Here is a 138,903-nt window from a genome sequence, read left to right on the forward strand (position 1 = left end):
CCGGAAACTTCAAGGCTCCCTCCGCACAACTTTTCCGTCACGTTTGCTCTGCAGGAGAGAGCTCGCGAGACTAGGCCTTTCTTGACTCGGGAAGTGAGGCCCTGCTTGCAGGCCTCTTGTACTTGCGTCTACAGAGCCCCACACTTGCTGTGCGAGGGAGGCCTGAAAACCCCATCTCTAGGGCTGCCTTTCCTCCCTCCAAGGAAGAGATCCTGCACGGCTGACTTCAGGAGGAAATTCACATTGCGCTTGGAAGTGCTCCCAGGGAAGTCAGTTTTCAGGAGTCAGGGCCGATGAGTGCAGCTGTACGGCTAGGGCTCCCACACTACCCGGGAACTACAAGGCTCCCGTCACACAGGTCTTTCGTCACGTTTGCTCTGCAGGAGAGAGTTCGTCATACTAGGCCTTTCTTCACTCGCGAAGTGAGGCCCTGCTTTCAGGCCTCTTGAAACTTGCGACTACAGAGTCCCACACTTATTGTGCGAGGGAGGCCTGAAAACCCACACTCTGGGGCTGCCTTTCCTCCCTCCAAGGAAGAGAGCCTGCATGGCCTACTTCAGGAGGAAATTCACATTGCGCTTGGAAGTGCTCCCCGGGAAGTCAGTTTTCAGGAGTCATGGCCCCTGAGTGCAGCTGTACGCCTAGGGCTCCCATACCACCCGGGAACTACAAGGCTCCCGCCACACAGCTCTTTCGTCACGTTTGCTCTGCAGGAGAGGGTTCGTCATACTAGGCCTTTCTTCACTCGCGAAGTGAGGCCCTGCTTTCAGGCCTCTTGAAACTTGCGACTACAGAGTCCCACACTTGTTGTGCGAGGGAGGCCTGAAAACCCACTCTCTGGGGCTGCCTTTCCTCCCTCCAAGGAAGAGAGCCTGCACGGCTGACATCAGGAGGAAATTCACTCTGCGCTTGGAAGTGCTCCCCGGGAAGTCAGTTTTCAGGAGTCACGGCCGCTGAGTGCAGCTGTACGCCTAGGGCTCCCACACTACCCGGGAACTACAAGGCTCCCGCCACACAGCTCTTTCGTCACGTTTGCTCTGCAGGAGAGAGTTCGTCATACTAGGCCTTTCTTCACTCGCAAAGTGAGGCCCTGCTTTCAGGCCTCTTGAAACTTGCGACTACAGAGTCCCACACTTGTTGTGCGAGGGAGGCCTGAAAACCCACTCTCTGGGGCTGCCTTTCCTCCCTCCAAGGAAGACAGCCTTCCCGGTCGCCTTCGGGTTGAAAGTCACATTGGGCTGGGGAGTGCTAGTTGGGAAGACAGTTTTCAGTGGCCTGGCCGCTGGCTGCAAGTTTACGGTTAGGGCTCTCACAATGAGCGGGAACATGAAGGCTCCCTCAAAACAGCTCTTTCATCACGTTTGCTCTGCGGGAGAGAGCTCGCGATACTAGGCCCTTTCTTGACTCGCGAAGTGAGGCTGTGCTTGCAGGCCTCTTGAACTTGCCTCTCCAGAGCAGCAAACTTGCTGTGGGCGGGAGGCCTGAAAACCCAATCTGTAGGGCTGCCTTTCTTCCCTCCAAGGAAGAGAGTCTGCACGGACGCCTTCTGGCTGAAAGTCACATCCTACTGGGAAGTGCTAGTTGGGAAGACAGATTTCAGGGGCAATGGCCGCTGGGTTCACGTGTATGCCTAGGGCTCCCACACTGCCCGGGAACATCAAGGCTCCCTCCACACAGCTCTTCCGTCACGTTTGCTTTTCAGCAGAGAGCTCGCGAAACTAGGCCTTTCTTGACTCAGGAAGTGAGGCCCTGCTTGCAGGCCTCTTGTCCTTGCGTCTGCAGAGCACCATACTTGCTGTGTGCAGGAGGCCTGAAAACCCACTCTCTAGGGCTGCCTTTCCTCTTCCAAGGAAGAGAGCCTCCACGGACGCCTTCTGGCTGAAAGTCACATCGTGCTGGGAAGTGCTAGTTGGGAAGGCAGATTTCAGGGGCAATTGCCGCTGGGTGCACCTGTATGCCTAGGGCTCCCACACTGCCCGGGAGCTTCAAGGCTCCCTCCAGAGAGCCCAGCCCTCACGTTTGCTCTGCAGGAGAGAGCTCGCGAGACTAGGCCTTTCTTGACTCGGGAAGTGAGGCCCTGCTTGCAGGCCTCTTGTACTTGCGTCTACAGAGCCCCACACTTGCTGTGCGAGGGAGGCCTGAAAACCCAATCTCTAGGGCTGCCTTTCCTCCCTCCAAGGAAGAGAGCCTGCACGGCTGACTTCAGGAGGAAATTCACAGTGCGCTTGGAAGTGCTCCCCGGGAAATCAGTTTTCAGGAGTCATGGCCGCTGAGTGCAGCTGTACGCCTAGGGCTCCCACACTACCCGGGAACTACAAGGCTCCCGCCACACAGCGCTTTTTCACGTTTGCTCTGCAGGAGAGAGTTCGTCATACTAGGCCTTTCTTCACTCGCGAAGTGAGGCCCTGCTTTCAGGCCTCTTGAAACTTGCGACTACAGAGTCCCACACTTGTTGTGCGAGGGAGGCCTGAAAACCCACTCTCTGGGGCTGCCTTTCCTCCCTCCAAGGAAGACAGCCTTCCCGGCCGCCTTCGGCTTGAAAGTCACATTGGGCTGAGGAGTGCTAGTTGGGAAGACAGTTTTCAGTGGCCTGGCCGCTGGCTGCAAGTTTATGGCTAGGGCTCTCACAATGAGCGGGAACATGAAGGCTCCCTCAAAACAGCTCTTTCGTCACGTTTGCTCTGCGGGAGAGAGCTCGCGATACTAGGCCCTTTCTTGACTCGCTAAGTGAGGCCGTGCTTGCAGGCCTCTTGAACTTGCCTCTCCAGAGCAGCATACTTGCTGTGGGCGGGAGGCCTGAAAACCCAATCTCTAGGGCTGCCTTTCCTCCCTCCAAGGAAGAGAGTCTGCACGGACGCCTTCTGGCTGAAAGTCACATCCTACTGGGAAGTGCTAGTTGGGAAGACAGATTTCAGGGGTAATGGCCGCTGGGTTCACGTGTATGCCTAGGGCTCCCAACTGCCCAGGAACATCAAGGCTCCCTCCACACAGCCCTTCCGTCACGTTTGCTTTTCAGCAGAGAGCTCGCGAAACTAGGCCTTTCTTGACTCGGGAAGTGAGGCCCTGCTTGCAGGCCTCTTGTCCTTGCGTCTGCAGAGCACCATACTTGCTGTGTGCAGGAGGCCTGAAAACCCACTCTCTAGGGCTGCCTTTCCTCTTCCAAGGAAGAGAGCCTCCACGGACGCCTTCTGGCTGAAAGTCACATCGTGCTGGGAAGTGCTAGTTGGGAAGGCAGATTTCAGGGGCAATTGCCGCTGGGTGCACCTGTATGCCTAGGGCTCCCACACTGCCCGGGAACTTCAAGGCTCCCTCCAGAGAGCCCAGCCCTCACGTTTGCTCTGCAGGAGAGAGCTCGCGAGACTAGGCCTTTCTTGACTCGGGAAGTGAGGCCCTGCTTGCAGGCCTCTTGTACTTGCGTCTACAGAGCCCCACACTTGCTGTGCGAGGGAGGCCTGAAAACCCACTCTCTGGGGCTGCCTTTCCTCCCTCCAAGGAAGAGAGCCTGCACGGCTGACTTCAGGAGGAAAATCACACTGCGCTTGGAAGTGCTCCCCGGGAAGTCAGCTTTCAGGAGTCATGGCCCCTGAGTGCAGCTGTACGCCTAGGGCTCCCACACCACCCGGGTACTACACGGCTCCCGCCACACAGCTCTTTTGTCACGTTTGCTCTGCAGGAGAGAGTTCGTCATACTAGGCCTTTCTTCACTCGCGAAGTGAGGCCCTGCTTTCAGGCCTCTTGAAACTTGCGACTACAGAGTCCCACACTTGTTGTGCGAGGGAGGCTGAAAACCCACTCTAGGGGCTGCCTTTCCTCCCTCCAAGGAAGGCAGCCTTCCCGGCCGCCTTCGGGTTGAAAGTCACATTGGGCTGAGGAGTGCTAGTTGGGAAGACAGTTTTCAGTGGTCTGGCCGCTGGCTGCAAGTTTACGGCTAGGGCTCTCACAATGCCCGAGAACATCAAGACTCCCTCTAAACAGCTCTTCTGTCACGTTAGATCTGCAGGAGAGAGCTCGCGAGACTAGGCCTTTCTTGACTCGGGAAGTGAGGCCATGCTTGCAGGCCTCTTGTACTTGCGTCTACAGAGCCCCACACTTGCTGTGCGAGGGAGGCCTGAAAACCCACTCTCTGGGGCTGCCTTTCCTCCCTCCAAGGAAGAGAGCCTGCACGGCTGACTTCAGGAGGAAATTCACACTGCGCTTGGAAGTGGTCCCCAGGAAGTCAGTTTTCAGGAGTCATGGCCTCTGAGTACAGCTGTACGCCTAGGGCTCCCACACTACCCGGGAACTACAAGGCTCCCGCCACACAGCTCTTTCGTCACGTTTGCTCTGCAGGAGAGAGTTCGTCATACTAGGCCTTTCTTCACTCGCGAAGTGAGGCCCTGCTTTCAGGCCTCTTGAAACTTGCGACTACAGAGTCCCACACTTGTTGTGCGAGGGAGGCCTGAAAACCCACTCTCTGGGGCTGCCTTTCCTCCCTCCAAGGAAGAGAGCCTGCACGGCTGACTTCAGGAAGAAATTCACACTGCGCTTGGAAGTGCTCCCTGGGAAGTCAGTTTTCAGGAGTCACGGCCGCTGAGTGCAGCTGTACGCCTAGGGGTCCCACACTACCCGGGAACTACAAGACTCCCGCCACAGAGCTCTTTCGTCACGTTTGCTCTGCAGGAGAGAGCTCGCAAAACTAGGAGTTTCTTCACTCGCGAAGTGAGGCCCTGCTTGCACGCCTCTCGTACTTGCGTCTACAGAGCCCCACACTTGCTGTGCGAGGGAGGCGTGAAAACCCAATCTCTAGGGCTGCCTTTCCTCTTCCAAGGAAGAGAGCCTCCACGGACGCCTTCTAGCTGAAAGTCACATCGTGCTGGGAAGTGCTAGTTGGGAAGACAGATTTCAGGGGCAATGGCCGCTGGGTTCACGTGTATGCCTAGGGCTCCCACACTGCCCAGGAACATCAAGGCTCCCTCCAAACAGCCCTTCCGTCACGTTTGCTTTTCAGCAGAGAGCTCGCGAAACTAGGCCTTTCTTGACTCGGGAAGTGAGGCCCTGCTTGCAGGCCTCTTGTCCTTGCGTCTGCAGAGCACCATACTTGCTGTGTGCAGGAGGCCTGAAAACCCACTCTCTAGGGCTGCCTTTCCTCTTCCAAGGAAGAGAGCCTCCACGGACGCCTTCTGGCTGAAAGTCACATCGTGCTGGGAAGTGCTAGTTGGGAAGGCAGATTTCAGGGGCAATTGCCGCTGGGTGCACCTGTATGCCTAGGGCTCCCACACTGCCCGGAAACTTCAAGGCTCCCTCCCGTAGCCCTTCTGTCACGTTTGCTCTGTAGGAGAGAGGTCGTGAAACTGAGCCTTTCCTGACTCGGGAAGTGAGGCCCTGCTTGCAGGCCTCTTGTACTTGCGACTACAGAGCCCCACACTTGCTGTGCGAGGGAGGCCTGAAAACCCACTCTCTGGGGCTGCCTTTCCTCCCTCCAAGGAAGACAGCCTTCCCGGCCGCCTTCGGTCTGAAAGTCACATTGGGCTGAGGAGTGCTAGTTGGGAAGATAGTCTTCAGGGGCCATGGCCGCTGACTGCATGTGTACGCCTAGGGCTCCCACATTACCCGGAAACTTCAAGGCTCCCTCCGCACAACTCTTCCGTCACGTTTGCTCTGCAGGAGAGAGCTCGCAAAACTAGGCCTTTCTTCACTCTGGAAGTGAGGCCCTGCTTGCAGGCCTCTTGTACATGCGTCTACAGAGCCCCACACTTGCTGTGCGAGGGAGGCCTGAAAACCCAATCTCTAGGGCTGCATTTCCTCCCTCCAAGGAAGAGAGCCTGCACGGCTGACTTCAGGAGGAAATTCACAGTGCGCTTGGAAGTGCTCCCCGGGAAATCAGTTTTCAGGAGTCATGGCCGCTGAGTGCAGCTGTACGCCTAGGGCTCCCACACTACCCGGGAACTACAAGGCTCCCGCCACACAGCTCTTTCGTCACGTTTGCTCTGCAGGAGAGTTCGTCATACTAGGCCTTTCTTCACTCGCGAAGTGAGGCCCTGCTTTCAGGCCTCTTGAAACTTGCCACTACAGAGTCCCACACTTGTTGTGCGAGGAAGGCCTGAAAACCCACTCTCTGGTGCTGCCTTTCCTCCCTCCAAGGAAGACAGCCTGCACGGCCGCCTTCCAGCTGAAGTCACATTGGGCTGGGAAGTGCTTCCTGGGAAGTTAGTTTTCAGGGGCCATGGACCCTGACTGCAGGTGTATGCCTAGGGCTCCCAACTGTCCAGGAACATCAAGGCACCCTCCAGAGAGCCCAGCCCTCACGTTTGCTCTGCAGGAGAGAGCTCGCGAGACTAGGCCTTTCTTGACTCGCGAAGTGAGGCCGTGCTTGCAGGCCTCTTGAACTTGCCTCTCCAGAGCAGCATACTTGCTGTGGGCGGGAGGCCTGAAAACCCAATCTCTAGGGCTGCCTTTCCTCCCTCCAAGGAAGAGAGTCTGCACGGACGCCTTCTGGCTGAAAGTCACATCCTACTGGGAAGTGCTAGTTGGGAAGACAGATTTCAGGGGCAATGGCCGCTGGGTTCACGTGTATGCCTAGGGCTCCCACACTGCCCAGGAACATCAAGGCTCCCTCCACACAGCCCTTCCGTCAGGTTTGCTTTTCAGCAGAGAGCTCGCGAAACTAGGCCTTTCTTGACTCGGGAAGTGAGGCCCTGCTTGCAGGCCTCTTGTCCTTGCGTCTGCAGAGCACCATACTTGCTGTGTGCAGGAGGCCTGAAAACCCACTCTCTAGGGCTGCCTTTCCTCTTCCAAGGAAGAGAGCCTCCACGGACGCCTTCTGGGTGAAAGTCACATCGTGCTGGGAAGTGCTAGTTGGGAAAGCAGATTTCAGGGGCAATTGCCGCTGGGTGCACCTGTATGCCTAGGGCTCCCACAATGCCCGGGAACTTCAAGGCTCCCTCCAGAGAGCCCAGCCCTCACGTTTGCTCTGCAGGAGAGAGCTCGCGAGACTAGGCCTTTCTTGACTCGGGAAGTGAGGCCCTGCTTGCAGGCCTCTTGTACTTGCGTCTACAGAGCCCCACACTTGCTGTGCGAGGGAGGCCTGAAAACCCACTCTCTGGGGCTGCCTTTCCTCCCTCCAAGGAAGACAGCCTTCCCGGCCGCCTTCGGGCTGAAAGTCACATTGGGCTGGAAGTGCTAGCTGGGAAGTCAGTTTTCAGGAGCCATGGCCGCTGGCTGCATGGTTACGGCTAGGCCTCCCACACTACCCGAGAACATCAAGACTCCCTCAAAACAGCTCTTCCGTCACGTTAGATCTGCAGGAGAGAGCTTGCGAGACTAGGCCTTTCTTGACTCGGGAAGTGAGGCCCTAGTTGCAGGCCTCTTGTACTTGCGTCAACGGAGCCCCACACTTGCTGTGCTAGGGAGGGCTGAAAACCCACTCTCTGGGGCTGCCTTTCCTCCTTGCAAGGTAGAGTGCCTGCCCGGCCGCCTTCCGGCTGAAGTCACATCGGGCTGGGAAGTGCTAGCTGGGAAGTCAGTCTTCAGGGGCCATGGCCGCTGACTGCATGTGTACGCCTAGGGCTCCCACATTACCCGGAAACTTCAAGGCTCCCTCCGCACAACTCTTCCGTCACGTTTGCTCTGCAGGAGAGAGCTCGCAAAACTAGGCCTTTCTTGACTCGGGAAGTGAGGCCCTGCTTGCAGGCCTCTTGTACTTGCGTCTACAGAGCCCCACACTTGCTGTGCGAGGGAGGCCTGAAAACCCAATCTCTAGGGCTGCCTTTCCTCCCTCCAAGGAAGAGAGCCTGCACGGCTGACTTCAGGAGGAAATTCACACTGCGCTTGGAAGTGCTCCCCGGGAAATCAGTTTTCAGGAGTCATGGCCGCTGAGTGCAGATGTACGCCTAGGGCTCCCACACTACCCGGGAACTACAAGGCTCCCGCCACACAGCTCTTTCGTCACGTTTGCTCTGCAGGAGAGTTCGTCATACTAGGCCTTTCTTCACTCGCGAAGTGAGGCCCTGCTTTCAGGCCTCTTGAAACTTGCGACTACAGAGTCCCACACTTGTTGTGCGAGGGAGGCCTGAAAACCCACTCTCTGGGGCTGCCTTTCCTCCCTCCAAGGAAGAGAGCCTGCACGGCTGACTTCAGGAGGAAATTCACACCGCGCTTGGAAGTGCTCCCCGGGAAGTCAGTTTTCAGGAGTCATGGCCCCTGAGTGCAGCTGTACGCCTAGGGCTCCCACACCACCCGGGAACTACAAGGCTCCCGCCACACAGCTCTTTCGTCACGTTTCCTCTGCAGGAGAGAGTTCGTCATACTAGGCCTTTCTTCACTCGGGAATTGAGGCCCTGCTTGCAGGCCTCTTGTACTTGCGTCTACAGAGCCCCACACTTGCTGTGCGAGGGAGGCCTGAAAACCCACTCTCTGGTGCTGCCTTTCCTCCCTCCAAGGAAGACAGCCTGCACGGCCGCCTTCCAGCTGAAGTCACATTGGGCTGGGAAGTGCTTCCTGGGAGGTTAGTTTTCAGGGGCCATGGCCCCTGACTGCAGGTGTATGCCTAGGGCTCCCACACTGTCCGGGAACATCAAGGCACCCTCCAGAGAGCCCAGCCCTCACGTTTGCTCAGCAGGAGAGAGCTCGCGAGACTAGGCCTTTCTTGACTCACGAAGTGAGGCCGTGCTTGCAGGCCTCTTGAACTTGCCTCTCCAGAGCAGCATACTTGCTGTGGGCGGGAGGCCTGAAAACCCAATCTCTAGGGCTGCCTTTCCTCTCTCCAAGGAAGAGAGTCTGCACGGACGCCTTCTGGGTGAAAGTCACATCCTACTGGGAAGTGCTAGTTGGGAAGACAGATTTCAGGGGCAATGGCCGCTGGGTTCACGTGTATGCCTAGGGCTCCCACACTGCCCAGGAACATCAAGGCTCCCTCCACACAGCCCTTCCGTCACGTTTGCTTTTCAGCAGAGAGCTCGCGAAACTAGGCCTTTCTTGACTCGGGAAGTGAGGTCCTGCTTGCAGGCCTCTTGTCCTTGCGTCTGCAGAGCACCATACTTGCTATGTGCAGGAGGCCTGAAAACCCACTCTCTAGGGCTGCCTTTCCTCTTCCAAGGAAGAGAGCCTCCACGGACGCCTTCTGGCTGAAAGTCACATCGTGCTGGGAAGTGCTAGTTGGGAAGGCAGATTACAGGGGCAATTGCCGCTGGGTGCACCTGTATGCCTAGGGCTCCCACACTGCCCAGGAACTTCAAGGCTTCCTCCAGAGAGCGCAGCCCTCACGTTTGCTCTGCAGGAGAGAGCTCGCGAGACTAGGCCTTTCTTGACTCGGGAAGTGAGGCCCTGCTTGCAGGCCTCTTGTACTTGCGTCTACAGAGACCCACACTTGCTGTGCGAGGGAGGCCTGAAAACCCACTCTCTGGGGCTGCCTTTCCTCCCTCCAAGGAAGACAGCCTGCACGGCTGACTTCAGGAGGAAATTCACACTGCGCTTGGAAGTGCTCCCCGGGAAGTCAGTTTTCAGGAGTCATGGCCGCTGAGTGCAGCTGTACGCCTAGGGCTCCCACACTACCCGGGAACTACAAGGCTCCCGCCACACAGCTCTTTTTCACGTTTGCTCTGCAGGAGAGAGTTCGTCATACTAGGCCTTTCTTCACTCGCGAAGTGAGGCCCTGCTTTCAGGCCTCTTGAAACTTGCGACTACAGAGTCCCACACTTGTTGTGCGAGGGAGGCCTGAAAACCCACTCTCTGGGGCGGCCTTTCCTCCCTCCAAGGAAGACAGCCTTCCCGGCCGCCTTCGGGTTGAAAGTCACATTGGGCTGGGGAGTGCTAGTTGGGAAGACAGTTTTCAGTGGCCTGGCCGCTGGCTGCAAGTTTACGGCTAGGGCTCTCACAATGAGCGGGAACATGAAGGCTCCCTCAAAACAGCTCTTTCGACACGTTTGCTCTGCGGGAGAGAGCTCGCGATACTAGGCCCTTTCTTGACTCGCGAAGTGAGGCCGTGCTTGCAGGCCTCTTGAACTTGCCTCTCCAGAGCAGCATACTTGCTGTGGGCGGGAGGCCTGAAAACCCAATCTCTAGGGCTGCCTTTCCTCCCTCCAAGGAAGAGAGTCTGCACGGACGCCTTCTGGCTGAAAGTCACATCCTACTGGGAAGTGCTAGTTGGGAAGACAGATTTCAGGGGCAATGGCCGCTGGGTTCACGTGTATGCCTTGGGCTCCCACACTGCCCAGGAACATCAAGGCTCCCTCCACACAGCCCTTCCGTCACGTTTGCTTTTCAGCAGAGAGCTCGCGAAACTAGGCCTTTCTTGACTCGGGAAGTGAGGTCCTGCTTGCAGGCCTCTTGTCCTTGCGTCTGCAGAGCACCATACTTGCTGTGTGCAGGAGGCCTGAAAACCCACTCTCTAGGGCTGCCTTTCCTCTTCCAAGGAAGAGAGCCTCCACGGACGCCTTCTGGCTGAAAGTCACATCGTGCTGGGAAGTGCTAGTTGGGAAGGCAGATTTCAGGGGCAATTGCCACTGGGTGCACCTGTATGCCTAGGGCTCCCACACTGCCCGGGAACTTCAAGGCTCCCTCCAGAGAGCCCAGCCCTCACGTTTGCTCTGCAGGAGAGAGCTCGCGAGACTAGGCCTTTCTTGACTCGGGAAGTGAGGCCCTGCTTGCAGGCCTCTTGTACTTGCGTCTACAGAGCCCCACACTTGCTGTGCGAGGGAGGCCTGAAAACCCACTCTCTGGGGCTGCCTTTCCTCCCTCCAAGGAAGAGAGCCTGCACGGCTGACTTCAGGAGGAAATTCACACTGCGCTTGGAAGTGCTCCCCGGGAAGTCAGTTTTCAGGAGTCATGGCCCCTGAGTGCAGCTGTACGCCTAGGGGTCCCACACTACCCGGGAACTACAAGACTCCCGCCACACAGCTCTTTCGTCACGATTGCTCTTGAGGAGAGAGCTCGCAAAACTAGGAGTTTCTTCACTCGCGAAGTGAGGCCCTGCTTGCACGCCTCTCGTACTTGCGTCTACAGAGCCCCACACTTGCTGTGCGAGGGAGGCCTGAAAACCCAATCTCTAGGGCTGCCTTTCCTCTTCCAAGGAAGAGAGCCTCCACGGACGCCTTCTGGCTGAAAGTCACATCCTACTGGGAAGTGCTAGTTGGGAAGACAGATTTCATGGGCAATGGCCGCTGGGTTCACGTGTATGCCTAGGGCTCCCACACTGCCCAGGAACATCAAGGCTCCCTCCACACAGCCCTTCAGTCACGTTTGCTTTTCAGCAGAGAGCTCGCGAAACTACGCCTTTCTTGACTCGGGAAGTGAGGCCCTGCTTGCAGGCCTCTTGTCCTTGCGTCTGCAGAGCACCATACTTGCTGTGTGCAGGAGGCCTGAAAACCCACTCTCTAGGGCTGCCTTTCCTCTTCCAAGGAAGAGAGCCTCCACGGACGCCTTCTGGCTGAAAGTCACATCGTGCTGGGAAGTGCTAGTTGGGAAGGCAGATTTCAGGGGCAATTGCCGCTGGGTGCACCTGTATGCCTAGGGCTCCCACACTGCCCGGGAACTTCAAGGCTCCCTCCACTAGCCCTTCTGTCACGTTTTCTCTGTAGGAGAGAGGTCGTGAAACTAAGCCTTTCCTGACTCGGGAAGTGAGGCCCTGCTTGCAGGCCTCTTGTACTTGCGTCTCCAGAGCCCCACACTTGCTGTGCGAGGGAGGCCTGAAAACCCACTCTCTGGGGCTGCCTTTCCTCCCTCCAAGGAAGACAGCCTTCCCGGCCGCCTTCGGGCTGAAAGTCACATTGGGCTGAGGAGTGCTAGTTGGGAAGACTGTCTTCAGGGGCCATGGCCGCTGACTGCATGTGTACGCCTAGGGCTCCCACATTACCGGGAAACTTCAAGGCTCCCTCCGCACAACTCTTCCGTCACATTTGCTCTGCAGGAGAGAGCTCGCAAAACTAGGCCTTTCTTCACTCTGGAAGTGAGGCCCTGCTTGCAGGCCTCTTGTACTTGCGTCTACAGAGCCCCACACTTGCTGTGCGAGGGAGGCCTGAAAACCCAATCTCTAGGGCTGCCTTTCCTCCCTCCAAGGAAGAGAGCCTGCACGGCTGACTTCAGGAGGAAATTCACAGTGCGCTTGGAAGTGCTCCCCGCGAAATCAGTTTTCAGGAGTCATGGCCGCTGAGTGCAGCTGTACGCCTAGGGCTCCCAAACTACCCGGGAACTACAAGGCTCCCGCCACACAGCTCTTTCGTCACGTTTGCTCTGCAGGAGAGTTCGTCATACTAGGCCTTTCTTCACTCGTGAAGTGAGGCCCTGCTTTCAGGCCTCTTGAAACTTGCCACTACAGAGTCCCACACTTGTTGTGCGAGGCAGGCCTGAAAACCCACTCTCTGGTGCTGCCTTTCCTCCCTCCAAGGAAGACAGCCTGCACGGCCGCCTTCCAGCTGAAGTCACATTGGGCTGGGAAGTGCTTCCTGGGAAGTTAGTTTTCAGGGGCCATGGACCCTGACTGCAGGTGTATGCCTAGGGCTCCCACACTGTCCGGGAACATCAAGGCACCCTCCAGAGAGCCCAGGCCTCACGTTTGCTCTGCAGGAGAGAGCTCGCGAGACTAGGCCTTTCTTGACTCGCGAAGTGAGGCCGTGCTTGCAGGCCTCTTGAACTTGCCTCTCCAGAGCAGCATACTTGCTGTGGGCGGGAGGCCTGAAAACCCAATCTCTAGGGCTGCCTTTCCTCCCTCCAAGGAAGAGAGTCTGCACGGACGCCTTCTGGCTGAAAGTCACATCCTACTGGGAAGTGCTAGTTGGGAAGACAGATTTCAGGGGCAATGGCCGCTGGGTTCACGTGTATGCCTAGGGCTCCCACACTGCCCAGGAACATCAAGGCTCCCTCCACACAGCCCTTCCGTCACGTTTGCTTTTCAGCAGAGAGCTCGCGAAACTAGGCCTTTCTTGACTCGGGAAGTGAGGCCCTGCTTGCAGGCCTCTTGTCCTTGCGTCTGCAGAGCACCATACTTGCTGTGTGCAGGAGGCCTGAAAACCCACTCTCTAGGGCTGCCTTTCCTCTTCCAAGGAAGAGAGCCTCCACGGACGCCTTCTGGCTGAAAGTCACATCGTGCTGGGAAGTGCTAGTTGGGAAGGCAGATTTCAGGCGCAATTGCCACTGGGTGCACCTGTATGCCTAGGGCTCCCACACTGCCGGGGAACTTCAAGGCTCCCTCCACACAGCCCTTCTGTCACGTTTGCTCTGTAGGAGAGAGGTCGTGAAAGTAAGCCTTTCCTGACTCGGGAAGTGAGGTCCTGCTTGCAGGCCTCTGGTACTTGCGTCTACAGAGCCCCACACTTGCTGTGCGAGGGAGGCCTGAAAACCCATTCTCTGGGGCTGCCTTTCCTCCCTCCAAGGAAAACAGCCTTCCCAACGGCCTTCGGGCTGAAAGTCACATTGGGCTGGGAAGTGCTAGCTGGGAAGTCAGTTTTCAGGAGCCATGGCCGCTGGCTGCATGGTTACGGCTAGGCCTCCCACACTGCCGAGAACATCAAGACTCCCTCAAAACAGCTCTTCCGTCACGATAGATCTGCAGGAGAGAGCTTGCGAGACTAGGCCTTTCTTGAGTCGGGAAGTGAGGCCCTAGTTGCAGGCCTCTTGTACTTGCGTCTACAGAGCCCCACACCTGCTGTGCGAGGGAGGCCTGAAAACCCACTCTCTGGGGCTGCCTTTCCTCCTTGCAAGGTAGAGTGCCTGGCCGGCCGCCTTCCGGCTGAAGTCACATCGGGCTGGGAAGCGCTAGCTGGGAAGTCAGTTTTCAGAGGCCATGGCCGCTGACTGCATGTGTACGCCTAGGGCTCCCACATTACCCGGAAACTTCAAGGCTCCCTCCGCACAACTCTTCCGTCACGTTTGCTCTGCAGGAGAGAGCTCGCGAGACTAGGCCTTTCTTGACTCGGGAAGTGAGGCCCTGCTTGCAGGCCTCTTGTACTTGCGTCTACAGAGCCCCACACTTGTTGTGCGAGGGAGGCCTGAAAACCCCATCTCTAGGGCTGCCTTTCCTCCCTCCAAGGAAGAGATCCTGCACGGCTGACTTCAAGAGGAAATTCACATTGCGGTTGGAAGTGCTCCCAGGGAAGTCAGTTTTCAGGAGTCAGGGCCGATGAGTGCAGCTGTACGCCTAGGGCTCCCACACTACCCGGGAACTACAAGGCTCCCGACACAGCTGTTTCGTCACGTTTGCTCTGCAGGAGAGAGTTCGTCATACTAGGCCTTTCTTCACTCGCGAAGTGAGGCCCTGCTTTCAGGCCTCTTGAAACTTGCGACTACAGAGTCCCACACTTATTGTGCGAGGGAGGCCTGAAAACCCACTCTCTGGGGCTGCCTTTCCTCCCTCCAAGGAAGAGAGCCTGCACGGCTGACTTCAGGAGGAAATTCACATTGCGCTTGGAAGTGCTCCCCGGGAAGTCAGTTTTCAGGAGTCATGGCCCCTGAGTGCAGCTGTACGCCTAGGGCTCCCATACCACCCGGGAACTACAAGGCTCCCGCCACACAGCTCTTTCGTCACGTTTGCTCTGCAGGAGAGGGTTCGTCATACTAGGCCTTTCTTCACTCGCAAAGTGAGGCCCTGCTTTCAGGCCTCTTGAAACTTGCGACTACAGAGTCCCACACTTGTTGTGCGAGGGAGGCCTGAAAACCCACTCTCTGGGGCTGCCTTTCCTCCCTCCAAGGAAGACAGCCTTCGCGGTCGACTTCGGGTGAAAGTCACATTGGGCTGGGGAGTGCTAGTTGGGAAGACAGTTTTCAGTGGCCTGGCCGCTGGCTGCAAGTTTACGGTTAGGGCTCTCACAATGAGCGGGAACATGAAGGCTCCCTCAAAACAGCTCTTTCATCACGTTTGCTCTGCGGGAGAGAGCTCGCGATACTAGGCCCTTTCTTGACTCGCGAAGTGAGGCCGTGCTTGCAGGCCTCTTGAACTTGCCTCTCCAGAGCAGCAAACTTGCTGTGGGCGGGAGGCCTGAAAACCCAATCTCTAGGGCTGCCTTTCTTCCCTCCAAGGAAGAGAGTCTGCACGGACGCCTTCTGGCTGAAAGTCACATCCTACTGGGAAGTGCTAGTTGGGAAGACAGATTTCAGGGGCAATGGCCGCTGGGTTCACGTGTATGCCTAGGGCTCCCACACTGCCCGGGAACATCAAGGCTCCCTCCACACAGCTCTTCCGTCACGTTTGCTTTTCAGCAGAGAGCTCGCGAAACTAGGCCTTTCTTGACTCGGGAAGTGAGGCCCTGCTTGCAGGCCTCTTGTCCTTGCGTCTGCAGAGCACCATACTTGCTGTGTGCAGGAGGCCTGAAAACCCACTCTCTAGGGCTGCCTTTCCTCTTCCAAGGAAGAGAGCCTCCACGGACGCCTTCTGGCTGAAAGTCACATCGTGCTGGGAAGTGCTAGTTGGGAAGGCAGATTTCAGGGGCAATTGCCGCTGGGTGCACCTGTATGCCTAGGGCTCCCACACTGCCCGGGAGCTTCAAGGCTCCCTCCAGAGAGCCCAGCCCTCACGTTTGCTCTGCAGGAGAGAGCTCGCGAGACTAGGCCTTTCTTGACTCGGGAAGTGAGGCCCTGCTTGCAGGCCTCTTGTACTTGCGTCTACAGAGCCCCACACTTGCTGTGCGAGGGAGGCCTGAAAACCCAATCTCTAGGGCTGCCTTTCCTCCCTCCAAGGAAGAGAGCCTGCACGGCTGACTTCAGGAGGAAATTCACAGTGCGCTTGGAAGTGCTCCCCGGGAAATCAGTTGTCAGGAGTCATGGCCGCTGAGTGCAGCTGTACGCCTAGGGCTCCCACACTACCCGGGAACTACAAGGCTCCCGCCACACAGCGCTTTTTCACGTTTGCTCTGCAGGAGAGAGTTCGTCATACTAGGCCTTTCTTCACTCGCGAAGTGAGGCCCTGCTTTCAGGCCTCTTGAAACTTGCGACTACAGAGACCCACACTTGTTGTGCGAGGGAGGCCTGAAAACCCACTCTCTGGGGCTGCCTTTCCTCCCTCCAAGGAAGACAGCCTTCCCGGCCGCCTTCGGCTTGAAAGTCACATTGGGCTGAGGAGTGCTAGTTGGGAAGACAGTTTTCAGTGGCCTGGCCGCTGGCTGCAAGTTTATGGCTAGGGCTCTCACAATGAGCGGGAACATGAAGGCTCCCTCAAAACAGCTCTTTCGTCACGTTTGCTCTGCGGGAGAGAGCTCGCGATACTAGGCCCTTTCTTGACTCGCTAAGTGAGGCCGTGCTTGCAGGCCTCTTGAACTTGCCTCTCCAGAGCAGCATACTTGCTGTGGGCGGGAGGCCTGAAAACCCAATCTCTAGGGCTGCCTTTCCTCCCTCCAAGGAAGAGAGTCTGCACGGACGCCTTCTGGCTGAAAGTCACATCCTACTGGGAAGTGCTAGTTGGGAAGACAGATTTCAGGGGCAATGGCCGCTGGGTTCACGTGTATGCCTAGGGCTCCCACACTGCCCAGGAACATCAAGGCTCCCTCCACACAGCCCTTCCGTCACGTTTGCTTTTCAGCAGAGAGCTCGCGAAACTAGGCCTTTCTTGACTCGGGAAGTGAGGCCCTGCTTGCAGGCCTCTTGTCCTTGCGTCTGCAGAGCACCATACTTGCTGTGTGCAGGAGGCCTGAAAACCCACTCTCTAGGGCTGCCTTTCCTCTTCCAAGGAAGAGAGCCTCCACGGACGCCTTCTGGCTGAAAGTCACATCGTGCTGGGAAGTGCTAGTTGGGAAGGCAGATTTCAGGGGCAATTGCCGCTGGGTGCACCTGTATGCCTAGGGCTCCCACACTGCCCGGGAACTTCAAGGCTCCCTCCAGAGAGCCCAGCCCTCACGTTTGCTCTGCAGGAGAGAGCTCGCGAGACTAGGCCTTTCTTGACTCGGGAAGTGAGGCCATGCTTGCAGGCCTCTTGTACTTGCGTCTACAGAGCCCCACACTTGCTGTGCGAGGGAGGCTGAAAACCCACTCTATGGGGCTGCCTTTCCTCCCTCCAAGGAAGACAGCCTTCCCGGCCGCCTTCGGGTTGAAAGTCACATTGGGCTGAGGAGTGGTAGTTGGGAAGACAGTTTTCAGTGGTCTGGCCGCTGGCTGCAAGTTTACGGCTAGGGCTCTCACACTGCCCGAGAACATCAAGACTCCCTCAAAACAGCTCTTCTGTCACGTTAGATCTGCAGGAGAGAGCTCGCGAGACTAGGCCTTTCTTGACTCGGGAAGTGAGGCCATGCTTGCAGGCCTCTTGTACTTGCGTCTACAGAGCCCCACACTTGCTGTGCGAGGGAGGCCTGAAAACCCACTCTCTGGGGCTGCCTTTCCTCCCTCCAAGGAAGAGAGCCTGCACGGCTGACTTCAGGAGGAAATTCACACTGCGCTTGGAAGTGGTCCCCAGGAAGTCAGTTTTCAGGAGTCATGGCCTCTGAGTGCAGCTGTACGCCTAGGGCTCCCACACTACCCGGGAACTACAAGGCTCCCGCCACACAGCTCTTTCGTCACGTTTGCTCTGCAGGAGAGAGTTCGTCATACTAGGCCTTTCTTCACTCGCGAAGTGAGGCCCTGCTTTCAGGCCTCTTGAAACTTGCGACTACAGAGTCCCACACTTGTTGTGCGAGGGAGGCCTGAAAACCCACTCTCTGGGGCTGCCTTTCCTCCCTCCAAGGAAGAGAGCCTGCACGGCTGACTTCAGGAAGAAATTCACACTGCGCTTGGAAGTGCTCCCCGGGAAGTCAGTTTTCAGGAGTCATGGCCCCTGAGTGCAGCTGTACGCCTAGGGGTCCCACACTACCCGGGAACTACAAGACTCCCGCCACACAGGTCTTTCGTCACGTTTGCTCTGCAGGAGAGAGCTCGCAAAACTAGGAGTTTCTTCACTCGCGAAGTGAGGCCCTGCTTGCACGCCTCTCGTACTTGCGTCTACAGAGCCCCACACTTGCTGTGCGAGGGAGGCCTGAAAACCCAATCTCTAGGGCTGCCTTTCCTCTTCCAAGGAAGAGAGCCTCCACGGACGCCTTCTAGCTGAAAGTCACATCGTGCTGGGAAGTGCTAGTTGGGAAGACAGATTTCAGGGGCAATGGCCGCTGGGTTCACGTGTATGCCTAGGGCTCCCACACTGCCCAGTAACATCAAGGCTCCCTCCAAACAGCCCTTCCGTCACGTTTGCTTTTCAGCAGAGAGCTCGCGAAACTAGGCCTTTCTTGACTCGGGAAGTGAGGCCCTGCTTGCAGGCCTCTTGTCCTTGCGTCTGCAGAGCACCATACTTGCTGTGTGCAGGAGGCCTGAAAACCCAATCTCTAGGGCTGCCTTTCCTCTTCCAAGGAAGAGAGCCTCCACGGACGCCTTCTGGCTGAAAGTCACATCGTGCTGGGAAGTGCTAGTTGGGAAGGCAGATTTCAGGGGCAATTGCCGCTGGGTGCACCTGTATGCCTAGGGCTCCCACACTGCCCAGGAACATCAAGGCTCCCTCCACACAGCCCTTCCGTCACGTTTGCTTTTCAGCAGAGAGCTCGCGAAACTAGGCCTTTCTTGACTCGGGAAGTGAGGCCCTGCTTGCAGGCCTCTTGTCCTTGCGTCTGCAGAGCACCATACTTGCTGTGTGCAGGAGGCCTGAAAACCCACTCTCTAGGGCTGCCTTTCCTCTTCCAAGGAAGAGAGCCTCCACGGACGCCTTCTGGCTGAAAGTCACATCGTGCTGGGAAGTGCTAGTTGGGAAGGCAGATTTCAGGGGCAATTGCCGCTGGGTGCACCTGTATGCCTAGGGCTCCCACACTGCCCGGGAACTTCAAGGCTCCCTCCACTAGCCCTTCTGTCACGTTTTCTCTGTAGGAGAGAGGTCGTGAAACTAAGCCTTTCCTGACTCGGGAAGTGAGGCCCTGCTTGCAGGCCTCTTGTACTTGCGTCTACAGAGCCCCACACTTGCTGTGCGAGGGAGGCCTGAAAACCCACTCTCTGGGGCTGCCTTTCCTCCCTCCAAGGAAGACAGCCTTCCCGGCCGCCTTCGGGCTGAAAGTCACATTGGGCTGAGGAGTGCTAGTTGGGAAGACAGTCTTCAGGGGCCATGGCCGCTGACTGCATGTGTACGCCTAGGACTCCCACATTACCGGGAAACTTCAAGGCTCCCTCCGCACAACTCTTCCGTCACGTTTGCTCTGCAGGAGAGAGCTCGCAAAACTAGGCCTTTCTTCACTCTGGAAGTGAGGCCCTGCTTGCAGGCCTCTTGCACTTGCGTCTACAGAGCCCCACACTTGCTGTGCGAGGGAGGCCTGAAAACCCAATCTCTAGGGCTGCGTTTCCTCCCTCCAAGGAAGAGAGCCTGCACGGCTGACTTCAGGAGGAAATTCACAGTGCGCTTGGAAGTGCTCCCCGGGAAATCAGTTTTCAGGAGTCATGGCCGCTGAGTGCAGCTGTACGCCTAGGGCTCCCAAACTACCCGGGAACTACAAGGCTCCCGCCACACAGCTCTTTCGTCACGTTTGCTCTGCAGGAGAGTTCGTCATACTAGGCCTTTCTTCACTCGCGAAGTGAGGCCCTGCTTTCAGGCCTCTTGAAACTTGCGACTACAGAGTCCCACACTTGTTGTGCGAGGGAGGCCTGAAAACCCACTCTCTGGGGATGCCTTTCCTCCCTCCAAGGAAGACAGCCTTCCCGGCCGCCTTCGGGTTGAAAGTCACATTGGGCTGGGGAGTGCTAGTTGGGAAGACAGTTTTCAGTGGCCTGGACGCTGGCTGCAAGTTTACGGCTAGGGCTCTCCCAATGAGCGGGAACATGAAGGCTCCCTCAAAAGAGCTCTTTCGTCACGTTTGCTCTGCGGGAGAGAGCTCGCGATACTAGGCCCTTTCTTGACTCGCGAAGTGAGGCCGTGCTTGCAGGCCTCTTGAACTTGCCTCTCCAGAGCAGCATACTTGCTGTGGGCGGCAGGCCTGAAAACCCAATCTCTAGGGCTGCCTTTCCTCCCTCCAAGGAAGAGAGTCTGCACGGACGCCTTCTGGCTGAAAGTCACATCCTACTGGGAAGTGCTAGTTGGGAAGACAGATTTCAGGGGCAATGGCCGCTGGGTTCACGTGTATGCCTAGGGCTCCCACACTGCCCAGGAACATCAAGGCTCCCTCCACACAGCCCTCCCGTCACGTTTGCTTTTCAGCAGAGAGCTCGCGAAACTAGGTCTTTCTTGACTCGGGAAGTGAGGCCCTGCTTGCAGGCCTCTTGTCCTTGCTTCTGCAGAGCACCATACTTGCTGTGTGCAGGAGGCCTGAAAACCCACTCTCTAGGGCTGCCTATCCTCTTCCAAGGAAGAGAGCCTCCACGGACGCCTTCTGGCTGAAAGTCACATCGTGCTGGGAAGTGCTAGTTGGGAAGGCAGTTTTCAGGCGCAATTGCCACTGGGTGCACCTGTATGCCTAGGGCTCCCACACTGCCGGGGAACTTCAAGGCTCCCTCCACACAGCCCTTCTGTCACGTTTGCTCTGTAGGAGAGAGGTCGTGAAACTAAGCCTTTCCTGACTCGGGAAGTGAGGCCCTGCTTGCAGGCCTCTGGTACTTGCGTCTATAGAGCCCCGCACTTGCTGTGCGAGGGAGGCCTGAAAACCCACTCTCTGGGGCTGCCTTTCCTCCCTCCAAGGAAGAGAGCCTGCACGGCTGACTTCAGGAGGAAATTCACACTGCGCTTGGAAGTGCTCCCCGGGAAGTCAGTTTTCAGGAGTCACGGCCCCTGAGTGCAGCTGTACGCCTAGGGCTCCCACACCACCCGGGAACGACAAGGCTCCCGCCACACAGCTCTTTCGTCACGTTTGCTCTGCAGGAGAGAGTTCGTCATACTAGGCCTTTCTTCACTCGCGAAGTGAGGCCGTGCTTGCAGGCCTCTTGAACTTGCCTCTCCAGAGCAGCATACTTGCTGTGGGCGGGAGGCCTGAAAACCCAATCTCTAGGGCTGCCTTTCCTCCCTCCAAGGAAGAGAGTCTGCACGGACGCCTTCTGGCTGAAAGTCACATCGTGCTGGGAAGTGCTAGTTGGGAAGGCAGATTTCAGGGGCAATTGCCACTGGGTGCACCTGTATGCCTAGGGCTCCCACACTGCCCGGGAACTTCAAGGATCCCTCCACACAGCCCTTCTGTCACGTTTGCTCTGTAGGAGAGAGGTCGTGAAACTAAGCCTTTCCTGACTCGGGAAGTGAGGCCCTGCTTGCAGGCCTCTGGTACTTGCGTCTACAGAGCCCCACACTTGCTGTGCGAGGGAGGCCTGAAAACCCATTCTCTGGGGCTTCCTTTCCTCCCTCCAAGGAAGACAGCCTTCCCAACGGCCTTCGGGCTGAAAGTCACATTGGGCTGGGAAGTGCTAGCTGGGAAGTCAGTTTTCAGGAGCCATGGCCGTTGGCTGCATGGTTACGGCTAGGCCTCCCACACTGCCGAGAACATCAAGACTCCCTCAAAACAGCTCTTCCGTCACGTTAGATCTGCAGGAGAGAGCTTGCGAGACTAGGCCTTTCTTGAGTCGGGAAGTGAGGCCCTAGTTGCAGGCCTCTTGTACTTGCGTCTACAGAGCCCCACACTTGCTGTGCGAGGGAGGCCTGAAAACCCACTCTCTGGGGCTGCCTTTCCTCCTTGCAAGGTAGAGTGCCTGCCCGGCCGCCTTCCGGCTGAAGTCACATCGGGCTGGGAAGTGCTAGCTGGGAAGTCAGTTTTCAGGGGCCATGGCCGCTGACTGCATGTGTACGCCTAGGGCTCCCACATTACCCGGAAACTTCAAGGCTCCCTCCGCACAACTCTTCCGTCACGTTTGCTCTGCAGGAGAGAGCTCGCGAGACTAGGCCTTTCTTGACTCGGGAAGTGAGGCCCTGCTTGCAGGCCTCTTGTACTTGCGTCTACAGAGCCCCACACTTGCTGTGCGAGGGAGGCCTGAAAACCCCATCTCTGGGGCTGCCTTTCCTCCCTCCAAGGAAGAGAGCCTGCACGGCTGACCTCAGGAGGAAATTCACACTGCGCCTGGAAGTGCTCCCCTTGAAGTCAGTTTTCAGGAGTCACGGCCCCTGAGTGCAGCTGTACGGCTAGGGCTCCCACACTACCAGGGAACTACAAGGCTCCCGCCACACAGCTCTTTCGTCACGTTTGCTCTGCAGGAGAGAGTTCGTCATACTAGGCCTTTCTTCACTCGCGAAGTGAGGCCCTGCTTTCAGGCCTCTTGAAACTTGCGACTACAGAGTCCCACACTTGTTGTGCGAGGGAGGCCTGAAAACCCACTCTCTGGGGCTGCCTTTCCTCCCTCCAAGGAAGACAGCCTTCCCGGCCGCCTTCGGGTTGAAAGTCACATTGGGCTGGGGAGTGCTAGTTGGGAAGACAATTTTCAGTGGCCTGGCCGCTGGCTGCAAGTTTACGGCTAGGGCTCTCACAATGAGCGGGAACATGAAGGCTCCCTCAAAACAGCTCTTTCGTCACGTTTGCTCTGCGGGAGAGAGCTCGCGATACTAGGCCCTTTCTTGACTCGCGAAGTGAGGCCGTGCTTGCAGGCCTCTTGAACTTGCCTCTCCAGAGCAGCATACTTGCTGTGGGCGGCAGGCCTGAAAACCCAATCTCTAGGGCTGCCTTTCCTCCCTCCAAGGAAGAGAGTCTGCAGGGACGCCTTCTGGCTGAAAGTCACATCCTACTGGGAAGTGCTAGTTGGGAAGACAGATTTCAGGGGCAATGGCCGCTGGGTTCACGTGTATGCCTAGGGCTCCCACACTGCCCAGGAACATCAAGGCTCCCTCCACACAGCCCTTCCGTCACGTTTGCTTTTCAGCAGAGAGCTCGCGAAACTAGGCCTTTCTTGACTCGGGAAGTGAGGCCCTGCTTGCAGGCCTCTTGTCCTTGCTTCTGCAGAGCACCATACTTGCTGTGTGCAGGAGGCCTGAAAACCCACTCTCTAGGGCTGCCTTTCCTCTTCCAAGGAAGAGAGCCTCCACGGACGCCTTCTGGCTGAAAGTCACATCGTGCTGGGAAGCGCTAGTTGGGAAGGCAGATTTCAGGGGCAATTGCCGCTGGGTGCACCTGTATGCCTAGGGCTCCCACACTGCCCGGGAACTTCAAGGATCCCTCCACACAGCCCTTCTGTCACGTTTGCTCTGTAGGAGAGAGGTCGTGAAACTAAGCCTTTCCTGACTCGGGAAGTGAGGCCCTGCTTGCAGGCCTCTGGTACTTGCGTCTACAGAGCCCCACACTTGCTGTGCGAGGGAGGCCTGAAAACCCATTCTCTGGGGCTGCCTTTCCTCCCTCCAAGGAAGACAGCCTTCCCAACGGCCTTCGGCCTGAAAGTCACATTGGGCTGGGAAGTGCTAGCTGGGAAGTCAGTTTTCAGGAGCCATGGCCGCTGGCTGCATGGTTACGGCTAGGCCTCCCACACTGCCGAGAACATCAAGACTCCCTCAAAACAGCTCTTCCGTCACGTTAGATCTGCAGGAGAGAGCTTGCGAGACTAGGCCTTTCTTGAGTCGGGAAGTGAGGCCCTAGTTGCAGGCCTCTTGTACTTGCGTCTACAGAGCCCCACACTTGCTGTGCGAGGGAGGCCTGAAAACCCACTCTCTGGGGCTGCCTTTCCTCCTTGCAAGGTAGAGTGCCTGCCCGGCCGCCTTCCGGCTGAAGTCACATCGGGCTGGGAAGTGCTAGCTGGGAAGTCAGTTTTCAGGGGCCATGGCCGCTGACTGCATGTGTACGCCTAGGGCTCCCACATTACCCGGAAACTTCAAGGCTCCCTCCGCACAACTCTTCTGTCACGTTTGCTCTGCAGGAGAGAGCTCGCGAGACTAGGCCTTTCTTGACTCGGGAAGTGAGGCCCTGCTTGCAGGCCTCTTGTACTTGCGTCTACAGAGCCCCACACTTGCTGTGCGAGGGAGGCCTGGAAACCCCATCTCTAGGGCTGCCTTTCCTCCCTCCAAGGAAGAGCTCCTGCACGGCTGACTTCAGGAGGAAATTCACATTGCGCTTGGAAGTGCTCCCAGGGAAGTCAGTTTTCAGGAGTCAGGGCCGATGAGTGCAGCTGTACGCCTAGGGCTCCCACACTACCCGGGAACTACAAGGCTCCCGCCACACAGCTCTTTCGTCACGTTTGCTCTGCAGGAGAGAGTTCGTCATACTAGGCCTTTCTTCACTCGCGAAGTGATGCCCTGCTTTCAGGCCTCTTGAAACTTGCGACTACAGAGTCCCACACTTGTTGTGCGAGGGAGGCCTGAAAACCCACTCTCTGGGGCTGCCTTTCCTCCCTCCAAGGAAGACAGCCTTCCCGGCCGCCTTCGGGTTGAAAGTCACATTGGGCTGGGGATTTCTAGTTGGGAAGACAGTTTTCAGTGGCCTGGCCGCTGGCTGCAAGTTTACGGTTAGGGCTCTCACAATGAGCGGGAACATGAAGGCTCCCTCAAAACAGCTCTTTCGTCACGTTTGCTCTGCGGGAGAGAGCTCGCGATACTAGGCCCTTTCTTGACTCGCGAAGTGAGGCCGTGCTTGCAGGCCTCTTGAACTTGCCTCTCCAGAGCAGCATACTTGCTGTGGGCGGGAGGCCTGAAAGCCCAATCTCTAGGGCTGCCTTTCCTCCCTCCAAGGAAGAGAGTCTGCACGGACGCCTTCTGGCTGAAAGTCACATCCTACTGGGAAGTGCTAGTTGGGAAGACAGATTTCAGGGGCAATGGCCGCTGGGTTCACGTGTATGCCTAGGGCTCCCACACTGCCCAGGAACATCAAGGCTCCCTCCACACAGCCCTTCCGTCACGTTTGCTTTTCAGCAGAGAGCTGGCGAAACTAGGCCTTTCTTGACTCGGGAAGTGAGGCCCTGCTTGCAGGCCTCTTGTCCTTGCGTCTATAGAGCCCCACACTTGCTGTGCGAGGGAGTCCTGAAAACCCACTCTCTGGGGCTGCCTTTCCTCTTCCAAGGAAGAGAGCCTCCACGGACGCCTTCTGGCTGAAAGTCACATCGTGCTGGGAAGTGCTAGTTTGGAAGGCAGATTTCAGGGGCACTTGCCGCTGGGTGCACCTGTATGCCTAGGGCTCCCACACTGCCCGGGAACTTCAAGGCTCCCTCCACACAGCCCTTCTGTCACGTTTGCTCTGTAGGAGAGAGGTCGTGAAACTAAGCCTTTCCTGACTCGGGAAGTGAGGCCCTGCTTGCAGGCCTCTTGTACTTGCGTCTACAGAGCCCCACACTTGCTGTGCGAGGGAGGCCTGAAAACCCACTCTCTGGGGCTGCCTTTCCTCCCTCCAAGGAAGAGAGCCTGCACGGCTGACTTCAGGAGGAAATTCACACTGTGCTTGGAAGTGCTCCCTGGGAAGTCAGTTTTCAGGAGTCATGGCCGCTGAGTGTAGCTGTACGCCTAGGGCTCCCACACTACCCGGGAACTACAAGGCTCCCGCCACACAGCTCTTTCGTCACGTTTGCTCTGCAGGAGAGAGTTCGTCATACTAGGCCTTTCTTCACTCGCGAAGTGAGGCCCTGCTTTCAGGCCTCTTGAAACTTGCGACTACAGAGTCCCACACTTGTTGTGCGAGGGAGGCCTGAAAACCCACTCTCTGGGGCTGCCTTTCCTCCCTCCAAGGAAGAGAGCCTGCACGGCTGACTTCAGGAGGAAATTCACACTGCGCTTGGAAGTGCTCCCCGGGAAGTCAGTTTTCAGGAGTCATGGCTCCTGAGTGCAGCTGTACGCCTAGGGCTCCCACACCACCCGGGAACGACAAGGCTCCCGCCACACAGCTCTTTCGTCACGTTTGCTCTGCAGGAGAGAGTTCGTCATACTAGGCCTTTCTTCACTCGCGAAGTGAGGCCCTGCTTTCAGGCCTCTTGAAACTTGCGACTACAGAGTCCCACACTTGTTGTGCGAGGGAGGCTGCAAACCCACTCTCTGGGGCTGCCTTTCCTCCCTCCAAGGAAGACAGCCTTCCCAACGGCCTTCGGGCTGAAAGTCACATTGGGCTGGGAAGTGCTAGCTTGGAAGTCAGTTTTCAGGAGCCATGGCCGCTGGCTGCATGGTTACGGCTAGGCCTCCCACACTGCCGAGAACATCAAGACTCCCTCAAAATAGCTCTTCCGTCACGTTAGATCTGTAGGAGAGAGCTTGCGAGACGAGGCCTTTCTTGAGTCGGGAAGTGAGGCCCTAGTTGCAGGCCTCTTGTACTTGCGTCTACAGAGCCCCACACTTGCTGTGCGAGGGAGGCCTGAAAACCCACTCTCTGGGGCTGCCTTTACTCCCTCCAAGGAAGACTGCCTTCCCGGCCGCCTTCGGGTTGAAAGTCACATTGGGCTGAGGAGTGCTAGTTGGGAAGACATTTTTCAGTGGCCTGGCCGCTGGCTGCAAGTTTACGGCTAGGGCTCTCACAATGAGCGGGAACATGAAGGCTCCCTCAAAACAGCTCTTTCGTCACGTTTGCTCTGCGGGAGAGAGCTCGCGATACTAGGCCCTTTCTTGACTCGCGAAGTGAGGCCGTGCTTGCAGGCCTCTTGAACTTGCCTCTCCAGAGCAGCATACTTGCTGTGGGCGGGAGGCCTGAAAACCCAATCTCTAGGGCTGCCTTTCCTCCCTCCAAGGAAGAGAGTCTGCACGGACGCCTTCTGGCTGAAAGTCACATCGTGCTGGGAAGTGCTAGTTGGGAAGGCAGATTTCAGGGGCAATTGCCACTGGGTGCACCTGTATGCCTACGGCTCCCACACTGCCCGGGAACTTCAAGGATCCCTCCACACAGCCCTTCTGTCATGTTTGCTCTGTAGGAGAGAGGTCGTGAAACTAAGCCTTTCCTGACTCGGGAAGTGAGGCCCTGCTTGCAGGCCTCTGGTACTTGCGTCTACAGAGCCCCACACTTGCTGTGCGAGGGAGGCCTGAAAACCCATTCTCTGGGGCTGCCTTTCCTCCCTCCAAGGAAGACAGCCTTCCCAACGGCCTTCGGGCTGAAAGTCACATTGGGCTGGGAAGTGCTAGCTGGGAAGTCAGTTTTCAGGAGCCATGGCCGCTGGCTGCATGGTTACGGCTAGGCCTCCCACACTGCCGAGAACATCAAGACTCCCTCAAAACAGCTCTTCCGTCACGTTAGATCTGCAGGAGAGAGCTTGCGAGACTAGGCCTTTCTTGAGTCGGGAAGTGAGGCCCTAGTTGCAGGCCTCTTGTACTTGCGTCTACAGAGCCCCACACTTGCTGTGCGAGGGAGGCCTGAAAACCCACTCTCTGGGGCTGCCTTTCCTCCTTGCAAGGTAGAGTGCCTGCCCGGCCGCCTTCCGGCTGAAGTCACATCGGGCTGGGAAGTGCTAGCTGGGAAGTCAGTTTTCAGGGGCCATGGCCGCTGACTGCATGTGTACGCCTAGGGCTCCCACATTACCCGGAAACTTCAAGGCTCCCTCCGCACAACTCTTCTGTCACGTTTGCTCTGCAGGAGAGAGCTCGCGAGACTAGGCCTTTCTTGACTCGGGAAGTGAGGCCCTGCTTGCAGGCCTCTTGTACTTGCGTCTACAGAGCCCCACACTTGCTGTGCGAGGGAGGCCTGAAAACCCCATCTCTAGGGCTGCCTTTCCTCCCTCCAAGGAAGAGCTCCTGCACGGCTGACTTCAGGAGGAAATTCACATTGCGCTTGGAAGTGCTCCCAGGGAAGTCAGTTTTCAGGAGTCAGGGCCGATGAGTGCAGCTGTACGCCTAGGGCTCCCACACTACCCGGGAACTACAAGGCTCCCGCCACACAGCTCTTTCGTCACGTTTGCTCTGCAGGAGAGAGTTCGTCATACTAGGCCTTTCTTCACTCGCGAAGTGATGCCCTGCTTTCAGGCCTCTTGAAACTTGCGACTACAGAGTCCCACACTTGTTGTGCGAGGGAGTCCTGAAAACCCACTCTCTGGGGCTGCCTTTCCTCCCTCCAAGGAAGAGAGCCTGCACGGCTGACTTCAGGAGGAAATTCACATTGCGCTTGGAAGTGCTCCCCGGGAAGTCAGGTTTCAGGAGTCATGGCCCCTGAGTGCAGCTGTACGCCTAGGGCTCCCACACCACCCGGGAACTACAAGGCTCCCGCCACACAGCTCTTTCGTCACGTTTGCTCTGCAGTAGAGGGTTCGTCATACTAGGCCTTTCTTCACTCGCGAAGTGAGGCCCTGCTTTCAGGCCTCTTGAAACTTGCGACTACAGAGTCCCACACTTGTTGTGCGAGGGAGGCCTGAAAACCCACTCTCTGGGGCTGCCTTTCCTCCCTCCAAGGAAGACAGCCTTCCCGGCCGCCTTCGGGTTGAAGGTCACATTGGGCTGGGGATTGCTAGTTGGGAAGACAGTTTTCAGTGGCCTGGCCGCTGGCTGCAAGTTTACGGCTAGGGCTCTCACAATGAGCGGGAACATGAAGGCTCCCTCAAAACAGCTCTTTCGTCACGTTTGCTCTGCGGGAGAGAGCTCGCGATACTAGGCCCTTTCTTGACTCGCGAACTGAGGCCGTGCTTGCAGGCCTCTTGAACTTGCCTCTCCAGAGCAGCATACTTGCTGTGGGCGGGAGGCCTGAAAACCCAATCTCTAGGGCTGCCTTTCCTCCCTCCAAGGAAGAGAGTCTGCACGGACGCCTTCTGGCTGAAAGTCACATCCTACTGGGAAGTGCTAGTTGGGAAGACAGATTTCAGGGGCAATGGCCGCTGGGTTCACGTGTATGCCTAGGGCTCCCACACTGCCCAGGAACATCAAGGCTCCCTCCACACAGCCCTTCCGTCACGTTTGCTTTTCAGCAGAGAGCTCGCGAAACTAGGCCTTTCTTGACTCGGGAAGTGAGGCCCTGCTTGCAGGCCTCTTGTCCTTGCGTCTATAGAGCCCCACACTTGCTGTGCGAGGGAGTCCTGAAAACCCACTCTCTGGGGCTGCCTTTCCTCTTCCAAGGAAGAGAGCCTCCACGGACGCCTTCTGGCTGAAAGTCACATCGTGCTGGGAAGTGCTAGTTTGGAAGGCAGATTTCAGGGGCACTTGCCGCTGGGTGCACCTGTATGCCTAGGGCTCCCACACTGCCCGGGAACTTCAAGGCTCCCTCCACACAGCCCTTCTGTCACGTTTGCTCTGTAGGAGAGAGGTCGTGAAACTAAGCCTTTCCTGACTCGGGAAGTGAGGCCCTGCTTGCAGGCCTCTTGTCCTTGCTTCTGCAGAGCACCATACTTGCTGTGTGCAGGAGGCCTGAAAACCCACTCTCTAGGGCTGCCTTTCCTCTTCCAAGGAAGAGAGCCTCCACGGACGCCTTCTGGCTGAAAGTCACATCGTGCTGGGAAGCGCTAGTTGGGAAGGCAGATTTCAGGGGCAATTGCCGCTGGGTGCACCTGTATGCCTAGGGCTCCCTCACTGCCCGGGAACTTCAAGGCTCCCTCCAGAGAGCCCAGCCCTCACGTTTGCTCTGCAGGAGAGAGCTCGCGAAACTAGGCCTTTCTTGACTCGGGAAGTGAGGCCCTGCATGCAGACCTCTTGTACTTGCGTCTATAGAGCCCCGCACTTGCTGTGCGAGGGAGGCCTGAAAACCCACTCTCTGGGGCTGCCTTTCCTCCCTCCAAGGAAGAGAGCCTGCACGGCTGACTTCAGGAGGAAATTCACACTGCGCTTGGAAGTGCTCCCCGGGAAGTCAGTTTTCAGGAGTCATGGCCCCTGAGTGCAGCTGTACGCCTAGGGCTCCCACACCACCCGGGAACGACAAGGCTCCCGCCACACAGCTCTTTCGTCACGTTTGCTCTGCAGGAGAGAGTTCGTCATACTAGGCCTTTCTTCACTCGCGAAGTGAGGCCCTGCTTTCAGGCCTCTTGAAACTTGCGACTACAGAGTCCCACACTTGTTGTGCGAGGGAGGCTGCAAACCCACTCTCTGGGGCTGCCTTTACTCCCTCCAAGGAAGACTGCCTTCCCGGCCGCCTTCGGGTTGAAAGTCACATTGGGCTGAGGAGTGCTAGTTGGGAAGACATTTTTCAGTGGCCTGGCCGCTGGCTGCAAGTTTACGGCTAGGGCTCTCACAATGAGCGGGAACATGAAGGCTCCCTCAAAACAGCTCTTTCGTCACGTTTGCTCTGCGGGAGAGAGCTCGCGATACTAGGCCCTTTCTTGACTCGCGAAGTGAGGCCGTGCTTGCAGGCCTCTTGAACTTGCCTCTCCAGAGCAGCATACTTGCTGTGGGCGGGAGGCCTGAAAACCCAATCTCTAGGGCTGCCTTTCCTCCCTCCAAGGAAGAGAGTCTGCACGGACGCCTTCTGGCTGAAAGTCACATCGTGCTGGGAAGTGCTAGTTGGGAAGGCAGATTTCAGGGGCAATTGCCACTGGGTGCACCTGTATGCCTAGGGCTCCCACACTGCCCGGGAACTTCAAGGATCCCTCCACACAGCCCTTCTGTCACGTTTGCTCTGTAGGAGAGAGGTCGTGAAACTAAGCCTTTCCTGACTCGGGAAGTGAGGCCCTGCTTGCAGGCCTCTGGTACTTGCGTCTACAGAGCCCCACACTTGCTGTGCGAGGGAGGCCTGAAAACCCATTCTCTGGGGCTGCCTTTCCTCCCTCCAAGGAAGACAGCCTTCCCAACGGCCTTCGGGCTGAAAGTCACATTGGGCTGGGAAGTGCTAGCTGGGAAGTCAGTTTTCAGGAGCCATGGCCGTTGGCTGCATGGTTACGGCTAGGCCTCCCACACTGCCGAGAACATCAAGACTCCCTCAAAACAGCTCTTCCGTCACGTTAGATCTGCAGGAGAGAGCTTGCGAGACTAGGCCTTTCTTGAGTCGGGAAGTGAGGCCCTAGTTGCAGGCCTCTTGTACTTGCGTCTACAGAGCCCCACACTTGCTGTGCGAGGGAGGCCTGAAAACCCACTCTCTGGGGCTGCCTTTCCTCCTTGCAAGGTAGAGTGCCTGCCCGGCCGCCTTCCGGCTGAAGTCACATCGGGCTGGGAAGTGCTAGCTGGGAAGTCAGTTTTCAGGGGCCATGGCCGCTGACTGCATGTGTACGCCTAGGGCTCCCACATTACCCGGAAACTTCAAGGCTCCCTCCGCACAACTCTTCCGTCACGTTTGCTCTGCAGGAGAGAGCTCGCGAGACTAGGCCTTTCTTGACTCGGGAAGTGAGGCCCTGCTTGCAGGCCTCTTGTACTTGCGTCTACAGAGCCCCACACTTGCTGTGCGAGGGAGGCCTGAAAACCCCATCTCTGGGGCTGCCTTTCCTCCCTCCAAGGAAGAGAGCCTGCACGGCTGACCTCAGGAGGAAATTCACACTGCGCCTGGAAGTGCTCCCCTTGAAGTCAGTTTTCAGGAGTCACGGCCCCTGAGTGCAGCTGTACGCCTAGGGCTCCCACACTACCAGGGAACTACAAGGCTCCCGCCACACAGCTCTTTCGTCACGTTTGCTCTGCAGGAGAGAGTTCGTCATACTAGGCCTTTCTTCACTCGCGAAGTGAGGCCCTGCTTTCAGGCCTCTTGAAACTTGCGACTACAGAGTCCCACACTTGTTGTGCGAGGGAGGCCTGAAAACCCACTCTCTGGGGCTGCCTTTCCTCCCTCCAAGGAAGACAGCCTTCCCGGCCGCCTTCGGGTTGAAAGTCACATTGGGCTGGGGAGTGCTAGTTGGGAAGACAATTTTCAGTGGCCTGGCCGCTGGCTGCAAGTTTACGGCTAGGGCTCTCACAATGAGCGGGAACATGAAGGCTCCCTCAAAACAGCTCTTTCGTCACGTTTGCTCTGCGGGAGAGAGCTCGCGATACTAGGCCCTTTCTTGACTCGCGAAGTGAGGCCGTGCTTGCAGGCCTCTTGAACTTGCCTCTCCAGAGCAGCATACTTGCTGTGGGCGGCAGGCCTGAAAACCCAATCTCTAGGGCTGCCTTTCCTCCCTCCAAGGAAGAGAGTCTGCAGGGACGCCTTCTGGCTGAAAGTCACATCCTACTGGGAAGTGCTAGTTGGGAAGACAGATTTCAGGGGCAATGGCCGCTGGGTTCACGTGTATGCCTAGGGCTCCCACACTGCCCAGGAACATCAAGGCTCCCTCCACACAGCCCTTCCGTCACGTTTGCTTTTCAGCAGAGAGCTCGCGAAACTAGGCCTTTCTTGACTCGGGAAGTGAGGCCCTGCTTGCAGGCCTCTTGTCCTTGCTTCTGCAGAGCACCATACTTGCTGTGTGCAGGAGGCCTGAAAACCCACTCTCTAGGGCTGCCTTTCCTCTTCCAAGGAAGAGAGCCTCCACGGACGCCTTCTGGCTGAAAGTCACATCGTGCTGGGAAGCGCTAGTTGGGAAGGCAGATTTCAGGGGCAATTGCCGCTGGGTGCACCTGTATGCCTAGGGCTCCCACACTGCCCGGGAACTTCAAGGATCCCTCCACACAGCCCTTCTGTCACGTTTGCTCTGTAGGAGAGAGGTCGTGAAACTAAGCCTTTCCTGACTCGGGAAGTGAGGCCCTGCTTGCAGGCCTCTGGTACTTGCGTCTACAGAGCCCCACAATTGCTGTGCGAGGGAGGCCTGAAAACCCATTCTCTGGGGCTGCCTTTCCTCCCTCCAAGGAAGACAGCCTTCGCAACGGCCTTCGGCCTGAAAGTCACATTGGGCTGGGAAGTGCTAGCTGGGAAGTCAGTTTTCAGGAGCCATGGCCGCTGGCTGCATGGTTACGGCTAGGCCTCCCACACTGCCGAGAACATCAAGACTCCCTCAAAACAGCTCTTCCGTCACGTTAGATCTGCAGGAGAGAGCTTGCGAGACTAGGCCTTTCTTGAGTCGGGAAGTGAGGCCCTAGTTGCAGGCCTCTTGTACTTGCGTCTACAGAGCCCCACACTTGCTGTGCGAGGGAGGCCTGAAAACCCACTCTCTGGGGCTGCCTTTCCTCCTTGCAAGGTAGAGTGCCTGCCCTGCCGCCTTCCGGCTGAAGTCACATCGGCCTGGGAAGTGCTAGCTGGGAAGTCAGTTTTCAGAGGCCATGGCCGCTGACTGCATGTGTACGCCTAGGGCTCCCACATTACCCGGAAACTTCAAGGCTCCCTCCGCACAACTCTTCCGTCACGTTTGCTCTGCAGGAGAGAGCTCGCGAGACTAGGCCTTTCTTGACTCGGGAAGTGAGGCCCTGCTTGCAGGCCTCTTGTACTTGCGTCTACAGAGCCCCACACTTGCTGTGCGAGGGAGGCCTGAAAACCCCATCTCTAGGGCTGCCTTTCCTCCCTCCAAGGAAGAGATCCTGCACGGCTGACTTCAGGAGGAAATTCACATTGCGCTTGGAAGTGCTCCCAGGGAATTCACTTTTCAGGAGTCAGGGCCGATGAGTGCAGCTGTACGCCTAGGGCTCCCACACTACCCGGGAACTACAAGGCTCCCGCCACACAGCTCTTTCGTCACGTTTGCTCTGCAGGAGAGAATTCGTCATACTAGGCCTTTCTTCACTCGCGAAGTGAGGCCCTGCTTTCAGGCCTCTTGAAACTTGCGACTACAGAGTCCCACACTTGTTGTGCGAGGGAGTCCTGAAAACCCACTCTCTGGGGCTGCCTTTCCTCCCTCCAAGGAAGAGAGCCTGCACGGCTGACTTCAGGAGGAAATTCACATTGCGCTTGGAAGTGCTCCCCGGGAAGTCAGGTTTCAGGAGTCATGGCCCCTGAGTGCAGCTGTACGCCTAGGGCTCCCACACCACCCGGGAACTACAAGGCTCCCGCCACACAGCTCTTTCGTCACGTTTGCTCTGCAGTAGAGGGTTCGTCATACTAGGCCTTTCTTCACTCGCGAAGTGAGGCCCTGCTTTCAGGCCTCTTGAAACTTGCGACTACAGAGTCCCACACTTGTTGTGCGAGGGAGGCCTGAAAACCCACTCTCTGGGGCTGCCTTTCCTCCCTCCAAGGAAGACAGCCTTCCCGGCCGCCTTCGGGTTGAAAGTCACATTGGGCTGGGGATTGCTAGTTGGGAAGACAGTTTTCAGTGGCCTGGCCGCTGGCTGCAAGTTTACGGCTAGGGCTCTCACAATGAGCGGGAACATGAAGGCTCCCTCAAAACAGCTCTTTCGTCACGTTTGCTCTGCGGGAGAGAGCTCGCGATACTAGGCCCTTTCTTGACTCGCGAAGTGAGGCCGTGCTTGCAGGCCTCTTGAACTTGCCTCTCCAGAGCAGCATACTTGCTGTGGGCGGGAGGCCTGAAAACCCAATCTCTAGGGCTGCCTTTCCTCCCTCCAAGGAAGAGAGTCTGCACGGACGCCTTCTGGCTGAAAGTCACATCGTGCTGGGAAGTGCTAGTTGGGAAGGCAGATTTCAGGGGCAATTGCCACTGGGTGCACCTGTATGCCTAGGGCTCCCACACTGCCCGGGAACTTCAAGGATCCCTCCACACAGCCCTTCTGTCACGTTTGCTCTGTAGGAGAGAGGTCGTGAAACTAAGCCTTTCCTGACTCGGGAAGTGAGGCCCTGCTTGCAGGCCTCTGGTACTTGCGTCTACAGAGCCCCACACTTGCTGTGCGAGGGAGGCCTGAAAACCCATTCTCTGGGGCTGCCTTTCCTCCCTCCAAGGAAGACAGCCTTCCCAACGGCCTTCGGGCTGAAAGTCACATTGGGCTGGGAAGTGCTAGCTGGGAAGTCAGTTTTCAGGAGCCATGGCCGTTGGCTGCATGGTTACGGCTAGGCCTCCCACACTGCCGAGAACATCAAGACTCCCTCAAAACAGCTCTTCCGTCACGTTAGATCTGCAGGAGAGAGCTTGCGAGACTAGGCCTTTCTTGAGTCGGGAAGTGAGGCCCTAGTTGCAGGCCTCTTGTACTTGCGTCTACAGAGCCCCACACTTGCTGTGCGAGGGAGGCCTGAAAACCCACTCTCTGGGGCTGCCTTTCCTCCTTGCAAGGTAGAGTGCCTGCCCGGCCGCCTTCCGGCTGAAGTCACATCGGGCTGGGAAGTGCTAGCTGGGAAGTCAGTTTTCAGGGGCCATGGCCGCTGACTGCATGTGTACGCCTAGGGCTCCCACATTACCCGGAAACTTCAAGGCTCCCTCCGCACAACTCTTCCGTCACGTTTGCTCTGCAGGAGAGAGCTCGCGAGACTAGGCCTTTCTTGACTCGGGAAGTGAGGCCCTGCTTGCAGGCCTCTTGTACTTGCGTCTACAGAGCCCCACACTTGCTGTGCGAGGGAGGCCTGAAAACCCCATCTCTGGGGCTGCCTTTCCTCCCTCCAAGGAAGAGAGCCTGCACGGCTGACCTCAGGAGGAAATTCACACTGCGCCTGGAAGTGCTCCCCTTGAAGTCAGTTTTCAGGAGTCACGGCCCCTGAGTGCAGCTGTACGCCTAGGGCTCCCACACTACCAGGGAACTACAAGGCTCCCGCCACACAGCTCTTTCGTCACGTTTGCTCTGCAGGAGAGAGTTCGTCATACTAGGCCTTTCTTCACTCGCGAAGTGAGGCCCTGCTTTCAGGCCTCTTGAAACTTGCGACTACAGAGTCCCACACTTGTTGTGCGAGGGAGGCCTGAAAACCCACTCTCTGGGGCTGCCTTTCCTCCCTCCAAGGAAGACAGCCTTCCCGGCCGCCTTCGGGTTGAAAGTCACATTGGGCTGGGGAGTGCTAGTTGGGAAGACAATTTTCAGTGGCCTGGCCGCTGGCTGCAAGTTTACGGCTAGGGCTCTCACAATGAGCGGGAACATGAAGGCTCCCTCAAAACAGCTCTTTCGTCACGTTTGCTCTGCGGGAGAGAGCTCGCGATACTAGGCCCTTTCTTGACTCGCGAAGTGAGGCCGTGCTTGCAGGCCTCTTGAACTTGCCTCTCCAGAGCAGCATACTTGCTGTGGGCGGCAGGCCTGAAAACCCAATCTCTAGGGCTGCCTTTCCTCCCTCCAAGGAAGAGAGTCTGCAGGGACGCCTTCTGGCTGAAAGTCACATCCTACTGGGAAGTGCTAGTTGGGAAGACAGATTTCAGGGGCAATGGCCGCTGGGTTCACGTGTATGCCTAGGGCTCCCACACTGCCCAGGAACATCAAGGCTCCCTCCACACAGCCCTTCCGTCACGTTTGCTTTTCAGCAGAGAGCTCGCGAAACTAGGCCTTTCTTGACTCGGGAAGTGAGGCCCTGCTTGCAGGCCTCTTGTCCTTGCTTCTGCAGAGCACCATACTTGCTGTGTGCAGGAGGCCTGAAAACCCACTCTCTAGGGCTGCCTTTCCTCTTCCAAGGAAGAGAGCCTCCACGGACGCCTTCTGGCTGAAAGTCACATCGTGCTGGGAAGCGCTAGTTGGGAAGGCAGATTTCAGGGGCAATTGCCGCTGGGTGCACCTGTATGCCTAGGGCTCCCACACTGCCCGGGAACTTCAAGGATCCCTCCACACAGCCCTTCTGTCACGTTTGCTCTGTAGGAGAGAGGTCGTGAAACTAAGCCTTTCCTGACTCGGGAAGTGAGGCCCTGCTTGCAGGCCTCTGGTACTTGCGTCTACAGAGCCCCACAATTGCTGTGCGAGGGAGGCCTGAAAACCCATTCTCTGGGGCTGCCTTTCCTCCCTCCAAGGAAGACAGCCTTCGCAACGGCCTTCGGCCTGAAAGTCACATTGGGCTGGGAAGTGCTAGCTGGGAAGTCAGTTTTCAGGAGCCATGGCCGCTGGCTGCATGGTTACGGCTAGGCCTCCCACACTGCCGAGAACATCAAGACTCCCTCAAAACAGCTCTTCCGTCACGTTAGATCTGCAGGAGAGAGCTTGCGAGACTAGGCCTTTCTTGAGTCGGGAAGTGAGGCCCTAGTTGCAGGCCTCTTGTACTTGCGTCTACAGAGCCCCACACTTGCTGTGCGAGGGAGGCCTGAAAACCCACTCTCTGGGGCTGCCTTTCCTCCTTGCAAGGTAGAGTGCCTGCCCTGCCGCCTTCCGGCTGAAGTCACATCGGCCTGGGAAGTGCTAGCTGGGAAGTCAGTTTTCAGAGGCCATGGCCGCTGACTGCATGTGTACGCCTAGGGCTCCCACATTACCCGGAAACTTCAAGGCTCCCTCCGCACAACTCTTCCGTCACGTTTGCTCTGCAGGAGAGAGCTCGCGAGACTAGGCCTTTCTTGACTCGGGAAGTGAGGCCCTGCTTGCAGGCCTCTTGTACTTGCGTCTACAGAGCCCCACACTTGCTGTGCGAGGGAGGCCTGAAAACCCCATCTCTAGGGCTGCCTTTCCTCCCTCCAAGGAAGAGATCCTGCACGGCTGACTTCAGGAGGAAATTCACATTGCGCTTGGAAGTGCTCCCAGGGAATTCACTTTTCAGGAGTCAGGGCCGATGAGTGCAGCTGTACGCCTAGGGCTCCCACACTACCCGGGAACTACAAGGCTCCCGCCACACAGCTCTTTCGTCACGTTTGCTCTGCAGGAGAGAATTCGTCATACTAGGCCTTTCTTCACTCGCGAAGTGAGGCCCTGCTTTCAGGCCTCTTGAAACTTGCGACTACAGAGTCCCACACTTGTTGTGCGAGGGAGTCCTGAAAACCCACTCTCTGGGGCTGCCTTTCCTCCCTCCAAGGAAGAGAGCCTGCACGGCTGACTTCAGGAGGAAATTCACATTGCGCTTGGAAGTGCTCCCCGGGAAGTCAGGTTTCAGGAGTCATGGCCCCTGAGTGCAGCTGTACGCCTAGGGCTCCCACACCACCCGGGAACTACAAGGCTCCCGCCACACAGCTCTTTCGTCACGTTTGCTCTGCAGTAGAGGGTTCGTCATACTAGGCCTTTCTTCACTCGCGAAGTGAGGCCCTGCTTTCAGGCCTCTTGAAACTTGCGACTACAGAGTCCCACACTTGTTGTGCGAGGGAGGCCTGAAAACCCACTCTCTGGGGCTGCCTTTCCTCCCTCCAAGGAAGACAGCCTTCCCGGCCGCCTTCGGGTTGAAAGTCACATTGGGCTGGGGATTGCTAGTTGGGAAGACAGTTTTCAGTGGCCTGGCCGCTGGCTGCAAGTTTACGGCTAGGGCTCTCACAATGAGCGGGAACATGAAGGCTCCCTCAAAACAGCTCTTTCGTCACGTTTGCTCTGCGGGAGAGAGCTCGCGATACTAGGCCCTTTCTTGACTCGCGAAGTGAGGCCGTGCTTGCAGGCCTCTTGAACTTGCCTCTCCAGAGCAGCATACTTGCTGTGGGCGGGAGGCCTGAAAACCCAATCTCTAGGGCTGCCTTTCCTCCCTCCAAGGAAGAGAGTCTGCACGGACGCCTTCTGGCTGAAAGTCACATCCTACTGGGAAGTGCTAGTTGGGAAGACAGATTTCAGGGGCAATGGCCGCTGGGTTCACGTGTATGCCTAGGGCTCCCACACTGCCCAGGAACATCAAGGCTCCCTCCACACAGCCCTTCCGTCACGTTTGCTTTTCAGCAGAGAGCTCGCGAAACTAGGCCTTTCTTGACTCGGGAAGTGAGGCCCTGCTTGCAGGCCTCTTGTCCTTGCGTCTATAGAGCCCCACACTTGCTGTGCGAGGGAGTCCTGAAAACCCACTCTCTGGGGCTGCCTTTCCTCTTCCAAGGAAGAGAGCCTCCACGGACGCCTTCTGGCTGAAAGTCACATCGTGCTGGGAAGTGCTAGTTTGGAAGGCAGATTTCAGGGGCACTTGCCGCTGGGTGCACCTGTATGCCTAGGGCTCCCACACTGCCCGGGAACTTCAAGGCTCCCTCCACACAGCCCTTCTGTCACGTTTTCTCTGTAGGAGAGAGGTCGTGAAACTAAGCCTTTCCTGACTCGGGAAGTGAGGCCCTGCTTGCAGGCCTCTTGTACTTGCGTCTACAGAGCCCCACACTTGCTGTGCGAGGGAGGCCTGAAAACCCACTCTCTGGGGCTGCCTTTCCTCCCTCCAAGGAAGAGAGCCTGCACGGCTGACTTCAGGAGGAAATTCACACTGTGCTTGGAAGTGCTCCCTGGGAAGTCAGTTTTCAGGAGTCATGGCCGCTGAGTGTAGCTGTACGCCTAGGGCTCCCACACTACCCGGGAACTACAAGGCTCCCGCCACACAGCTCTTTCGTCACGTTTGCTCTGCAGGAGAGAGTTCGTCATACTAGGCCTTTCTTCACTCGCGAAGTGAGGCCCTGCTTTCAGGCCTCTTGAAACTTGCGACTACAGAGTCCCACACTTGTTGTGCGAGGGAGGCCTGAAAACCCACTCTCTGGGGCTGCCTTTCCTCCCTCCAAGGAAGAGAGCCTGCACGGCTGACTTCAGGAGGAAATTCACACTGCGCTTGGAAGTGCTCCCCGGGAAGTCAGTTTTCAGGAGTCATGGCTCCTGAGTGCAGCTGTACGCCTAGGGCTCCCACACCACCCGGGAACGACAAGGCTCCCGCCACACAGCTCTTTCGTCACGTTTGCTCTGCAGGAGAGAATTCGTCATACTAGGCCTTTCTTCACTCGCGAAGTGAGGCCCTGCTTTCAGGCCTCTTGAAACTTGCGACTACAGAGTCCCACACTTGTTGTGCGAGGGAGGCTGCAAACCCACTCTCTGGGGCTGCCTTTCCTCCCTCCAAGGAAGACAGCCTTCCCAACGGCCTTCGGGCTGAAAGTCACATTGGGCTGGGAAGTGCTAGCTTGGAAGTCAGTTTTCAGGAGCCATGGCCGCTGGCTGCATGGTTACGGCTAGGCCTCCCACACTGCCGAGAACATCAAGACTCCCTCAAAACAGCTCTTCCGTCACGTTAGATCTGCAGGAGAGAGCTTGCGAGACTAGGCCTTTCTTGAGTCGGGAAGTGAGGCCCTAGTTGCAGGCCTCTTGTACTTGCGTCTACAGAGCCCCACACTTGCTGTGCGAGGGAGGCCTGAAAACCCACTCTCTGGGGCTGCCTTTACTCCCTCCAAGGAAGACTGCCTTCCCGGCCGCCTTCGGGTTGAAAGTCACATTGGGCTGAGGAGTGCTAGTTGGGAAGACATTTTTCAGTGGCCTGGCCGCTGGCTGCAAGTTTACGGCTAGGGCTCTCACAATGAGCGGGAACATGAAGGCTCCCTCAAAACAGCTCTTTCGTCACGTTTGCTCTGCGGGAGAGAGCTCGCGATACTAGGCCCTTTCTTGACTCGCGAAGTGAGGCCGTGCTTGCAGGCCTCTTGAACTTGCCTCTCCAGAGCAGCATACTTGCTGTGGGCGGGAGGCCTGAAAACCCAATCTCTAGGGCTGCCTTTCCTCCCTCAAAGGAAGAGAGTCTGCAGGGACGCCTTCTGGCTGAAAGTCACATCGTGCTGGGAAGTGCTAGTTGGGAAGGCAGATTTCAGGGGCAATTGCCACTGGGTGCACCTGTATGCCTACGGCTCCCACACTGCCCGGGAACTTCAAGGATCCCTCCACACAGCCCTTCTGTCACGTTTGCTCTGTAGGAGAGAGGTCGTGAAACTAAGCCTTTCCTGACTCGGGAAGTGAGGCCCTGCTTGCAGGCCTCTGGTACTTGCGTCTACAGAGCCCCACACTTGCTGTGCGAGGGAGGCCTGAAAACCCATTCTCTGGGGCTGCCTTTCCTCCCTCCAAGGAAGACAGCCTTCCCAACGGCCTTCGGGCTGAAAGTCACATTGGGCTGGGAAGTGCTAGCTGGGAAGTCAGTTTTCAGGAGCCATGGCCGCTGGCTGCATGGTTACGGCTAGGCCTCCCACACTGCCGAGAACATCAAGACTCCCTCAAAATAGCTCTTCCGTCACGTTAGATCTGCAGGAGAGAGCTTGCGAGACTAGGCCTTTCTTGAGTCGGGAAGTGAGGCCCTAGTTGCAGGCCTCTTGTACTTGCGTCTACAGAGCCCCACACTTGCTGTGCGAGGGAGGCCTGAAAACCCACTCTCTGGGGCTGCCTTTCCTCCTTGCAAGGTAGAGTGCCTGCCCGGCCGCCTTCCGGCTGAAGTCACATCGGGCTGGGAAGTGCTAGCTGGGAAGTCAGTTTTCAGGGGCCATGGCCGCTGACTGCATGTGTACGCCTAGGGCTCCCACATTACCCGGAAACTTCAAGGCTCCCTCCGCACAACTCTTCCGTCACGTTTGCTCTGCAGGAGAGAGCTCGCGAGACTAGGCCTTTCTTGACTCGGGAAGTGAGGCCCTGCTTGCAGGCCTCTTGTACTTGCGTCTACAGAGCCCCACACTTGCTGTGCGAGGGAGGCCTGAAAACCCCATCTCTAGGGCTGCCTTTCCTCCCTCCAAGGAAGAGCTCCTGCACGGCTGACTTCAGGAGGAAATTCACATTGCGCTTGGAAGTGCTCCCAGGGAAGTCAGTTTTCAGGAGTCAGGGCCGATGAGTGCAGCTGTACGCCTAGGGCTCCCACACTACCCGGGAACTACAAGGCTCCCGCCACACAGCTCTTTCGTCACGTTTGCTCTGCAGGAGAGAGTTCGTCATACTAGGCCTTTCTTCACTCGCGAAGTGAGGCCCTGCTTTCAGGCCTCTTGAAACTTGCGACTACAGAGTCCCACACTTGTTGTGCGAGGGAGGCCTGAAAACCCACTCTCTGGGGCTGCCTTTCCTCCCTCCAAGGAAGACAGCCTTCCCGGCCGCCTTCGGGTTGAAAGTCACATTGGGCTGGGGATTGCTAGTTGGGAAGACAGTTTTCAGTGGCCTGGCCGCTGGCTGCAAGTTTACGGTTAGGGCTCTCACAATGAGCGGGAACATGAAGGCTCCCTCAAAACAGCTCTTTCGTCACGTTTGCTCTGCGGGAGAGAGCTCGCGATACTAGGCCCTTTCTTGACTCGCGAAGTGAGGCCGTGCTTGCAGGCCTCTTGAACTTGCCTCTCCAGAGCAGCATACTTGCTGTGGGCGGGAGGCCTGAAAGCCCAATCTCTAGGGCTGCCTTTCCTCCCTCCAAGGAAGAGAGTCTGCACGGACGCCTTCTGGCTGAAAGTCACATCCTACTGGGAAGTGCTAGTTGGGAAGACAGATTTCAGGGGCAATGGCCGCTGGTTTCACGTGTATGCCTAGGGCTCCCACACTGCCCAGGAACATCAAGGCTCCCTCCACACAGCCCTTCCGTCACGTTTGCTTTTCAGCAGAGAGCTCGCGAAACTAGGCCTTTCTTGACTCGGGAAGTGAGGCCCTGCTTGCAGGCCTCTTGTCCTTGCGTCTGCAGAGCACCATACTTGCTGTGTGCAGGAGGCCTGAAAACCCACTCTCTAGGGCTGCCTTTCCTCTTCCAAGGAAGAGAGCCTCCACGAACGCCTTCTGGCTGAAAGTCACATCGTGCTGGGAAGTGCTAGTTGGGAAGGCAGATTTCAGGGGCAATTGCCACTGGGTGCACCTGTATGCCTAGGTCTCCCACACTGCCCGGGAACTTCAAGGATCCCTCCACACAGCCCTTCTGTCACGTTTGCTCTGTAGGAGAGAGGTCGTGAAACTAAGCCTTTCCTGACTCGGGAAGTGAGGCCCTGCTTGCAGGCCTCTGGTACTTGCGTCTACAGAGCCCCACACTTGCTGTGCGAGGGAGGCCTGAAAACCCATTCTCTGGGGCTGCCTTTCCTCCCTCCAAGGAAGACAGCCTTCCCAACGGCCTTCGGGCTGAAAGTCACATTGGGCTGGGAAGTGCTAGCTGGGAAGTCAGTTTTCAGGAGCCATGGCCGCTGGCTGCATGGTTACGGCTAGGCCTCCCACACTGCCGAGAACATCAAGACTCCCTCAAAACAGCTCTTCCGTCACGTTAGATCTGCAGGAGAGAGCTTGCGAGACTAGGCCTTTCTTGAGTCGGGAAGTGAGGCCCTAGTTGCAGGCCTCTTGTACTTGCGTCTACAGAGCCCCACACTTGCTGTGCGAGGGAGGCCTGAAAACCCACTCTCTGGGGCTGCCTTTCCTCCCTCCAAGGAAGAGAGCCTGCACGGCTGACTTCAGGAGGAAATTCACATTGCGCTTGGAAGTGCTCCCCGGGAAGTCAGGTTTCAGGAGTCATGGCCCCTGAGTGCAGCTGTACGCCTAGGGCTCCCACACCACCCGGGAACTACAAGGCTCCCGCCACACAGCTCTTTCGTCACGTTTGCTCTGCAGTAGAGGGTTCGTCATACTAGGCCTTTCTTCACTCGCGAAGTGAGGCCCTGCTTTCAGGCCTCTTGAAACTTGCGACTACAGAGTCCCACACTTGTTGTGCGAGGGAGGCCTGAAAACCCACTCTCTGGGGCTGCCTTTCCTCCCTCCAAGGAAGACAGCCTTCCCGGCCGCCTTCGGGTTGAAAGTCACATTGGGCTGGGGATTGCTAGTTGGGAAGACAGTTTTCAGTGGCCTGGCCGCTGGCTGCAAGTTTACGGCTAGGGCTCTCACAATGAGCGGGAACATGAAGGCTCCCTCAAAACAGCTCTTTCGTCACGTTTGCTCTGCGGGAGAGAGCTCGCGATACTAGGCCCTTTCTTGACTCGCGAAGTGAGGCCGTGCTTGCAGGCCTCTTGAACTTGCCTCTCCAGAGCAGCATACTTGCTGTGGGCGGGAGGCCTGAAAACCCAATCTCTAGGGCTGCCTTTCCTCCCTCCAAGGAAGAGAGTCTGCACGGACGCCTTCTGGCTGAAAGTCACATCCTACTGGGAAGTGCTAGTTGGGAAGACAGATTTCAGGGGCAATGGCCGCTGGGTTCACGTGTATGCCTAGGGCTCCCACACTGCCCAAGAACATCAAGGCTCCCTCCACACAGCCCTTCCGTCACGTTTGCTTTTCAGCAGAGAGCTCGCGAAACTAGGCCTTTCTTGACTCGGGAAGTGAGGCCCTGCTTGCAGGCCTCTTGTCCTTGCGTCTATAGAGCCCCACACTTGCTGTGCGAGGGAGTCCTGAAAACCCACTCTCTGGGGCTGCCTTTCCTCTTCCAAGGAAGAGAGCCTCCACGGACGCCTTCTGGCTGAAAGTCACATCGTGCTGGGAAGTGCTAGTTTGGAAGGCAGATTTCAGGGGCACTTGCCGCTGGGTGCACCTGTATGCCTAGGGCTCCCACACTGCCCGGGAACTTCAAGGCTCCCTCCACACAGCCCTTCTGTCACGTTTGCTCTGTAGGAGAGAGGTCGTGAAACTAAGCCTTTCCTGACTCGGGAAGTGAGGCCCTGCTTGCAGGCCTCTTGTACTTGCGTCTACAGAGCCCCACACTTGCTGTGCGAGGGAGGCCTGAAAACCCACTCTCTGGGGCTGCCTTTCCTCCCTCCAAGGAAGAGAGCCTGCACGGCTGACTTCAGGAGGAAATTCACACTGTGCTTGGAAGTGCTCCCTGGGAAGTCAGTTTTCAGGAGTCATGGCCGCTGAGTGTAGCTGTACGCCTAGGGCTCCCACACTACCCGGGAACTACAAGGCTCCCGCCACACAGCTCTTTCGTCACGTTTGCTCTGCAGGAGAGAGTTCGTCATACTAGGCCTTTCTTCACTCGCGAAGTGAGGCCCTGCTTTCAGGCCTCTTGAAACTTGCGACTACAGAGTCCCACACTTGTTGTGCGAGGGAGGCCTGAAAACCCACTCTCTGGGGCTGCCTTTCCTCCCTCCAAGGAAGAGAGCCTGCACGGCTGACTTCAGGAGGAAATTCACATTGCGCTTGGAAGTGCTCCCCGGGAAGTCAGTTTTCAGGAGTCATGGCTCCTGAGTGCAGCTGTACGCCTAGGGCTCCCACACCACCCGGGAACGACAAGGCTCCCGCCACACAGCTCTTTCGTCACGTTTGCTCTGCAGGAGAGAGTTCGTCATACTAGGCCTTTCTTCACTCGCGAAGTGAGGCCCTGCTTTCAGGCCTCTTGAAACTTGCGACTACAGAGTCCCACACTTGTTGTGCGAGGGAGGCTGCAAACCCACTCTCTGGGGCTGCCTTTCCTCCCTCCAAGGAAGACAGCCTTCCCAACGGCCTTCGGGCTGAAAGTCACATTGGGCTGGGAAGTGCTAGCTTGGAAGTCAGTTTTCAGGAGCCATGGCCGCTGGCTGCATGGTTACGGCTAGGCCTCCCACACTGCCGAGAACATCAAGACTCCCTCAAAATAGCTCTTCCGTCACGTTAGATCTGCAGGAGAGAGCTTGCGAGACGAGGCCTTTCTTGAGTCGGGAAGTGAGGCCCTAGTTGCAGGCCTCTTGTACTTGCGTCTACAGAGCCCCACACTTGCTGTGCGAGGGAGGCCTGAAAACCCACTCTCTGGGGCTGCCTTTACTCCCTCCAAGGAAGACTGCCTTCCCGGCCGCCTTCGGGTTGAAAGTCACATTGGGCTGAGGAGTGCTAGTTGGGAAGACATTTTTCAGTGGCCTGGCCGCTGGCTGCAAGTTTACGGCTAGGGCTCTCACAATGAGCGGGAACATGAAGGCTCCCTCAAAACAGCTCTTTCGTCACGTTTGCTCTGCGGGAGAGAGCTCGCGATACTAGGCCCTTTCTTGACTCGCGAAGTGAGGCCGTGCTTGCAGGCCTCTTGAACTTGCCTCTCCAGAGCAGCATACTTGCTGTGGGCGGGAGGCCTGAAAACCCAATCTCTAGGGCTGCCTTTCCTCCCTCCAAGGAAGAGAGTCTGCACGGACGCCTTCTGGCTGAAAGTCACATCGTGCTGGGAAGTGCTAGTTGGGAAGGCAGATTTCAGGGGCAATTGCCACTGGGTGCACCTGTATGCCTACGGCTCCCACACTGCCCGGGAACTTCAAGGATCCCTCCACACAGCCCTTCTGTCACGTTTGCTCTGTAGGAGAGAGGTCGTGAAACTAAGCCTTTCCTGACTCGGGAAGTGAGGCCCTGCTTGCAGGCCTCTGGTACTTGCGTCTACAGAGCCCCACACTTGCTGTGCGAGGGAGGCCTGAAAACCCATTCTCTGGGGCTGCCTTTCCTCCCTCCAAGGAAGACAGCCTTCCCAACGGCCTTCGGGCTGAAAGTCACATTGGGCTGGGAAGTGCTAGCTGGGAAGTCAGTTTTCAGGAGCCATGGCCGCTGGCTGCATGGTTACGGCTAGGCCTCCCACACTGCCGAGAACATCAAGACTCCCTCAAAACAGGTCTTCCGTCACGTTAGATCTGCAGGAGAGAGCTTGCGAGACTAGGCCTTTCTTGAGTCGGGAAGTGAGGCCCTAGTTGCAGGCCTCTTGTACTTGCGTCTACAGAGCCCCACACTTGCTGTGCGAGGGAGGCCTGAAAACCCACTCTCTGGGGCTGCCTTTCCTCCTTGCAAGGTAGAGTGCCTGCCCGGCCGCCTTCCGGCTGAAGTCACATCGGGCTGGGAAGTGCTAGCTGGGAAGTCAGTTTTCAGGGGCCATGGCCGCTGACTGCATGTGTACGCCTAGGGCTCCCACATTACCCGGAAACTTCAAGGCTCCCTCCGCACAACTCTTCCGTCACGTTTGCTCTGCAGGAGAGAGCTCGCGAGACTAGGCCTTTCTTGACTCGGGAAGTGAGGCCCTGCTTGCAGGCCTCTTGTACTTGCGTCTACAGAGCCCCAAACTTGCTGTGCGAGGGAGGCCTGAAAACCCCATCTCTAGGGCTGCCTTTCCTCCCTCCAAGCAAGAGATCCTGCACGGCTGACTTCAGGAGGAAATTCACATTGCGCTTGGAAGTGCTCCCAGGGAAGTCAGTTTTCAGGAGTCAGGGCCGATGAGTGCAGCTGTACGCCTAGGGCTCCCACACTACCCGGGAACTACAAGGCTCCCGCCACACAGCTCTTTCGTCACGTTTGCTCTGCAGGAGAGAGTTCGTCATACTAGGCCTTTCTTCACTCGCGAAGTGAGGCCCTGCTTTCAGGCCTCTTGAAACTTGCGACTACAGAGTCCCACACTTGTTGTGCGAGGGAGGCCTGAAAACCCACTCTCTGGGGCTGCCTTTCCTCCCTCCAAGGAAGACAGCCTTCCCGGCCGCCTTCGGGTTGAAAGTCACATTGGGCTGGGGATTGCTAGTTGGGAAGACAGTTTTCAGTGGCCTGGCCGCTGGCTGCAAGTTTACGGTTAGGGCTCTCACAATGAGCGGGAACATGAAGGCTCCCTCAAAACAGCTCTTTCGTCACGTTTGCTCTGCGGGAGAGAGCTCGCGATACTAGGCCCTTTCTTGACTCGCGAAGTGAGGCCGTGCTTGCAGGCCTCTTGAACTTGCCTCTCCAGAGCAGCATACTTGCTGTGGGCGGGAGGCCTGAAAGCCCAATCTCTAGGGCTGCCTTTCCTCCCTCCAAGGAAGAGAGTCTGCACGGACGCCTTCTGGCTGAAAGTCACATCCTACTGGGAAGTGCTAGTTGGGAAGACAGATTTCAGGGGCAATGGCCGCTGGTTTCACGTGTATGCCTAGGGCTCCCACACTGCCCAGGAACATCAAGGCTCCCTCCACACAGCCCTTCCGTCACGTTTGCTTTTCAGCAGAGAGCTCGCGAAACTAGGCCTTTCTTGACTCGGGAAGTGAGGCCCTGCTTGCAGGCCTCTTGTCCTTGCGTCTGCAGAGCACCATACTTGCTGTGTGCAGGAGGCCTGAAAACCCACTCTCTAGGGCTGCCTTTCCTCTTCCAAGGAAGAGAGCCTCCACGAACGCCTTCTGGCTGAAAGTCACATCGTGCTGGGAAGTGCTAGTTGGGAAGGCAGATTTCAGGGGCAATTGCCACTGGGTGCACCTGTATGCCTAGGTCTCCCACACTGCCCGGGAACTTCAAGGATCCCTCCACACAGCCCTTCTGTCACGTTTGCTCTGTAGGAGAGAGGTCGTGAAACTAAGCCTTTCCTGACTCGGGAAGTGAGGCCCTGCTTGCAGGCCTCTGGTACTTGCGTCTACAGAGCCCCACACTTGCTGTGCGAGGGAGGCCTGAAAACCCATTCTCTGGGGCTGCCTTTCCTCCCTCCAAGGAAGACAGCCTTCCCAACGGCCTTCGGGCTGAAAGTCACATTGGGCTGGGAAGTGCTAGCTGGGAAGTCAGTTTTCAGGAGCCATGGCCGCTGGCTGCATGGTTACGGCTAGGCCTCCCACACTGCCGAGAACATCAAGACTCCCTCAAAACAGCTCTTCCGTCACGTTAGATCTGCAGGAGAGAGCTTGCGAGACTAGGCCTTTCTTGAGTCGGGAAGTGAGGCCCTAGTTGCAGGCCTCTTGTACTTGCGTCTACAGAGCCCCACACTTGCTGTGCGAGGGAGGCCTGAAAACCCACTCTCTGGGGCTGCCTTTCCTCCCTCCAAGGAAGAGAGCCTGCACGGCTGACTTCAGGAGGAAATTCACATTGCGCTTGGAAGTGCTCCCCGGGAAGTCAGGTTTCAGGAGTCATGGCCCCTGAGTGCAGCTGTACGCCTAGGGCTCCCACACCACCCGGGAACTACAAGGCTCCCGCCACACAGCTCTTTCGTCACGTTTGCTCTGCAGTAGAGGGTTCGTCATACTAGGCCTTTCTTCACTCGCGAAGTGAGGCCCTGCTTTCAGGCCTCTTGAAACTTGCGACTACAGAGTCCCACACTTGTTGTGCGAGGGAGGCCTGAAAACCCACTCTCTGGGGCTGCCTTTCCTCCCTCCAAGGAAGACAGCCTTCCCGGCCGCCTTCGGGTTGAAAGTCACATTGGGCTGGGGATTGCTAGTTGGGAAGACAGTTTTCAGTGGCCTGGCCGCTGGCTGCAAGTTTACGGCTAGGGCTCTCACAATGAGCGGGAACATGAAGGCTCCCTCAAAACAGCTCTTTCGTCACGTTTGCTCTGCGGGAGAGAGCTCGCGATACTAGGCCCTTTCTTGACTCGCGAAGTGAGGCCGTGCTTGCAGGCCTCTTGAACTTGCCTCTCCAGAGCAGCATACTTGCTGTGGGCGGGAGGCCTGAAAACCCAATCTCTAGGGCTGCCTTTCCTCCCTCCAAGGAAGAGAGTCTGCACGGACGCCTTCTGGCTGAAAGTCACATCCTACTGGGAAGTGCTAGTTGGGAAGACAGATTTCAGGGGCAATGGCCGCTGGGTTCACGTGTATGCCTAGGGCTCCCACACTGCCCAAGAACATCAAGGCTCCCTCCACACAGCCCTTCCGTCACGTTTGCTTTTCAGCAGAGAGCTCGCGAAACTAGGCCTTTCTTGACTCGGGAAGTGAGGCCCTGCTTGCAGGCCTCTTGTCCTTGCGTCTATAGAGCCCCACACTTGCTGTGCGAGGGAGTCCTGAAAACCCACTCTCTGGGGCTGCCTTTCCTCTTCCAAGGAAGAGAGCCTCCACGGACGCCTTCTGGCTGAAAGTCACATCGTGCTGGGAAGTGCTAGTTTGGAAGGCAGATTTCAGGGGCACTTGCCGCTGGGTGCACCTGTATGCCTAGGGCTCCCACACTGCCCGGGAACTTCAAGGCTCCCTCCACACAGCCCTTCTGTCACGTTTGCTCTGTAGGAGAGAGGTCGTGAAACTAAGCCTTTCCTGACTCGGGAAGTGAGGCCCTGCTTGCAGGCCTCTTGTACTTGCGTCTACAGAGCCCCACACTTGCTGTGCGAGGGAGGCCTGAAAACCCACTCTCTGGGGCTGCCTTTCCTCCCTCCAAGGAAGAGAGCCTGCACGGCTGACTTCAGGAGGAAATTCACACTGTGCTTGGAAGTGCTCCCTGGGAAGTCAGTTTTCAGGAGTCATGGCCGCTGAGTGTAGCTGTACGCCTAGGGCTCCCACACTACCCGGGAACTACAAGGCTCCCGCCACACAGCTCTTTCGTCACGTTTGCTCTGCAGGAGAGAGTTCGTCATACTAGGCCTTTCTTCACTCGCGAAGTGAGGCCCTGCTTTCAGGCCTCTTGAAACTTGCGACTACAGAGTCCCACACTTGTTGTGCGAGGGAGGCCTGAAAACCCACTCTCTGGGGCTGCCTTTCCTCCCTCCAAGGAAGAGAGCCTGCACGGCTGACTTCAGGAGGAAATTCACATTGCGCTTGGAAGTGCTCCCCGGGAAGTCAGTTTTCAGGAGTCATGGCTCCTGAGTGCAGCTGTACGCCTAGGGCTCCCACACCACCCGGGAACGACAAGGCTCCCGCCACACAGCTCTTTCGTCACGTTTGCTCTGCAGGAGAGAGTTCGTCATACTAGGCCTTTCTTCACTCGCGAAGTGAGGCCCTGCTTTCAGGCCTCTTGAAACTTGCGACTACAGAGTCCCACACTTGTTGTGCGAGGGAGGCTGCAAACCCACTCTCTGGGGCTGCCTTTCCTCCCTCCAAGGAAGACAGCCTTCCCAACGGCCTTCGGGCTGAAAGTCACATTGGGCTGGGAAGTGCTAGCTTGGAAGTCAGTTTTCAGGAGCCATGGCCGCTGGCTGCATGGTTACGGCTAGGCCTCCCACACTGCCGAGAACATCAAGACTCCCTCAAAATAGCTCTTCCGTCACGTTAGATCTGCAGGAGAGAGCTTGCGAGACGAGGCCTTTCTTGAGTCGGGAAGTGAGGCCCTAGTTGCAGGCCTCTTGTACTTGCGTCTACAGAGCCCCACACTTGCTGTGCGAGGGAGGCCTGAAAACCCACTCTCTGGGGCTGCCTTTACTCCCTCCAAGGAAGACTGCCTTCCCGGCCGCCTTCGGGTTGAAAGTCACATTGGGCTGAGGAGTGCTAGTTGGGAAGACATTTTTCAGTGGCCTGGCCGCTGGCTGCAAGTTTACGGCTAGGGCTCTCACAATGAGCGGGAACATGAAGGCTCCCTCAAAACAGCTCTTTCGTCACGTTTGCTCTGCGGGAGAGAGCTCGCGATACTAGGCCCTTTCTTGACTCGCGAAGTGAGGCCGTGCTTGCAGGCCTCTTGAACTTGCCTCTCCAGAGCAGCATACTTGCTGTGGGCGGGAGGCCTGAAAACCCAATCTCTAGGGCTGCCTTTCCTCCCTCCAAGGAAGAGAGTCTGCACGGACGCCTTCTGGCTGAAAGTCACATCGTGCTGGGAAGTGCTAGTTGGGAAGGCAGATTTCAGGGGCAATTGCCACTGGGTGCACCTGTATGCCTACGGCTCCCACACTGCCCGGGAACTTCAAGGATCCCTCCACACAGCCCTTCTGTCACGTTTGCTCTGTAGGAGAGAGGTCGTGAAACTAAGCCTTTCCTGACTCGGGAAGTGAGGCCCTGCTTGCAGGCCTCTGGTACTTGCGTCTACAGAGCCCCACACTTGCTGTGCGAGGGAGGCCTGAAAACCCATTCTCTGGGGCTGCCTTTCCTCCCTCCAAGGAAGACAGCCTTCCCAACGGCCTTCGGGCTGAAAGTCACATTGGGCTGGGAAGTGCTAGCTGGGAAGTCAGTTTTCAGGAGCCATGGCCGCTGGCTGCATGGTTACGGCTAGGCCTCCCACACTGCCGAGAACATCAAGACTCCCTCAAAACAGCTCTTCCGTCACGTTAGATCTGCAGGAGAGAGCTTGCGAGACTAGGCCTTTCTTGAGTCGGGAAGTGAGGCCCTAGTTGCAGGCCTCTTGTACTTGCGTCTACAGAGCCCCACACTTGCTGTGCGAGGGAGGCCTGAAAACCCACTCTCTGGGGCTGCCTTTCCTCCTTGCAAGGTAGAGTGCCTGCCCGGCCGCCTTCCGGCTGAAGTCACATCGGGCTGGGAAGTGCTAGCTGGGAAGTCAGTTTTCAGGGGCCATGGCCGCTGACTGCATGTGTACGCCTAGGGCTCCCACATTACCCGGAAACTTCAAGGCTCCCTCCGCACAACTCTTCCGTCACGTTTGCTCTGCAGGAGAGAGCTCGCGAGACTAGGCCTTTCTTGACTCGGGAAGTGAGGCCCTGCTTGCAGGCCTCTTGTACTTGCGTCTACAGAGCCCCAAACTTGCTGTGCGAGGGAGGCCTGAAAACCCCATCTCTAGGGCTGCCTTTCCTCCCTCCAAGCAAGAGATCCTGCACGGCTGACTTCAGGAGGAAATTCACATTGCGCTTGGAAGTGCTCCCAGGGAAGTCAGTTTTCAGGAGTCAGGGCCGATGAGTGCAGCTGTACGCCTAGGGCTCCCACACTACCCGGGAACTACAAGGCTCCCGCCACACAGCTCTTTCGTCACGTTTGCTCTGCAGGAGAGAGTTCGTCATACTAGGCCTTTCTTCACTCGCGAAGTGAGGCCCTGCTTTCAGGCCTCTTGAAACTTGCGACTACAGAGTCCCACACTTGTTGTGCGAGGGAGGCCTGAAAACCCACTCTCTGGGGCTGCCTTTCCTCCCTCCAAGGAAGAGAGCCTGCACGGCTGACTTCAGGAGGAAATTCACATTGCGCTTGGAAGTGCTCCCTGGGAAGTCAGTTTTCAGGAGTCATGGCCCCTGAGTGCAGCTGTACGCCTAGGGCTCCCACACCACCCGGGAACTACAAGGCTCCCGCCACACAGCTCTTTTTCACGTTTGCGCTGCAGGAGAGAGTTCGTCATACTAGGCCTTTCTTCACTCGCGAAGTGAGGCCCTGCTTTCAGGCCTCTTGAAACTTGCGACTACAGAGTCCCACACTTGTTGTGCGAGGGAGGCCTGAAAACCCACTCTCTGGGGCTGCCTTTCCTCCCTCCAAGGAAGACAGCCTTCCCGGCCGCCTTCGGGTTGAAGGTCACATTGGGCTGGGGATTGCTAGTTGGGAAGACAGTTTTCAGTGGCCTGGCCGCTGGCTGCAAGTTTACGGCTAGGGCTCTCACAATGAGCGGGAACATGAAGGCTCCCTCAAAACAGCTCTTTCGTCACGTTTGCTCTGCGGGAGAGAGCTCGCGATACTAGGCCCTTTCTTGACTCGCGAAGTGAGGCCGTGCTTGCAGGCCTCTTGAACTTGCCTCTCCAGAGCAGCATACTTGCTGTGGGCGGGAGGCCTGAAAACCCAATCTCTAGGGCTGCCTTTCCTCCCTCCAAGGAAGAGAGTCTGCACGGACGCCTTCTGGCTGAAAGTCACATCCTACTGGGAAGTGCTAGTTGGGAAGACAGATTTCAGGGGCAATGGCCGCTGGGTTCACGTGTATGCCTAGGGCTCCCACACTGCCCAGGAACATCAAGGCTCCCTCCACACAGCCCTTCCATCACGTTTGCTTTTCAGCAGAGAGCTCGCGAAACTAGGCCTTTCTTGACTCGGGAAGTGAGGCCCTGCTTGCAGGCCTCTTGTCCTTGCGTCTATAGAGCCCCACACTTGCTGTGCGAGGGAGTCCTGAAAACCCACTCTCTGGGGCTGCCTTTCCTCTTCCAAGGAAGAGAGCCTCCACGGACGCCTTCTGGCTGAAAGTCACATCGTGCTGGGAAGTGCTAGTTTGGAAGGCAGATTTCAGGGGCACTTGCCGCTGGGTGCACCTGTATGCCTAGGGCTCCCACACTGCCCGGGAACTTCAAGGCTCCCTCCACACAGCCCTTCTGTCACGTTTGCTCTGTAGGAGAGAGGTCGTGAAACTAAGCCTTTCCTGACTCGGGAAGTGAGGCCCTGCTTGCAGGCCTCTTGTCCTTGCTTCTGCAGAGCACCATACTTGCTGTGTGCAGGAGGCCTGAAAACCCACTCTCTAGGGCTGCCTTTCCTCTTCCAAGGAAGAGAGCCTCCACGGACGCCTTCTGGCTGAAAGTCACATCGTGCTGGGAAGCGCTAGTTGGGAAGGCAGATTTCAGGGGCAATTGCCGCTGGGTGCACCTGTATGCCTAGGGCTCCCTCACTGCCCGGGAACTTCAAGGCTCCCTCCAGAGAGCCCAGCCCTCACGTTTGCTCTGCAGGAGAGAGCTCGCGAAACTAGGCCTTTCTTGACTCGGGAAGTGAGGCCCTGCATGCAGACCTCTTGTACTTGCGTCTATAGAGCCCCGCACTTGCTGTGCGAGGGAGGCCTGAAAACCCACTCTCTGGGGCTGCCTTTCCTCCCTCCAAGGAAGAGAGCCTGCACGGCTGACTTCAGGAGGAAATTCACACTGCGCTTGGAAGTGCTCCCCGGGAAGTCAGTTTTCAGGAGTCATGGCCCCTGAGTGCAGCTGTACGCCTAGGGCTCCCACACCACCCGGGAACGACAAGGCTCCCGCCACACAGCTCTTTCGTCACGTTTGCTCTGCAGGAGAGAGTTCGTCATACTAGGCCTTTCTTCACTCGCGAAGTGAGGCCCTGCTTTCAGGCCTCTTGAAACTTGCGACTACAGAGTCCCACACTTGTTGTGCGAGGGAGGCTGCAAACCCACTCTCTGGGGCTGCCTTTACTCCCTCCAAGGAAGACTGCCTTCCCGGCCGCCTTCGGGTTGAAAGTCACATTGGGCTGAGGAGTGCTAGTTGGGAAGACATTTTTCAGTGGCCTGGCCGCTGGCTGCAAGTTTACGGCTAGGGCTCTCACAATGAGCGGGAACATGAAGGCTCCCTCAAAACAGCTCTTTCGTCACGTTTGCTCTGCGGGAGAGAGCTCGCGATACTAGGCCCTTTCTTGACTCGCGAAGTGAGGCCGTGCTTGCAGGCCTCTTGAACTTGCCTCTCCAGAGCAGCATACTTGCTGTGGGCGGGAGGCCTGAAAACCCAATCTCTAGGGCTGCCTTTCCTCCCTCCAAGGAAGAGAGTCTGCACGGACGCCTTCTGGCTGAAAGTCACATCGTGCTGGGAAGTGCTAGTTGGGAAGGCAGATTTCAGGGGCAATTGCCACTGGGTGCACCTGTATGCCTACGGCTCCCACACTGCCCGGGAACTTCAAGGATCCCTCCACACAGCCCTTCTGTCACGTTTGCTCTGTAGGAGAGAGGTCGTGAAACTAAGCCTTTCCTGACTCGGGAAGTGAGGCCCTGCTTGCAGGCCTCTGGTACTTGCGTCTACAGAGCCCCACACTTGCTGTGCGAGGGAGGCCTGAAAACCCATTCTCTGGGGCTGCCTTTCCTCCCTCCAAGGAAGACAGCCTTCCCAACGGCCTTCGGGCTGAAAGTCACATTGGGCTGGGAAGTGCTAGCTGGGAAGTCAGTTTTCAGGAGCCATGGCCGTTGGCTGCATGGTTACGGCTAGGCCTCCCACACTGCCGAGAACATCAAGACTCCCTCAAAACAGCTCTTCCGTCACGTTAGATCTGCAGGAGAGAGCTTGCGAGACTAGGCCTTTCTTGAGTCGGGAAGTGAGGCCCTAGTTGCAGGCCTCTTGTACTTGCGTCTACAGAGCCCCACACTTGCTGTGCGAGGGAGGCCTGAAAACCCACTCTCTGGGGCTGCCTTTCCTCCTTGCAAGGTAGAGTGCCTGCCCGGCCGCCTTCCGGCTGAAGTCACATCGGGCTGGGAAGTGCTAGCTGGGAAGTCAGTTTTCAGGGGCCATGGCCGCTGACTGCATGTGTACGCCTAGGGCTCCCACATTACCCGGAAACTTCAAGGCTCCCTCCGCACAACTCTTCCGTCACGTTTGCTCTGCAGGAGAGAGCTCGCGAGACTAGGCCTTTCTTGACTCGGGAAGTGAGGCCCTGCTTGCAGGCCTCTTGTACTTGCGTCTACAGAGCCCCACACTTGCTGTGCGAGGGAGGCCTGAAAACCCCATCTCTAGGGCTGCCTTTCCTCCCTCCAAGGAAGAGAGCCTGCACGGCTGACCTCAGGAGGAAATTCACACTGCGCCTGGAAGTGCTCCCCTTGAAGTCAGTTTTCAGGAGTCACGGCCCCTGAGTGCAGCTGTACGCCTAGGGCTCCCACACTACCAGGGAACTACAAGGCTCCCGCCACACAGCTCTTTCGTCACGTTTGCTCTGCAGGAGAGAGTTCGTCATACTAGGCCTTTCTTCACTCGCGAAGTGAGGCCCTGCTTTCAGGCCTCTTGAAACTTGCGACTACAGAGTCCCACACTTGTTGTGCGAGGGAGGCCTGAAAACCCACTCTCTGGGGCTGCCTTTCCTCCCTCCAAGGAAGACAGCCTTCCCGGCCGCCTTCGGGTTGAAAGTCACATTGGGCTGGGGAGTGCTAGTTGGGAAGACAATTTTCAGTGGCCTGGCCGCTGGCGGCAAGTTTACGGCTAGGGCTCTCACAATGAGCGGGAACATGAAGGCTCCCTCAAAACAGCTCTTTCGTCACGTTTGCTCTGCGGGAGAGAGCTCGCGATACTAGGCCCTTTCTTGACTCGCGAAGTGAGGCCGTGCTTGCAGGCCTCTTGAACTTGCCTCTCCAGAGCAGCATACTTGCTGTGGGCGGCAGGCCTGAAAACCCAATCTCTAGGGCTGCCTTTCCTCCCTCCAAGGAAGAGAGTCTGCACGGACGCCTTCTGGCTGAAAGTCACATCCTACTGGGAAGTGCTAGTTGGGAAGACAGATTTCAGGGGCAATGGCCGCTGGGTTCACGTGTATGCCTAGGGCTCCCACACTGCCCAGGAACATCAAGGCTCCCTCCACACAGCCCTTCCGTCACGTTTGCTTTTCAGCAGAGAGCTCGCGAAACTAGGCCTTTCTTGACTCGGGAAGTGAGGCCCTGCTTGCAGGCCTCTTGTCCTTGCGTCTGCAGAGCACCATACTTGCTGTGTGCAGGAGGCCTGAAAACCCACTCTCTAGGGCTGCCTTTCCTCTTCCAAGGAAGAGAGCCTCCACGGACGCCTTCTGGCTGAAAGTCACATCGTGCTGGGAAGTGCTAGTTGGGAAGGCAGATTTCAGGGGCAATTGCCACTGGGTGCACCTGTATGCCTAGGTCTCCCACACTGCTCGGGAACTTGAAGGATCCCTCCACACAGCCCTTCTGTCACGTTTGCTCTGTAGGAGAGAGGTCGTGAAACTAAGCCTTTCCTGACTCGGGAAGTGAGGCCCTGCTTGCAGGCCTCTGGTACTTGCGTCTACAGAGCCCCACACTTGCTGTGCGAGGGAGGCCTGAAAACCCATTCTCTGGGGCTGCCTTTCCTCCCTCCAAGGAAGACAGCCTTCCCAACGGCCTTCGGGCTGAAAGTCACATTGGGCTGGGAAGTGCTAGCTGGGAAGTCAGTTTTCAGGAGCCATGGCCGCTGGCTGCATGGTTACGGCTAGGCCTCCCACACTGCCGAGAACATCAAGACTCCCTCAAAACAGCTCTTCCGTCACGTTAGATCTGCAGGAGAGAGCTTGCGAGACTAGGCCTTTCTTGAGTCGGGAAGTGAGGCCCTAGTTGCAGGCCTCTTGTACTTGCGTCTACAGAGCCCCACACTTGCTGTGCGAGGGAGGCCTGAAAACCCACTCTCTGGGGCTGCCTTTCCTCCTTGCAAGGTAGAGTGCCTGCCCGGCCGCCTTCCGGCTGAAGTCACATCGGGCTGGGAAGTGCTAGGTGGGAAGTCAGTTTTCAGAGGCCATGGCCGCTGACTGCATGTGTACGCCTAGGGCTCCCACATTACCCGGAAACTTCAAGGCTCCCTCCGCACAACTCTTCCGTCACGTTTGCTCTGCAGGAGAGAGCTCGCGAGACTAGGCCTTTCTTGACTCGGGAAGTGAGGCCCTGCTTGCAGGCCTCTTGTACTTTCGTCTACAGAGCCCCACACTTGCTGTGCGAGGGAGGCCTGAAAACCCCATCTCTAGGGCTGCCTTTCCTCCCTCCAAGGAAGAGATCCTGCACGGCTGACTTCAGGAGGAAATTCACATTGCGCTTGGAAGTGCTCCCAGGGAATTCAGTTTTCAGGAGTCAGGGCCGATGAGTGCAGCTGTACGCCTAGGGCTCCCACACTACCCGGGAACTACAAGGCTCCCGCCACACAGCTCTTTCGTCACGTTTGCTCTGCAGGAGAGAATTCGTCATACTAGGCCTTTCTTCACTCGCGAAGTGAGGCCCTGCTTTCAGGCCTCTTGAAACTTGCGACTACAGATTCCCACACTTGTTGTGCGAGGGAGGCCTGAAAACCCACTCTCTGGGGCTGCCTTTCCTCCCTCCAAGGAAGAGAGCCTGCACGGCTGACTTCAGGAGGAAATTCACATTGCGCTTGGAAGTGCTCCCCGGGAAGTCAGGTTTCAGGAGTCATGGCCCCTGAGTGCAGCTGTACGCCTAGGGCTCCCACACCACCCGGGAACTAAAAGGCTCCCGCCACACAGCTCTTTCGTCACGTTTGCTCTGCAGGAGAGGGTTCGTCATACTAGGCCTTTCTTCACTCGCGAAGTGAGGCCCTGCTTTCATGCCTCTTGAAACTTGCGACTACAGAGTCCCACACTTGTTGTGCGAGGGAGGCCTGAAAACCCACTCTCTGGGGATGCCTTTCCTCCCTCCAAGGAAGACAGCCTTCCCGGCCGCCTTCGGTTGAAAGTCACATTGGGCTGGGGATTGCTAGTTGGGAAGACAGTTTTCAGTGGCCTGGCCGCTGGCTGCAAGTTTACGGCTAGGGCTCTCACAATGAGCGGGAACATGAAGGCTCCCTCAAACAGCTCTTTCGTCACGTTTGCTCTGCGGGAGAGAGCTCGCGATACTAGGCCCTTTCTTGACTCGCGAAGTGAGGCCGTGCTTGCAGGCCTCTTGAACTTGCCTCTCCAGAGCAGCATACTTGCTGTGGGCGGGAGGCCTGAAAACCCAATCTCTAGGGCTGCCTTTCCTCCCTCCAAGGAAGAGAGTCTGCACGGACGCCTTCTGGCTGAAAGTCACATCCTACTGGGAAGTGCTAGTTGGGAAGACAGATTTCAGGGGCAATGGCCGCTGGGTTCACGTGTATGCCTAGGGCTCCCACACTGCCCAGGAACATCAAGGCTCCCTCCACACAGCCCTTCCGTCACGTTTGCTTTTCAGCAGAGAGCTCGCGAAACTAGGCCTTTCTTGACTCGGGAAGTGAGGCCCTGCTTGCAGGCCTCTTGTCCTTGCGTCTATAGAGCCCCACACTTGCTGTGCGAGGGAGTCCTGAAAACCCACTCTCTGGGGCTGCCTTTCCTCTTCCAAGGAAGAGAGCCTCCACGAACGCCTTCTGGCTGAAAGTCACATCGTGCTGGGAAGTGCTAGTTTGGAAGGCAGATTTCAGGGGCACTTGCCGCTGGGTGCACCTGTATGCCTAGGGCTCCCACACTGCCCGGGAACTTCAAGGCTCCCTCCACACAGCCCTTCTGTCACGTTTGCTCTGTAGGAGAGAGGTCGTGAAACTAAGCCTTTCCTGACTCGGGAAGTGAGGCCCTGCTTGCAGGCCTCTGGTACTTGCGTCTACAGAGCCCCACACTTGCTGTGCGAGGGAGGCCTGAAAACCCACTCTCTGGGGCTGCCTTTCCTCCCTCCAAGGAAGAGAGCCTGCACGGCTGACTTCAGGAGGAAATTCACAATGTGCTTGGAAGTGCTCCCTGGGAAGTCAGTTTTCAGGAGTCATGGCCGCTGAGTGTAGCTGTACGCCTAGGGCTCCCACACTACCCGGGAACTACAAGGCTCCCGCCACACAGCTCTTTCGTCACGTTTGCTCTGCAGGAGAGAGTTCGTCATACTAGGCCTTTCTTCACTCGCGAAGTGAGGCCCGGCTTTCAGGCCTCTTGAAACTTGCGACTACAGAGTCCCACACTTGTTGTGCGAGGGAGGCCTGAAAACCCACTCTCTGGGGCTGCCTTTCCTCCCTCCAAGGAAGAGAGCCTGCACGGCTGACTTCAGGAGGAAATTCACACTGCGCTTGGAAGTGCTCCCCGGGAAGTCAGTTTTCAGGAGTCATGGCTCCTGAGTGCAGCTGTACGCCTAGGGCTCCCACACCACCCGGGAACGACAAGGCTCCCGCCACACAGCTCTTTCGTCACGTTTGCTCTGCAGGAGAGAGTTCGTCATACTAGGCCTTTCTTCACTCGCGAAGTGAGGCCCTGCTTTCAGTCCTCTTGAAACTTGCGACTACAGAGTCCCACACTTGTTGTGCGAGGGAGGCTGCAAACCCACTCTCTGGGGCTGCCTTTCCTCCCTCCAAGGAAGACAGCCTTCCCAACGGCCTTCGGGCTGAAAGTCACATTGGGCTGGGAAGTGCTAGCTTGGAAGTCAGTTTTCAGGAGCCATGGCCGCTGGCTGCATGGTTACGGCTAGGCCTCCCACACTGCCGAGAACATCAAGACTCCCTCAAAATAGCTCTTCCGTCACGTTAGATCTGCAGGAGAGAGCTTGCGAGACGAGGCCTTTCTTGAGTCGGGAAGTGAGGCCCTAGTTGCAGGCCTCTTGTACTTGCGTCTACAGAGCCCCACACTTGCTGTGCGAGGGAGGCCTGAAAACCCACTCTCTGGGGATGCCTTTCCTCCCTCCAAGGAAGACAGCCTTCCCGGCCGCCTTCGGGTAGAAAGTCACATTGGGCTGGGGAGTGCTAGTTGGGAAGACAGTTTTCAGTGGCCTGGCCGCTGGCTGCAAGTTTACGGCTAGGGCTCTCACAATGAGCGGGAACATGAAGGCTCCCTCAAAACAGCTCTTTCGTCACGTTTGCTCTGCGGGAGAGAGCTCGCGATACTAGGCCCTTTCTTGACTCGCGAAGTGAGGCCGTGCTTGCAGGCCTCTTGAACTTGCCTCTCCAGAGCAGCATACTTGCTGTGGGCGGGAGGCCTGAAAACCCAATCTCTAGGGCTGCCTTTCCTCCCTCCAAGGAAGAGAGTCTGCACGGACGCCTTCTGGCTGAAAGTCACATCGTGCTGGGAAGTGCTAGTTGGGAAGGCAGATTTCAGGGGCAATTGCCACTGGGTGCACCTGTATGCCTACGGCTCCCACACTGCCCGGGAACTTCAAGGATCCCTCCACACAGCCCTTCTGTCACGTTTGCTCTGTAGGAGAGAGGTCGTGAAACTAAGCCTTTCCTGACTCGGGAAGTGAGGCCCTGCTTGCAGGCCTCTGGTACTTGCGTCTACAGAGCCCCACACTTGCTGTGCGAGGGAGGCCTGAAAACCCATTCTCTGGGGCTGCCTTTCCTCCCTCCAAGGAAGACAGCCTTCCCAACGGCCTTCGGGCTGAAAGTCACATTGGGCTGGGAAGTGCTAGCTGGGAAGTCAGTTTTCAGGAGCCATGGCCGCTGGCTGCATGGTTACGGCTAGGCCTCCCACACTGCCGAGAACATCAAGACTCCCTCAAAACAGCTCTTCCGTCACGTTAGATCTGCAGGAGAGAGCTTGCGAGACTAGGCCTTTCTTGAGTCGGGAAGTGAGGCCCTAGTTGCAGGCCTCTTGTACTTGCGTCTACAGAGCCCCACACTTGCGGTACGAGGGAGGCCTGAAAACCCACTCTCTGGGGCTGCCTTTCCTCCTTGCAAGGTAGAGTGCCTGCCCGGCCGCCTTCCGGCTGAAGTCCCATCGGGCTGGGAAGTGCTAGCTGGGAAGTCAGTTTTCAGGGGCCATGGCCGCTCACTGCATGTGTACGCCTAGGGCTCCCACATTACCCGGAAACTTCAAGGCTCCCTCCGCACAACTCTTCCGTCACGTTTGCTCTGCAGGAGAGAGCTCGCGAGACTAGGCCTTTCTTGACTCGGGAAGTGAGGCCCTGCTTGCAGGCCTCTTGTACTTGCGTCTACAGAGCCCCACACTTGCTGTGCGAGGGAGGCCTGAAAACCCCATCTCTAGGGCTGCCTTTCCTCCCTCCAAGGAAGAGCTCCTGCAGGGCTGACTTCAGGAGGAAATTCACACTGCGCTTGGAAGTGCTCCCCGGGAAGTCAGTTTTCAGGAGTCACGGCCCCTGAGTGCAGCTGTACGCCTAGGGCTCCCACACTACCCGGGAACTACAAGGCTCCCGCCACACAGCTCTTTCCTCACGTTTGCTCTGCAGGAGAGAGTTCGTCATACTAGGCCTTTCTTCACTCGCGAAGTGAGGCCCTGCTTTCAGGCCTCTTGAAACTTGCGACTACAGAGTCCCACACTTGTTGTGCGAGGGAGGCCTGAAAACCCACTCTCTGGGGCTGCCTTTCCTCCCTCCAAGGAAGACAGCCTTCCCGGCCGCCTTCTGGCTGAAAGTCACATCCTACTGGGAAGTGCTAGTTGGGAAGACAGATTTCAGGGGCAATGGCCGCTGGGTTCACGTGTATGCCTAGGGCTCCCACACTGCCCAGGAACATCAAGGCTCCCTCCACACAGCCCTTCCGTCACGTTTGCTTTTCAGCAGAGAGCTCGCGAAACTAGGCCTTTCTTGACTCGGGAAGTGAGGCCCTGCTTGCAGGCCTCTTGCCCTTGCGTCTGCAGAGCACCATACTTGCTGTGTGCAGGAGGCCTGAAAACCCACTCTCTAGGGCTGCCTTTCCTCTTCCAAGGAAGAGAGCCTCCACGGACGCCTTCTGGCTGAAAGTCACATCGTGCTGGGAAGTGCTAGTTGGGAAGGCAGATTTCAGGGGCAATTGCCACTGGGTGCACCTGTATGCCTAGGTCTCCCACACTGCCCGGGAACTTCAAGGATCCCTCCACACAGCCCTTCTGTCACGTTTGCTCTGTAGGAGAGAGGTCGTGAAACTAAGCCTTTCCTGACTCGGGAAGTGAGGCCCTGCTTGCAGGCCTCTGGTAGTTGCGTCTACAGAGCCCCACACTTGCTGTGCGAGGGAGGCCTGAAAACCCATTCTCTGGGGCTGCCTTTCCTCCCTCCAAGGAAGACAGCCTTCCCAACGGCCTTCGGGCTGAAAGTCACATTGGGCTGGGAAGTGCTAGCTGGGAAGTCAGTTTTCAGGAGCCATGGCCGCTGGCTGCATGGTTACGGCTAGGCCTCCCACACTGCCGAGAACATCAAGACTCCCTCATAACAGCTCTTCCGTCACGTTAGATCTGCAGGAGAGAGCTTGCGAGACTAGGCCTTTCTTGAGTCGGGAAGTGAGGCCCTAGTTGCAGGCCTCTTGTACTTGCGTCTACAGAGCCCCACACTTGCTGTGCGAGGGAGGCCTGAAAACCCACTCTCTGGGGCTGCCTTTCCTCCCTCCAAGGAAGAGAGCCTGCACGGCTGACTTCAGGAGGAAATTCACATTGCGCTTGGAAGTGCTCCCCGGGAAGTCAGGTTTCAGGAGTCATGGCCCCTGAGTGCAGCTGTACGCCTAGGGCTCCCACACCACCCGGGAACTACAAGGCTCCCGCCACACAGCTCTTTTGTCACGTTTGCTCTGCAGTAGAGGGTTCGTCATACTAGGCCTTTCTTCACTCGCGAAGTGAGGCCCTGCTTTCAGGCCTCTTGAAACTTGCGACTACAGAGTCCCACACTTGTTGTGCGAGGGAGGCCTGAAAACCCACTCTCTGTGGCTGCCCTTCCTCCCTCCAAGGAAGACAGCCTTCCCGGCCGCCTTCGGGTTGAAAGTCACATTGGGCTGGGGATTGCTAGTTGGGAAGACAGTTTTCAGTGGCCTGGCCGCTGGCTGCAAGTTTACGGCTAGGGCTCTCACAATGAGCGGGAACATGAAGGCTCCCTCAAAACAGCTCTTTCGTCACGTTTGCTCTGCGGGAGAGAGCTCGCGATACTAGGCCCTTTCTTGACTCGCGAAGTGAGGCCGTGCTTGCAGGCCTCTTGAACTTGCCTCTCCAGAGCAGCATACTTGCTGTGGGCGGGAGGCCTGAAAACCCAATCTCTAGGGCTGCCTTTCCTCCCTCCAAGGAAGAGAGTCTGCACGGACGCCTTCTGGCTGAAAGTCACATCGTGCTGGGAAGTGCTAGTTCGGAAGGCAGATTTCAGGGGCACTTGCCGCTGGGTGCACCTGTATGCCTAGGGCTCCCACACTGCCCGGGAACTTCAAGGCTCCCTCCACACAGCCCTTCTGTCACGTTTGCTCTGTAGGAGAGAGGTCGTGAAACTAAGCCTTTTCTGACTCGGGAAGTGAGGCCCTGCTTGCAGGCCTCTTGTACTTGCGTCTACAGAGCCCCACACTTGCTGTGCGAGGGAGGCCTGAAAACCCACTCTCTGGGGCTGCCTTTCCTCCCTCCAAGGAAGAGAGCCTGCACGGCTGACTTCAGGAGGAAATTCACACTGTGCTTGGAAGTGCTCCCTGGGAAGTCAGTTTTCAGGAGTCATGGCCGCTGAGTGTAGCTGTACGCCTAGGGTTCCCACACTACCCGGGAACTACAAGGCTCCCGCCACACAGCTCTTTCGTCACGTTTGCTCTGCAGGAGAGAGTTCGTCATACTAGGCCTTTCTTCACTCGCGAAGTGAGGCCCTGCTTTCAGGCCTCTTGAAACTTGCGACTACAGAGTCCCACACTTGTTGTGCGAGGGAGGCCTGAAAACCCACTCTCTGGGGCTGCCTTTCCTCCCTCCAAGGAAGAGAGCCTGCACGGCTGACTTCAGGAGGAAATTCACACTGCGCTTGGAAGTGCTCCCCGGGAAGTCAGTTTTCAGGAGTCATGGCTCCTGAGTGCAGCTGTACGCCTAGGGCTCCCACACCACCCGGGAACGACAAGGCTCCCGCCACACAGCTCTTTCGTCACGTTTGCTCTGCAGGAGAGAGTTCGTCATACTAGGCCTTTCTTCACTCGCGAAGTGAGGCCCTGCTTTCAGGCCTCTTGAAACTTGCGACTACAGAGTCCCACACTTGTTGTGCGAGGGAGGCTGCAAACCCACTCTCTGGGGCTGCCTTTCCTCCCTCCAAGGAAGACAGCCTTCCCAACGGCCTTCGGGCTGAAAGTCACATTGGGCTGGGAAGTGCTAGCTTGGAAGTCAGTTTTCAGGAGCCATGGCCGCTGGCTGCATGGTTACGGCTAGGCCTCCCACACTGCCGAGAACATCAAGACTCCCTCAAAATAGCTCTTCCGTCACGTTAGATCTGCAGGAGAGAGCTTGCGAGACTAGGCCTTTCTTGAGTCGGGAAGTGAGGCCCTAGTTGCAGGCCTCTTGTACTTGCGTCTACAGAGCCCCACACTTGCTGTGCGAGGGAGGCCTGAAAACCCACTCTCTGGGGCTGCCTTTACTCCCTCCAAGGAAGACTGCCTTCCCGGCCGCCTTCGGGTTGAAAGTCACATTGGGCTGAGGAGTGCTAGTTGGGAAGACATTTTTCAGTGGCCTGGCCGCTGGCTGCAAGTTTACGGCTAGGGCTCTCACAATGAGCGGGAACATGAAGGCTCCCTCAAAACAGCTCTTTCGTCACGTTTGCTCTGCGGGAGAGAGCTCGCGATACTAGGCCCTTTCTTTACTCGCGAAGTGAGGCCGTGCTTGCAGGCCTCTTGAACTTGCCTCTCCAGAGCAGCATACTTGCTGTGGGCGGGAGGCCTGAAAACCCAATCTCTAGGGCTGCCTTTCCTCCCTCCAAGGAAGAGAGTCTGCACGGACGCCTTCTGGCTGAAAGTCACATCGTGCTGGGAAGTGCTAGTTGGGAAGGCAGATTTCAGGGGCAATGGCCGCTGGGTTCACGTGTATGCCTAGGGCTCCCACACTGCCCAGGAACATCAAGGCTCCCTCCACACAGCCCTTCCGTCACGTTTGCTTTTCAGCAGAGAGCTCGCGAAACTAGGCCTTTCTTGACTCGGGAAGTGAGGCCCTGCTTGCAGGCCTCTTGTCCTTGCGTCTGCAGAGCACCATACTTGCTGTGTGCAGGAGGCCTGAAAACCCACTCTCTAGGGCTGCCTTTCCTCTTCCAAGGAAGAGAGCCTCCACGGACGCCTTCTGGCTGAAAGTCACATCGTGCTGGGAAGTGCTAGTTGGGAAGGCAGATTTCAGGGGCAATTGCCACTGGGTGCACCTGTATGCCTAGGTCTCCCACACTGCCCGGGAACTTCAAGGATCCCTCCACACAGCCCTTCTGTCACGTTTGCTCTGTAGGAGAGAGGTCGTGAAACTAAGCCTTTCCTGACTCGGGAAGTGAGGCCCTGCTTGCAGGCCTCTGGTACTTGCGTCTACAGAGCCCCACACTTGCTGTGCGAGGGAGGCCTGAAAACCCATTCTCTGGGGCTGCCTTTCCTCCCTCCAAGGAAGACAGCCTTCCCAACGGCCTTCGGGCTGAAAGTCACATTGGGCTGGGAAGTGCTAGCTGGGAAGTCAGTTTTCAGGAGCCATGGCCGCTGGCTGCATGGTTACGGCTAGGCCTCCCACACTGCCGAGAACATCAAGACTCCCTCAAAACAGCTCTTCCGTCACGTTAGATCTGCAGGAGAGAGCTTGCGAGACTAGGCCTTTCTTGAGTCGGGAAGTGAGGCCCTAGTTGCAGGCCTCTTGTACTTGCGTCTACAGAGCCCCACACTTGCTGTGCGAGGGAGGCCTGAAAACCCACTCTCTGGGGCTGCCTTTCCTCCTTGCAAGGTAGAGTGCCTGCCCGGCCGCCTTCCGGCTGAAGTCACATCGGGCTGGGAAGTGCTAGCTGGGAAGTCAATTTTCAGAGGCCATGGCCGCTGACTGCATGTGTACGCCTAGGGCTCCCACATTACCCGGAAACTTCAAGGCTCCCTCCGCACAACTCTTCCGTCACGTTTGCTCTGCAGGAGAGAGCTCGCGAGACTAGGCCTTTCTTGACTCGGGAAGTGAGGCCCTGCATGCAGACCTCTTGTACTTGCGTCTATAGAGCCCCGCACTTGCTGTGCGAGGGAGGCCTGAAAACCCACTCTCTGGGGCTGCCTTTCCTCCCTCCAAGGAAGAGAGCCTGCACGGCTGACTTCAGGAGGAAATTCACACTGCGCTTGGAAGTGCTCCCCGGGAAGTCAGTTTTCAGGAGTCATGGCCCCTGAGTGCAGCTGTACGCCTAGGGCTCCCACACCACCCGGGAACGACAAGGCTCCCGCCACACAGCTCTTTCGTCACGTTTGCTCTGCAGGAGAGAGTTCGTCATACTAGGCCTTTCTTCACTCGCGAAGTGAGGCCCTGCTTTCAGGCCTCTTGAAACTTGCGACTACAGAGTCCCACACTTGTTGTGCGAGGGAGGCTGCAAACCCACTCTCTGGGGCTGCCTTTACTCCCTCCAAGGAAGACTGCCTTCCCGGCCGCCTTCGGGTTGAAAGTCACATTGGGCTGAGGAGTGCTAGTTGGGAAGACATTTTTCAGTGGCCTGGCCGCTGGCTGCAAGTTTACGGCTAGGGCTCTCACAATGAGCGGGAACATGAAGGCTCCCTCAAAACAGCTCTTTCGTCACGTTTGCTCTGCGGGAGAGAGCTCGCGATACTAGGCCCTTTCTTGACTCGCGAAGTGAGGCCGTGCTTGCAGGCCTCTTGAACTTGCCTCTCCAGAGCAGCATACTTGCTGTGGGCGGGAGGCCTGAAAACCCAATCTCTAGGGCTGCCTTTCCTCCCTCCAAGGAAGAGAGTCTGCACGGACGCCTTCTGGCTGAAAGTCACATCGTGCTGGGAAGTGCTAGTTGGGAAGGCAGATTTCAGGGGCAATTGCCACTGGGTGCACCTGTATGCCTACGGCTCCCACACTGCCCGGGAACTTCAAGGATCCCTCCACACAGCCCTTCTGTCACGTTTGCTCTGTAGGAGAGAGGTCGTGAAACTAAGCCTTTCCTGACTCGGGAAGTGAGGCCCTGCTTGCAGGCCTCTGGTACTTGCGTCTACAGAGCCCCACACTTGCTGTGCGAGGGAGGCCTGAAAACCCATTCTCTGGGGCTGCCTTTCCTCCCTCCAAGGAAGACAGCCTTCCCAACGGCCTTCGGGCTGAAAGTCACATTGGGCTGGGAAGTGCTAGCTGGGAAGTCAGTTTTCAGGAGCCATGGCCGTTGGCTGCATGGTTACGGCTAGGCCTCCCACACTGCCGAGAACATCAAGACTCCCTCAAAACAGCTCTTCCGTCACGTTAGATCTGCAGGAGAGAGCTTGCGAGACTAGGCCTTTCTTGAGTCGGGAAGTGAGGCCCTAGTTGCAGGCCTCTTGTACTTGCGTCTACAGAGCCCCACACTTGCTGTGCGAGGGAGGCCTGAAAACCCACTCTCTGGGGCTGCCTTTCCTCCTTGCAAGGTAGAGTGCCTGCCCGGCCGCCTTCCGGCTGAAGTCACATCGGGCTGGGAAGTGCTAGCTGGGAAGTCAGTTTTCAGGGGCCATGGCCGCTGACTGCATGTGTACGCCTAGGGCTCCCACATTACCCGGAAACTTCAAGGCTCCCTCCGCACAACTCTTCCGTCACGTTTGCTCTGCAGGAGAGAGCTCGCGAGACTAGGCCTTTCTTGACTCGGGAAGTGAGGCCCTGCTTGCAGGCCTCTTGTACTTGCGTCTACAGAGCCCCACACTTGCTGTGCGAGGGAGGCCTGAAAACCCCATCTCTAGGGCTGCCTTTCCTCCCTCCAAGGAAGAGAGCCTGCACGGCTGACCTCAGGAGGAAATTCACACTGCGCCTGGAAGTGCTCCCCTTGAAGTCAGTTTTCAGGAGTCACGGCCCCTGAGTGCAGCTGTACGCCTAGGGCTCCCACACTACCAGGGAACTACAAGGCTCCCGCCACACAGCTCTTTCGTCACGTTTGCTCTGCAGGAGAGAGTTCGTCATACTAGGCCTTTCTTCACTCGCGAAGTGAGGCCCTGCTTTCAGGCCTCTTGAAACTTGCGACTACAGAGTCCCACACTTGTTGTGCGAGGGAGGCCTGAAAACCCACTCTCTGGGGCTGCCTTTCCTCCCTCCAAGGAAGACAGCCTTCCCGGCCGCCTTCGGGTTGAAAGTCACATTGGGCTGGGGAGTGCTAGTTGGGAAGACAATTTTCAGTGGCCTGGCCGCTGGCTGCAAGTTTACGGCTAGGGCTCTCACAATGAGCGGGAACATGAAGGCTCCCTCAAAACAGCTCTTTCGTCACGTTTGCTCTGCGGGAGAGAGCTCGCGATACTAGGCCCTTTCTTGACTCGCGAAGTGAGGCCGTGCTTGCAGGCCTCTTGAACTTGCCTCTCCAGAGCAGCATACTTGCTGTGGGCGGCAGGCCTGAAAACCCAATCTCTAGGGCTGCCTTTCCTCCCTCCAAGGAAGAGAGTCTGCACGGACGCCTTCTGGCTGAAAGTCACATCCTACTGGGAAGTGCTAGTTGGGAAGACAGATTTCAGGGGCAATGGCCGCTGGGTTCACGTGTATGCCTAGGGCTCCCACACTGCCCAGGAACATCAAGGCTCCCTCCACACAGCCCTTCCGTCATGTTTGCTTTTCAGCAGAGAGCTCGCGAAACTAGGCCTTTCTTGACTCGGGAAGTGAGGCCCTGCTTGCAGGCCTCTTGTCCTTGCGTCTGCAGAGCACCATACTTGCTGTGTGCAGGAGGCCTGAAAACCCACTCTCTAGGGCTGCCTTTCCTCTTCCAAGGAAGAGAGCCTCCACGGACGCCTTCTGGCTGAAAGTCACATCGTGCTGGGAAGTGCTAGTTGGGAAGGCAGATTTCAGGGGCAATTGCCACTGGGTGCACCTGTATGCCTAGGTCTCCCACACTGCTCGGGAACTTCAAGGATCCCTCCACACAGCCCTTCTGTCACGTTTGCTCTGTAGGAGAGAGGTCGTGAAACTAAGCCTTTCCTGACTCGGGAAGTGAGGCCCTGCTTGCAGGCCTCTGGTACTTGCGTCTACAGAGCCCCACACTTGCTGTGCGAGGGAGGCCTGAAAACCCATTCTCTGGGGCTGCCTTTCCTCCCTCCAAGGAAGACAGCCTTCCCAACGGCCTTCGGGCTGAAAGTCACATTGGGCTGGGAAGTGCTAGCTGGGAAGTCAGTTTTCAGGAGCCATGGCCGCTGGCTGCATGGTTACGGCTAGGCCTCCCACACTGCCGAGAACATCAAGACTCCCTCAAAACAGCTCTTCCGTCACGTTAGATCTGCAGGAGAGAGCTTGCGAGACTAGGCCTTTCTTGAGTCGGGAAGTGAGGCCCTAGTTGCAGGCCTCTTGTACTTGCGTCTACAGAGCCCCACACTTGCTGTGCGAGGGAGGCCTGAAAACCCACTCTCTGGGGCTGCCTTTCCTCCTTGCAAGGTAGAGTGCCTGCCCGGCCGCCTTCCGGCTGAAGTCACATCGGGCTGGGAAGTGCTAGGTGGGAAGTCAGTTTTCAGAGGCCATGGCCGCTGACTGCATGTGTACGCCTAGGGCTCCCACATTACCCGGAAACTTCAAGGCTCCCTCCGCACAACTCTTCCGTCACGTTTGCTCTGCAGGAGAGAGCTCGCGAGACTAGGCCTTTCTTGACTCGGGAAGTGAGGCCCTGCTTGCAGGCCTCTTGTACTTTCGTCTACAGAGCCCCACACTTGCTGTGCGAGGGAGGCCTGAAAACCCCATCTCTAGGGCTGCCTTTCCTCCCTCCAAGGAAGAGATCCTGCACGGCTGACTTCAGGAGGAAATTCACATTGCGCTTGGAAGTGCTCCCAGGGAATTCAGTTTTCAGGAGTCAGGGCCGATGAGTGCAGCTGTACGCCTAGGGCTCCCACACTACCCGGGAACTACAAGGCTCCCGCCACACAGCTCTTTCGTCACGTTTGCTCTGCAGGAGAGAATTCGTCATACTAGGCCTTTCTTCACTCGCGAAGTGAGGCCCTGCTTTCAGGCCTCTTGAAACTTGCGACTACAGATTCCCACACTTGTTGTGCGAGGGAGGCCTGAAAACCCACTCTCTGGGGCTGCCTTTCCTCCCTCCAAGGAAGAGAGCCTGCACGGCTGACTTCAGGAGGAAATTCACATTGCGCTTGGAAGTGCTCCCCGGGAAGTCAGGTTTCAGGAGTCATGGCCCCTGAGTGCAGCTGTACGCCTAGGGCTCCCACACCACCCGGGAACTAAAAGGCTCCCGCCACACAGCTCTTTCGTCACGTTTGCTCTGCAGGAGAGGGTTCGTCATACTAGGCCTTTCTTCACTCGCGAAGTGAGGCCCTGCTTTCATGCCTCTTGAAACTTGCGACTACAGAGTCCCACACTTGTTGTGCGAGGGAGGCCTGAAAACCCACTCTCTGGGGATGCCTTTCCTCCCTCCAAGGAAGACAGCCTTCCCGGCCGCCTTCGGGTTGAAAGTCACATTGGGCTGGGGATTGCTAGTTGGGAAGACAGTTTTCAGTGGCCTGGCCGCTGGCTGCAAGTTTACGGCTAGGGCTCTCACAATGAGCGGGAACATGAAGGCTCCCTCAAACAGCTCTTTCGTCACGTTTGCTCTGCGGGAGAGAGCTCGCGATACTAGGCCCTTTCTTGACTCGCGAAGTGAGGCCGTGCTTGCAGGCCTCTTGAACTTGCCTCTCCAGAGCAGCATACTTGCTGTGGGCGGGAGGCCTGAAAACCCAATCTCTAGGGCTGCCTTTCCTCCCTCCAAGGAAGAGAGTCTGCACGGACGCCTTCTGGCTGAAAGTCACATCCTACTGGGAAGTGCTAGTTGGGAAGACAGATTTCAGGGGCAATGGCCGCTGGGTTCACGTGTATGCCTAGGGCTCCCACACTGCCCAGGAACATCAAGGCTCCCTCCACACAGCCCTTCCGTCACGTTTGCTTTTCAGCAGAGAGCTCGCGAAACTAGGCCTTTCTTGACTCGGGAAGTGAGGCCCTGCTTGCAGGCCTCTTGTCCTTGCGTCTATAGAGCCCCACACTTGCTGTGCGAGGGAGTCCTGAAAACCCACTCTCTGGGGCTGCCTTTCCTCTTCCAAGGAAGAGAGCCTCCACGAACGCCTTCTGGCTGAAAGTCACATCGTGCTGGGAAGTGCTAGTTTGGAAGGCAGATTTCAGGGGCACTTGCCGCTGGGTGCACCTGTATGCCTAGGGCTCCCACACTGCCCGGGAACTTCAAGGCTCCCTCCACACAGCCCTTCTGTCACGTTTGCTCTGTAGGAGAGAGGTCGTGAAACTAAGCCTTTCCTGACTCGGGAAGTGAGGCCCTGCTTGCAGGCCTCTTGTACTTGCGTCTACAGAGCCCCACACTTGCTGTGCGAGGGAGGCCTGAAAACCCACTCTCTGGGGCTGCCTTTCCTCCCTCCAAGGAAGAGAGCCTGCACGGCTGACTTCAGGAGGAAATTCACAATGTGCTTGGAAGTGCTCCCTGGGAAGTCAGTTTTCAGGAGTCATGGCCGCTGAGTGTAGCTGTACGCCTAGGGCTCCCACACTACCCGGGAACTACAAGGCTCCCGCCACACAGCTCTTTCGTCACGTTTGCTCTGCAGGAGAGAGTTCGTCATACTAGGCCTTTCTTCACTCGCGAAGTGAGGCCCGGCTTTCAGGCCTCTTGAAACTTGCGACTACAGAGTCCCACACTTGTTGTGCGAGGGAGGCCTGAAAACCCACTCTCTGGGGCTGCCTTTCCTCCCTCCAAGGAAGAGAGCCTGCACGGCTGACTTCAGGAGGAAATTCACACTGCGCTTGGAAGTGCTCCCCGGGAAGTCAGTTTTCAGGAGTCATGGCTCCTGAGTGCAGCTGTACGCCTAGGGCTCCCACACCACCCGGGAACGACAAGGCTCCCGCCACACAGCTCTTTCGTCACGTTTGCTCTGCAGGAGAGAGTTCGTCATACTAGGCCTTTCTTCACTCGCGAAGTGAGGCCCTGCTTTCAGGCCTCTTGAAACTTGCGACTACAGAGTCCCACACTTGTTGTGCGAGGGAGGCTGCAAACCCACTCTCTGGGGCTGCCTTTCCTCCCTCCAAGGAAGACAGCCTTCCCAACGGCCTTCGGGCTGAAAGTCACATTGGGCTGGGAAGTGCTAGCTTGGAAGTCAGTTTTCAGGAGCCATGGCCGCTGGCTGCATGGTTACGGCTAGGCCTCCCACACTGCCGAGAACATCAAGACTCCCTCAAAATAGCTCTTCCGTCACGTTAGATCTGCAGGAGAGAGCTTGCGAGACGAGGCCTTTCTTGAGTCGGGAAGTGAGGCCCTAGTTGCAGGCCTCTTGTACTTGCGTCTACAGAGCCCCACACTTGCTGTGCGAGGGAGGCCTGAAAACCCACTCTCTGGGGATGCCTTTCCTCCCTCCAAGGAAGACAGCCTTCCCGGCCGCCTTCGGGTAGAAAGTCACATTGGGCTGGGGAGTGCTAGTTGGGAAGACAGTTTTCAGTGGCCTGGCCGCTGGCTGCAAGTTTACGGCTAGGGCTCTCACAATGAGCGGGAACATGAAGGCTCCCTCAAAACAGCTCTTTCGTCACGTTTGCTCTGCGGGAGAGAGCTCGCGATACTAGGCCCTTTCTTGACTCGCGAAGTGAGGCCGTGCTTGCAGGCCTCTTGAACTTGCCTCTCCAGAGCAGCATACTTGCTGTGGGCGGGAGGCCTGAAAACCCAATCTCTAGGGCTGCCTTTCCTCCCTCCAAGGAAGAGAGTCTGCACGGACGCCTTCTGGCTGAAAGTCACATCGTGCTGGGAAGTGCTAGTTGGGAAGGCAGATTTCAGGGGCAATTGCCACTGGGTGCACCTGTATGCCTACGGCTCCCACACTGCCCGGGAACTTCAAGGATCCCTCCACACAGCCCTTCTGTCACGTTTGCTCTGTAGGAGAGAGGTCGTGAAACTAAGCCTTTCCTGACTCGGGAAGTGAGGCCCTGCTTGCAGGCCTCTGGTACTTGCGTCTACAGAGCCCCACACTTGCTGTGCGAGGGAGGCCTGAAAACCCATTCTCTGGGGCTGCCTTTCCTCCCTCCAAGGAAGACAGCCTTCCCAACGGCCTTCGGGCTGAAAGTCACATTGGGCTGGGAAGTGCTAGCTGGGAAGTCAGTTTTCAGGAGCCATGGCCGCTGGCTGCATGGTTACGGCTAGGCCTCCCACACTGCCGAGAACATCAAGACTCCCTCAAAACAGCTCTTCCGTCACGTTAGATCTGCAGGAGAGAGCTTGCGAGACTAGGCCTTTCTTGAGTCGGGAAGTGAGGCCCTAGTTGCAGGCCTCTTGTACTTGCGTCTACAGAGCCCCACACTTGCGGTACGAGGGAGGCCTGAAAACCCACTCTCTGGGGCTGCCTTTCCTCCTTGCAAGGTAGAGTGCCTGCCCGGCCGCCTTCCGGCTGAAGTCCCATCGGGCTGGGAAGTGCTAGCTGGGAAGTCAGTTTTCAGGGGCCATGGCCGCTCACTGCATGTGTACGCCTAGGGCTCCCACATTACCCGGAAACTTCAAGGCTCCCTCCGCACAACTCTTCCGTCACGTTTGCTCTGCAGGAGAGAGCTCGCGAGACTAGGCCTTTCTTGACTCGGGAAGTGAGGCCCTGCTTGCAGGCCTCTTGTACTTGCGTCTACAGAGCCCCACACTTGCTGTGCGAGGGAGGCCTGAAAACCCCATCTCTAGGGCTGCCTTTCCTCCCTCCAAGGAAGAGCTCCTGCAGGGCTGACTTCAGGAGGAAATTCACACTGCGCTTGGAAGTGCTCCCCGGGAAGTCAGTTTTCAGGAGTCACGGCCCCTGAGTGCAGCTGTACGCCTAGGGCTCCCACACTACCCGGGAACTACAAGGCTCCCGCCACACAGCTCTTTCCTCACGTTTGCTCTGCAGGAGAGAGTTCGTCATACTAGGCCTTTCTTCACTCGCGAAGTGAGGCCCTGCTTTCAGGCCTCTTGAAACTTGCGACTACAGAGTCCCACACTTGTTGTGCGAGGGAGGCCTGAAAACCCACTCTCTGGGGCTGCCTTTCCTCCCTCCAAGGAAGACAGCCTTCCCGGCCGCCTTCTGGCTGAAAGTCACATCCTACTGGGAAGTGCTAGTTGGGAAGACAGATTTCAGGGGCAATGGCCGCTGGGTTCACGTGTATGCCTAGGGCTCCCACACTGCCCAGGAACATCAAGGCTCCCTCCACACAGCCCTTCCGTCACGTTTGCTTTTCAGCAGAGAGCTCGCGAAACTAGGCCTTTCTTGACTCGGGAAGTGAGGCCCTGCTTGCAGGCCTCTTGTCCTTGCGTCTGCAGAGCACCATACTTGCTGTGTGCAGGAGGCCTGAAAACCCACTCTCTAGGGCTGCCTTTCCTCTTCCAAGGAAGAGAGCCTCCACGGACGCCTTCTGGCTGAAAGTCACATCGTGCTGGGAAGTGCTAGTTGGGAAGGCAGATTTCAGGGGCAATTGCCACTGGGTGCACCTGTATGCCTAGGTCTCCCACACTGCCCGGGAACTTCAAGGATCCCTCCACACAGCCCTTCTGTCACGTTTGCTCTGTAGGAGAGAGGTCGTGAAACTAAGCCTTTCCTGACTCGGGAAGTGAGGCCCTGCTTGCAGGCCTCTGGTAGTTGCGTCTACAGAGCCCCACAATTGCTGTGCGAGGGAGGCCTGAAAACCCATTCTCTGGGGCTGCCTTTCCTCCCTCCAAGGAAGACAGCCTTCCCAACGGCCTTCGGGCTGAAAGTCACATTGGGCTGGGAAGTGCTAGCTGGGAAGTCAGTTTTCAGGAGCCATGGCCGCTGGCTGCATGGTTACGGCTAGGCCTCCCACACTGCCGAGAACATCAAGACTCCCTCATAACAGCTCTTCCGTCACGTTAGATCTGCAGGAGAGAGCTTGCGAGACTAGGCCTTTCTTGAGTCGGGAAGTGAGGCCCTAGTTGCAGGCCTCTTGTACTTGCGTCTACAGAGCCCCACACTTGCTGTGCGAGGGAGGCCTGAAAACCCACTCTCTGGGGCTGCCTTTCCTCCCTCCAAGGAAGAGAGCCTGCACGGCTGACTTCAGGAGGAAATTCACATTGCGCTTGGAAGTGCTCCCCGGGAAGTCAGGTTTCAGGAGTCATGGCCCCTGAGTGCAGCTGTACGCCTAGGGCTCCCACACCACCCGGGAACTACAAGGCTCCCGCCACACAGCTCTTTTGTCACGTTTGCTCTGCAGTAGAGGGTTCGTCATACTAGGCCTTTCTTCACTCGCGAAGTGAGGCCCTGCTTTCAGGCCTCTTGAAACTTGCGACTACAGAGTCCCACACTTGTTGTGCGAGGGAGGCCTGAAAACCCACTCTCTGTGGCTGCCCTTCCTCCCTCCAAGGAAGACAGCCTTCCCGGCCGCCTTCGGGTTGAAAGTCACATTGGGCTGGGGATTGCTAGTTGGGAAGACAGTTTTCAGTGGCCTGGCCGCTGGCTGCAAGTTTACGGCTAGGGCTCTCACAATGAGCGGGAACATGAAGGCTCCCTCAAAACAGCTCTTTCGTCACGTTTGCTCTGCGGGAGAGAGCTCGCGATACTAGGCCCTTTCTTGACTCGCGAAGTGAGGCCGTGCTTGCAGGCCTCTTGAACTTGCCTCTCCAGAGCAGCATACTTGCTGTGGGCGGGAGGCCTGAAAACCCAATCTCTAGGGCTGCCTTTCCTCCCTCCAAGGAAGAGAGTCTGCACGGACGCCTTCTGGCTGAAAGTCACATCGTGCTGGGAAGTGCTAGTTCGGAAGGCAGATTTCAGGGGCACTTGCCGCTGGGTGCACCTGTATGCCTAGGGCTCCCACACTGCCCGGGAACTTCAAGGCTCCCTCCACACAGCCCTTCTGTCACGTTTGCTCTGTAGGAGAGAGGTCGTGAAACTAAGCCTTTTCTGACTCGGGAAGTGAGGCCCTGCTTGCAGGCCTCTTGTACTTGCGTCTACAGAGCCCCACACTTGCTGTGCGAGGGAGGCCTGAAAACCCACTCTCTGGGGCTGCCTTTCCTCCCTCCAAGGAAGAGAGCCTGCACGGCTGACTTCAGGAGGAAATTCACACTGTGCTTGGAAGTGCTCCCTGGGAAGTCAGTTTTCAGGAGTCATGGCCGCTGAGTGTAGCTGTACGCCTAGGGTTCCCACACTACCCGGGAACTACAAGGCTCCCGCCACACAGCTCTTTCGTCACGTTTGCTCTGCAGGAGAGAGTTCGTCATACTAGGCCTTTCTTCACTCGCGAAGTGAGGCCCTGCTTTCAGGCCTCTTGAAACTTGCGACTACAGAGTCCCACACTTGTTGTGCGAGGGAGGCCTGAAAACCCACTCTCTGGGGCTGCCTTTCCTCCCTCCAAGGAAGAGAGCCTGCACGGCTGACTTCAGGAGGAAATTCACACTGCGCTTGGAAGTGCTCCCCGGGAAGTCAGTTTTCAGGAGTCATGGCTCCTGAGTGCAGCTGTACGCCTAGGGCTCCCACACCACCCGGGAACGACAAGGCTCCCGCCACACAGCTCTTTCGTCACGTTTGCTCTGCAGGAGAGAGTTCGTCATACTAGGCCTTTCTTCACTCGCGAAGTGAGGCCCTGCTTTCAGGCCTCTTGAAACTTGCGACTACAGAGTCCCACACTTGTTGTGCGAGGGAGGCTGCAAACCCACTCTCTGGGGCTGCCTTTCCTCCCTCCAAGGAAGACAGCCTTCCCAACGGCCTTCGGGCTGAAAGTCACATTGGGCTGGGAAGTGCTAGCTTGGAAGTCAGTTTTCAGGAGCCATGGCCGCTGGCTGCATGGTTACGGCTAGGCCTCCCACACTGCCGAGAACATCAAGACTCCCTCAAAATAGCTCTTCCGTCACGTTAGATCTGCAGGAGAGAGCTTGCGAGACTAGGCCTTTCTTGAGTCGGGAAGTGAGGCCCTAGTTGCAGGCCTCTTGTACTTGCGTCTACAGAGCCCCACACTTGCTGTGCGAGGGAGGCCTGAAAACCCACTCTCTGGGGCTGCCTTTACTCCCTCCAAGGAAGACTGCCTTCCCGGCCGCCTTCGGGTTGAAAGTCACATTGGGCTGAGGAGTGCTAGTTGGGAAGACAATTTTCAGTGGCCTGGCCGCTGGCTGCAAGTTTACGGCTAGGGCTCTCACAATGAGCGGGAACATGAAGGCTCCCTCAAAACAGCTCTTTCATCACGTTTGCTCTGCGGGAGAGAGCTCGCGATACTAGGCCCTTTCTTTACTCGCGAAGTGAGGCCGTGCTTGCAGGCCTCTTGAACTTGCCTCTCCAGAGCAGCATACTTGCTGTGGGCGGGAGGCCTGAAAACCCAATCTCTAGGGCTGCCTTTCCTCCCTCCAAGGAAGAGAGTCTGCACGGACGCCTTCTGGCTGAAAGTCACATCGTGCTGGGAAGTGCTAGTTGGGAAGGCAGATTTCAGGGGCAATGGCCGCTGGGTTCACGTGTATGCCTAGGGCTCCCACACTGCCCAGGAACATCAAGGCTCCCTCCACACAGCCCTTCCGTCACGTTTGCTTTTCAGCAGAGAGCTCGCGAAACTAGGCCTTTCTTGACTCGGGAAGTGAGGCCCTGCTTGCAGGCCTCTTGTCCTTGCGTCTGCAGAGCACCATACTTGCTGTGTGCAGGAGGCCTGAAAACCCACTCTCTAGGGCTGCCTTTCCTCTTCCAAGGAAGAGAGCCTCCACGGACGCCTTCTGGCTGAAAGTCACATCGTGCTGGGAAGTGCTAGTTGGGAAGGCAGATTTCAGGGGCAATTGCCACTGGGTGCACCTGTATGCCTAGGTCTCCCACACTGCCCGGGAACTTCAAGGATCCCTCCACACAGCCCTTCTGTCACGTTTGCTCTGTAGGAGAGAGGTCGTGAAACTAAGCCTTTCCTGACTCGGGAAGTGAGGCCCTGCTTGCAGGCCTCTGGTACTTGCGTCTACAGAGCCCCACACTTGCTGTGCGAGGGAGGCCTGAAAACCCATTCTCTGGGGCTGCCTTTCCTCCCTCCAAGGAAGACAGCCTTCCCAACGGCCTTCGGGCTGAAAGTCACATTGGGCTGGGAAGTGCTAGCTGGGAAGTCAGTTTTCAGGAGCCATGGCCGCTGGCTGCATGGTTACGGCTAGGCCTCCCACACTGCCGAGAACATCAAGACTCCCTCAAAACAGCTCTTCCGTCACGTTAGATCTGCAGGAGAGAGCTTGCGAGACTAGGCCTTTCTTGAGTCGGGAAGTGAGGCCCTAGTTGCAGGCCTCTTGTACTTGCGTCTACAGAGCCCCACACTTGCTGTGCGAGGGAGGCCTGAAAACCCACTCTCTGGGGCTGCCTTTCCTCCTTGCAAGGTAGAGTGCCTGCCCGGCCGCCTTCCGGCTGAAGTCACATCGGGCTGGGAAGTGCTAGCTGGGAAGTCAATTTTCAGAGGCCATGGCCGCTGACTGCATGTGTACGCCTAGGGCTCCCACATTACCCGGAAACTTCAAGGCTCCCTCCGCACAACTCTTCCGTCACGTTTGCTCTGCAGGAGAGAGCTCGCGAGACTAGGCCTTTCTTGACTCGGGAAGTGAGGCCCTGCTTGCAGGCCTCTTGTACTTTCGTCTACAGAGCCCCACACTTGCTGTGCGAGGGAGGCCTGAAAACCCCATCTCTAGGGCTGCCTTTCCTCCCTCCAAGGAAGAGATCCTGCACGGCTGACTTCAGGAGGAAATTCACATTGCGCTTGGAAGTGCTCCCAGGGAATTCAGTTTTCAGGAGTCAGGGCCGATGAGTGCAGCTGTACGCCTAGGGCTCCCACACTACCCGGGAACTACAAGGCTCCCGCCACACAGCTCTTTCGTCACGTTTGCTCTGCAGGAGAGAGTTCGTCATACTAGGCCTTTCTTCACTCGCGAAGTGAGGCCCTGCTTTCAGGCCTCTTGAAACTTGCGACTACAGATTCCCACACTTGTTGTGCGAGGGAGGCCTGAAAACCCACTCTCTGGGGCTGCCTTTCCTCCCTCCAAGGAAGAGAGCCTGCACGGCTGACTTCAGGAGGAAATTCACATTGCGCTTGGAAGTGCTCCCCGGGAAGTCAGGTTTCAGGAGTCATGGCCCCTGAGTGCAGCTGTACGCCTAGGGCTCCCACACCACCCGGGAACTACAAGGCTCCCGCCACACAGCTCTTTCGTCACGTTTGCTCTGCAGGAGAGGGTTCGTCATACTAGGCCTTTCTTCACTCGCGAAGTGAGGCCCTGCTTTCATGCCTCTTGAAACTTGCGACTACAGAGTCCCACACTTGTTGTGCGAGGGAGGCCTGAAAACCCACTCTCTGGGGATGCCTTTCCTCCCTCCAAGGAAGACAGCCTTCCCGGCCGCCTTCGGGTTGAAAGTCACATTGGGCTGGGGATTGCTAGTTGGGAAGACAGTTTTCAGTGGCCTGGCCGCTGGCTGCAAGTTTACGGCTAGGGCTCTCACAATGAGCGGGAACATGAAGGCTCCCTCAAAACAGCTCTTTCGTCACGTTTGCTCTGCGGGAGAGAGCTCGCGATACTAGGCCCTTTCTTGACTCGCGAAGTGAGGCCGTGCTTGCAGGCCTCTTGAACTTGCCTCTCCAGAGCAGCATACTTGCTGTGGGCGGGAGGCCTGAAAACCCAATCTCTAGGGCTGCCTTTCCTCCCTCCAAGGAAGAGAGTCTGCACGGACGCCTTCTGGCTGAAAGTCACATCCTACTGGGAAGTGCTAGTTGGGAAGACAGATTTCAGGGGCAATGGCCGCTGGGTTCACGTGTATGCCTAGGGCTCCCACACTGCCCAGGAACATCAAGGCTCCCTCCACACAGCCCTTCCGTCACGTTTGCTTTTCAGCAGAGAGCTCGCGAAACTAGGCCTTTCTTGACTCGGGAAGTGAGGCCCTGCTTGCAGGCCTCTTGTCCTTGCGTCTATAGAGCCCCACACTTGCTGTGCGAGGGAGTCCTGAAAACCCACTCTCTGGGGCTGCCTTTCCTCTTCCAAGGAAGAGAGCCTCCACGAACGCCTTCTGGCTGAAAGTCACATCGTGCTGGGAAGTGCTAGTTTGGAAGGCAGATTTCAGGGGCACTTGCCGCTGGGTGCACCTGTATGCCTAGGGCTCCCACACTGCCCGGGAACTTCAAGGCTCCCTCCACACAGCCCTTCTGTCACGTTTGCTCTGTAGGAGAGAGGTCGTGAAACTAAGCCTTTCCTGACTCGGGAAGTGAGGCCCTGCTTGCAGGCCTCTTGTACTTGCGTCTACAGAGCCCCACACTTGCTGTGCGAGGGAGGCCTGAAAACCCACTCTCTGGGGCTGCCTTTCCTCCCTCCAAGGAAGAGAGCCTGCACGGCTGACTTCAGGAGGAAATTCACACTGTGCTTGGAAGTGCTCCCTGGGAAGTCAGTTTTCAGGAGTCATGGCCGCTGAGTGTAGCTGTACGCCTAGGGCTCCCACACTACCCGGGAACTACAAGGCTCCCGCCACACAGCTCTTTCGTCACGTTTGCTCTGCAGGAGAGAGTTCGTCATACTAGGCCTTTCTTCACTCGCGAAGTGAGGCCCGGCTTTCAGGCCTCTTGAAACTTGCGACTACAGAGTCCCACACTTGTTGTGCGAGGGAGGCCTGAAAACCCACTCTCTGGGGCTGCCTTTCCTCCCTCCAAGGAAGAGAGCCTGCACGGCTGACTTCAGGAGGAAATTCACACTGCGCTTGGAAGTGCTCCCCGGGAAGTCAGTTTTCAGGAGTCATGGCTCCTGAGTGCAGCTGTACGCCTAGGGCTCCCACACCACCCGGGAACGACAAGGCTCCCGCCACACAGCTCTTTCGTCACGTTTGCTCTGCAGGAGAGAGTTCGTCATACTAGGCCTTTCTTCACTCGCGAAGTGAGGCCCTGCTTTCAGGCCTCTTGAAACTTGCGACTACAGAGTCCCACACTTGTTGTGCGAGGGAGGCTGCAAACCCACTCTCTGGGGCTGCCTTTCCTCCCTCCAAGGAAGACAGCCTTCCCAACGGCCTTCGGGCTGAAAGTCACATTGGGCTGGGAAGTGCTAGCTTGGAAGTCAGTTTTCAGGAGCCATGGCCGCTGGCTGCATGGTTACGGCTAGGCCTCCCACACTGCCGAGAACATCAAGACTCCCTCAAAATAGCTCTTCCGTCACGTTAGATCTGCAGGAGAGAGCTTGCGAGACTAGGCCTTTCTTGAGTCGGGAAGTGAGGCCCTAGTTGCAGGCCTCTTGTACTTGCGTCTACAGAGTCCCACACTTGTTGTGCGAGGGAGGCCTGAAAACCCACTCTCTGGGGATGCCTTTCCTCCCTCCAAGGAAGACAGCCTTCCCGGCCGCCTTCGGGTAGAAAGTCACATTGGGCTGGGGAGTGCTAGTTGGGAAGACAGTTTTCAGTGGCCTGGCCGCTGGCTGCAAGTTTACGGCTAGGGCTCTCACAATGAGCGGGAACATGAAGGCTCCCTCAAAACAGCTCTTTCGTCACGTTTGCTCTGCGGGAGAGAGCTCGCGATACTAGGCCCTTTCTTGACTCGCGAAGTGAGGCCGTGCTTGCAGGCCTCTTGAACTTGCCTCTCCAGAGCAGCATACTTGCTGTGGGCGGGAGGCCTGAAAACCCAATCTCTAGGGCTGCCTTTCCTCCCTCCAAGGAAGAGAGTCTGCACGGACGCCTTCTGGCTGAAAGTCACATCGTGCTGGGAAGTGCTAGTTGGGAAGGCAGATTTCAGGGGCAATTGCCACTGGGTGCACCTGTATGCCTACGGCTCCCACACTGCCCGGGAACTTCAAGGATCCCTCCACACAGACCTTCTGTCACGTTTGCTCTGTAGGAGAGAGGTCGTGAAACTAAGCCTTTCCTGACTCGGGAAGTGAGGCCCTGCTTGCAGGCCTCTGGTACTTGCGTCTACAGAGCCCCACACTTGCTGTGCGAGGGAGGCCTGAAAACCCATTCTCTGGGGCTGCCTTTCCTCCCTCCAAGGAAGACAGCCTTCCCAACGGCCTTCGGGCTGAAAGTCACATTGGGCTGGGAAGTGCTAGCTGGGAAGTCAGTTTTCAGGAGCCATGGCCGCTGGCTGCATGGTTACGGCTAGGCCTCCCACACTGCCGAGAACATCAAGACTCCCTCAAAACAGCTCTTCCGTCACGTTAGATCTGCAGGAGAGAGCTTGCGAGACTAGGCCTTTCTTGAGTCGGGAAGTGAGGCCCTAGTTGCAGGCCTCTTGTACTTGCGTCTACAGAGCCCCACACTTGCGGTGCGAGGGAGGCCTGAAAACCCACTCTCTGGGGCTGCCTTTCCTCCTTGCAAGGTAGAGTGCCTGCCCGGCCGCCTTCCGGCTGAAGTCACATCGGGCTGGGAAGTGCTAGCTGGGAAGTCAGTTTTCAGGGGCCATGGCCGCTGACTGCATGTGTACGCCTAGGGCTCCCACATTACCCGGAAACTTCAAGGCTCCCTCCGCACAACTCTTCCGTCACGTTTGCTCTGCAGGAGAGAGCTCGCGAGACTAGGCCTTTCTTGACTCGGGAAGTGAGGCCCTGCTTGCAGGCCTCTTGTACTTGCGTCTACAGAGCCCCACACTTGCTGTGCGAGGGAGGCCTGAAAACCCCATCTCTAGGGCTGCCTTTCCTCCCTCCAAGGAAGAGCTCCTGCACGGCTGACTTCAGGAGGAAATTCACACTGCGCTTGGAAGTGCTCCCCGGGAAGTCAGTTTTCAGGAGTCACGGCCCCTGAGTGCAGCTGTACGCCTAGGGCTCCCACACTACCCGGGAACTACAAGGCTCCCGCCACACAGCTCTTTCCTCACGTTTGCTCTGCAGGAGAGAGTTCGTCATACTAGGCCTTTCTTCACTCGCGAAGTGAGGCCCTGCTTTCAGGCCTCTTGAAACTTGCGACTACAGAGTCCCACACTTGTTGTGCGAGGGAGGCCTGAAAACCCACTCTCTGGGGCTGCCTTTCCTCCCTCCAAGGAAGACAGCCTTCCCGGCCGCCTTCGGCTTGAAAGTCACATTGGGCTGGGGAGTGCTAGTTGGGAAGACAATTTTCAGTGGCCTGGCCGCTGGGTGAATGTTTACGGCTAGTGCTCTCACAATGAGCGGGAACATGAAGGCTCCCTCAAAACAGCTCTTTCGTCACGTTTGCTCTGCGGGAGAGAGCTCGCGATACTAGGCCCTTTCTTGACTCGCGAAGTGAGGCCGTGCTTGCAGGCCTCTTGAACTTGCCTCTCCAGAGCAGCATACTTGCTGTGGGCGGCAGGCCTGAAAACCCAATCTCTAGGGCTGCCTTTCCTCCCTCCAAGGAAGAGAGTCTGCACGGACGCCTTCTGGCTGAAAGTCACATCCTACTGGGAAGTGCTAGTTGGGAAGACAGATTTCAGGGGCAATGGCCGCTGGGTTCACGTGTATGCCTAGGGCTCCCACACTGCCCAGGAACATCAAGGCTCCCTCCACACAGCCCTTCCGTCACGTTTGCTTTTCAGCAGAGAGCTCGCGAAACTAGGCCTTTCTTGACTCGGGAAGTGAGGCCCTGCTTGCAGGCCTCTTGTCCTTGCGTCTGCAGAGCACCATACTTGCTGTGTGCAGGAGGCCTGAAAACCCACTCTCTAGGGCTGCCTTTCCTCTTCCAAGGAAGAGAGCCTCCACGGACGCCTTCTGGCTGAAAGTCACATCGTGCTGGGAAGTGCTAGTTGGGAAGGCAGATTTCAGGGGCAATTGCCACTGGGTGCACCTGTATGCCTACGGCTCCCACACTGCCCGGGAACTTCAAGGATCCCTCCACACAGACCTTCTGTCACGTTTGCTCTGTAGGAGAGAGGTCGTGAAACTAAGCCTTTCCTGACTCGGGAAGTGAGGCCCTGCTTGCAGGCCTCTGGTACTTGCGTCTACAGAGCCCCACACTTGCTGTGCGAGGGAGGCCTGAAAACCCATTCTCTGGGGCTGCCTTTCCTCCCTCCAAGGAAGACAGCCTTCCCAACGGCCTTCGGGCTGAAAGTCACATTGGGCTGGGAAGTGCTAGCTGGGAAGTCAGTTTTCAGGAGCCATGGCCGCTGGCTGCATGGTTACGGCTAGGCCTCCCACACTGCCGAGAACATCAAGACTCCCTCAAAACAGCTCTTCCGTCACGTTAGATCTGCAGGAGAGAGCTTGCGAGACTAGGCCTTTCTTGAGTCGGGAAGTGAGGCCCTAGTTGCAGGCCTCTTGTACTTGCGTCTACAGAGCCCCACACTTGCTGTGCGAGGGAGGCCTGAAAACCCACTCTCTGGGGCTGCCTTTCCTCCTTCCAAGGTAGAGTGCCTGCCCGGCCGCCTTCCGGCTGAAGTCACATCGGGCTGGGAAGTGCTAGCTGGGAAGTCAGTTTTCAGAGGCCATGGCCGCTGACTGCATGTGTACGCCTAGGGCTCCCACATTACCCGGAAACTTCAAGGCTCCCTCCGCACAACTCTTCCGTCACGTTTGCTCTGCAGGAGAGAGCTCGCGAGACTAGGCCTTTCTTGACTCGGGAAGTGAGGCCCTGCTTGCAGGCCTCTTGTACTTGCGTCTACAGAGCCCCACACTTGCTGTGCGAGGGAGGCCTGAAAACCCCATCTCTAGGGCTGCCTTTCCTCCCTCCAAGGAAGAGATCCTGCACGGCTGACTTCAGGAGGAAATTCACATTGCGCTTGGAAGTGCTCCCAGGGAATTCAGTTTTCAGGAGTCAGGGCCGATGAGTGCAGCTGTACGCCTAGGGCTCCCACACTACCCGGGAACTACAAGGTTCCCGCCACACAGCTCTTTCGTCACGTTTGCTCTGCAGGAGAGAGTTCGTCATACTAGGCCTTTCTTCACTCGCGAAGTGAGGCCCTGCTTTCAGGCCTCTTGAAACTTGCGACTACAGAGTCCCACACTTGTTGTGCGAGGGAGGCCTGAAAACCCACTCTCTGGGGCTGCCTTTCCTCCCTGCAAGGAAGAGAGCCTGCACGGCTGACTTCAGGAGGAAATTCACACTGTGCTTGGAAGTGCTCCCCGGGAAGTCAGTCTTCAGGAGTCACGGCCGCTGAATGCAGCTGTACGCCTAGGGCTCCCACACCACCCGGGAACTACAAGGCTCCCGCCACACAGCTCTTTCGTCACGTTTGCTCTGCAGGAGAGGGTTCGTCATACTAGGCCTTTCTTCACTCGCGAAGTGAGGCCCTGCTTTAAGGCCTCTTGAAACTTGCGACTACAGAGTCCCACACTTGTTGTGCGAGGGAGGCCTGAAAACCCACTCTCTGGGGATGCCTTTCCTCCCTCCAAGGAAGACAGCCTTCCCGGCCGCCTTCGGGTTGAAAGTCACATTGGGCTGGGGATTGCTAGTTGGGAAGACAGTTTTCAGTGGCCTGGCCACTGGCTGCAAGTTTACGGCTAGGGCTCTCACAATGAGCGGGAACATGAAGGCTCCCTCAAAACAGCTCTTTCGTCACGTTTGCTCTGCGGGAGAGAGCTCGCGATACTAGGCCCTTTCTTGACTCGCGAAGTGAGGCCGTGCTTGCAGGCCTCTTGAACTTGCCTCTCCAGAGCAGCATACTTGCTGTGGGCGGGAGGCCTGAAAACCCAATCTCTAGGGCTGCCTTTCCTCCCTCCAAGGAAGAGAGTCTGCACGGACGCCTTCTGGCTGAAAGTCACATCCTACTGGGAAGTGCTAGTTGGGAAGACAGATTTCAGGGGCAATGGCCGCTGGGTTCACGGGTATGCCTAGGGCTCCCACACTGCCCAGGAACATCAAGGCTCCCTCCACACAGCCCTTCCGTCACGTTTGCTTTTCAGCAGAGAGCTCGCGAAACTAGGCCTTTCTTGACTCGGGAAGTGAGGCCCTGCTTGCAGGCCTCTTGTCCTTGCGTCTATAGAGCCCCACACTTGCTGTGCGAGGGAGTCCTGAAAACCCACTCTCTGGGGCTGCCTTTCCTCTTCCAAGGAAGAGAGCCTCCACGGACGCCTTCTGGCTGAAAGTCACATCGTGCTGGGAAGTGCTAGTTGGGAAGGCAGATTTCAGGGGCACTTGCCGCTGGGTGCACCTGTATGCCTAGGGCTCCCACACTGCCCGGGAACTTCAAGGCTCCCTCCACACAGCCCTTCTGTCACGTTTGCTCTGTAGGAGAGAGGTCGTGAAACTAAGCCTTTCCTGACTCGGGAAGTGAGGCCCTGCTTGCAGGCCTCTTGTACTTGCGTCTACAGAGCCCCACACTTGCTGTGCGAGGGAGGCCTGAAAACCCACTCTCTAGGGCTGCCTTTCCTCCCTCCAGGAAGAGAGCCTGCACGGCTGACTTCAGGAGGAAATTCACACTGTGCTTGGAAGTGCTCCCTGGGAAGTCAGTTTTCAGGAGTCATGGCCGCTGAGTGTAGCTGTACGCCTAGGGCTCCCACACTACCCGGGAACTACAAGGCTCCCGCCACACAGCTCTTTCGTCACGTTTGCTCTGCAGGAGAGTTCGTCATACTAGGCCTTTCTTCACTCGCGAAGTGAGGCCCTGCTTTCAGGCCTCTTGAAACTTGCGACTACAGATTCCCACACTTGTTGTGCGAGGGAGGCCTGAAAACCCACTCTCTGGGGCTGCCTTTCCTCCTTGCAAGGTAGAGTGCCTGCCCGGCCGCCTTCCGGCTGAAGTCACATCGGGCTGGGAAGTGCTAGCTGGGAAGTCAGTTTTCAGGGGCCATGGCCGCTGACTGCATGTGTACGCCTAGGGCTCCCACATTACCCGGAAACTTCAAGGCTCCCTCCGCACAACACTTCTGTCACGTTTGCTCTGCAGGAGAGAGCTCGCGAGACTAGGCCTTTCTTGACTCGGGAAGTGAGGCCCTGCTTGCAGGCCTCTTGTACTTGCGTCTACAGAGCCCCACACTTGCTGTGCGAGGGAGGCCTGAAAACCCCATCTCTAGGGCTGCCTTTCCTCCCTCCAAGGAAGAGCTCCTGCACGGCTGACTTCAGGAGGAAATTCACATTGCGCTTGGAAGTGCTCCCAGGGAAGTCAGTTTTCAGGAGTCAGGGCCGATGAGTGCAGCTGTACGCCTAGGGCTCCCACACTACCCGGGAACTACAAGGCTCCCGCCACACAGCTCTTTCGTCACGTTTGCTCTGCAGGAGAGAGTTCGTCATACTAGGCCTTTCTTCACTCGCGAAGTGATGCCCTGCTTTCAGGCCTCTTGAAACTTGCGACTACAGAGTCCCACACTTGTTGTGCGAGGGAGGCCTGAAAACCCACTCTCTGGGACTGCCTTTCCTCCCTCCAAGGAAGACAGCCTTCCCGGCCGCCTTCGGGTTGAAAGTCACATTGGGATGGGGAGTGCTAGTTGGGAAGACAGTTTTCAGTGGCCTGGCCGCTGGCTGCAAGTTTACGGTTAGGGCTCTCACAATGAGCGGGAACATGAAGGCTCCCTCAAAACAGCTCTTTCGTCACGTTTGCTCTGCGGGAGAGAGCTCGCGATACTAGGCCCTTTCTTGACTCGCGAAGTGAGGCCGTGCTTGCAGGCCTCTTGAACTTGCCTCTCCAGAGCAGCATACTTGCTGTGGGCGGCAGGCCTGAAAGCCCAATCTCTAGGGCTGCCTTTCCTCCCTCCAAGGAAGAGAGTCTGCACGGACGCCTTCTGGCTGAAAGTCACATCCTACTGGGAAGTGCTAGTTGGGAAGACAGATTTCAGGGGCAATGGCCGCTGGGTTCACGTGTATGCCTAGGGCTCCCACACTGCCCAGGAACATCAAGGCTCCCTCCACACAGCCCTTCCGTCACGTTTGCTTTTCAGCAGAGAGCTCGCGAAACTAGGCCTTTCTTGACTCGGTAAGTGAGGCCCTGCTTGCAGGCCTCTTGTCCTTGCGTCTGCAGAGCACCATACTTGCTGTGTGCAGGAGGACTGAAAACCCACTCTCTAGGGCTGCCTTTCCTCTTCCAAGGAAGAGAGCCTCCACGGACGCCTTCTGGCTGAAAGTCACATCGTGCTGGGAAGTGCTAGTTGGGAAGGCAGATTTCAGGGGCAATTGCCACTGGGTGCACCTGTATGCCTAGGTCTCCCACACTGCCCGGGAACTTCAAGGATCCCTCCACACAGCCCTTCTGTCACGTTTGCTCTGTAGGAGAGAGGTCGTGAAACTAAGCCTTTCCTGACTCGGGAAGTGAGGCCCTGCTTGCAGGCCTCTGGTACTTGCGTCTACAGAGCCCCACACTTGCTGTGCGAGGGAGGCCTGAAAACCCATTCTCTGGGGCTGCCTTTCCTCCCTCCAAGGAAGACAGCCTTCCCAACGGCCTTCGGGCTGAAAGTCACATTGGGCTGGGAAGTGCTAGCTGGGAAGTCAGTTTTCAGGAGCCATGGCCGCTGGCTGCATGGTTACGGCTAGGCCTCCCACACTGCCGAGAACATCAAGACTCCCTCAAAACAGCTCTTCCGTCACGTTAGATCTGCAGGAGAGAGCTTGCGAGACTAGGCCTTTCTTGAGTCGGGAAGTGAGGCCCTAGTTGCAGGCCTCTTGTACTTGCGTCTACAGAGCCCCACACTTGCTGTGCGAGGGAGGCCTGAAAACCCACTCTCTGGGGCTGCCTTTCCTCCTTGCAAGGTAGAGTGCCTGCCCGGCCGCCTTCCGGCTGAAGTCACATCGGGCTGGGAAGTGCTAGCTGGGAAGTCAGTTTTCAGAGGCCATTGCCGCTGACTGCATGTGTACGCCTAGGGCTCCCACATTACCCGGAAACTTCAAGGCTCCCTCCGCACAACTCTTCCGTCACGTTTGCTCTGCAGGAGAGAGCTCGCGAGACTAGGCCTTTCTTGACTCGGGAAGTGAGGCCCTGCTTGCAGGCCTCTTGTACTTGCGTCTACAGAGCCCCACACTTGCTGTGCGAGGGAGGCCTGAAAACCCCATCTCTAGGGCTGCCTTTCCTCCCTCCAAGGAAGAGATCCTGCACGGCTGACTTCAGGAGGAAATTCACATTGCGCTTGGAAGTGCTCCCAGGGAATTCACTTTTCAGGAGTCAGGGCCGATGAGTGCAGCTGTACGCCTAGGGCTCCCACACTACCCGGGAACTACAAGGCTCCCGCCACAGAGCTCTTTCGTCACGTTTGCTCTGCAGGAGAGAGTTCGTCATACTAGGCCTTTCTTCACTCGCGAAGTGAGGCCCTGCTTTCAGGCCTCTTGAAACTTGCGACTACAGAGTCCCACACTTGTTGTGCGAGGGAGTCCTGAAAACCCACTCTCTGGGGCTGCCTTTCCTCCCTCCAAGGAAGAGAGCCTGCACGGCTGACTTCAGGAGGAAATTCACACTGCGCTTGGAAGTGCTCCCCGGGAAGTCAGGTTTCAGGAGTCATGGCCCCTGAGTGCAGCTGTACGCCTAGGGCTCCCACACCACTCGGGAACTTCAAGGCTCCCGCCACACAGCTCTTTCGTCACTTTTGCTCTGCAGTAGAGGGTTCGTCATACTAGGCCTTTCTTCACTCGCGAAGTGAGGCCCTGCTTTCAGGCCTCTTGAAACTTGCGACTACAGAGTCCCACACTTGTTGTGCGAGGGAGGCCTGAAAACCCACTCTCTGGGGATGCCTTTCCTCCCTCCAAGGAAGACAGCCTTCCCGGCCGCCTTCGGGTTGAAAGTCACATTGGGCTGGGGATTGCTAGTTGGGAAGACAGTTTTCAGTGGCCTGGCCGCTGGCTGCAAGTTTACGGCTAGGGCTCTCACAATGAGCGGGAACATGAAGGCTCCCTCAAAACAGCTCTTTCGTCACGTTTGCTCTGCGGGAGAGAGCTCGCGATACTAGGCCCTTTCTTGACTCGCGAAGTGAGGCCGTGCATGCAGGCCTCTTGAACTTGCCTCTCCAGAGCAGCATACTTGCTGTGGGCGGGAGGCCTGAAAACCCAATCTCTAGGGCTGCCTTTCCTCCCTCCAAGGAAGAGAGTCTGCACGGACGCCTTCTGGCTGAAAGTCACATCCTACTGGGAAGTGCTAGTTGGGAAGACAGATTTCAGGGGCAATGGCCGCTGGCTTCACATGTATGCCTAGGGTTCCCACACTGCCCAGGAACATCAAGGCTCCCTCCACACAGCCCTTCCGTCACGTTTGCTTTTCAGCAGAGAGCTCGCGAAACTAGGCCTTTCTTGACTCGGGAAGTGAGGCCCTGCTTGCAGGCCTCTTGTCCTTGCTTCTGCAGAGCACCATACTTGCTGTGTGCAGGAGGCCTGAAAACCCACTCTCTAGGGCTGCCTTTCCTCTTCCAAGGAAGAGAGCCTCCACGGACGCCTTCTGGCTGAAAGTCACATCGTGCTGGGAAGCGCTAGTTGGGAAGGCAGATTTCAGGGGCAATTGCCGCTGGGTGCACCTGTATGCCTAGGGCTCCCTCACTGCCTGGGAACTTCAAGGCTCCCTCCAGAGAGCCCAGCCCTCACGTTTGCTCTGCAGGAGAGAGCTCGCGAAACTAGGCCTTTCTTGTCTCGCGACGTGAGGCCGTGCTTGCAGGCCTCTTGAACTTGCCTCTCCAGAGCAGCATACTTGCTGTGGGCGGGAGGCCTGAAAACCCAATCTCTAGGGCTGCCTTTCCTCCCTCCAAGGAAGAGAGTCTGCACGGACGCCTTCTGGCTGAAAGTCACATCGTGCTGGGAAGTGCTAGTTGGGAAGGCAGATTTCAGGGGCAATTGCCACTGGGTGCACCTGTATGCCTACGGCTCCCACACTGCCCGGGAACTTCAAGGATCCCTCCACACAGCCCTTCTGTCACGTTTGCTCTGTAGGAGAGAGGTCGTGAAACTAAGCCTTTCCTGACTCGGGAAGTGAGGCCCTGCTTGCAGGCCTCTGGTACTTGCGTCTACAGAGCCCCACACTTGCTGTGCGAGGGAGGCCTGAAAACCCATTCTCTGGGGCTGCCTTTCCTCCCTCCAAGGAAGACAGCCTTCCCAACGGCCTTCGGGCTGAAAGTCACATTGGGCTGGGAAGTGCTAGCTGGGAAGTCAGTTTTCAGGAGCCATGGCCGCTGGCTGCATGGTTACGGCTAGGCCTCCCACACTGCCGAGAACATCAAGACTCCCTCAAAACAGCTCTTCCGTCACGTTAGATCTGCAGGAGAGAGCTTGCGAGACTAGGCCTTTCTTGAGTCGGGAAGTGAGGCCCTAGTTGCAGGCCTCTTGTACTTGCGTCTACAGAGCCCCACACTTGCTGTGCGAGGGAGGCCTGAAAACCCACTCTCTGGGGCTGCCTTTCCTCCTTGCAAGGTAGAGTGCCTGCCCGGCCGCCTTCCGGCTGAAGTCACATCGGGCTGGGAAGTGCTAGCTGGGAAGTCAGTTTTCAGAGGCCATTGCCGCTGACTGCATGTGTACGCCTAGGGCTCCCACATTACCCGGAAACTTCAAGGCTCCCTCCGCACAACTCTTCCGTCACGTTTGCTCTGCAGGAGAGAGCTTGCGAGACTAGGCCTTTCTTGAGTCGGGAAGTGAGGCCCTAGTTGCAGGCCTCTTGTACTTGCGTCTACAGAGCCCCACACTTGCTGTGCGAGGGAGTCCTGAAAACCCACTCTCTGGGCTGCCTTTCCTCTTCCAAGGAAGAGAGCCTCCACGGACGCCTTCTGGCTGAAAGTCATATCGTGCTGGGAAGTGCTAGTTGGGAAGGCAGATTTCAGGGGCACTTGCCGCTGGGTGCACCTGTATGCCTAGGGCTCCCACACTGCCCGGGAACTTCAAGGCTCCCTCCACACAGCCCTTCTGTCACGTTTGCTCTGTAGGAGAGAGGTCGTGAAACTAAGCCTTTCCTGACTCGGGAAGTGAGGCCCTGCTTGCAGGCCTCTTGTACTTGCGTCTACAGAGCCCCACACTTGCTGTGCGAGGGAGGCCTGAAAACCCCATCTCTAGGGCTGCCTTTCCTCCCTCCAAGGAAGAGAGCCTGCACGGCTGACTTCAGGAGGAAATTCACACTGCGCTTGGAAGTGCTCCCCGGGAAGTCAGTTTTCAGGAGTCACGGCCGCTGAGTGCAGCTGTACGCCTAGGGCTCCCACACCACCCGGGAACTACAAGGCTCCCGCCACACAGCTCTTTCGTCACGTTTGCTCTGCAGGAGAGAGTTCGTCATACTAGGCCTTTCTTCACTCGCAAAGTGAGGCCCTGCTTTCAGGCCTCTTGAAACTTGCGACTACAGAGTCCCGCACTTGTTGTGTGAGGGAGGCCTGAAAACCCACTCTCTGGGGCTGCCTTTCCTCCCTCCAAGGAAGACAGCCTTCCCAGCCGCCTTCGGGTTGAAAGTCACATTGGGCTGGGGAGTGCTAGTTGGGAAGACAGTTTTCAGTGGCCTGGCCGCTGGCTGCAAGTTTACGGTTAGGGCTCTCACAATGAGCGGGAACATGAAGGCTCCCTCAAAACAGCTCTTTCATCACGTTTGCTCTGCGGGAGAGAGCTCGCGATACAAGGCCCTTTCTTGACTCGCGAAGTGAGGCCGTGCTTGCAGGCCTCTTGAACTTGCCTCTCCAGAGCAGCATACTTGCTGTGGGCGGGAGGCCTGAAAACCCAATCTCTAGGGCTGCCTTTCTTCCCTCCAAGGAAGAGAGTCTGCACGGACGCCTTCTGGCTGAAAGTCACATCCTACTGGGAAGTGCTAGTTGGGAAGACAGATTTCAGGGGCAATGGCCGCTGGGTTCACGTGTATGCCTAGGGCTCCCACACTGCCCGGGAACATCAAGGCTCCCTCCACACAGCTCTTCCGTCACGTTTGCTTTTCAGCAGAGAGCTCGTGAAACTAGGCCTTTCTTGACTCGGGAAGTGAGGCCCTGCTTGCAGGCCTCTTGTCCTTGCTTCTGCAGAGCACCATACTTGCTGTGTGCAGGAGGCCTGAAAACCCACTCTCTAGGGCTGCCTTTCCTCTTCCAAGGAAGAGAGCCTCCACGGACGCCTTCTGGCTGAAAGTCACATCGTGCTGGGAAGTGCTAGTTGGGAAGGCAGATTTCAGGGGCAATTGCCACTGGGTGCACCTGTATGCCTAGGGCTCCCACACTGCCCGGGAACTTCAAGGATCCCTCCACACAGCCCTTCTGTCACGTTTGCTCTGTAGGAGAGAGGTCGTGAAACTAAGCCTTTCCTGACTCGGGAAGTGAGGCCCTGCTTGCAGGCCTCTGGTACTTGCGTCTACAGAGACCCACACTTGTTGTGCGAGGGAGGCCTGAAAACCCACTCTCTGGGGCTGCCTTTCCTCCCTCCAAGGAAGACAGCCTTCACGGCCGCCTTCGGGCTGAAAGTCACATTGGGCTGGGAAGTGCTAGCTGGGAAGTCAGTTTTCAGGGGCCATGGCCGCTGACTGCATGTGTACGCCTAGGGCTCCCACATTACCCGGAAACTTCAAGGCTCCCTCCGCACAACTCTTCCGTCACGTTTGCTCTGCAGGAGAGAGCTCGCGAGACTAGGCCTTTCTTGACTCGGGAAGTGAGGCCCTGCTTGCAGGCCTCTTGTACTTGCGTCTACAGAGCCCCACACTTGCTGTGCGAGGGAGGCCTGAAAACCCCATCTCTAGGGCTGCCTTTCCTCCCTCCAAGGAAGAGATCCTGCACGGCTGAATTCAGGAGGAAATTCACATTGCGCTTGGAAGTGCTCCCAGGGAAGTCAGTTTTCAGGAGTCAGGGCCGATGAGTGCAGCTGTACGCCTAGGGCTCCCACACTACCCGGGAACTACAAGGCTCCCGCCACACAGCTCTTTCGTCACGTTTGCTCTGCAGGAGAGAGTTCGTCATACTAGGCCTTTCTTCACTCGCGAAGTGAGGCCCTGCTTTCAGGCCTCTTGAAACTTGCGACTACAGAGTCCCACACTTGTTGTGCGAGAGAGGCCTGAAAACCCACTCTCTGGGGCTGCCTTTCCTCCCTCCAAGGAAGAGAGCCTGCACGGCTGACTTCAGGAGGAAATTCACATTGCGCTTGGAAGTGCTCCCCGGGAAGTCAGTTTTCAGGAGTCATGGCCCCTGAGTGCAGCTGTACGCCTAGGGCTCCCACACCACCCGGGAACTACAAGGCTCCCGCCACACAGCTCTTTCGTCACGTTTGTTCTGCAGGAGAGAGTTCGTCATACTAGGCCTTTCTTCACTCGCGAAGTGAGGCCCTGCTTTCAGGCCTCTTGAAACTTGCGACTACAGAGTCCCACACTTGTTGTGCGAGGGAGGCCTGAAAACCCACTCTCTGGGGCTGCCTTTCCTCCCTCCAAGGAAGACAGCCTTGCCGGCCGCCTTCGGGTTGAAAGTCACATTGGGCTGGGGATTGCTAGTTGGGAAGACAGTTTTCAGTGGCCTGGCCGCTGGCTGCAAGTTTACGGCTAGGGCTCTCACAATGAGCGGGAACATGAAGGCTCCCTCAAAACAGCTCTTTCGTCACGTTTGCTCTGCGGGAGAGAGCTCGCGATACTAGGCCCTTTCTTGACTCGCGAAGTGAGACCGTGCTTGCAGGCCTCTTGAACTTGCCTCTCCAGAGCAGCATACTTGCTGTGGGCGGGAGGCCTGAAAACCCAATCTCTAGGGCTGCCTTTCCTCCCTCCAAGGAAGAGAGTCTGCACGGACGCCTTCTGGCTGAAAGTCACATCGTGCTGGGAAGTGCTAGTTGGGAAGGCAGATTTCAGGGGCACTTGCCGCTGGGTGCACCTGTATGCCTAGGGCTCCCACACTGCCCGGGAACTTCAAGGCTCCCTCCACACAGCCCTTCTGTCACGTTTGCTCTGTAGGAGAGAGGTCGTGAAACTAAGCCTTTCCTGACTCGGGAAGTGAGGCCCTGCTTGCAGGCCTCTTGTACTTGCGTCTACAGAGCCCCACACTTGCTGTGCGAGGGAGGCCTGAAAACCCCATCTCTAGGGCTGCCTTTCATCCCTCCAAGGAAGAGAGCCTGCACGGCTGACTTCAGGAGGAAATTCACACTGCGCTTGGAAGTGCTCCCCGGGAAGTCAGTTTTCAGGAGTCACGGCCGCTGAGTGCAGCTGTACGCCTAGGGCTCCCACACCACCCGGGAACTACAAGGCTCCCGCCACACAGCTCTTTCGTCACGTTTGCTCTGCAGGAGAGAGTTCGTCATACTAGGCCTTTCTTCACTCGCAAAGTGAGGCCCTGCTTTCAGGCCTCTTGAAACTTGCGACTACAGAGTCCCGCACTTGTTGTGCGAGGGAGGCCTGAAAACCCACTCTCTGGGGCTGCCTTTCCTCCCTCCAAGGAAGACAGCCTTCCCAGCCGCCTTCGGGTTGAAAGTCACATTGGGCTGGGGAGTGCTAGTTGGGAAGACAGTTTTCAGTGGCCTGGCCGCTGGCTGCAAGTTTACGGTTAGGGCTCTCACAATGAGCGGGAACATGAAGGCTCCCTCAAAACAGCTCTTTCATCACGTTTGCTCTGCGGGAGAGAGCTCGCGATACAAGGCCCTTTCTTGACTCGCGAAGTGAGGCCGTGCTTGCAGGCCTCTTGAACTTGCCTCTCCAGAGCAGCATACTTGCTGTGGGCGGGAGGCCTGAAAACCCAATCTCTAGGGCTGCCTTTCTTCCCTCCAAGGAAGAGAGTCTGCACGGACGCCTTCTGGCTGAAAGTCACATCCTACTGGGAAGTGCTAGTTGGGAAGACAGATTTCAGGGGCAATGGCCGCTGTGTTCACGTGTATGCCTAGGGCTCCCACACTGCCCGGGAACATCAAGGCTCCCTCCACACAGCTCTTCCGTCACGTTTGCTTTTCAGCAGAGAGCTCGTGAAACTAGGCCTTTCTTGACTCGGGAAGTGAGGCCCTGCTTGCAGGCCTCTTGTCCTTGCTTCTGCAGAGCACCATACTTGCTGTGTGCAGGAGGCCTGAAAACCCACTCTCTAGGGCTGCCTTTCCTCTTCCAAGGAAGAGAGCCTCCACGGACGCCTTCTGGCTGAAAGTCACATCGTGCTGGGAAGTGCTAGTTGGGAAGGCAGATTTCAGGGGCAATTGCCACTGGGTGCACCTGTATGCCTAGGGCTCCCACACTGCCCGGGAACTTCAAGGATCCCTCCACACAGCCCTTCTGTCACGTTTGCTCTGTAGGAGAGAGGTCGTGAAACTAAGCCTTTCCTGACTCGGGAAGTGAGGCCCTGCTTGCAGGCCTCTGGTACTTGCGTCTACAGAGACCCACACTTGTTGTGCGAGGGAGGCCTGAAAACCCACTCTCTGGGGCTGCCTTTCCTCCCTCCAAGGAAGACAGCCTTCACGGCCGCCTTCGGGCTAAAAGTCACATTGGGCTGGGAAGTGCTAGCTGGGAAGTCAGTTTTCAGGGGCCATGGCCGCTGACTGCATGTGTACGCCTAGGGCTCCCACATTACCCGGAAACTTCAAGGCTCCCTCCGCACAACTCTTCCGTCACGTTTGCTCTGCAGGAGAGAGCTCGCGAGACTAGGCCTTTCTTGACTCGGGAAGTGAGGCCCTGCTTGCAGGCCTCTTGTACTTGCGTCTACAGAGCCCCACACTTGCTGTGCGAGGGAGGCCTGAAAACCCCATCTCTAGGGCTGCGTTTCCTCCCTCCAAGGAAGAGATCCTGCACGGCTGAATTCAGGAGGAAATTCACATTGCGCTTGGAAGTGCTCCCAGGGAAGTCAGTTTTCAGGAGTCAGGGCCGATGAGTGCAGCTGTACGCCTAGGGCTCCCACACTACCCGGGAACTACAAGGCTCCCGCCACACAGCTCTTTCGTCACGTTTGCTCTGCAGGAGAGAGTTCGTCATACTAGGCCTTTCTTCACTCGCGAAGTGAGGCCCTGCTTTCAGGCCTCTTGAAACTTGCGACTACAGAGTCCCACACTTGTTGTGCGAGAGAGGCCTGAAAACCCACTCTCTGGGGCTGCCTTTCCTCCCTCCAAGGAAGAGAGCCTGCACGGCTGACTTCAGGAGGAAATTCACATTGCGCTTGGAAGTGCTCCCCAGGAAGTCAGTTTTCAGGAGTCATGGCCCCTGAGTGCAGCTGTACGCCTAGGGCTCCCACACCACCCGGGAACTACAAGGCTCCCGCCACACAGCTCTTTCGTCACGTTTGTTCTGCAGGAGAGAGTTCGTCATACTAGGCCTTTCTTCACTCGCGAAGTGAGGCCCTGCTTTCAGGCCTCTTGAAACTTGCGACTACAGAGTCCCACACTTGTTGTGCGAGGGAGGCCTGAAAACCCACTCTCTGGGGCTGCCTTTCCTCCCTCCAAGGAAGACAGCCTTCCCGGCCGCCTTCGGGTTGAAAGTCACATTGGGCTGGGGAGTGCTAGTTGGGAAGACAATTTTCAGTGGCCTGGCCGCTGGCTGCAAGTTTACGGCTAGGGCTCTCACAATGAGCGGGAACATGAAGGCTCCCTCAAAACAGCTCTTTCGTCACGTTTGCTCTGCGGGAGAGAGCTCGCGATACTAGGCCCTTTCTTGACTCGCGAAGTGAGGCCGTGCTTGCAGGCCTCTTGAACTTGCCTCTCCAGAGCAGCATACTTGCTGTGGGCGGCAGGCCTGAAAACCCAATCTCTAGGGCTGCCTTTCCTCCCTCCAAGGAAGAGAGTCTGCACGGACGCCTTCTGGCTGAAAGTCACATCCTACTGGGAAGTGCTAGTTGGGAAGACAGATTTCAGGGGCAATGGCCGCTGGGTTCACGTGTATGCCTAGGGCTCCCACACTGCCCAGGAACATCAAGGCTCCCTCCACACAGCCCTTCCGTCACGTTTGCTTTTCAGCAGAGAGCTCGCGAAACTAGGCCTTTCTTGACTCGGGAAGTGAGGCCCTGCTTGCAGGCCTCTTGTCCTTGCTTCTGCAGAGCACCATACTTGCTGTGTGCAGGAGGCCTGAAAACCTACTCTCTAGGGCTGCCTTTCCTCTTCCAAGGAAGAGAGCCTCCACGGACGCCTTCTGGCTGAAAGTCACATCGTGCTGGGAAGTGCTAGTTGGGAAGGCAGATTTCAGGAGCAATTGCCACTGGGTGCACCTGTATGCCTAGGGCTCCCACACTGCCCGGGAACTTCAAGGATCCCTCCACACAGCCCTTCTGTCACGTTTGCTCTGTAGGAGAGAGGTCGTGAAACTAAGCCTTTCCTGACTCTGGAAGTGCGGCCCTGCTTGCAGGCCTCTGGTACTTGCGTCTACAGAGCCCCACACTTGCTGTGCGAGGGAGGCCTGAAAACCCACTCTCTGGGGCTGCCTTTCCTCCTTGCAAGGTAGAGTGCCTGGCCGGCCGCCTTCCGGCTGAAGTCACATCGGGCTGGGAAGTGCCAGCTGGGAAGTCAGTTTTCAGGGGCCATGGCCGCTGACTGCATGTGTACGCCTAGGGCTCCCACATTACCCGGAAACTTCAAGGCTCCCTCCGCACAACTCTTCCGTCACGTTTGCTCTGCAGGAGAGAGCTCGCGAGACTAGGCCTTTCTTGACTCGGGAAGTGAGGCCCTGCTTGCAGGCCTCTTGTACTTGCGTCTACAGAGCCCCACACTTGCTGTGCGAGGGAGGCCTGAAAACCCCATCTCTAGGGCTGCCTTTCCTCCCTCCAAGGAAGAGAGGCTGCACGGCTGACTTCAGGAGGAAATTCACACTGCGCTTGGAAGTGCTCCCCGGGAAGTCAGTTTTCAGGAGTCACGGCCGCTGAGTGCAGCTGTACGCCTAGGGCTCCCACACTACCCGGGAACTACAAGGCTCCCGCCACACAGCTCTTTCGTCACGTTTGCTCTGCAGGAGAGAGTTCGTCATACTAGGCCTTTCTTCACTCGCGAAGTGAGGCCCTGCTTTCAGGCCTCTTGAAACTTGCGACTACAGAGTCCCACACTTGTTGTGCGAGGGAGGCCTGAAAACCCACTCTCTGGGGCTGCCTTTCCTCCCTCCAAGGAAGAGAGCCTGCACGGCTGACTTCAGGAGGAAATTCACACTGCGCTTGGAAGTGCTCCCCGGGAAGTCAGTTTTCAGGAGTCACGGCCGCTGAGTGCAGCTGTACGCCTAGGGCTCCCACACTACCCGGGAACTACAAGGCTCCCGCCACACAGCTCTTTCGTCACGTTTGCTCTGCAGGAGAGAGTTCGTCATACTAGGCCTTTCTTCACTCGCGAAGTGAGGCCCTGCTTTCAGGCCTCTTGAAACTTGCGACTACAGAGTCCCACACTTGTTGTGCGAGGGAGGCCTGAAAACCCACTCTCTGGGGCTGCCTTTCCTCCCTCCAAGGAAGACAGCCTTCCCGGCCGCCTTCGGGTTGAAAGTCACATTGGGCTGGGGAGTGCTAGTTGGGAAGACAGTTTTCAGTGGCCTGGCCGCTGGCTGCAAGTTTACGGTTAGGGCTCTCACAATGAGCGGGAACATGAAGGCTCCCTCAAAACAGCTCTTTCATCACGTTTGCTCTGCGGGAGAGAGCTCGCGATACTAGGCCCTTTCTTGACTCGCGAAGTGAGGCCGTGCTTGCAGGCCTCTTGAACTTGCCTCTCCAGAGCAGCATACTTGCTGTGGGCGGGAGGCCTGAAAACCCAATCTCTAGGGCTGCCTTTCTTCCCTCCAAGGAAGAGAGTCTGCACGGACGCCTTCTGGCTGAAAGTCACATCCTACTGGGAAGTGTTAGTTGGGAAGACAGATTTCAGGGGCAATGGCCGCTGGGTTCACGTGTAGGCCTAGGGCTCCCACACTGCCCGGGAACATCAAGGCTCCCTCCACACAGCTCTTCCGTCACGTTTGCTTTTCAGCAGAGAGCTCGCGAAACTAGGCCTTTCTTGACTCGGGAAGTGAGGCCGTGCTTGCAGGCCTCTTGAACTTGCCTCTCCAGAGCAGCATACTTGCTGTGGGCGGGAGGCCTGAAAACCCAATCTCTAGGGCTGCCTTTCCTCCCTCCAAGGAAGAGAGTCTGCACGGACGCCTTCTGGCTGAAAGTCACATCCTACTGGGAAGTGCTAGTTGGGAAGACAGATTTCAGGGGCAATGGCCGCTGGGTTCACGTGTATGCCTAGGGCTCCCACACTGCTCAGGAACATCAAGGCTCCCTCCACACAGCCCTTCCGTCACGTTTGCTTTTCAGCAGAGAGCTCGCGAAACTAGGCCTTTCTTGACTCGGGAAGTGAGGCCCTGCTTGCAGGCCTCTTGTCCTTGCGTCTATAGAGCCCCACACTTGCTGTGCGAGGGAGTCCTGAAAACCCACTCTCTGGGGCTGCCTTTCCTCTTCCAAGGAAGAGAGCCTCCACGGACGCCTTCTGGCTGAAAGTCACATCGTGCTGGGAAGTGCTAGTTGGGAAGGCAGATTTCAGGGGCACTTGCCGCTGGGTGCACCTGTATGCCTAGGGCTCCCACACTGCCCGGGAACTTCAAGGCTCCCTCCACACAGCCCTTCTGTCACGTTTGCTCTGTAGGAGAGAGGTCGTGAAACTAAGCCTTTCCTGACTCGGGAAGTGCGGCCCTGCTTGCAGGCCTCTGGTACTTGCGTCTACAGAGCCCCACACTTGCTGTGCGAGGGAGGCCTGAAAACCCACTCTCTGGGGCTGCCTTTCCTCCTTGCAAGGTAGAGTGCCTGCCCGGCCGCCTTCCAGCTGAAGTCACATCGGGCTGGGAAGTGCTAGCTGGGAAGTCAGTTTTCAGGGGCCATGGCCGCTGACTGCATGTGTACGCCTAGGGCTCCCACATTACCCGGAAACTTCAAGGCTCCCTCCGCACAACTCTTCCGTCACGTTTGCTCTTCAGGAGAGAGCTCGCGAGACTAGGCCTTTCTTGACTCGGGAAGTGAGGCCCTGCTTGCAGGCCTCTTGTACTTGCGTCTACAGAGCCCCACACTTGCTGTGCGAGGGAGGCCTGAAAACCCCATCTCTAGGGCTGCCTTTCCTCCCTCCAAGGAAGAGATCCTGCACGGCTGACTTCAGGAGGAAATTCACATTGCGCTTGGAAGTGCTCCCAGGGAAGTCAGTTTTCAGGAGTCAGGGCCGATGAGTGCAGCTGTACGCCTAGGGCTCCCACACTACCCGGGAACTACAAGGCTCCCGCCACACAGCTCTTTCGTCACGTTTGCTCTGCAGGAGAGAGTTCGTCATACTAGGCCTTTCTTCACTCGCGAAGTGAGGCCCTGCTTTCAGGCCTCTTGAAACTTGCGACTACAGAGTCCCACACTTGTTGTGCGAGGGAGGCCTGAAAACCCACTCTCTGGGGCTGCCTTTCCTCCCTCCAAGGAAGAGAGCCTGCACGGCTGACTTCAGGAGGAAATTCACATTGCGCTTGGAAGTGCTCCCCGGGAAGTCAGTTTTCAGGAGTCATGGCCCCTGAGTGCAGCTGTACGCCTAGGGCTCCCACACCACCCGGGAACTACAAGGCTCCCGCCACACAGCTCTTTCGTCACGTTTGCTCTGCAGGAGAGGGTTCGTCATACTAGGCCTTTCTTCACTCGCGAAGTGAGGCCCTGCTTTCAGGCCTCTTGAAACTTGCGACTACAGAGTCCCACACTTGTTGTGCGAGGGAGGCCTGAAAACCCACTCTCTGGGGCTGCCTTTCCTCCCTCCAAGGAAGACAGCCTTGCCGGCCGCCTTCGGGTTGAAAGTCACATTGGGCTGGGGATTGCTAGTTGGGAAGACAGTTTTCAGTGGCCTGGCCGCTGGCTGCAAGTTTACGGCTAGGGCTCTCACAATGAGCGGGAACATGAAGGCTCCCTCAAAACAGCTCTTTCGTCGCGTTTGCTCTGCGGGAGAGAGCTCGCGATACTAGGCCCTTTCTTGACTCGCGAAGTGAGGCCGTGCTTGCAGGCCTCTTGAACTTGCCTCTCCGGAGCAGCATACTTGCTGTGGGCGGGAGGCCTGAAAACCCAATCTCTAGGGCTGCCTTTCCTCCCTCCAAGGAAGAGAGTCTGCACGGACGCCTTCTGGCTGAAAGTCACATCCTACTGGGAAGTGCTAGATGGGAAGACAGATTTCAGGGGCAATGGCCGCTGGGTTCACGTGTATGCCTAGGGCTCCCACACTGCCCGGGAACATCAAGGCTCCCTCCACACAGCTCTTCCGTCACGTTTGCTTTTCAGCAGAGAGCTCGTGAAACTAGGCCTTTCTTGACTCGGGAAGTGAGGCCCTGCTTGCAGGCCTCTTGTCCTTGCTTCTGCAGAGCACCATACTTGCTGTGTGCAGGAGGCCTGAAAACCCACTCTCTAGGGCTGCCTTTCCTCTTCCAAGGAAGAGAGCCTCCACGGACGCCTTCTGGCTGAAAGTCACATCGTGCTGGGAAGTGCTAGTTGGGAAGGCAGATTTCAGGGGCAATTGCCACTGGGTGCACCTGTATGCCTAGGGCTCCCACACTGCCCGGGAACTTCAAGGATCCCTCCACACAGCCCTTCTGTCACGTTTGCTCTGTAGGAGAGAGGTCGTGAAACTAAGCCTTTCCTGACTCGGGAAGTGAGGCCCTGCTTGCAGGCCTCTGGTACTTGCGTCTACAGAGACCCACACTTGTTGTGCGAGGGAGGCCTGAAAACCCACTCTCTGGGGCTGCCTTTCCTCCCTCCAAGGAAGACAGCCTTCACGGCCGCCTTCGGGCTGAAAGTCACATTGGGCTGGGAAGTGCTAGCTGGGAAGTCAGTTTTCAGGGGCCATGGCCGCTGACTGCATGTGTACGCCTAGGGCTCCCACATTACCCGGAAACTTCAAGGCTCCCTCCGCACAACTCTTCCGTCACGTTTGCTCTGCAGGAGAGAGCTCGCGAGACTAGGCCTTTCTTGACTCGGGAAGTGAGGCCCTGCTTGCAGGCCTCTTGTACTTGCGTCTACAGAGCCCCACACTTGCTGTGCGAGGGAGGCCTGAAAACCCCATCTCTAGGGCTGCCTTTCCTCCCTCCAAGGAAGAGATCCTGCACGGCTGAATTCAGGAGGAAATTCACATTGCGCTTGGAAGTGCTCCCAGGGAAGTCAGTTTTCAGGAGTCAGGGCCGATGAGTGCAGCTGTACGCCTAGGGCTCCCACACTACCCGGGAACTACAAGGCTCCCGCCACACAGCTCTTTCGTCACGTTTGCTCTGCAGGAGAGAGTTCGTCATACTAGGCCTTTCTTCACTCGCGAAGTGAGGCCCTGCTTTCAGGCCTCTTGAAACTTGCGACTACAGAGTCCCACACTTGTTGTGCGAGAGAGGCCTGAAAACCCACTCTCTGGGGCTGCCTTTCCTCCCTCCAAGGAAGAGAGCCTGCACGGCTGACTTCAGGAGGAATTTCACATTGCGCTTGGAAGTGCTCCCCGGGAAGTCAGTTTTCAGGAGTCATGGCCCCTGAGTGCAGCTGTACGCCTAGGGCTCCCACACCACCCGGGAACTACAAGGCTCCCGCCACACAGCTCTTTCGTCACGTTTGTTCTGCAGGAGAGGGTTCGTCATACTAGGCCTTTCTTCACTCGCGAAGTGAGGCCCTGCTTTCAGGCCTCTTGAAACTTGCGACTACAGAGTCCCACACTTGTTGTGCGAGGGAGGCCTGAAAACCCACTCTCTGGGGATGCCTTTCCTCCCTCCAAGGAAGACAGCCTTCCCGGCCGCCTTCGGGTTGAATGTCACATTGGGCTGGGGATTGCTAGTTGGGAAGACAGTTTTCAGTGGCCTGGCCGCTGGCTGCAAGTTTACGGCTAGGGCTCTCACAATGAGCGGGAACATGAAGGCTCCCTCAAAACAGCTCTTTCGTCACGTTTGCTCTGCGGGAGAGAGCTCGCGATACTAGGCCCTTTCTTGACTCGCGAAGTGAGGCCGTGCTTGCAGGCCTCTTGAACTTGCCTCTCCAGAGCAGCATACTTGCTGTGGGCGGCAGGCCTGAAAACCCAATCTCTAGGGCTGCCTTTCCTCCCTCCAAGGAAGAGAGTCTGCACGGACGCCTTCTGGCTGAAAGTCACATCCTACTGGGAAGTGCTAGTTGGGAAGACAGATTTCAGGGGCAATGGCCGCTGGGTTCACGTGTATGCCTAGGGCTCCCACACTGCCCAGGAACATCAAGGCTCCCTCCACACAGCCCTTCCGTCACGTTTGCTTTTCAGCAGAGAGCTCGCAAAACTAGGCCTTTCTTGACTCGGGAAGTGAGGCCCTGCTTGCAGGCCTCTTGTCCTTGCGTCTATAGAGCCCCACACTTGCTGTGCGAGGGAGTCCTGAAAACCCACTCTCTGGGGCTGCCTTTCCTCTTCCAAGGAAGAGAGCCTCCACGGACGCCTTCTGGCTGAAAGTCACATCGTGCTGGGAAGTGCTAGTTGGGAAGGCAGATTTCAGGGGCACTTGCCGCTGGGTGCACCTGTATGCCTAGGGCTCCCACACTGCCCGGGAACTTCAAGGCTCCCTCCACACAGCCCTTCTGTCACGTTTGCTCTGTAGGAGAGAGGTCGTGAAACTAAGCCTTTCCTGACTCGGGAAGTGAGGCCCTGCTTGCAGGCCTCTTGTACTTGCGTCTACAGAGCCCCACACTTGCTGTGCGAGGGAGGCCTGAAAACCCCATCTCTAGGGCTGCCTTTCCTCCCTCCAAGGAAGAGAGCCTGCACGGCTGACCTCAGGAGGAAATTCACACTGCCCCTGGAAGTGCTCCCCGGGAAGTCAGTTTTCAGGAGTCACGGCCGCTGAGTGCAGCTGTACGCCTAGGGCTCCCACACTACCCGGGAACTACAAGGCTCCCGCCACACAGCTCTTTCGTCACGTTTGCTCTGCAGGAGAGAGTTCGTCATACTAGGCCTTTCTTCACTCGCGAAGTGAGGCCCTGCTTTCAGGCCTCTTGAAACTTGCGACTACAGAGTCCCACACTTGTTGTGCGAGGGAGGCCTGAAAACCCACTCTCTGGGGCTGCCTTTCCTCCCTCCAAGGAAGTCAGCCTTCCCGGCCGCCTTCGGGTTGAAAGTCACATTGGGCTGGGGAGTGCTAGTTGGGAAGACAATTTTCAGTGGCCTGGCCGCTGGCTGCAAGTTTACGGCTAGGGCTCTCACAATGAGCGGGAACATGAAGGCTCCCTCAAAACAGCTCTTTCGTCACGTTTGCTCTGCGGGAGAGAGCTCGCGATACTAGGCCCTTTCTTGACTCGCGAAGTGAGGCCGTGCTTGCAGGCCTCTTGAACTTGCCTCTCCAGAGCAGCATACTTGCTGTGGGCGGCAGGCCTGAAAACCCAATCTCTAGGGCTGCCTTTCCTCCCTCCAAGGAAGAGAGTCTGCACGGACGCCTTCTGGCTGAAAGTCACATCCTACTGGGAAGTGCTAGTTGGGAAGACAGATTTCAGGGGCAATGGCCGCTGGGTTCACGTGTATGCCTAGGGCTCCCACAATGCCCAGGAACATCAAGGCTCCCTCCACACAGCCCTTCCGTCACGTTTGCTTTTCAGCAGAGAGCTCGCGAAACTAGGCCTTTCTTGACTCGGGAAGTGAGGCCCTGCTTGCAGGCCTCTTGTCCTTGCTTCTGCAGAGCACCATACTTGCTGTGTGCAGGAGGCCTGAAAACCTACTCTCTAGGGCTGCCTTTCCTCTTCCAAGGAAGAGAGCCTCCACGGACGCCTTCTGGCTGAAAGTCACATCGTGCTGGGAAGTGCTAGTTGGGAAGGCAGATTTCAGGAGCAATTGCCACTGGGTGCACCTGTATGCCTAGGGCTCCCACACTGCCCGGGAACTTCAAGGATCCCTCCACACAGCCCTTCTGTCACGTTTGCTCTGTAGGAGAGAGGTCGTGAAACTAAGCCTTTCCTGACTCGGGAAGTGCGGCCCTGCTTGCAGGCCTCTGGTACTTGCGTCTACAGAGCCCCACACTTGCTGTGCGAGGGAGGCCTGAAAACCCACTCTCTGGGGCTGCCTTTCCTCCTTGCAAGGTAGAGTGCCTGCCCGGCCGCCTTCCGGCTGAAGTCACATCGGGCTGGGAAGTGCTAGCTGGGAAGTCAGTTTTCAGGGGCCATGGCCGCTGACTGCATGTGTACGCCTAGGGCTCCCACATTACCCGGAAACTTCAAGGCTCCCTCCGCACAACTCTTCCGTCACGTTTGCTCTGCAGGAGAGAGCTCGCGAGACTAGGCCTTTCTTGACTCGGGAAGTGAGGCCCTGCTTGCAGGCCTCTTGTACTTGCGTCTACAGAGCCCCACACTTGCTGTGCGAGGGAGGCCTGAAAACCCCATCTCTAGGGCTGCCTTTCCTCCCTCCAAGGAAGAGATCCTGCACGGCTGACTTCAGGAGGAAATTCACATTGCGCTTGGAAGTGCTCCCAGGGAAGTCAGTTTTCAGGAGTCAGGGCCGATGAGTGCAGCTGTACGCCTAGGGCTCCCACACTACCCGGGAACTACAAGGCTCCCGCCACACAGCTCTTTCGTCACGTTTGCTCTGCAGGAGAGAGTTCGTCATACTAGGCCTTTCTTCACTCGCGAAGTGAGGCCCTGCTTTCAGGCCTCTTGAAACTTGCGACTGCAGAGTCCCACACTTGTTGTGCGAGGGAGGCCTGAAAACCCACTCTCTGGGGCTGCCTTTCCTCCCTCCAAGGAAGAGAGCCTGCACGGCTGACTTCAGGAGGAAATTCACACTGCGCTTGGAAGTGCTCCCCGGGAAGTCAGTTTTCAGGAGTCACGGCCGCTGAGTGCAGCTGTACGCCTAGGGCTCCCACACTACCCGGGAACTACAAGGCTCCCGCCACACAGCTCTTTCGTCACGTTTGCTCTGCAGGAGAGAGTTCGTCATACTAGGCCTTTCTTCACTCGCGAAGTGAGGCCCTGCTTTCAGGCCTCTTGAAACTTGCGACTACAGAGTCCCACACTTGTTGTGCGAGGGAGGCCTGAAAACCCACTCTCTGGGGCTGCCTTTCCTCCCTCCAAGGAAGACAGCCTTCCCGGCCGCCTTCGGGTTGAAAGTCACATTGGGCTGGGGAGTGCTAGTTGGGAAGACAATTTTCAGTGGCCTGGCCGCTGGCTGCAAGTTTACGGCTAGGGCTCTCACAATGAGCGGGAACATGAAGGCTCCCTCAAAACAGCTCTTTCATCACGTTTGCTCTGCGGGAGAGAGCTCGCGATACTAGGCCCTTTCTTGACTCGCGAAGTGAGGCCGTGCTTGCAGGCCTCTTGAACTTGCCTCTCCAGAGCAGCATACTTGCTGTGGGCGGCAGGCCTGAAAACCCAATCTCTAGGGCTGCCTTTCCTCCCTCCAAGGAAGAGAGTCTGCACGGACGCCTTCTGGCTGAAAGTCACATCCTACTGGGAAGTGCTAGTTGGGAAGACAGATTTCAGGGGCAATGGCCGCTGGGTTCACGTGTATGCCTAGGGTTCCCACAATGCCCAGGAACAGAAAGGCTCCCTCCACACAGCCCTTCCGTCACGTTTGCTTTTCAGCAGAGAGCTCGCGAAACTAGGCCTTTCTTGACTCGGGAAGTGAGGCCCTGCTTGCAGGCCTCTTGTCCTTGCTTCTGCAGAGCACCATACTTGCTGTGTGCAGGAGGCCTGAAAACCTACTCTCTAGGGCTGCCTTTCCTCTTCCAAGGAAGAGAGCCTCCACGGACGCCTTCTGGCTGAAAGTCACATCGTGCTGGGAAGTGCTAGTTGGGAAGGCAGATTTCAGGAGCAATTGCCACTGGGTGCACCTGTATGCCTAGGGCTCCCACACTGCCCGGGAACTTCAAGGATCCCTCCACACAGCCCTTCTGTCACGTTTGCTCTGTAGGAGAGAGGTCGTGAAACTAAGCCTTTCCTGACTCGGGAAGTGCGGCCCTGCTTGCAGGCCTCTGGTACTTGCGTCTACAGAGCCCCACACTTGCTGTGCGAGGGAGGCCTGAAAACCCACTCTCTGGGGCTGCCTTTCCTCCTTGCAAGGTAGAGTGCCTGCCCGGCCGCCTTCCGGCTGAAGTCACATCGGGCTGGGAAGTGCTAGCTGGGAAGTCAGTTTTCAGGGGCCATGGCCGCTGACTGCATGTGTACGCCTAGGGCTCCCACATTACCCGGAAACTTCAAGGCTCCCTCCTCACAACTCTTCCGTCACGTTTGCTCTTCAGGAGAGAGCTCGCGAGCCTAGGCCTTTCTTGACTCGGGAAGTGAGGCCCTGCTTGCAGGCCTCTTGTACTTGCGTCTACAGAGCCCCACACTTGCTGTGCGAGGGAGGCCTGAAAACCCCATCTCTAGGGCTGCCTTTCCTCCCTCCAAGGAAGAGATCCTGCACGGCTGACTTCAGGAGGAAATTCACATTGCGCTTGGAAGTGCTCCCCGGGAAGTCAGTTTTCAGGAGTCACGGCCGCTGAGTGCAGCTGTACGCCTAGGGCTCCCACACCACCCGGGAACTACAAGGCTCCCGCCACACAGATCTTTCGTCACGTTTGCTCTGCAGGAGAGAGTTCGTCATACTAGGCCTTTCTTCACTCGCGAAGTGAGGCCCTGCTTTCAGGCCTCTTGAAACTTGCGACTACAGAGTCCCGCACTTGTTGTGCGAGGGAGGCCTGAAAACCCACTCTCTGGGGCTGCCTTTCCTCCCTCCAAGGAAGACAGCCTTGCCGGCCGCCTTCGGGTTGAAAGTCACATTGGGCTGGGGATTGCTAGTTGGGAAGACAGTTTTCAGTGGCCTGGCCGCTGGCTGCAAGTTTACGGCTAGGGCTCTCACAATGAGCGGGAACATGAAGGCTCCCTCAAAACAGCTCTTTCGTCACGTTTGCTCTGCGGGAGAGAGCTCGCGATACTAGGCCCTTTCTTGACTCGCGAAGTGAGGCCGTGCTTGCAGGCCTCTTGAACTTGCCTCTCCAGAGCAGCATACTTGCTGTGGGCGGGAGGCCTGAAAACCCAATCTCTAGGGCTGCCTTTCCTCCCTCCAAGGAAGAGAGTCTGCACGGACGCCTTCTGGCTGAAAGTCACATCCTACTGGGAAGTGCTAGTTGGGAAGACAGATTTCAGGGGCAATGGCCGCTGGGTTCACGTGTATGCCTAGGGCTCCCACACTGCTCAGGAACATCAAGGCTCCCTCCACACAGCCCTTCCGTCACGTTTGCTTTTCAGCAGAGAGCTCGCAAAACTAGGCCTTTCTTGACTCGGGAAGTGAGGCCCTGCTTGCAGGCCTCTTGTCCTTGCGTCTATAGAGCCCCACACTTGCTGTGCGAGGGAGTCCTGAAAACCCACTCTCTGGGGCTGCCTTTCCTCTTCCAAGGAAGAGAGCCTCCACGGACGCCTTCTGGCTGAAAGTCACATCGTGCTGGGAAGTGCTAGTTGGGAAGGCAGATTTCAGGGGCACTTGCCGCTGGGTGCACCTGTATGCCTAGGGCTCCCACACTGCCCGGGAACTTCAAGGCTCCCTCCACACAGCCCTTCTGTCACGTTTGCTCTGTAGGAGAGAGGTCGTGAAACTAAGCCTTTCCTGACTCGGGAAGTGAGGCCCTGCTTGCAGGCCTCTTGTACTTGCGTCTACAGAGCCCCACACTTGCTGTGCGAGGGAGGCCTGAAAACCCCATCTCTAGGGCTGCCTTTCCTCCCTCCAAGGAAGAGAGCCTGCACGGCTGACTTCAGGAGGAAATTCACACTGCGCTTGGAAGTGCTCCCCGGGAAGTCAGTTTTCAGGAGTCACGGCCGCTGAGTGCAGCTGTACGCCTAGGGCTCCCACACCACCCGGGAACTACAAGGCTCCCGCCACACAGCTCTTTCGTCACGTTTGCTCTGCAGGAGAGAGTTCGTCATACTAGGCCTTTCTTCACTCGCAAAGTGAGGCCCTGCTTTCAGGCCTCTTGAAACTTGCGACTACAGAGTCCCGCACTTGTTGTGCGAGGGAGGCCTGAAAACCCACTCTCTGGGGCTGCCTTTCCTCCCTCCAAGGAAGACAGCCTTCCCAGCCGCCTTCGGGTTGAAAGTCACATTGGGCTGGGGAGTGCTAGTTGGGAAGACAGTTTTCAGTGGCCTGGCCGCTGGCTGCAAGTTTACGGTTAGGGCTCTCACAATGAGCGGGAACATGAAGGCTCCCTCAAAACAGCTCTTTCATCACGTTTGCCTTGCGGGAGAGAGCTCGCGATACAAGGCCCTTTCTTGACTCGCGAAGTGAGGCCGTGCTTGCAGGCCTCTTGAACTTGCCTCTCCAGAGCAGCATACTTGCTGTGGGCGGGAGGCCTGAAAACCCAATCTCTAGGGCTGCCTTTCTTCCCTCCAAGGAAGAGAGTCTGCACGGACGCCTTCTGGCTGAAAGTCACATCCTACTGGGAAGTGCTAGTTGGGAAGACAGATTTCAGGGGCAATGGCCGCTGTGTTCACGTGTATGCCTAGGGCTCCCACACTGCCCGGGAACATCAAGGCTCCCTCCACACAGCTCTTCCGTCACGTTTGCTTTTCAGCAGAGAGCTCGTGAAACTAGGCCTTTCTTGACTCGGGAAGTGAGGCCCTGCTTGCAGGCCTCTTGTCCTTGCTTCTGCAGAGCACCATACTTGCTGTGTGCAGGAGGCCTGAAAACCCACTCTCTAGGGCTGCCTTTCCTCTTCCAAGGAAGAGAGCCTCCACGGACGCCTTCTGGCTGAAAGTCACATCGTGCTGGGAAGTGCTAGTTGGGAAGGCAGATTTCAGGGGCAATTGCCACTGGGTGCACCTGTATGCCTAGGGCTCCCACACTGCCCGGGAACTTCAAGGATCCCTCCACACAGCCCTTCTGTCACGTTTGCTCTGTAGGAGAGAGGTCGTGAAACTAAGCCTTTCCTGACTCGGGAAGTGAGGCCCTGCTTGCAGGCCTCTGGTACTTGCGTCTACAGAGACCCACACTTGTTGTGCGAGGGAGGCCTGAAAACCCACTCTCTGGGGCTGCCTTTCCTCCCTCCAAGGAAGACAGCCTTCACGGCCGCCTTCGGGCTGAAAGTCACATTGGGCTGGGAAGTGCTAGCTGGGAAGTCAGTTTTCAGGGGCCATGGCCGCTGACTGCATGTGTACGCCTAGGGCTCCCACATTACCCGGAAACTTCAAGGCTCCCTCCGCACAACTCTTCCGTCACGTTTGCTCTGCAGGAGAGAGCTCGCGAGACTAGGCCTTTCTTGACTCGGGAAGTGAGGCCCTGCTTGCAGGCCTCTTGTACTTGCGTCTACAGAGCCCCACACTTGCTGTGCGAGGGAGGCCTGAAAACCCCATCTCTAGGGCTGCCTTTCCTCCCTCCAAGGAAGAGATCCTGCACGGCTGAATTCAGGAGGAAATTCACATTGCGCTTGGAAGTGCTCCCAGGGAAGTCAGTTTTCAGGAGTCAGGGCCGATGAGTGCAGCTGTACGCCTAGGGCTCCCACACTACCCGGGAACTACAAGGCTCCCGCCACACAGCTCTTTCGTCACGTTTGCTCTGCAGGAGAGAGTTCGTCATACTAGGCCTTTCTTCACTCGCGAAGTGAGGCCCTGCTTTCAGGCCTCTTGAAACTTGCGACTACAGAGTCCCACACTTGTTGTGCGAGAGAGGCCTGAAAACCCACTCTCTGGGGCTGCCTTTCCTCCCTCCAAGGAAGAGAGCCTGCACGGCTGACTTCAGGAGGAAATTCACATTGCGCTTGGAAGTGCTCCCCGGGAAGTCAGTTTTCAGGAGTCATGGCCCCTGAGTGCAGCTGTACGCCTAGGGCTCCCACACCACCCGGGAACTACAAGGCTCCCGCCACACAGCTCTTTCGTCACGTTTGTTCTGCAGGAGAGAGTTCGTCATACTAGGCCTTTCTTCACTCGCGAAGTGAGGCCCTGCTTTCAGGCCTCTTGAAACTTGCGACTACAGAGTCCCACACTTGTTGTGCGAGGGAGGCCTGAAAACCCACTCTCTGGGGCTGCCTTTCCTCCCTCCAAGGAAGACAGCCTTCCCGGCCGCCTTCGGGTTGAAAGTCACATTGGGCTGGGGAGTGCTAGTTGGGAAGACAATTTTCAGTGGCCTGGCCGCTGGCTGCAAGTTTACGGCTAGGGCTCTCACAATGAGCGGGAACATGAAGGCTCCCTCAAAACAGCTCTTTCGTCACGTTTGCTCTGCGGGAGAGAGCTCGCGATACTAGGCCCTTTCTTGACTCGCGAAGTGAGGCCGTGCTTGCAGGCCTCTTGAACTTGCCTCTCCAGAGCAGCATACTTGCTGTGGGCGGCAGGCCTGAAAACCCAATCTCTAGGGCTGCCTTTCCTCCCTCCAAGGAAGAGAGTCTGCACGGACGCCTTCTGGCTGAAAGTCACATCCTACTGGGAAGTGCTAGTTGGGAAGACAGATTTCAGGGGCAATGGCCGCTGGGTTCACGTGTATGCCTAGGGCTCCCACACTGCCCAGGAACATCAAGGCTCCCTCCACACAGCCCTTCCGTCACGTTTGCTTTTCAGCAGAGAGCTCGCGAAACTAGGCCTTTCTTGACTCGGGAAGTGAGGCCCTGCTTGCAGGCCTCTTGTCCTTGCTTCTGCAGAGCACCATACTTGCTGTGTGCAGGAGGCCTGAAAACCTACTCTCTAGGGCTGCCTTTCCTCTTCCAAGGAAGAGAGCCTCCACGGACGCCTTCTGGCTGAAAGTCACATCGTGCTGGGAAGTGCTAGTTGGGAAGGCAGATTTCAGGAGCAATTGCCACTGGGTGCACCTGTATGCCTAGGGCTCCCACACTGCCCGGGAACTTCAAGGATCCCTCCACACAGCCCTTCTGTCACGTTTGCTCTGTAGGAGAGAGGTCGTGAAACTAAGCCTTTCCTGACTCTGGAAGTGCGGCCCTGCTTGCAGGCCTCTGGTACTTGCGTCTACAGAGCCCCACACTTGCTGTGCGAGGGAGGCCTGAAAACCCACTCTCTGGGGCTGCCTTTCCTCCTTGCAAGGTAGAGTGCCTGCCCGGCCGCCTTCCGGCTGAAGTCACATCGGGCTGGGAAGTGCCAGCTGGGAAGTCAGTTTTCAGGGGCCATGGCCGCTGACTGCATGTGTACGCCTAGGGCTCCCACATTACCCGGAAACTTCAAGGCTCCCTCCGCACAACTCTTCCTTCACGTTTGCTCTGCAGGAGAGAGCTCGCGAGACTAGGCCTTTCTTGACTCGGGAAGTGAGGCCCTGCTTGCAGGCCTCTTGTACTTGCGTCTACAGAGCCCCACACTTGCTGTGCGAGGGAGGCCTGAAAACCCCATCTCTAGGGCTGCCTTTCCTCCCTCCAAGGAAGAGATCCTGCACGGCTGAATTCAGGAGGAAATTCACATTGCGCTCGGAAGTGCTCCCCGGGAAGTCAGTTTTCAGGAGTCACGGCCGCTGAGTGCAGCTGTACGCCTAGGGCTCCCACACTACCCGGGAACTACAAGGCTCCCGCCACACAGCTCTTTCGTCACGTTTGCTCTGCAGGAGAGAGTTCGTCATACTAGGCCTTTCTTCACTCGCGAAGTGAGGCCCTGCTTTCAGGCCTCTTGAAACTTGCGACTACAGAGTCCCACACTTGTTGTGCGAGGGAGGCCTGAAAACCCACTCTCTGGGGCTGCCTTTCCTCCCTCCAAGGAAGAGAGCCTGCACGGCTGACTTCAGGAGGAAATTCACACTGCGCTTGGAAGTGCTCCCCGGGAAGTCAGTTTTCAGGAGTCACGGCCGCTGAGTGCAGCTGTACGCCTAGGGCTCCCACACTACCCGGGAACTACAAGGCTCCCGCCACACAGCTCTTTCGTCACGTTTGCTCTGCAGGAGAGAGTTCGTCATACTAGGCCTTTCTTCACTCGCGAAGTGAGGCCCTGCTTTCAGGCCTCTTGAAACTTGCGACTACAGAGTCCCACACTTGTTGTGCGAGGGAGGCCTGAAAACCCACTCTCTGGGGCTGCCTTTCCTCCCTCCAAGGAAGACAGCCTTCCCGGCCGCCTTCGGGTTGAAAGTCACATTGGGCTGGGGAGTGCTAGTTGGGAAGACAGTTTTCAGTGGCCTGGCCGCTGGCTGCAAGTTTACGGTTAGGGCTCTCACAATGAGCGGGAACATGAAGGCTCCCTCAAAACAGCTCTTTCATCACGTTTGCTCTGCGGGAGAGAGCTCGCGATACTAGGCCCTTTCTTGACTCGCGAAGTGAGGCCGTGCTTGCAGGCCTCTTGAACTTGCCTCTCCAGAGCAGCATACTTGCTGTGGGCGGGAGGCCTGAAAACCCAATCTCTAGGGCTGCCTTTCTTCCCTCCAAGGAAGAGAGTCTGCACGGACGCCTTCTGGCTGAAAGTCACATCCTACTGGGAAGTGCTAGTTGGGAAGACAGATTTCAGGGGCAATGGCCGCTGGGTTCACGTGTAGGCCTAGGGCTCCCACACTGCTCAGGAACATCAAGGTTCCCTCCACACAGCCCTTCCGTCACGTTTGCTTTTCAGCAGAGAGCTCGCGAAACTAGGCCTTTCTTGACTCGGGAAGTGAGGCCCTGCTTGCAGGCCTCTTGTCCTTGCGTCTATAGAGCCCCACACTTGCTGTGCGAGGGAGTCCTGAAAAACCACTCTCTGGGGCTGCCTTTCCTCTTCCAAGGAAGAGAGCCTCCACGGACGCCTTCTGGCTGAAAGTCACATCGTGCTGGGAAGTGCTAGTTGGGAAGGCAGATTTCAGGGGCACTTGCCGCTGGGTGCACCTGTATGCCTAGGGCTCCCACACTGCCCGGGAACTTCAAGGCTCCCTCCACACAGCCCTTCTGTCACGTTTGCTCTGTAGGAGAGAGGTCGTGAAACTAAGCCTTTCCTGACTCGGGAAGTGCGGCCCTGCTTGCAGGCCTCTGGTACTTGCGTCTACAGAGACCCACACTTGTTGTGCGAGGGAGGCCTGAAAACCCACTCTCTGGGGCTGCCTTTCCTCCCTCCAAGGAAGACAGCCTTCACGGCCGCCTTCGGGCTGAAAGTCACATTGGGCTGGGAAGTGCTAGCTGGGAAGTCAGTTTTCAGGGGCCATGGCCGCTGACTGCATGTGTACGCCTAGGGCTCCCACATTACCCGGAAACTTCAAGGCTCCCTCCGCACAACTCTTCCGTCACGTTTGCTCTGCAGGAGAGAGCTCGCGAGACTAGGCCTTTCTTGACTCGGGAAGTGAGGCCCTGCTTGCAGGCCTCTTGTACTTGCGTCTACAGAGCCCCACACTTGCTGTGCGAGGGAGGCCTGAAAACCCCATCTCTAGGGCTGCCTTTCCTCCCTCCAAGGAAGAGATCCTGCACGGCTGAATTCAGGAGGAAATTCACATTGCGCTTGGAAGTGCTCCCAGGGAAGTCAGTTTTCAGGAGTCAGGGCCGATGAGTGCAGCTGTACGCCTAGGGCTCCCACACTACCCGGGAACTACAAGGCTCCCGCCACACAGCTCTTTCGTCACGTTTGCTCTGCAGGAGAGAGTTCGTCATACTAGGCCTTTCTTCACTCGCGAAGTGAGGCCCTGCTTTCAGGCCTCTTGAAACTTGCGACTACAGAGTCCCACACTTGTTGTGCGAGAGAGGCCTGAAAACCCACTCTCTGGGGCTGCCTTTCCTCCCTCCAAGGAAGAGAGCCTGCACGGCTGACTTCAGGAGGAAATTCACATTGCGCTTGGAAGTGCTCCCCGGGAAGTCAGTTTTCAGGAGTCATGGCCCCTGAGTGCAGCTGTACGCCTAGGGCTCCCACACCACCCGGGAACTACAAGGCTCCCGCCACACAGCTCTTTCGTCACGTTTGTTCTGCAGGAGAGAGTTCGTCATACTAGGCCTTTCTTCACTCGCGAAGTGAGGCCCTGCTTTCAGGCCTCTTGAAACTTGCGACTACAGAGTCCCACACTTGTTGTGCGAGGGAGGCCTGAAAACCCACTCTCTGGGGCTGCCTTTCCTCCCTCCAAGGAAGACAGCCTTCCCGGCCGCCTTCGGGTTGAAAGTCACATTGGGCTGGGGAGTGCTAGTTGGGAAGACAATTTTCAGTGGCCTGGCCGCTGGCTGCAAGTTTACGGCTAGGGCTCTCACAATGAGCGGGAACATGAAGGCTCCCTCAAAACAGCTCTTTCGTCACGTTTGCTCTGCGGGAGGGAGCTCGCGATACTAGGCCCTTTCTTGACTCGCGAAGTGAGGCCGTGCTTGCAGGCCTCTTGAACTTGCCTCTCCAGAGCAGCATACTTGCTGTGGGCGGCAGGCCTGAAAACCCAATCTCTAGGGCTGCCTTTCCTCCCTCCAAGGAAGAGAGTCTGCACGGACGCCTTCTGGCTGAAAGTCACATCCTACTGGGAAGTGCTAGTTGGGAAGACAGATTTCAGGGGCAATGGCCGCTGGGTTCACGTGTATGCCTAGGGCTCCCACAATGCCCAGGAACATCAAGGCTCCCTCCACACAGCCCTTCCGTCACGTTTGCTTTTCAGCAGAGAGCTCGCGAAACTAGGCCTTTCTTGACTCGGGAAGTGAGGCCCTGCTTGCAGGCCTCTTGTCCTTGCGTCTATAGAGCCCCACACTTGCTGTGCGAGGGAGTCCTGAAAACCCACTCTCTGGGGCTGCCTTTCCTCTTCCAAGGAAGAGAGCCTCCACGGACGCCTTCTGGCTGAAAGTCACATCGTGCTGGGAAGTGCTAGTTGGGAAGGCAGATTTCAGGGGCACTTGCCGCTGGGTGCACCTGTATGCCTAGGGCTCCCACACTGCCCGGGAACTTCAAGGCTCCCTCCACACAGCCCTTCTGTCACGTTTGCTCTGTAGGAGAGAGGTCGTGAAACTAAGCCTTTCCTGACTCGGGAAGTGAGGCCCTGCTTGCAGGCCTCTTGTACTTGCGTCTACAGAGCCCCACACTTGCTGTGCGAGGGAGGCCTGAAAACCCCATCTCTAGGGCTGCCTTTCCTCCCTCCAAGGAAGAGAGCCTGCACGGCTGACTTCAGGAGGAAATTCACACTGCGCTCGGAAGTGCTCCCCGGGAAGTCAGTTTTCAGGAGTCACGGCCGCTGAGTGCAGCTGTACGCCTAGGGCTCCCACACTACCCGGGAACTACAAGGCTCCCGCCACACAGCTCTTTCGTCACGTTTGCTCTGCAGGAGAGAGTTCGTCATACTAGGCCTTTCTTCACTCGCGAAGTGAGGCCCTGCTTTCAGGCCTCTTGAAACTTGCGACTGCAGAGTCCCACACTTGTTGTGCGAGGGAGGCCTGAAAACCCACTCTCTGGGGCTGCCTTTCCTCCCTCCAAGGAAGAGAGCCTGCACGGCTGACTTCAGGAGGAAATTCACACTGCGCTTGGAAGTGCTCCCCGGGAAGTCAGTTTTCAGGAGTCACGGCCGCTGAGTGCAGCTGTACGCCTAGGGCTCCCACACTACCCGGGAACTACAAGGCTCCCGCCACACAGCTCTTTCGTCACGTTTGCTCTGCAGGAGAGAGTTCGTCATACTAGGCCTTTCTTCACTCGCGAAGTGAGGCCCTGCTTTCAGGCCTCTTGAAACTTGCGACTACAGAGTCCCACACTTGTTGTGCGAGGGAGGCCTGAAAACCCACTCTCTGGGGCTGCCTTTCCTCCCTCCAAGGAAGACAGCCTTCCCGGCCGCCTTCGGGTTGAAAGTCACATTGGGCTGGGGAGTGCTAGTTGGGAAGACAGTTTTCAGTGGCCTGGCCGCTGGCTGCAAGTTTACGGTTAGGGCTCTCACAATGAGCGGGAACATGAAGGCTCCCTCAAAACAGCTCTTTCATCACGTTTGCTCTGCGGGAGAGAGCTCGCGATACTAGGCCCTTTCTTGACTCGCGAAGTGAGGCCGTGCTTGCAGGCCTCTTGAACTTGCCTCTCCAGAGCAGCATACTTGCTGTGGGCGGGAGGCCTGAAAACCCAATCTCTAGGGCTGCCTTTCTTCCCTCCAAGGAAGAGAGTCTGCACGGACGCCTTCTGGCTGAAAGTCACATCCTACTGGGAAGTGCTAGTTGGGAAGACAGATTTCAGGGGCAATGGCCGCTGGGTTCACGTGTAGGCCTAGGGCTCCCACACTGCTCAGGAACATCAAGGTTCCCTCCTCACAGCCCTTCCGTCACGTTTGCTTTTCAGCAGAGAGCTCGCGAAACTAGGCCTTTCTTGACTCGGGAAGTGAGGCCCTGCTTGCAGGCCTCTTGTCCTTGCGTCTATAGAGCCCCACACTTGCTGTGCGAGGGAGTCCTGAAAAACCACTCTCTGGGGCTGCCTTTCCTCTTCCAAGGAAGAGAGCCTCCACGGACGCCTTCTGGCTGAAAGTCACATCGTGCTGGGAAGTGCTAGTTGGGAAGGCAGATTTCAGGGGCACTTGCCGCTGGGTGCACCTGTATGCCTAGGGCTCCCACACTGCCCGGGAACTTCAAGGCTCCCTCCACACAGCCCTTCTGTCACGTTTGCTCTGTAGGAGAGAGGTCGTGAAACTAAGCCTTTCCTGACTCGGGAAGTGCGGCCCTGCTTGCAGGCCTCTGGTACTTGCGTCTACAGAGACCCACACTTGTTGTGCGAGGGAGGCCTGAAAACCCACTCTCTGGGGCTGCCTTTCCTCCCTCCAAGGAAGACAGCCTTCACGGCCGCCTTCGGGCTGAAAGTCACATTGGGCTGGGAAGTGCTAGCTGGGAAGTCAGTTTTCAGGGGCCATGGCCGCTGACTGCATGTGTACGCCTAGGGCTCCCACATTACCCGGAAACTTCAAGGCTCCCTCCGCACAACTCTTCCGTCACGTTTGCTCTGCAGGAGAGAGCTCGCGAGACTAGGCCTTTCTTGACTCGGGAAGTGAGGCCCTGCTTGCAGGCCTCTTGTACTTGCGTCTACAGAGCCCCACACTTGCTGTGCGAGGGAGGCCTGAAAACCCCATCTCTAGGGCTGCCTTTCCTCCCTCCAAGGAAGAGATCCTGCACGGCTGAATTCAGGAGGAAATTCACATTGCGCTTGGAAGTGCTCCCAGGGAAGTCAGTTTTCAGGAGTCAGGGCCGATGAGTGCAGCTGTACGCCTAGGGCTCCCACACTACCCGGGAACTACAAGGCTCCCGCCACACAGCTCTTTCGTCACGTTTGCTCTGCAGGAGAGAGTTCGTCATACTAGGCCTTTCTTCACTCGCGAAGTGAGGCCCTGCTTTCAGGCCTCTTGAAACTTGCGACTACAGAGTCCCACACTTGTTGTGCGAGAGAGGCCTGAAAACCCACTCTCTGGGGCTGCCTTTCCTCCCTCCAAGGAAGAGAGCCTGCACGGCTGACTTCAGGAGGAAATTCACATTGCGCTTGGAAGTGCTCCCCGGGAAGTCAGTTTTCAGGAGTCATGGCCCCTGAGTGCAGCTGTACGCCTAGGGCTCCCACACCACCCGGGAACTACAAGGCTCCCGCCACACAGCTCTTTCGTCACGTTTGTTCTGCAGGAGAGAGTTCGTCATACTAGGCCTTTCTTCACTCGCGAAGTGAGGCCCTGCTTTCAGGCCTCTTGAAACTTGCGACTACAGAGTCCCACACTTGTTGTGCGAGTGAGGCCTGAAAACCCACTCTCTGGGGCTGCCTTTCCTCCCTCCAAGGAAGACAGCCTTCCCGGCCGCCTTCGGGTTGAAAGTCACATTGGGCTGGGGAGTGCTAGTTGGGAAGACAATTTTCAGTGGCCTGGCCGCTGGCTGCAAGTTTACGGCTAGGGCTCTCACAATGAGCGGGAACATGAAGGCTCCCTCAAAACAGCTCTTTCGTCACGTTTGCTCTGCGGGAGAGAGCTCGCGATACTAGGCCCTTTCTTGACTCGCGAAGTGAGGCCGTGCTTGCAGGCCTCTTGAACTTGCCTCTCCAGAGCAGCATACTTGCTGTGGGCGGCAGGCCTGAAAACCCAATCTCTAGGGCTGCCTTTCCTCCCTCCAAGGAAGAGAGTCTGCACGGACGCCTTCTGGCTGAAAGTCACATCCTACTGGGAAGTGCTAGTTGGGAAGACAGATTTCAGGGGCAATGGCCGCTGGGTTCACGTGTATGCCTAGGGCTCCCACAATGCCCAGGAACATCAAGGCTCCCTCCACACAGCCCTTCCGTCACGTTTGCTTTTCAGCAGAGAGCTCGCGAAACTAGGCCTTTCTTGACTCGGGAAGTGAGGCCCTGCTTGCAGGCCTCTTGTCCTTGCGTCTATAGAGCCCCACACTTGCTGTGCGAGGGAGTCCTGAAAACCCACTCTCTGGGGCTGCCTTTCCTCTTCCAAGGAAGAGAGCCTCCACGGACGCCTTCTGGCTGAAAGTCACATCGTGCTGGGAAGTGCTAGTTGGGAAGGCAGATTTCAGGGGCACTTGCCGCTGGGTGCACCTGTATGCCTAGGGCTCCCACACTGCCCGGGAACTTCAAGGCTCCCTCCACACAGCCCTTCTGTCACGTTTGCTCTGTAGGAGAGAGGTCGTGAAACTAAGCCTTTCCTGACTCGGGAAGTGAGGCCCTGCTTGCAGGCCTCTTGTACTTGCGTCTACAGAGCCCCACACTTGCTGTGCGAGGGAGGCCTGAAAACCCCATCTCTAGGGCTGCCTTTCCTCCCTCCAAGGAAGAGAGCCTGCACGGCTGACTTCAGGAGGAAATTCACACTGCGCTCGGAAGTGCTCCCCGGGAAGTCAGTTTTCAGGAGTCACGGCCGCTGAGTGCAGCTGTACGCCTAGGGCTCCCACACTACCCGGGAACTACAAGGCTCCCGCCACACAGCTCTTTCGTCACGTTTGCTCTGCAGGAGAGAGTTCGTCATACTAGGCCTTTCTTCACTCGCGAAGTGAGGCCCTGCTTTCAGGCCTCTTGAAACTTGCGACTGCAGAGTCCCACACTTGTTGTGCGAGGGAGGCCTGAAAACCCACTCTCTGGGGCTGCCTTTCCTCCCTCCAAGGAAGAGAGCCTGCACGGCTGACTTCAGGAGGAAATTCACACTGCGCTTGGAAGTGCTCCCCGGGAAGTCAGTTTTCAGGAGTCACGGCCGCTGAGTGCAGCTGTACGCCTAGGGCTCCCACACTACCCGGGAACTACAAGGCTCCCGCCACACAGCTCTTTCGTCACGTTTGCTCTGCAGGAGAGAGTTCGTCATACTAGGCCTTTCTTCACTCGCGAAGTGAGGCCCTGCTTTCAGGCCTCTTGAAACTTGCGACTACAGAGTCCCACACTTGTTGTGCGAGGGAGGCCTGAAAACCCACTCTCTGGGGCTGCCTTTCCTCCCTCCAAGGAAGACAGCCTTCCCGGCCGCCTTCGGGTTGAAAGTCACATTGGGCTGGGGAGTGCTAGTTGGGAAGACAATTTTCAGTGGCCTGGCCGCTGGCTGCAAGTTTACGGCTAGGGCTCTCACAATGAGCGGGAACATGAAGGCTCCCTCAAAACAGCTCTTTCATCACGTTTGCTCTGCGGGAGATAGCTCGCGATACTAGGCCCTTTCTTGACTCGCGAAGTGAGGCCGTGCTTGCAGGCCTCTTGAACTTGCCTCTCCAGAGCAGCATACTTGCTGTGGGCGGCAGGCCTGAAAACCCAATCTCTAGGGCTGCCTTTCCTCCCTCCAAGGAAGAGAGTCTGCACGGACGCCTTCTGGCTGAAAGTCACATCCTACTGGGAAGTGCTAGTTGGGAAGACAGATTTCAGGGGCAATGGCCGCTGGGTTCACGTGTATGCCTAGGGTTCCCACAATGCCCAGGAACATCAAGGCTCCCTCCACACAGCCCTTCCGTCACGTTTGCTTTTCAGCAGAGAGCTCGCGAAACTAGGCCTTTCTTGACTCGGGAAGTGAGGCCCTGCTTGCAGGCCTCTTGTCCTTGCTTCTGCAGAGCACCATACTTGCTGTGTGCAGGAGGCCTGAAAACCCACTCTCTAGGGCTGCCTTTCCTCTTCCAAGGAAGAGAGCCTCCACGGACGCCTTCTGGCTGAAAGTCACATCGTGCTGGGAAGTGCTAGTTGGGAAGGCAGATTTCAGGGGCAATTGCCACTGGGTGCACCTGTATGCCTAGGGCTCCCACACTGCCCGGGAACTTCAAGGATCCCTCCACACAGCCCTTCTGTCACGTTTGCTCTGTAGGAGAGAGGTCGTGAAACTAAGCCTTTCCTGACTCGGGAAGTGAGGCCCTGCTTGCAGGCCTCTGGTACTTGCGTCTACAGAGACCCACACTTGTTGTGCGAGGGAGGCCTGAAAACCCACTCTCTGGGGCTGCCTTTCCTCCCTCCAAGGAAGACAGCCTTCACGGCCGCCTTCGGGCTGAAAGTCACATTGGGCTGGGAAGTGCTAGCTGGGAAGTCAGTTTTCAGGGGCCATGGCCGCTGACTGCATGTGTACGCCTAGGGCTCCCACATTACCCGGAAACTTCAAGGCTCCCTCCGCACAACTCTTCCGTCACGTTTGCTCTGCAGGAGAGAGCTCGCGAGACTAGGCCTTTCTTGACTCGGGAAGTGAGGCCCTGCTTGCAGGCCTCTGGTACTTGCGTCTACAGAGCCCCACACTTGCTGTGCGAGGGAGGCCTGAAAACCCACTCTCTGGGGCTGCCTTTCCTCCTTGCAAGGTAGAGTGCCTGCCCGGCCGCCTTCCGGCTGAAGTCACATCGGGCTGGGAAGTGCTAGCTGGGAAGTCAGTTTTCAGGGGCCATGGCCGCTGACTGCATGTGTACGCCTAGGGCTCCCACATTACCCGGAAACTTCAAGGCTCCCTCCGCACAACTCTTCCGTCACGTTTGCTCTGCAGGAGAGAGCTCGCGAGACTAGGCCTTTCTTGACTCGGGAAGTGAGGCCCTGCTTGCAGGCCTCTTGTACTTGCGTCTACAGAGCCCCACACTTGCTGTGCGAGGGAGGCCTGAAAACCCCATCTCTAGGGCTGCCTTTCCTCCCTCCAAGGAAGAGATCCTGCACGGCTGACTTCAGGAGGAAATTCACATTGCGCTTGGAAGTGCTCCCAGGGAAGTCAGTTTTCAGGAGTCAGGGCCGATGAGTGCAGCTGTACGCCTAGGGCTCCCACACTACCCGGGAACTACAAGGCTCCCGCCACACAGCTCTTTCGTCACGTTTGCTCTGCAGGAGAGAGTTCGTCATACTAGGCCTTTCTTCACTCGCGAAGTGAGGCCCTGCTTTCAGGCCTCTTGAAACTTGCGACTGCAGAGTCCCACACTTGTTGTGCGAGGGAGGCCTGAAAACCCACTCTCTGGGGCTGCCTTTCCTCCCTCCAAGGAAGAGAGCCTGCACGGCTGACTTCAGGAGGAAATTCACACTGCGCTTGGAAGTGCTCCCCGGGAAGTCAGTTTTCAGGAGTCACGGCCGCTGAGTGCAGCTGTACGCCTAGGGCTCCCACACTACCCGGGAACTACAAGGCTCCCGCCACACAGCTCTTTCGTCACGTTTGCTCTGCAGGAGAGAGTTCGTCATACTAGGCCTTTCTTCACTCGCGAAGTGAGGCCCTGCTTTCAGGCCTCTTGAAACTTGCGACTACAGAGTCCCACACTTGTTGTGCGAGGGAGGCCTGAAAACCCACTCTCTGGGGCTGCCTTTCCTCCCTCCAAGGAAGACAGCCTTCCCGGCCGCCTTCGGGTTGAAAGTCACATTGGGCTGGGGAGTGCTAGTTGGGAAGACAATTTTCAGTGGCCTGGCCGCTGGCTGCAAGTTTACGGCTAGGGCTCTCACAATGAGCGGGAACATGAAGGCTCCCTCAAAACAGCTCTTTCATCACGTTTGCTCTGCGGGAGAGAGCTCGCGATACTAGGCCCTTTCTTGACTCGCGAAGTGAGGCCGTGCTTGCAGGCCTCTTGAACTTGCCTCTCCAGAGCAGCATACTTGCTGTGGGCGGCAGGCCTGAAAACCCAATCTCTAGGGCTGCCTTTCCTCCCTCCAAGGAAGAGAGTCTGCACGGACGCCTTCTGGCTGAAAGTCACATCCTACTGGGAAGTGCTAGTTGGGAAGACAGATTTCAGGGGCAATGGCCGCTGGGTTCACGTGTATGCCTAGGGTTCCCACAATGCCCAGGAACATCAAGGCTCCCTCCACACAGCCCTTCCGTCACGTTTGCTTTTCAGCAGAGAGCTCGCGAAACTAGGCCTTTCTTGACTCGGGAAGTGAGGCCCTGCTTGCAGGCCTCTTGTCCTTGCTTCTGCAGAGCACCATACTTGCTGTGTGCAGGAGGCCTGAAAACCTACTCTCTAGGGCTGCCTTTCCTCTTCCAAGGAAGAGAGCCTCCACGGACGCCTTCTGGCTGAAAGTCACATCGTGCTGGGAAGTGCTAGTTGGGAAGGCAGATTTCAGGAGCAATTGCCACTGGGTGCACCTGTATGCCTAGGGCTCCCACACTGCCCGGGAACTTCAAGGATCCCTCCACACAGCCCTTCTGTCACGTTTGCTCTGTAGGAGAGAGGTCGTGAAACTAAGCCTTTCCTGACTCGGGAAGTGCGGCCCTGCTTGCAGGCCTCTGGTACTTGCGTCTACAGAGCCCCACACTTGCTGTGCGAGGGAGGCCTGAAAACCCACTCTCTGGGGCTGCCTTTCCTCCTTGCAAGGTAGAGTGCCTGCCCGGCCGCCTTCCGGCTGAAGTCACATCGGGCTGGGGAGTGCTAGCTGGGAAGTCAGTTTTCAGGGGCCATGGCCGCTGACTGCATGTGTACGCCTAGGGCTCCCACATTACCCGGAAACTTCAAGGCTCCCTCCGCACAACTCTTCCGTCACGTTTGCTCTTCAGGAGAGAGCTCGCGAGCCTAGGCCTTTCTTGACTCGGGAAGTGAGGCCCTGCTTGCAGGCCTCTTGTACTTGCGTCTACAGAGCCCCACACTTGCTGTGCGAGGGAGGCCTGAAAACCCCATCTCTAGGGCTGCCTTTCCTCCCTCCAAGGAAGAGATCCTGCACGGCTGACTTCAGGAGGAAATTCACATTGCGCTTGGAAGTGCTCCCCGGGAAGTCAGTTTTCAGGAGTCACGGCCGCTGAGTGCAGCTGTACGCCTAGGGCTCCCACACCACCCGGGAACTACAAGGCTCCCGCCACACAGATCTTTCGTCACGTTTGCTCTGCAGGAGAGAGTTCGTCATACTAGGCCTTTCTTCACTCGCGAAGTGAGGCCCTGCTTTCAGGCCTCTTGAAACTTGCGACTACAGAGTCCCGCACTTGTTGTGCGAGGGAGGCCTGAAAACCCACTCTCTGGGGCTGCCTTTCCTCCCTCCAAGGAAGACAGCCTTCCCAGCCGCCTTCGGGTTGAAAGTCACATTGGGCTGGGGAGTGCTAGTTGGGAAGACAGTTTTCAGTGGCCTGGCCGCTGGCTGCAAGTTTACGGTTAGGGCTCTCACAATGAGCGGGAACATGAAGGCTCCCTCAAAACAGCTCTTTCATCACGTTTGCTCTGCGGGAGAGAGCTCGCGATACAAGGCCCTTTCTTGACTCGCGAAGTGAGGCCGTGCTTGCAGGCCTCTTGAACTTGCCTCTCCAGAGCAGCATACTTGCTGTGGGCGGGAGGCCTGAAAACCCAATCTCTAGGGCTGCCTTTCTTCCCTCCAAGGAAGAGAGTCTGCACGGACGCCTTCTGGCTGAAAGTCACATCCTACTGGGAAGTGCTAGTTGGGAAGACAGATTTCAGGGGCAATGGCCGCTGGGTTCACGTGTATGCCTAGGGCTCCCACACTGCCCGGGAACATCAAGGCTCCCTCCACACAGCTCTTCCGTCACGTTTGCTTTTCAGCAGAGAGCTCGTGAAACTAGGCCTTTCTTGACTCGGGAAGTGAGGCCCTGCTTGCAGGCCTCTTGTCCTTGCTTCTGCAGAGCACCATACTTGCTGTGTGCAGGAGGCCTGAAAACCCACTCTCTAGGGCTGCCTTTCCTCTTCCAAGGAAGAGAGCCTCCACGGACGCCTTCTGGCTGAAAGTCACATCGTGCTGGGAAGTGCTAGTTGGGAAGGCAGATTTCAGGGGCAATTGCCACTGGGTGCACCTGTATGCCTAGGGCTCCCACACTGCCCGGGAACTTCAAGGATCCCTCCACACAGCCCTTCTGTCACGTTTGCTCTGTAGGAGAGAGGTCGTGAAACTAAGCCTTTCCTGACTCGGGAAGTGAGGCCCTGCTTGCAGGCCTCTGGTACTTGCGTCTACAGAGACCCACACTTGTTGTGCGAGGGAGGCCTGAAAACCCACTCTCTGGGGCTGCCTTTCCTCCCTCCAAGGAAGACAGCCTTCACGGCCGCCTTCGGGCTGAAAGTCACATTGGGCTGGGAAGTGCTAGCTGGGAAGTCAGTTTTCAGGGGCCATGGCCGCTGACTGCATGTGTACGCCTAGGGCTCCCACATTACCCGGAAACTTCAAGGCTCCCTCCGCACAACTCTTCCGTCACGTTTGCTCTGCAGGAGAGAGCTCGCGAGACTAGGCCTTTCTTGACTCGGGAAGTGAGGCCCTGCTTGCAGGCCTCTTGTACTTGCGTCTACAGAGCCCCACACTTGCTGTGCGAGGGAGGCCTGAAAACCCCATCTCTAGGGCTCCCTTTCCTCCCTCCAAGGAAGAGATCCTGCACGGCTGAATTCAGGAGGAAATTCACATTGCGCTTGGAAGTGCTCCCAGGGAAGTCAGTTTTCAGGAGTCAGGGCCGATGAGTGCAGCTGTACGCCTAGGGCTCCCACACTACCCGGGAACTACAAGGCTCCCGCCACACAGCTCTTTCGTCACGTTTGCTCTGCAGGAGAGAGTTCGTCATACTAGGCCTTTCTTCACTCGCGAAGTGAGGCCCTGCTTTCAGGCCTCTTGAAACTTGCGACTACAGAGTCCCACACTTGTTGTGCGAGAGAGGCCTGAAAACCCACTCTCTGGGGCTGCCTTTCCTCCCTCCAAGGAAGAGAGCCTGCACGGCTGACTTCAGGAGGAAATTCACATTGCGCTTGGAAGTGCTCCCCGGGAAGTCAGTTTTCAGGAGTCACGGCCGCTGAGTGCAGCTGTACGCCTAGGGCTCCCACACTACCCGGGAACTACAAGGCTCCCGCCACACAGCTCTTTCGTCACGTTTGCTCTGCAGGAGAGAGTTCGTCATACTAGGCCTTTCTTCACTCGCGAAGTGAGGCCCTGCTTTCAGGCCTCTTGAAACTTGCGACTACAGAGTCCCACACTTGTTGTGCGAGGGAGGCCTGAAAACCCACTCTCTGGGGCTGCCTTTCCTCCCTCCAAGGAAGACAGCCTTCCCGGCCGCCTTCGGGTTGAAAGTCACATTGGGCTGGGGAGTGCTAGTTGGGAAGACAATTTTCAGTGGCCTGGCCGCTGGCTGCAAGTTTACGGCTAGGGCTCTCACAATGAGCGGGAACATGAAGGCTCCCTCAAAACAGCTCTTTCATCACGTTTGCTCTGCGGGAGAGAGCTCGCGATACTAGGCCCTTTCTTGACTCGCGAAGTGAGGCCGTGCTTGCAGGCCTCTTGAACTTGCCTCTCCAGAGCAGCATACTTGCTGTGGGCGGCAGGCCTGAAAACCCAATCTCTAGGGCTGCCTTTCCTCCCTCCAAGGAAGAGAGTCTGCACGGACGCCTTCTGGCTGAAAGTCACATCCTACTGGGAAGTGCTAGTTGGGAAGACAGATTTCAGGGGCAATGGCCGCTGGGTTCACGTGTATGCCTAGGGTTCCCACAATGCCCAGGAACAGAAAGGCTCCCTCCACACAGCCCTTCCGTCACGTTTGCTTTTCAGCAGAGAGCTCGCGAAACTAGGCCTTTCTTGACTCGGGAAGTGAGGCCCTGCTTGCAGGCCTCTTGTCCTTGCTTCTGCAGAGCACCATACTTGCTGTGTGCAGGAGGCCTGAAAACCTACTCTCTAGGGCTGCCTTTCCTCTTCCAAGGAGGAGAGCCTCCACGGACGCCTTCTGGCTGAAAGTCACATCGTGCTGGGAAGTGCTAGTTGGGAAGGCAGATTTCAGGAGCAATTGCCACTGGGTGCACCTGTATGCCTAGGGCTCCCACACTGCCCGGGAACTTCAAGGATCCCTCCACACAGCCCTTCTGTCACGTTTGCTCTGTAGGAGAGAGGTCGTGAAACTAAGCCTTTCCTGACTCGGGAAGTGCGGCCCTGCTTGCAGGCCTCTGGTACTTGCGTCTACAGAGCCCCACACTTGCTGTGCGAGGGAGGCCTGAAAACCCACTCTCTGGGGCTGCCTTTCCTCCTTGCAAGGTAGAGTGCCTGCCCGGCCGCCTTCCGGCTGAAGTCACATCGGGCTGGGAAGTGCTAGCTGGGAAGTCAGTTTTCAGGGGCCATGGCCGCTGACTGCATGTGTACGCCTAGGGCTCCCACATTACCCGGAAACTTCAAGGCTCCCTCCGCACAACTCTTCCGTCACGTTTGCTCTTCAGGAGAGAGCTCGCGAGCCTAGGCCTTTCTTGACTCGGGAAGTGAGGCCCTGCTTGCAGGCCTCTTGTACTTGCGTCTACAGAGCCCCACACTTGCTGTGCGAGGGAGGCCTGAAAACCCCATCTCTAGGGCTGCCTTTCCTCCCTCCAAGGAAGAGATCCTGCACGGCTGACTTCAGGAGGAAATTCACATTGCGCTTGGAAGTGCTCCCCGGGAAGTCAGTTTTCAGGAGTCACGGCCGCTGAGTGCAGCTGTACGCCTAGGGCTCCCACACCACCCGGGAACTACAAGGCTCCCGCCACACAGATCTTTCGTCACGTTTGCTCTGCAGGAGAGAGTTCGTCATACTAGGCCTTTCTTCACTCGCGAAGTGAGGCCCTGCTTTCAGGCCTCTTGAAACTTGCGACTACAGAGTCCCGCACTTGTTGTGCGAGGGAGGCCTGAAAACCCACTCTCTGGGGCTGCCTTTCCTCCCTCCAAGGAAGACAGCCTTCCCAGCCGCCTTCGGGTTGAAAGTCACATTGGGCTGGGGAGTGCTAGTTGGGAAGACAGTTTTCAGTGGCCTGGCCGCTGGCTGCAAGTTTACGGTTAGGGCTCTCACAATGAGCGGGAACATGAAGGCTCCCTCAAAACAGCTCTTTCATCACGTTTGCTCTGCGGGAGAGAGCTCGCGATACAAGGCCCTTTCTTGACTCGCGAAGTGAGGCCGTGCTTGCAGGCCTCTTGAACTTGCCTCTCCAGAGCAGCATACTTGCTGTGGGCGGGAGGCCTGAAAACCCAATCTCTAGGGCTGCCTTTCTTCCCTCCAAGGAAGAGAGTCTGCACGGACGCCTTCTGGCTGAAAGTCACATCCTACTGGGAAGTGCTAGTTGGGAAGACAGATTTCAGGGGCAATGGCCGCTGGGTTCACGTGTATGCCTAGGGCTCCCACACTGCCCGGGAACATCAAGGCTCCCTCCACACAGCTCTTCCGTCACGTTTGCTTTTCAGCAGAGAGCTCGTGAAACTAGGCCTTTCTTGACTCGGGAAGTGAGGCCCTGCTTGCAGGCCTCTTGTCCTTGCTTCTGCAGAGCACCATACTTGCTGTGTGCAGGAGGCCTGAAAACCCACTCTCTAGGGCTGCCTTTCCTCTTCCAAGGAAGAGAGCCTCCACGGACGCCTTCTGGCTGAAAGTCACATCGTGCTGGGAAGTGCTAGTTGGGAAGGCAGATTTCAGGGGCAATTGCCACTGGGTGCACCTGTATGCCTAGGGCTCCCACACTGCCCGGGAACTTCAAGGATCCCTCCACACAGCCCTTCTGTCACGTTTGCTCTGTAGGAGAGAGGTCGTGAAACTAAGCCTTTCCTGACTCGGGAAGTGAGGCCCTGCTTGCAGGCCTCTGGTACTTGCGTCTACAGAGACCCACACTTGTTGTGCGAGGGAGGCCTGAAAACCCACTCTCTGGGGCTGCCTTTCCTCCCTCCAAGGAAGACAGCCTTCACGGCCGCCTTCGGGCTGAAAGTCACATTGGGCTGGGAAGTGCTAGCTGGGAAGTCAGTTTTCAGGGGCCATGGCCGCTGACTGCATGTGTACGCCTAGGGCTCCCACATTACCCGGAAACTTCAAGGCTCCCTCCGCACAACTCTTCCGTCACGTTTGCTCTGCAGGAGAGAGCTCGCGAGACTAGGCCTTTCTTGACTCGGGAAGTGAGGCCCTGCTTGCAGGCCTCTTGTACTTGCGTCTACAGAGCCCCACACTTGCTGTGCGAGGGAGGCCTGAAAACCCCATCTCTAGGGCTGCCTTTCCTCCCTCCAAGGAAGAGATCCTGCACGGCTGAATTCAGGAGGAAATTCACATTGCGCTTGGAAGTGCTCCCAGGGAAGTCAGTTTTCAGGAGTCAGGGCCGATGAGTGCAGCTGTACGCCTAGGGCTCCCACACTACCCGGGAACTACAAGGCTCCCGCCACACAGCTCTTTCGTCACGTTTGCTCTGCAGGAGAGAGTTCGTCATACTAGGCCTTTCTTCACTCGCGAAGTGAGGCCCTGCTTTCAGGCCTCTTGAAACTTGCGACTACAGAGTCCCACACTTGTTGTGCGAGAGAGGCCTGAAAACCCACTCTCTGGGGCTGCCTTTCCTCCCTCCAAGGAAGACAGCCTTCCCGGCCGCCTTCGGGTTGAAAGTCACATTGGGCTGGGGAGTGCTAGTTGGGAAGACAATTTTCAGTGGCCTGGCCGCTGGCTGCAAGTTTACGGCTAGGGCTCTCACAATGAGCGGGAACATGAAGGCTCCCTCAAAACAGCTCTTTCGTCACGTTTGCTCTGCGGGAGAGAGCTCGCGATACTAGGCCCTTTCTTGACTCGCGAAGTGAGGCCGTGCTTGCAGGCCTCTTGAACTTGCCTCTCCAGAGCAGCATACTTGCTGTGGGCGGCAGGCCTGAAAACCCAATCTCTAGGGCTGCCTTTCCTCCCTCCAAGGAAGAGAGTCTGCACGGACGCCTTCTGGCTGAAAGTCACATCCTACTGGGAAGTGCTAGTTGGGAAGACAGATTTCAGGGGCAATGGCCGCTGGGTTCACGTGTATGCCTAGGGCTCCCACACTGCCCAGGAACATCAAGGCTCCCTCCACACAGCCCTTCCGTCACGTTTGCTTTTCAGCAGAGAGCTCGCGAAACTAGGCCTTTCTTGACTCGGGAAGTGAGGCCCTGCTTGCAGGCCTCTTGTCCTTGCTTCTGCAGAGCACCACACTTGCTGTGTGCAGGAGGCCTGAAAACCTACTCTCTAGGGATGCCTTTCCTCTTCCAAGGAAGAGAGCCTCCACGGACGCCTTCTGGCTGAAAGTCACATCGTGCTGGGAAGTGCTAGTTGGGAAGGCAGATTTCAGGAGCAATTGCCACTGGGTGCACCTGTATGCCTAGGGCTCCCACACTGCCCGGGAACTTCAAGGATCCCTCCACACAGCCCTTCTGTCACGTTTGCTCTGTAGGAGAGAGGTCGTGAAACTAAGCCTTTCCTGACTCTGGAAGTGCGGCCCTGCTTGCAGGCCTCTGGTACTTGCGTCTACAGAGCCCCACACTTGCTGTGCGAGGGAGGCCTGAAAACCCACTCTCTGGGGCTGCCTTTCCTCCTTGCAAGGTAGAGTGCCTGCCCGGCCGCCTTCCGGCTGAAGTCACATCGGGCTGGGAAGTGCTAGCTGGGAAGTCAGTTTTCAGGGGCCATGGCCGCTGACTGCATGTGTACGCCTAGGGCTCCCACATTACCCGGAAACTTCAAGGCTCCCTCCGCACAACTCTTCCGTCACGTTTGCTCTTCAGGAGAGAGCTCGCGAGCCTAGGCCTTTCTTGACTCGGGAAGTGAGGCCCTGCTTGCAGGCCTCTTGTACTTGCGTCTACAGAGCCCCACACTTGCTGTGCGAGGGAGGCCTGAAAACCCCATCTCTAGGGCTGCCTTTCCTCCCTCCAAGGAAGAGATCCTGCACGGCTGACTTCAGGAGGAAATTCACATTGCGCTTGGAAGTGCTCCCCGGGAAGTCAGTTTTCAGGAGTCACGGCCGCTGAGTGCAGCTGTACGCCTAGGGCTCCCACACCACCCGGGAACTACAAGGCTCCCGCCACACAGATCTTTCGTCACGTTTGCTCTGCAGGAGAGAGTTCGTCATACTAGGCCTTTCTTCACTCGCGAAGTGAGGCCCTGCTTTCAGGCCTCTTGAAACTTGCGACTACAGAGTCCCGCACTTGTTGTGCGAGGGAGGCCTGAAAACCCACTCTCTGGGGCTGCCTTTCCTCCCTCCAAGGAAGACAGCCTTCCCAGCCGCCTTCGGGTTGAAAGTCACATTGGGCTGGGGAGTGCTAGTTGGGAAGACAGTTTTCAGTGGCCTGGCCGCTGGCTGCAAGTTTACGGTTAGGGCTCTCACAATGAGCGGGAACATGAAGGCTCCCTCAAAACAGCTCTTTCATCACGTTTGCTCTGCGGGAGAGAGCTCGCGATACAAGGCCCTTTCTTGACTCGCGAAGTGAGGCCGTGCTTGCAGGCCTCTTGAACTTGCCTCTCCAGAGCAGCATACTTGCTGTGGGCGGGAGGCCTGAAAACCCAATCTCTAGGGCTGCCTTTCTTCCCTCCAAGGAAGAGAGTCTGCACGGACGCCTTCTGGCTGAAAGTCACATCCTACTGGGAAGTGCTAGTTGGGAAGACAGATTTCAGGGGCAATGGCCGCTGGGTTCACGTGTATGCCTAGGGCTCCCACACTGCCCGGGAACATCAAGGCTCCCTCCACACAGCTCTTCCGTCACGTTTGCTTTTCAGCAGAGAGCTCGTGAAACTAGGCCTTTCTTGACTCGGGAAGTGAGGCCCTGCTTGCAGGCCTCTTGTCCTTGCTTCTGCAGAGCACCATACTTGCTGTGTGCAGGAGGCCTGAAAACCCACTCTCTAGGGCTGCCTTTCCTCTTCCAAGGAAGAGAGCCTCCACGGACGCCTTCTGGCTGAAAGTCACATCGTGCTGGGAAGTGCTAGTTGGGAAGGCAGATTTCAGGGGCAATTGCCACTGGGTGCACCTGTATGCCTAGGGCTCCCACACTGCCCGGGAACTTCAAGGATCCCTCCACACAGCCCTTCTGTCACGTTTGCTCTGTAGGAGAGAGGTCGTGAAACTAAGCCTTTCCTGACTCGGGAAGTGAGGCCCTGCTTGCAGGCCTCTGGTACTTGCGTCTACAGAGACCCACACTTGTTGTGCGAGGGAGGCCTGAAAACCCACTCTCTGGGGCTGCCTTTCCTCCCTCCAAGGAAGACAGCCTTCACGGCCGCCTTCGGGCTGAAAGTCACATTGGGCTGGGAAGTGCTAGCTGGGAAGTCAGTTTTCAGGGGCCATGGCCGCTGACTGCATGTGTACGCCTAGGGCTCCCACATTACCCGGAAACTTCAAGGCTCCCTCCGCACAACTCTTCCGTCACGTTTGCTCTGCAGGAGAGAGCTCGCGAGACTAGGCCTTTCTTGACTCGGGAAGTGAGGCCCTGCTTGCAGGCCTCTTGTACTTGCGTCTACAGAGCCCCACACTTGCTGTGCGAGGGAGGCCTGAAAACCCCATCTCTAGGGCTGCCTTTCCTCCCTCCAAGGAAGAGATCCTGCACGGCTGAATTCAGGAGGAAATTCACATTGCGCTTGGAAGTGCTCCCAGGGAAGTCAGTTTTCAGGAGTCAGGGCCGATGAGTGCAGCTGTACGCCTAGGGCTCCCACACTACCCGGGAACTACAAGGCTCCCGCCACACAGCTCTTTCGTCACGTTTGCTCTGCAGGAGAGAGTTCGTCATACTAGGCCTTTCTTCACTCGCGAAGTGAGGCCCTGCTTTCAGGCCTCTTGAAACTTGCGACTACAGAGTCCCACACTTGTTGTGCGAGAGAGGCCTGAAAACCCACTCTCTGGGGCTGCCTTTCCTCCCTCCAAGGAAGACAGCCTTCCCGGCCGCCTTCGGGTTGAAAGTCACATTGGGCTGGGGAGTGCTAGTTGGGAAGACAATTTTCAGTGGCCTGGCCGCTGGCTGCAAGTTTACGGCTAGGGCTCTCACAATGAGCGGGAACATGAAGGCTCCCTCAAAACAGCTCTTTCGTCACGTTTGCTCTGCGGGAGAGAGCTCGCGATACTAGGCCCTTTCTTGACTCGCGAAGTGAGGCCGTGCTTGCAGGCCTCTTGAACTTGCCTCTCCAGAGCAGCATACTTGCTGTGGGCGGCAGGCCTGAAAACCCAATCTCTAGGGCTGCCTTTCCTCCCTCCAAGGAAGAGAGTCTGCACGGACGCCTTCTGGCTGAAAGTCACATCGTACTGGGAAGTGCTAGTTGGGAAGACAGATTTCAGGGGCAATGGCCGCTGGGTTCACGTGTATGCCTAGGGCTCCCACACTGCCCAGGAACATCAAGGCTCCCTCCACACAGCCCTTCCGTCACGTTTGCTTTTCAGCAGAGAGCTCGCGAAACTAGGCCTTTCTTGACTCGGGAAGTGAGGCCCTGCTTGCAGGCCTCTTGTCCTTGCTTCTGCAGAGCACCACACTTGCTGTGTGCAGGAGGCCTGAAAACCTACTCTCTAGGGATGCCTTTCCTCTTCCAAGGAAGAGAGCCTCCACGGACGCCTTCTGGCTGAAAGTCACATCGTGCTGGGAAGTGCTAGTTGGGAAGGCAGATTTCAGGAGCAATTGCCACTGGGTGCACCTGTATGCCTAGGGCTCCCACACTGCCCGGGAACTTCAAGGATCCCTCCACACAGCCCTTCTGTCACGTTTGCTCTGTAGGAGAGAGGTCGTGAAACTAAGCCTTTCCTGACTCTGGAAGTGCGGCCCTGCTTGCAGGCCTCTGGTACTTGCGTCTACAGAGCCCCACACTTGCTGTGCGAGGGAGGCCTGAAAACCCACTCTCTGGGGCTGCCTTTCCTCCTTGCAAGGTAGAGTGCCTGCCCGGCCGCCTTCCGGCTGAAGTCACATCGGGCTGGGAAGTGCCAGCTGGGAAGTCAGTTTTCAGGGGCCATGGCCGCTGACTGCATGTGTACGCCTAGGGCTCCCACATTACCCGGAAACTTCAAGGCTCCCTCCGCACAACTCTTCCGTCACGTTTGCTCTGCAGGAGAGAGCTCGCGAGACTAGGCCTTTCTTGACTCGGGAAGTGAGGCCCTGCTTGCAGGCCTCTTGTACTTGCGTCTACAGAGCCCCACACTTGCTGTGCGAGGGAGGCCTGAAAACCCCATCTCTAGGGCTGCCTTTCCTCCCTCCAAGGAAGAGAGGCTGCACGGCTGACTTCAGGAGGAAATTCACACTGCGCTTGGAAGTGCTCCCCGGGAAGTCAGTTTTCAGGAGTCACGGCCGCTGAGTGCAGCTGTACGCCTAGGGCTCCCACACTACCCGGGAACTACAAGGCTCCCGCCACACAGCTCTTTCGTCACGTTTGCTCTGCAGGAGAGAGTTCGTCATACTAGGCCTTTCTTCACTCGCGAAGTGAGGCCCTGCTTTCAGGCCTCTTGAAACTTGCGACTACAGAGTCCCACACTTGTTGTGCGAGGGAGGCCTGAAAACCCACTCTCTGGGGCTGCCTTTCCTCCCTCCAAGGAAGAGAGCCTGCACGGCTGACTTCAGGAGGAAATTCACACTGCGCTTGGAAGTGCTCCCCGGGAAGTCAGTTTTCAGGAGTCACGGCCGCTGAGTGCAGCTGTACGCCTAGGGCTCCCACACTACCCGGGAACTACAAGGCTCCCGCCACACAGCTCTTTCGTCACGTTTGCTCTGCAGGAGAGAGTTCGTCATACTAGGCCTTTCTTCACTCGCGAAGTGAGGCCCTGCTTTCAGGCCTCTTGAAACTTGCGACTACAGAGTCCCACACTTGTTGTGCGAGGGAGGCCTGAAAACCCACTCTCTGGGGCTGCCTTTCCTCCCTCCAAGGAAGACAGCCTTCCCGGCCGCCTTCGGGTTGAAAGTCACATTGGGCTGGGGAGTGCTAGTTGGGAAGACAGTTTTCAGTGGCCTGGCCGCTGGCTGCAAGTTTACGGTTAGGGCTCTCACAATGAGCGGGAACATGAAGGCTCCCTCAAAACAGCTCTTTCATCACGTTTGCTCTGCGGGAGAGAGCTCGCGATACTAGGCCCTTTCTTGACTCGCGAAGTGAGGCCGTGCTTGCAGGCCTCTTGAACTTGCCTCTCCAGAGCAGCATACTTGCTGTGGGCGGGAGGCCTGAAAACCCAATCTCTAGGGCTGCCTTTCTTCCCTCCAAGGAAGAGAGTCTGCACGGACGCCTTCTGGCTGAAAGTCACATCCTACTGGGAAGTGCTAGTTGGGAAGACAGATTTCAGGGGCAATGGCCGCTGGGTTCACGTGTAGGCCTAGGGCTCCCACACTGCCCGGGAACATCAAGGCTCCCTCCACACAGCTCTTCCGTCACGTTTGCTTTTCAGCAGAGAGCTCGCGAAACTAGGCCTTTCTTGACTCGGGAAGTGAGGCCGTGCTTGCAGGCCTCTTGAACTTGCCTCTCCAGAGCAGCATACTTGCTGTGGGCGGGAGGCCTGAAAACCCAATCTCTAGGGCTGCCTTTCCTCCCTCCAAGGAAGAGAGTCTGCACGGACGCCTTCTGGCTGAAAGTCACATCCTACTGGGAAGTGCTAGTTGGGAAGACAGATTTCAGGGGCAATGGCCGCTGGGTTCACGTGTATGCCTAGGGCTCCCACACTGCTCAGGAACATCAAGGCTCCCTCCACACAGCCCTTCCGTCACGTTTGCTTTTCAGCAGAGAGCTCGCAAAACTAGGCCTTTCTTGACTCGGGAAGTGAGGCCCTGCTTGCAGGCCTCTTGTCCTTGCGTCTATAGAGCCCCACACTTGCTGTGCGAGGGAGTCCTGAAAACCCACTCTCTGGGGCTGCCTTTCCTCTTCCAAGGAAGAGAGCCTCCACGGACGCCTTCTGGCTGAAAGTCACATCGTGCTGGGAAGTGCTAGTTGGGAAGGCAGATTTCAGGGGCACTTGCCGCTGGGTGCACCTGTATGCCTAGGGCTCCCACACTGCCCGGGAACTTCAAGGCTCCCTCCACACAGCCCTTCTGTCACGTTTGCTCTGTAGGAGAGAGGTCGTGAAACTAAGCCTTTCCTGACTCGGGAAGTGAGGCCCTGCTTGCAGGCCTCTGGTACTTGCGTCTACAGAGACCCACACTTGTTGTGCGAGGGAGGCCTGAAAACCCACTCTCTGGGGCTGCCTTTCCTCCCTCCAAGGAAGACAGCCTTCACGGCCGCCTTCGGGCTGAAAGTCACATTGGGCTGGGAAGTGCTAGCTGGGAAGTCAGTTTTCAGGGGCCATGGCCGCTGACTGCATGTGTACGCCTAGGGCTCCCAATTTACCCGGAAACTTCAAGGCTCCCTCCGCACAACTCTTCCGTCACGTTTGCTCTGCAGGAGAGAGCTCGCGAGACTAGGCCTTTCTTGACTCGGGAAGTGAGGCCCTGCTTGCAGGCCTCTTGTACTTGCGTCTACAGAGCCCCACACTTGCTGTGCGAGGGAGGCCTGAAAACCCCATCTCTAGGGCTTGCTTTCCTCCCTCCAAGGAAGAGATCCTGCACGGCTGAATTCAGGAGGAAATTCACATTGCGCTTGGAAGTGCTCCCAGGGAAGTCAGTTTTCAGGAGTCAGGGCCGATGAGTGCAGCTGTACGCCTAGGGCTCCCACACTACCCGGGAACTACAAGGCTCCCGCCACACAGCTCTTTCGTCACGTTTGCTCTGCAGGAGAGAGTTCGTCATACTAGGCCTTTCTTCACTCGCGAAGTGAGGCCCTGCTTTCAGGCCTCTTGAAACTTGCGACTGCAGAGTCCCACACTTGTTGTGCGAGGGAGGCCTGAAAACCCACTCTCTGGGGCTGCCTTTCCTCCCTCCAAGGAAGAGAGCCTGCACGGCTGACTTCAGGAGGAAATTCACACTGCGCTTGGAAGTGCTCCCCGGGAAGTCAGTTTTCAGGAGTCACGGCCGCTGAGTGCAGCTGTACGCCTAGGGCTCCCACACTACCCGGGAACTACAAGGCTCCCGCCACACAGCTCTTTCGTCACGTTTGCTCTGCAGGAGAGAGTTCGTCATACTAGGCCTTTCTTCACTCGCGAAGTGAGGCCCTGCTTTCAGGCCTCTTGAAACTTGCGACTACAGAGTCCCACACTTGTTGTGCGAGGGAGGCCTGAAAACCCACTCTCTGGGGCTGCCTTTCCTCCCTCCAAGGAAGACAGCCTTCCCGGCCGCCTTCGGGTTGAAAGTCACATTGGGCTGGGGAGTGCTAGTTGGGAAGACAATTTTCAGTGGCCTGGCCGCTGGCTGCAAGTTTACGGCTAGGGCTCTCACAATGAGCGGGAACATGAAGGCTCCCTCAAAACAGCTCTTTCATCACGTTTGCTCTGCGGGAGAGAGCTCGCGATACTAGGCCCTTTCTTGACTCGCGAAGTGAGGCCGTGCTTGCAGGCCTCTTGAACTTGCCTCTCCAGAGCAGCATACTTGCTGTGGGCGGCAGGCCTGAAAACCCAATCTCTAGGGCTGCCTTTCCTCCCTCCAAGGAAGAGAGTCTGCACGGACGCCTTCTGGCTGAAAGTCACATCCTACTGGGAAGTGCTAGTTGGGAAGACAGATTTCAGGGGCAATGGCCGCTGGGTTCACGTGTATGCCTAGGGTTCCCACAATGCCCAGGAACATCAAGGCTCCCTCCACACAGCCCTTCCGTCACGTTTGCTTTTCAGCAGAGAGCTCGCGAAACTAGGCCTTTCTTGACTCGGGAAGTGAGGCCCTGCTTGCAGGCCTCTTGTCCTTGCTTCTGCAGAGCACCATACTTGCTGTGTGCAGGAGGCCTGAAAACCCACTCTCTAGGGCTGCCTTTCCTCTTCCAAGGAAGAGAGCCTCCACGGACGCCTTCTGGCTGAAAGTCACATCGTGCTGGGAAGTGCTAGTTGGGAAGGCAGATTTCAGGGGCAATTGCCACTGGGTGCACCTGTATGCCTAGGGCTCCCACACTGCCCGGGAACTTCAAGGATCCCTCCACACAGCCCTTCTGTCACGTTTGCTCTGTAGGAGAGAGGTCGTGAAACTAAGCCTTTCCTGACTCGGGAAGTGAGGCCCTGCTTGCAGGCCTCTGGTACTTGCGTCTACAGAGACCCACACTTGTTGTGCGAGGGAGGCCTGAAAACCCACTCTCTGGGGCTGCCTTTCCTCCCTCCAAGGAAGACAGCCTTCACGGCCGCCTTCGGGCTGAAAGTCACATTGGGCTGGGAAGTGCTAGCTGGGAAGTCAGTTTTCAGGGGCCATGGCCGCTGACTGCATGTGTACGCCTAGGGCTCCCACATTACCCGGAAACTTCAAGGCTCCCTCCGCACAACTCTTCCGTCACGTTTGCTCTGCAGGAGAGAGCTCGCGAGACTAGGCCTTTCTTGACTCGGGAAGTGAGGCCCTGCTTGCAGGCCTCTGGTACTTGCGTCTACAGAGCCCCACACTTGCTGTGCGAGGGAGGCCTGAAAACCCACTCTCTGGGGCTGCCTTTCCTCCTTGCAAGGTAGAGTGCCTGCCCGGCCGCCTTCCGGCTGAAGTCACATCGGGCTGGGAAGTGCTAGCTGGGAAGTCAGTTTTCAGGGGCCATGGCCGCTGACTGCATGTGTACGCCTAGGGCTCCCACATTACCCGGAAACTTCAAGGCTCCCTCCGCACAACTCTTCCGTCACGTTTGCTCTGCAGGAGAGAGCTCGCGAGACTAGGCCTTTCTTGACTCGGGAAGTGAGGCCCTGCTTGCAGGCCTCTTGTACTTGCGTCTACAGAGCCCC

The sequence above is a fragment of the Giraffa tippelskirchi genome, chromosome 2 (genome assembly GCF_054371585.1).
Source record: "Giraffa tippelskirchi isolate mGirTip1 chromosome 2, T2T-mGirTip1v1.2.pri, whole genome shotgun sequence".
NCBI classification, from domain to species: Eukaryota; Metazoa; Chordata; class Mammalia; order Artiodactyla; family Giraffidae; genus Giraffa; species Giraffa tippelskirchi.